The sequence below is a fragment of the Mixophyes fleayi genome, chromosome 1, assembly GCF_038048845.1.
Source record: "Mixophyes fleayi isolate aMixFle1 chromosome 1, aMixFle1.hap1, whole genome shotgun sequence".
Classification (NCBI taxonomy): Eukaryota; Metazoa; Chordata; class Amphibia; order Anura; family Limnodynastidae; genus Mixophyes; species Mixophyes fleayi.
The window spans coordinates 203,026,596-203,170,774 of record NC_134402.1 but is presented as its reverse complement, the minus strand read 5'-3'; the positions used below and the strand labels follow the sequence as shown (position 1 = coordinate 203,170,774).

Sequence of the window (144,179 nt, the reverse complement as noted above, 5' to 3'; positions counted from 1 at the left end):
TGAATGGGGAATGCACTGAGGCAACCATTCCGGCAGCCAGAATGAATGGGGAATGCACTGAGGCAACCATTCCGGCAGCCGGAATGAATAGGGAATTCACTGAGGCAACCATTCCGGCAGTGAAATGAATGGGGAATGCACTGAGGCAACCATTCCGGCAGTGGAATGAATGGGGAATGCACTGAGGCAACCATTCCGGCAGTGGAATGAATGGGGAATGCACTGAGGCAACCATTCCGGCAGCCGGAATGAATGGGGAATGCACTGAGGCAACCATTCCGGCAGCCGGAATGAATGGGGAATGCACTGAGGCAACCACTCCGGCAGCCTGAATGAATGGGGAATGCACTGAGGCAACCATTCCGGCAGCCTGAATGAATGGGGAATGCACTGAGGCAACCATTCCGGCAGCCGGAATGAATGGGGAATGCACTGAGGCAACCATTCCGGCAGTGGAATGAATGGGGAATGCACTGAGGCAACCATTCCGGCAGTGGAATGAATGGGGAATGCACTAAGGCAACCATTCCGGCAGCCGGAATGAATGGGGAATGCACTGAGGCAACCATTCCAGCAGTGGAATGAATGGGGAATGCACTGAGGCAACCATTCCGGCAGCCGGAATGAATGGGGAATGCACTGAGGCAACCATTCCGGCAGTGGAATGAATGGGGAATGCACTGAGGCAACCATTCCGGCAGTGGAATGAATGGGAAATGCACTGAGGCAACCATTTCGGCAGCCGGAATGAATGGGGAATGCACTGAGGCAACCATTCCGGCAGCCGGAATGAATGGGGAATGCACTGAGGCAACAATTCCGGCAGCAGGAATGAATGGGGAATGCACTGAGGCAACCATTCCGGCAGTGGAATGAATGGGGAATGCACTGAGGCAACCATTCCGGCAGTGGAATGAATGGGGAATGCACTGAGGCAACCATTCCGGCAGTGGAATGAATGGGGAATGCACTGAGGCAACCATTCCGGCAGCCGGAATGAATGGGGAATGCACTGAGGCAACCATTCCGGCAGCCGGAATGAATGGGGAATGCACTAAGGCAACCATTCCGGCAGTGGAATGAATGGGGTATGCACTGAGGCAACCATTTCCGGCAGTGGAATGAATGGGGAATGCACTGAGGCAACCATTCCGGCAGCCGGAATGAATGGGGAATGCACTGAGGCAAACATTCCGGCAGTGGAATGAATGGGGAATGCACTGAGGAAACCATCCCAGCAGTGGAATAAATAGGGAATGCACTGAGGCAACCAGTCCGGCAGTGGAATGAATGGGGAATGCACTGAGGCAACCATTCCGGCAGCCGGAATGAATGGGGAATGCACTGAGGCAACCATTCCGGCAGCCGGAATGAATGGGGAATTCACTGAGGCAACCATTCCGGCAGTGAAATGAATGGGGAATGCACTGAGGCAACCATTCCGGCAGTGGAATGAATGGGGAATGCACTGAGGCAACCATTCCGGCAGTGGAATGAATGGGGAATGCACTGAGGCAACCATTCCGGCAGCCGGAATGAATGGGGAATGCACTGAGGAAACCATTCTGGCAGCCGGAATGAATGGGGAATGCACTGAGGCAACCATTCCGGCAGCCGGAATGAATGGGGAATGCACTGAGGCAACCATTCCGGCAGCCGGAATGAATGGGGAATGCACTGAGGCAACCATTCCGGCAGCCGGAATGAATGGGGAATGCACTGAGGCAACCATTCCGGCAGTGAAATGAATGGGGAATGCACTGAGGCAACTATTCCGGCAGTGGAATGAATGGGGAATGACCTGAGGCAACCATTCCGGCAGCCGGAATGAATGGGGAATGCACTGAGGCAACCATTCCGGCAGCCGGAATGAATGGGGAATTCACTGAGGCAACCATTCCGGCAGCCGGAATGAATGGGTAATGCACTGAGGCAACCATTCCGGCAGTGAAATGAATGGGGTATGCACTGAGGCAACCATTCCGGCAGTGGAATGAATGGGGAATGCACTGAGGCAACCATTCCGGCAGCCGGAATGAATGGGGAATGCACTGAGGCAACCATTCCGGCAACCGGAATGAATGGGGAATGCACTGTGGCAACCATTCCGGCAGCCGGAATGAATGGGTAATGCACTGAGGCAACCATTCCGGCAGCCGGAATGAATGGGGAATGCACTGAGGCAACCATTCCGGCAGCCGGAATGAATGGGGAATGCACTGAGGCAACCATTCCGGCAGCCGGAATGAATGGGAATGCACTGAGGCAACCATTCCGGCAGCCGGAATGAATGGAGAATGCACTGAGGCAACCATTCCGGCAGTGGAATGAATGGGGAATGCACTGAGGCAACCATTCCGGCAGCCAGAATGAATGGGGAATGCACTGAGGCAACCATTCCGGCAGTGGAATGAATGGGGAATGACTGAGGCAACCATTCCGGCAGCCGGAATGAATGGGGAATGCAATGAGGCAACCATTCCGGAAGTGGAATGAATGGGGAATGCACTGAGGCAACCATTCCGGCAGTGGAATGAATGGGAAATGCACTGAGGCAACCATTCCGGCAGCCGGAATGAATGGGGAATGCACTGAGGCAACTATTCCGGCAGCCGGAATGTATGGGGAATGCACTGAGGCAACCATTCCGGCAGCCGGAATGAATGGGGAATGCACTGAGGCAACCATTCCAGCAGTGAAATGAATGGGGAATTGCACTAAGGCAACCATTCCGGCAGTGGAATGAATGGGGAATGCACTGAGGCAACCATTCCGGCAGTGAAATGAATGGGGAATGCACTGAGGCAACCATTCCGGCAGTGGAATGAATGGGGAATGCACTGAGGCAACCATTCCGGCAGCCGGAATGAATGGGGAATGCACTGAGGCAACCATTCCGGCAGCCGGAATGAATGGAGAATGCACTGAGGCAACCATTCCGGCAGTGGAATGAATGGGGAATGCACTGAGGCAACCATTCCGGCAGCCAGAATGAATGGGGAATGCACTGAGGCAACCATTCCGGCAGTGGAATGAATGGGGAATGCACTGAGGCAACCATTCCGGCAGCCGGAATGAATGGGGAATGCAATGAGGCAACCATTCCGGAAGTGGAATGAATGGGGAATGCACTGAGGCAACCATTCCGGCAGTGGAATGAATGGGAAATGCACTGAGGCAACCATTCCGGCAGCCGGAATGAATGGGGAATGCACTGAGGCAACTATTCCGGCAGCCGGAATGAATGGGGAATGCACTGAAGCAACCATTCCGGCAGCCGGAATGAATGGGGAATGCACTGAGGCAACCATTCCAGCAGTGAAATGAATGGGGAATTGCACTAAGGCAACCATTCCGGCAGTGGAATGAATGGGGAATGCACTGAGGCAACCATTCCGGCAGTGAAATGAATGGGGAATGCACTGAGGCAACCATTCCGGCAGTGGAATGAATGGGGAATGCACTGAGGCAACCATTCCAGCAGCCGGAATGAATGGGGAATGCACTGAGGCAACCATTCCGGCAGCCGGAATGAATGGGGAATGCACTGAGGCAACCATTCCGGCAGCCGGAATGAATGGGGAATGCACTGAGGCAACCATTCCGGCAGCCGGAATGAATGGGGAATGCACTGAGGCAACCATTCCGGCAGTGAAATGAATGGGGAATGCACTGAGGCAACCATTCTGGCAGCCGGAATGAATGGGGAATGCACTGAGGCAACCATTCTGGCAGCCGGAATGAATGGGGAATGCACTGAGGCAACCATTCCGGCAGCCGGAATGAATGGGGAATTCACTGAGGCAACCATTCCGGCAGCCGGAATGAATGGGTAATGCACTGAGGCAACCATTCCGGCAGTGAAATGAATGGGGTATGCACTGAGGCAACCATTCCGGCAGTGGAATGAATGGGGAATGCACTGAGGCAACCATTCCGGCAGCCGGAATGAATGGGGAATGCACTGAGGCAACCATTCCGGCAGCCGGAATGAATGGGGAATGCACTGAGGCAACCATTCCGGCAGCCGGAATGAATGGGGAATGCACTGAGGCAACCATTCCGGCAGCCGGAATGAATGGGGAATGCACTGAGGCAACCATTCCGGCAGCCGGAATGAATGGGGAATGCACTGAGGCAACCATTCCGGCAGCCGGAATGAATGGGGAATGCACTGAGGCAACCATTCCGGCAGCCGGAATGAATGGGGAATGCACTGAGGCAACCATTCCGGCAGCCGGAATGAATGGGGAATGCACTGAGGCAACCATTCCGGCAGCCGGAATGAATGGAGAATGCACTGAGGCAACCATTCCGGCAGTGGAATGAATGGGGAATGCACTGAGGCAACCATTCCGGCAGTGGAATGAATGGGGAATGCACTGAGGCAACCATTCCGGCAGCCAGAATGAATGGGGAATGCACTGAGGCAACCATTCCGGCAGTGGAATGAATGGGGAATGCACTGAGGCAACCATTCCGGCAGCCGGAATGAATGGGGAATGCAATGAGGCAACCATTCCGGAAGTGGAATGAATGGGGAATGCACTGAGGCAACCATTCCGGCAGTGGAATGAATGGGAAATGCACTGAGGCAACCATTCCGGCAGCCGGAATGAATGGGGAATGCACTGAGGCAACTATTCCGGCAGCCGGAATGAATGGGGAATGCACTGAGGCAACCATTCCGGCAGCCGGAATGAATGGGGAATGCACTGAGGCAACCATTCCGGCAGTGGAATGAATGGGGAATGCACTGAGGCAACCATTTCCGGCAGTGGAATGAATGAGGAATGCACTGAGGCAACCATTCCGGCAGCCGGAATGAATAGGGAATGCACTGAGGTAAACATTCCGGCAGTGGAATGAATGAGGAATGCACTGAGGCAACCATCCCAGCAGTGGAATGAATGGGGAATGCACTGAGGCAACCATTCCGGCAGTGGAATGAATGGGGAATGCACTGAGGCAACCATTCCGGCAGCCGGAATGAATGGGGAATGCACTGAGGCAACCATTTCGGCAGTGGAATGAATGGGGAATGCACTGAGGCAACCATTCCGGCAGTGGAATGAATGGGGAATGCACTGAGGCAACCATTCCGGCAGCCGGAATGAATGGGGAATGCACTGAGGCAACCATTCCGGCAGCCGGAATGAATGGGGAATGCACTGAGACAACCATTTTGGCAGCCGGAATGAATGGGGAATGCACTGAGGCAACCAATCCGGCAGTTGAATGCGCTGTGAACTGGATTCTCCCCATAATGCTGAGAAGATATGTGGCTAGCATACCAAAGTGCAGTGTACAGGCCTATAAAAGCCAGTCCTCTTTACTGAAGAGGCAGTAAGCCACAGAGGGCGCTCTTTTCAGCTAACTAATTCCGGCATTCCGGCAGTTCCGGATTGAGGCCAAAGGGCCAAAATAACATTAAACATGTTGCGCTTGCGAATTGCATTGATTAGAAAGGTGTATGTAAAGAAAAAAGGCTTAACTTACACAAACATACTAATGGAACATTTGTAAGATATCTAAAATCCCAATAAATATTTTTTTATTATAAAAAAAAAAAAATGGCAAAAGCAGTCTGTATTGATATGTATGCATGTTGTGCATATTTCGTTTTGGTTTTTAAACACAAAAGATGCTCCTAAAGGCGTTTAATAGTTGTTTTAGCTACCTGTATTGGAGTTAAACATGACCCTGGCCTTCCTTAACTTTTGTGAAAGATTTGAGACAGGAGTGACGTCAGTTTCACTCATCTGCCCAGAGGGAACGCCTACTGTTCTCAAGTTCAAAAGCATAACGCCTACCTTACTCAAATACTATCTTATCTCCGCCCAGTCCGCGCCTACTCTCCGCCCATTCCCACCCCTTTGTTCTCAATCGGTCAGCCGCCATCTCAAATCTATTTGCGTTGGAGTTTGAGATTGAGTTGACGTTTGAGAGCTGTATCTGCCGTGATTGAGTAGCGTATGTGGCGTTTTGCGCAGCTTAAGTGGTGTTTCGCGCATACGCAGAGCCATTTAGCAGATGCGTATGCGTTTGCGAACTTTGATGAATCGGGCCCAATGTGAATATTTTATGTAACCTTGTAATGTAATCTCCCTGCCAGTTATAGCGTTTCCAGTTCTATGCTGTTGCTAATCTGTTGTTGGATTCCTGTCTGCCTGATTTTCTGTTGTGACCTTTGCCTGTATTTTGGACCTTGCCTGTTTGCCTGTGATCCTGACCTTTTGGCTTGTATTGTGGACTTCGCTGTTTCACCTGTGACTCTGACCCCTGCATGGATATCAATTTGCCTGTCCACTACAGACCTCTGACCTCGGCCTGCCACTGACCACCCGCTCCAGTTTGGGCTAGCGACTCCAGTTCCATCTGCACTACGGCCATCATTGATGAGCTTTTACTACTCTGAGCTTAAGACATTGGGGCATCTGAGTACCTGTGAGCATATAAAGCTGTACGGGAAAGGCGGCTGCTAAAGTGGTAGACGTGAGCCCTAACAACACTATAAAAAAAATCCTTTGTGTTGGCAGAAAAGGTGTATTCATTGCTAAGTGACTAAGGTGACGCCAGTCACGGCCAGCTGTTTAGATTGCTGTATCTGGGACAAACTGAGCGTTCGTGACAAACTGGTTGACAGCTTGGTGGGATTGATAATATTTGTCTTTGTATCATAAGAACTTAAGTGAATTAGTGGTGTGTAATTCTAGAGAGAGTCAGCATCCTAATTGACCGGAGATTACGCTCAAGGCTTACTGTCACGAGCTTCGTTCACGGGTCTGCAGCAGGAATGGTAAATGAACGGGAACCAGCCGGAGACTAAATACAACTCCCAGTAAGGCGTGGAGTCTAACAAGGAGGTGGTCAAAGCTGAAAAAGAGGAGTGACCAACGAGCTTGCCTGGGATTCAGACACTGTGCAGTCTGAAGGTATAATAAATTCTTATGGTCGGTAAAAATGGTAACAGGATGAAGTGCTCCCTCCAAAAGGTAGCGCCATTTGGTGAAAGATTCCTTGATTGCCAGCAATTCCTTATCCCCGATAGTATAGTTCACCTCTGCATGGTGGAACTTCCTGGAGTAGAATGCACAGGGGTGAAACTGACCCATAGGTGATTTCTGAGCGAGAACGGCTCCTATGCCAATGTTGGAGGCATGGATCTCCAGAAAGAATGGGGAAGAGGTGTCGTGTTGTCTGAGGATAGGTGCCGTGGAGAAGGAGTTCTTGAGGAATTCAAAAGCCTCTAAGGCGGCTGGAGGCCAAGATTTAGGGTTAAAGCCTTTTCGCGTTAAAGCCACAATAGGAGCGACTATGGTAGAATACCCTTGGATGAACCATCTGTAGTAATTGGCGAACCCTATGAATCGCTGAATGAGGCCAATCAGGAGGGGCCAGTCCAAGATGGCTTTGACTTTATCGGGGTCCATTTGCAGTCCAGATCCAGATACGATATACCTGAGGAAGGGTATTTGGTGGAGCTCAAAGGAGCACTTCTTCAGCTTACAAAATAACTGGATGAGACGTATTCTTGAGAAAACCTCAGCCATGTGGAGACGGTGAGAGGAGGTGTCTTGAGAGAAGATTAAAATTTTATCTAGGTACACGACCACACAGATATAGAGTAGGTCTATCAATTTTTCATTGACAAAACTTTGGAATACTGCGGGTATATTGCACAAACCAAACGGCATTACAAGGTATTCATAATGACATCACGGGTGTTAAAAGCAGTCTTCCACTCGTCCCGATTTTATTGTGGTGAGGTTGTAGGCTCCTCGTAAGTCCAATTTAGTAAAGATTTGGGCCCCTTTAATGCAGTCAAAAAGCTCCGTGATGAGCGGAATAGGGTAGTGGTAGTCAATGCGGGGCCTCAAAGACCCATATTTTTTCTTTACAAAGAAGAAGCCTGCACCGGCCGGGGAGGAGGAAGGTCTGATGAACCACGTTGCAGATTTTACTTGACGTACTCGGATATGGACTTGGTCTTGGGCAAAGACAAGGGGTATACGCGGCCTCTGGGAGGAATCTTTCCTGGCAGGAGTACAATAGGGCAATCCCAGGGACGGTGAGGGGGCAACATCTCCGAACGAGCCTTATCAAACACATTCAGAAAGCAGTGGTACTGCTTTGGTAATATCACAGAGTTGGATTCAGAACTGGTAGAGGTGGCTCTGAGAGGTCGGACTCAGGTTAGGCACTTTTGGAAACAAACTGATCCCCAAGAAAGGATTTGAGATGAAGACCAATCCATCGAAGGGGAATGCTGTTAGAGAGAAAGGTAATCCCAGGACGATGGAAGAGGTGGTCGAAGGAAGTACATGGAAAGTGATTTGTTCGTGATGTAAAGCCCCGACCTGAAGAGTGATAGGTTTGGTACAAAACTTTACAGTTCAAGACCCAGCAATAGCCGAAATGGAAACAGTAGCCTTCAGAGGGTCGATAGGTATGGAGCCCTGTAAAATCAAAGAAAGAGCAATAAAATTCCCGGAGCAGAAGTGTGGAGGGAACCAAGAGGGTAACGGGAAAGTAGCAGACTTTGGGAGTTTCAAGAGGATGAGAGGCTTTGGAGAGCCCTAATCTGACCTCTCCGGTGCAGATTAGGGCCTGGCATTTCCCAACCTCTTGGGACAGACATTCAGGAGATGGTTAGAGTCGGCACAGTATAGACATAGTTTGTTCTTAATTCTCATGTCGCATTCCTCAGGGGTTAGACGTGAATGTCCGATTTGCAGAGGCCCATCCTCCAAAATAGGATGAGAGAAGCGAGGAGCTATTATGTAAGATGAGCGCCGAGAAGTGTCTCTTTCGGCTGTTCTTTCCTGGAAGTGGAGGTCTACCTGGTTACATAGGGAAATGATAGGGAAATGATAGCATCCAGGGTGGGTGGAAGTTCCTGTGAAGCAAGGGCATCCTTGATCTTCTCTGACAGGCTACCAAGGCATCGTTGTTCTACGTAAGTTCTGAGTATAGAGTTTGGAAAAGAACAGCATATTGGGCAACCGAGCGGGAGCCTTGGCAGAGGCGCAGAATGCTGGAGGCCTCCGAGGTGACTCTCCCGTGTTTATCGAAGATTTTGCGAAAAGCTGAGATGAAGGCCGCACTGTCTGTCAGGAGTGGATCGTTGCTCTCCCAAAGAGGAGAAGCCCAGGCTAGGGCTTGGCTGGATAACAGAGAAATTAAAAAGGCCACCTTAGATTTCTGGGTTGGAAAATTCTGTGACTGAAGCTCAAAGTGTATAGAACACTGGTTTAGGAACCCGCGACACAATTTGGGGTCCCCATCGAATTTAGACGAAACTGGGATGTGAAGTGTAAAGGTATGAGCAGGAGCAGCAACAGGTGCTGGGAAACAGCAGGAAACAGATTTAGGGTCTAAACTGCAAGTCACAGAAATACAGCAATATTGAAGATGTTTCCAAGCAGGTCTTTGAAGGTCTATGTTTATTTGCTCTTACACTGGTTGGAGGTACCAGTGATCAGGTAAGATGCAACAAGAAGAACAACTTTTCAATACAAGCCAATGCTTTTTATACAGTTTGGACACAGGCTATTTTTAGAATCAGGAAGCAATGTGTTTACACAAACATGGATTACCATGCATTGCAAAGCCAACAATATTTACACTTATCTATGAAATTCTAGAGACGCTGTGATGTCCTGCATCACATGCTGTTTACAATGTTCAGAAAGGTTTAAACACTCTGACAAAAGGCCACACATTAACAACCCCTTGCTGGGCCTTTGGCCAGAGCAGGCATTTGACACTTCATCACAAAACTTAGTTAGCAATTCCTGCTATTAGACTCCTTCCCCATATGCCTAATTGGAGGTTTCCACTAGCAACCTTACAAATCCCAAACAATGACACTTCCATCCAAACACATCCCAATACACAAAAGACCTCTATCCACAAAGGCTCATTGTATCAGATATATGCATCAGAAATAAGGCATTTCCATTAGAAAGGTTAAAACAGAAAAACAAATTTTCTACCCTGGTCTCAGAAATAACCATTTCCTATCTCAAAATATACACAATATAAAAAATAAGTGCATGTGCAATTATATAAATAAGCGCCCTGCGCTACTTACTTAAATAAATTTATATCAGAAGTTATTTACCAGTGATCCAGTCACACTCCTCCCAACTTGTCCATGTGGCAACCAGCGTGCCATGTCTGACGATTTGGCTCCTGGTCCGCAGTCTCCTAGGGTTCCTGGAGTTGATCCAGAGGATCCGGCTCTTCCTGCCGAGACAGTCCATCCGCATTGCTGTGAGCCTTTCCTTGTGAATTTTGTCAAAGTCATAACTTTGAAGTGCAAAGCTCCAGCACAACAAACGCCCATTTTCCTGAGGTGTGTTGTAGCCACTTTAAAAGGATTATGATCAGTCACCACAGTAAGATGTTGTCCATACAAATAAGGTTGAAATGTTTTCACTGCCTACACAATGGGCAAACATTCCTTCTCAATTGTGGCGTACTGCACCTCCAGATTTAGCAGTTTTCTGCTCAAGTAGGCCACAGGGTGCTCCTGCCCATCAGGACCCACCTGGCTAAGTACTGCTCCCAGTCCATACTGTGATGCATCAGTTTGCACAATAAAGTCCTTGTCATTCTTGGCTGTCAACAGTACTGGAGCATGAACCAGGGCTTCCTTTAACGACTGAAATACCAACTCACAAGCGGGTGTCCAGTCAACTACTTTGGGGAGTTTATTCTTAGCAAGAACTGTCAGGGGCTTCGCTACAGTACTATAGTCTGGGATAGAACGTTTGTAGTCACCTGTAGTCGTTAAGAATGCTAGTACATGTAATTGGGTCGTGGCCTGGGGCCAGTCTCGGATTGACTTTACCTTAGCTGGCTCTGATCTAACCCTTCCTCCCCCCACACGATCACCCAGGTACTGTACCTCTGACATCCCCATCTGGCACTTCTCTGCCCTAAGTTAAACATGCCCACCCAATCTTCCCTAACACCAGCCCTATTTGATCCAGATTATCTTCCCAAATCTTACTTAAATTGGAAATGTCCTCTAGGTAACCCTGAACTCTGTCCAACTCATCTAAAAAAGCATTAATACAGGGCAAGGGTAGGTGTCAGACATGGACACAGGCAGAGGACCTACTATGTCCACAGACACTTGTTGAAAAGGTTCCACAATTATTGGTAAGGACCTGAGGGGAACACGAACAGTGGGGCGCTCGAGATGCTGACACACATCACATGACTTACAGTAGGCCAGGACGTCATCAGACATTCCAGGCCAGAAAAAGTTCTGTGTCAGGCGCTTCAGTGTTCGGTCTCTGCCCTGGTCTCCCACCATAGAGATTTCATGGGCAACTGACATTAGTTGCGCACGAAAGCCCCATGGTACCACCAGCTGAACTTGTTCCCAGACTGGTCTGTCCCCATCTATCTTCTTAGCTACACGGTACAACAACCCTTTACGCCAGGTCACACTTCCTACTTCCATCGCTGGAAGGCTGCCGCCAGCTTGGCGCCTCATGCCTTCCAGTGAGGGATCAGAGAGCTGTTCTGCCGTGAACTCTTCCCTACGTCCATCACTATTGTCTAACTGCCCGATTCACCAGGGTACACAAACGCATACGCATCGGCTAGTCGGCTCCGCGCATGCGCGAAAACGGGACATGAGCTGCGTAAAACACCACATACGCTGCGCAAACAGAGGAGATACGGCACTCAAAAGGCAATTAAATTGCAAACTCCAGCGCAAATATATTTGAGATGGCGGCTGACCACTTGAGAAGAAAGGGGTGGGAATGGGAGGAGGGTAGGCGTGGACTGGGCGGAGATGAGAGATCACTTGAGTAAAGTAGGCATTATGCTTTTAAATTTGAGAACAGTAGGTGTTCCCTCTATGCAGTTAAGGGAAACTGATGTCACTCATGCCTCAATTCCTTGACAAAAAACTATTAAACGCCTTTAGAAGCATACTTTGCGTAGAAAAACCACAACCAAGTATGCAAAACAAACATGCATATCAATACAGACATTTTTTAGAATTATTTTTTTTTAAAAAATATACATTATTTGTATACATACATATATTATATGTATTGAATGTTCCATTACTGTGTTTGTGTAAAAGAAGCCTCTTTTCCTTACAGACACCTTTCGAATAAATGCTACTGCCAAGTGTAAGATGTTTAATGATATTTTGGCCCTTGGGGTTAAAATCGTAACTGCCGGAATGCCGGAATGGTGGCATTTGTTAGCTTCATATAGCGCCCTCTGCTGCTTACTGGGACTTCAGTAAAGAGGCCTGGCTTTTATAGGACTCGGCACTACAGTCCGGTATGCTAGGCAGATATCTTCTCTACTATCACTCCCTATCCATGCCGGGTGCCGGAATGGAGTGCTGAGTGCACTTCAGTCCCGGAATGGAGCGCACACTACATTCATTCTACCCATTCATACTACCCATTCATTCCGGCAGCCGGAATGGAGTGCACACTACAATTCCCCATTCATTCCGGCAGCCGGAATGGAGTGCTGAGTGCACTTCAGTCCCAGAATGGAGCGTACACTACATTCATTCTACCCATTCATACTACCCATTCATTCCGGCAGCCGGAATGGAGTGCACACTACAATTCCCCATTCATTCCGGCAGCTGGAATGGAGTGCTGAGTGCACTTCAGTCCCGGAATGGAGCACACACTACATTCATTCTACCCATTCATACTACCCATTAATTCCGGCAGCCGGAATGGAGTGCACACTACAATTCCCCATTGTTTCCGGCAGCCGGAATGGAGTGCACACTCATTCCCCATTCATTACGGCAGCCAGAATGGAGTGCACACTCATTCCGCATTCATTACGGCAGCCGGAATGGAGTGCACACTCATTCCCCATTCATTACGGCAGCCGGAATGGAGTGCTGAGTGAATTTCAGTCCCGGAATGGAGTGCACACTCATTCCCCATTCATTACGGCAGCCGGAATAGAGTGCACACTCATTCCCCATTCATTCCGGCAGCCGGAATGGAGTGCAACGTGCATGGGTAAAAATCTTTTAGTTTTTATTCTAGCATTAACAATCAACATTGACATATAAATTGTTTGGAAATATATTTAGAATTACAACAACCACCAACAACAACAATATAATTATTGACAATGTCAAATGGCAAATGTGACAGTTGTTGATGGTGCTTTGGCATTAAAAACCACTCTGAATCGAAATAATAAATGACATTTTTGCAAATTGCACGCATGCTTTATGCAACTTTAAACAGAGGAACACTTTTAATATCAACACAAAGATGGCAACAATATTAAGGATCCCTCAGAGACTTGAACTCAGGCTTGCAGCCTTTGAAGGGAGAATAGCTAACTGCTACGCCAATGTACAAGTGATAAAAACAACATGTCAAGGAAATGTAATAGAACGAAAAGCTGACAACCTAAGTAGTTTTCCTTTCTACTTTGTTAAAAATGACAAATAGTAGAAATATGAAACACAGACAAACCACATTACAAACCACTAGAAAATACATCCTCAGGCAGACTTTGGAAGTTGAATACATTGCTAAAGTTTCGGTCTGTTGCTGATGATGATTTCATTAGTTGCCTTTTATTTTGAGGGAGTTAGAGGTCCAGTAAATGTGTTCGAAAGAATTGTTGGCCGTTTAAAAAGCCAAACTAAATATGCAAAACATACATATATATAAATACTAGAGATGGGTGGGTCCGGTTCCCCGAGAACTAAACCCACCCGAACTTTGGGTTATCCGAGTACCGAGCTGAGTAGCTTGGTACTCTCCCGCCCGCTCCGAATCCAAATCGAGCCCGAATGTAATCGTGACGTCGTCGGATCTCGGGGCTCAGTTCTCGCAATACTTCAAGATTATAAATACACGCCTCCACAGCAATCCATCGCCATTTGACAGAGGGAGAGAGCAGGGTGTAGTCACAGGCTGATTAGAGCAGGGACAGAGAATCCAATATTCTTATCCCAATTGTTGTAACAAAAATCGCTAGAGGATAGAGGTTCTTTTTCTTTTCAATATTTGGCACTCCCCATTGCTTTTGGGGTGTCCCCCCTAATTGTGCATAAATATTTCTGACTGTCAAAATTACTATCTGTCAGCAGTATCTACAAACTAATTTTTAGCACTCCCCAGTGCTTTTGGGGTGTCCCCCCTAATTGTGCATAAATATTTCTGGCTGTCAAAATTACTATCTGTCAGCAGTATCTACCAACTAATTTTTAGCACTCCCCAGTGCTTTTGGGGTGTCCCCCCTAATTGTGAATAGATATTTCTGGCTGTCAAAATTACTATCTCTCAGCAGTATCTCCCAACTAATTTTTAGCACTCCCCAGTGCTTTTGGGGTGTCCCCCCTAATTGTGAATAAATATTTCTGGCTGTCAAAATTACTATCTGTCAGCAGTATCTACCAACTAATTTTTACCACTCCCCAGTGCTTTTGGGGTGTCCCCCATAATTGTGCATAAATATTTCTGGCTGTCAAAAGTCATATATGTCAGCAGTATCAACCAACTAATTTTTAGCACTCCCCAGTGCTTTTGGGGTGTCCCCCCTAATTGTGAATAAATATTTCTGGCTGTCAAAATTACTATCTGTCAGCAGTATCTACCAACTAATTTTTAGCACTCCCCAGTGCTTTTGGGGTGTCCCTCTTAATTGTAAATAAATATTTCTGGCTGTCAAAATTACTATCTGTCAGCAGTATCTACCAACTAATTTTTAGCACTCCCCAGTGCTTTTAGGGTGTCCCCCCTAATTGTGAATAAATATTTCTGGCTGTCAAAATTACTATCTGTCAGCAGTATCTACCAACTAATTTTTAGCACTCCCCAGTGCTTTTGGGGTGTCCCCCATAATTGTGCATAAATATTTCTGGCTGTCAAAATTACTATCTGTCAGCAGTATCTACCAAATAATTTTTAGCACTCCCTAGTTCTTTTGGGGTGTCCCCCCTAATTGTGCATAAATATTTCTGGCTGTCAAAATTACTATCTGTCAGCAGTATCTACCAACTAATTTTTAGCACTACAAGTGCTTTGGGCTCAGAATGGATTCAAAGCAGTCCACATATGAGCAAAATGAGCAACCAGGTTCTGTCACCAGTCCTGATGGTAGTGTTCCCAGTACGTCATCTGGGAGAGGCGATGTCAAACTATACCGTTTTTTGAAATCATCCAAAAAAACACACACCGAAAATTTTTTACAGTGTTGAAGCGGAAAAAAAAGTCTAACTGAGGAAAAGTTAAGTGCCGAAAAAAAAAAAAATTGCCAACATGCCATTCTACACACACAGTGGCAAAGAGAGAATGAGGCCTTCGCCTTTCTCCATTAGTGGCAGATCCAAAAATGTTACCGAGCCTACAAGTAGTGCACAACTACTGTTACGCGTCAAAGCCGAGCTGCAAGATAACAGTAAGGCATTCGAGGATAATGTTTGCTCTGAATCAGAAATTATACCAATCCCTGTGGAGAGTCCATCCAACAGTGGTATGTCAAATTGTGAGCATTCTGTTAGTGTACCCATAAAGAAGGGCCCTTTCAGCAGATCTGCTGATGTGTACCTGAACAGCCCGAGTGTAGCCGGTGATACACAAATTGAGAATGCCACTTTGGAAATAGAGGAGGATGAGGGGGAGATTTGTGTAGGCGACGAGGGCGCTAATGATGATGTTGATGATTATGATGCAGACAGATACCAAATTGCCTTTCTCAATTTCTATTTATATTCTAGATTATATAACGGCTGAATAGTTTTCTATTTTACCCCTAGTGGAGAGGGGATCTGATGCAGACAGATACCAAACTGCCTTTGTCCATTTCTTTGCATATTTGAATTTCTAGTTCTACAGTCTATGCAGGCTGCTTTTTATATATTCAACTACAAGTGGAGGGCGGGGGGGGGGGCATAGATAGCCCCCAAACTACCGTGGTCCATTTAATTTTACTTTCTAGCTCCACAGTCTGTGCAGGCTGCTTTTTTTATATTCAACTACAAGTGGAGGGCGGGGGGGGGGGGGGGGGGGGCATAGATAGCCACCAAACTACCGTGGTCCATTTAATTTTACTTTCTAGTTCCACAGTCTGTGCAGGCTGCTTTTTTTATATTCAACTACAAGTGGAGGGTGTAATATACACCCAAAGACGATGGCTACATTGCCAATAATAAAAAGATGGAGGAGGTAGACAACCAGGTTTGACTGTATAATTTGCAGACAAGTGTTCAAATTAAGGATGGCCTACCAGGAATTAAACTGTTTTTTTTCATAATTTATTAGCTTTAGAATTACCTCACTTATCTAAGAAACTGGTGATGCACTAAATTAGGTTATTTTAGACAAAAAAAAATGAATTTTTTTCAAAAATAGTAATCCAGATCCAAAACCAAAACCAGAACCAAAACATGGGGGTCAGTGACCATTTCTAATCAATACAGACATTTGTGACTAGCTTTTTAGTGTTGACCACAAAAAACATTTATTACTATTTCTATATCTTACAAACGTTCCATTAGTATTTGTAATTAAAAAAAAACTTTTTTCTTTACATACACCGTTCTAATAAATGCCAATGGAAACTGCAAGATGTTGCCTGTTATTTTGGCCCATTGCCCTCAATCATGAATTGCTGTAATGGTGGAAGGGTGGAATTAGTTCGCTCAATATAGCGCACTCTGCTGCTGAGTAGGTCTTCAGTAAAGAGATTATACTGCTACATTGTCACTTTGAGCACCAGGAAGTGGCAGAAAATAGAGCTATCCTTGAGGAAGCCATACCGGCGAAATGCGTTGGGTAATCACGCTTCAATCATCCTTTACCACCTATCCTATCCCCGTGGTTCCTGTATACTGCACCACGGTCCTAGATACTTTCCCTTTACGCATGCGCATTTGGAGGAAGTCGCGGCCGCGACACCACCGCTTCATCGTCATCTCAAGGCACCCATACTACACCACCCGGGAATTACTGGACATTTTCAGATCAGACGGGATACGATTTCTACTCCCTAAAGGGTAAGTCCCGCTGCATCACCCACGCATCTGTCGTATTCCCATTGTTACACTGGAACATAGGAGGACGTTGTTCCTGTTATTCATTCAGGGGACGCACCCAAGTTTTTCGTTTGGCCTCTGGAACTCCTAGGACTATCATTTGCAAGGAGTTTCCACGCCTATTGACTGTATCACCATTCTTTTTAGGTGTATGAAGTCCATACACCTTATTGATTACATCCTTCATTTTGTGTATATGGCGGACCCATGCTCTTGGCAGTTAGGCAACTGCTTTACTGATTGACTATTATACTTGTGTATATATTATATCATTTTTTCATTTTAATTTTTGCCTTTAATTCTGCATTTACTGCATATCCTTTGTTGTTTAGATGCACAAGCTGATTACCTGTATCCACTGCTGCAGTAAACACAAGCAATAAATATTGCTGTCTCCATTTGTATCTATACATTTATTTATCTCTAGACCATTAACTGTACACCATTCTCTCTGCGCCTAGGGGGACTTATCTATATCTAGAAAATAGAGCTAGCTGACTTTCACTATATAGACACTTTGGTACATCTTAATTCATAGAAACTAAGTTCAAAAGTACTGATTACACGTACACAAGTGGGTTGGGGAGGACTTGAACTCACGTGTACAGTGTGCAAAGGTACATTCTCTAACTGCTACAACAACTAGCAAGTGAATCTACAAATGTTGACACTTGCAAAAAAATTGATTACACACTAGCAACTTTATCTACTTTACCTATGTTTTGTGTTTATACAGATAATGCCAATTAATTCACTCCAAAGTATTACAGATGGCACTCAGTGGAATATGCACTGTGTAACGTAATAAACAATAATTTTAAATTGCCATTTGACATGTGGTTCAAACTTTTCTCTATCCATTGTGGGCACTTTTGAGACAAAGGGGTTTGCGCCTCCTGTTAGACAATACACCACACTCATTAGTGGTTGATTCATAAAAGTGTTTGCACTCCACTTGTTTTGGTCAGCTGAATTGCTGTCTTATTCCTGACAACTCTGTCATGTTGCATTTATTATTAACAGCATGACTAATAACATGCTATTAAATTGATAACCCTAGACACACACACACACACATAAATATAAATAATTTTTTTACTAAAGCATCAGGAGCTGCAAAGACTTCACAAAAAAAACAAGGTATGATCGCGAATTTTACGCCGAGTTATGAGCAATTGCGTATTTCATTTTATACTTTATTCTTTAGTGTGTACGCTTAATGTAAGCTCTTAAACCACTTTGTACTTAGGGTTCACGTGTGGCCTCGAAATTTGGACCTTAGTATTAGTGGGTGGAATACCTAACCACTACACTATTATCTACCACACATAGTAAATATTTTCTAAGGCATATCCTTCTAATGTACACTAATTAAACCATAATATTGCAACAACACAAACACCTACGCTCATTAATTACATAATAATCGTTTTAAAATAGACTTACCGTACATTGAGCCCACTTTGCTAACATGGCAGCTCACTTTTAGACATAAACACACTCAGTTAATTAAAACGCACCTGTGTGCTCGTCATGACGTCTGTCCGGCATACTCTCCGGCGTGCTCACCGGCAGTTAATTCAATAATTACAGTGGTAGTTAAAAATTCCTTGCTTACACTTCTGTGTTGTTGGGAGTTTCAAAGTTCTGGGTAAGTAGGCCGTAGATGGTCAAATGTTTCTTAATCTGCTGTTTACTGCTGTACCTTGCTCAGCACTCAGTATGTTTAATATTTAGCGAGGTGTTGGTGAGCTAGAAATAGAAATTGATGCTAAAAGGTCTTAATGCTAGTGGTTTTTATGTTGAAGGTTAGTGGAAAAGTCTTTGATTAGCTGCAGAGTTTGAATATTGAGGCAACTGTGTATACTTAGGATGCGGCCCTGCATAGAGACCTTTAGAATGTAGTGAAATGAATAAATAATATCCATTTATATTTCTTTATTTGTTACCTGTTTACCCTCCCCCACAGAATCTGGATCTGTATTTTCACATTTTTGTCTGGTGACATTTGAATTAGAGAATCCATTTAGAGACAATATTGTCTGTGTGTGTGGTAAGTAGAAACCAGATATTGTTTATTACATACCCCTTTTAAAATCACTTTGCAGTAAGAATGGCCATGCTGTGCTATAGGTTGAGTTGTGTTATTTGTCTAATCACTTCGTTTTAAGTGTTGTTTTTTTGGGCTAGCTTAAAGACACAATAACACTCTGTATTTTGGGTTGCACTACCTTCAAATTCTTACACCACATCAATTGTAATGTAAGTAATGTTATTTGTGAAAGGATATATGGCGACGGTAAGTATCACGTTTGCAAGCACTTTGGTGGTGGTTCTATATGAATAAATGCTGTTTGGACAATCAATAGGTTTTGTTTTACTAATTTTTATTTATTTTTTTATCCCACCTTCCAAATTTTTGAGAAACATCTACTTATGGACTATCCTTTTCCACAAAAAAGCTAAAGAATGAATAATGACTACATTGTAAGTATTGGTTGTCTCATTTGTGGCAAAGTAAGAAAAAGCAAAGTGTAAACGTTTCACCTAAGTGTTGGTTTGTAAACTCTGGCTTTTGAACCACATACAGACACTCCTGGGGGTAAATGTATCAAAGTGCGAGTTTGCCAGCGTGTTTAAATCGCGGAAAATCGCGGGTATTTATGCAAGAGTTTTAAAAAAAAACCCTGGAAATGTATCAAGCTGCGATTTTGACACTCATGTTCAAAATCGCTGGTCATCTCTGGCGATTTTGAGAGATGTAAACACTCACGAGTTTAGCTAACTCTCCTGTGTTTGGCAAACTCTCCTGTGTTGTAACAGTGAGTTGTCAACACATCACTGTTACACTGGCCCTGTCATACAGCTGCCGGAGCTCCGGCAGCTGTTAAAATGTTAAAGAACAGATAAAAGTTGGAAAAAAAAAAAGCGTGAGGTCCCCGCACTATTCATGCTTAACCTTAGTGCTGCCTGACTAGTGCTGGTCCCGTGAAAATCGGGGAAAAATTTTGTACTAGGCAAACCAGCCAGGGTTGGCGGCACTATAGCAGGGGGACGCGCGGCAGGGGTCCCCCTGCCATAATAACTAACCAACCCTAGACTGTTCAGCGCTGGGCTGGATTCCCTAGGGAGTTGGGTCCGCCGAAAAAAACGAGTGGCCCCCCCCCCCTAGAAAGAACCAGCCCAGTGCTGATAGCACTAGGGCTCTTCCTACTACCCCTGGACTGTGTGTAGTAGGGTAATACGGCGGTAAATAGTGAAAAAAACAAACTGACACCAATTTTTTTTGTGGAACTACAAGTCCCAGTCAGCCAGGTTGCCCTAAAAACTGTGGCCATGCTGTTGCTTGTATAACTACAAGCACCAGCATACCCACGGCAGCCAGGGCATGTTGGCACTTGGAGAACCACAAGTGCCAACATGCCCTGACATCCCTGGCTTGCTGGGCCCTGTAGTTCCACAAAGAAAAATTTTTACAAAACAACAAGTCCTTCATAAACACCACATATATTTATTAAAAATAAAAACCCCACAATAAAGACACTAACCACCCTCTTTTTAAAAACATCTATTTAATAAAAATAAAAAAACCGAAATACTTACCAATGCTGTCTTCTTTCTTCTTACCAAGGTCCTGGCTTGCCCCAGTGCCTTAATATTTATACTTCCATCTTGACGGCTTGCCCCAGTCCCATCCATTTTATACTTCCATAAACAACTCTTGAGAAAATAGAACACTTCGCCCAGAAGGGGCCCATATTTGTAATATCCCGAATATCTTGAAGTCTTACTCCCAGTGAACTTCTATAGGTGTGTGCAGTTTCCAAACTGCTTCTAGCTCTACTCCTGTGTGCAGTTTCCAAACTGCTTCCAGCTCTACTCCTGTGTGCAGTTTCCAAACTGCTTCCGGCTCTACTCCTGTGTGCAGTTTCCAAACTGCTTCCGGCTCTACTCCTGTGTGCAGTTTCCAAACTGCTTCCGGCTCTACTCCTGTGTGCAGTTTCCAAACTGCTTCCGGCTCTACTCCTGTGTGCAGTTTCCAAACTGCTTCCGGCTCTACTCCTGTGTGCAGTTTCCAAACTGCTTCCGGCTCTACTCCTGTGTGCAGTTTCCAAACTGCTTCCGGCTCTACTCCTGTGTGCAGTTTCCAAACTGCTTCCGGCTCTACTCCTGTGTGCAGTTTCCAAACTGCTTCCGGCTCTACTCGTGTGTGCAGTTTCCAAACTGCTTGCAGCTCTACTCGTGTGTGCAGTTTCCAAACTGTTTCCAGCTCTACTCGTGCTTCAGCTTCCACGCTGCTCCCTGCTCAACTCAGCGGCAGTTCCCATACCGCTACAACGCTTCACTGCTCAGCTGATTCCGGATCTACACAACTGGGTATGCTCTACTGACTATTGACTATTGCCTATTGCTCGCATACCAGTTGTATCCATTGTTGTTTGCTGCACAGGGTACAAGTACCCATATAGACTGTGTTACTGCATTGCTTCATTTAGGACAAGCTTTCACTCAAGCTACGATATCTCCTCACACTACTACTTAGCATTATTGTGCATATCTGCTGTGACCAGCTTCTCCTCCCTGCAAGGCATCTACTCCATACAGACTATTCATTGTGCCTTCCATCTCTGCCTCACAAGACATTGCTCTACTCGCGCTGTTTCCATACAGCCACAGTTTGCCTTTCAACTTCACTCTCCTGCACCTGGACAAGTCCTCATTCCTTCTCACAGCAGTGGTACAACTTGCTGCACGCAGACCACTGACTTCACTGCTACCTACCCGCACCTGGACAAGTCCTCCTATCACAGCGGTGGTACAACTTGCTATACGCAGACCATTGACTCTCCTATTACCTACCTACACCTGGACCAGACTCCTCACCATAGCGGTGGTACAACTTGCTGAACGCAGACCACCGACTACCCTGCTTCCTACCTGCACCAGTACTATTCTTCTCATCACTGCAGTGGTACAACTTGCTGTACGCAGACCACTGACTCCTCCTCTACCTACCATCACCTATCCACGTCCACTCCTCGTGTCTACATTATCTTCAGCCTCCAGTTTACTGCTCCAAGTCACTGACTTTCCTCTAACCATAGCTGCAAGTCGCCAACTTCCTCAGACTATCTCTACTCTCCTGCTGTTGTGTCGCTCCAATCATTCACCTGCCTGCTTTGAGGTGCATGCCATAACCCCGCCTCTCTAGCAGAGTTCCATCTGGTGAAACTCGGGTAAGCAACTCCTAGTGCCCGTGACAGTAAGATCAGGCCATGACAGACCCAGGATTGGAACCAACAGCTAAGGAGATGCTGCAGCATCTGATCACTCGGGTAGAACAACAGGATGTTCGGCAGCAACATCTGTTCCAGTGTTTCCAGACTCTGGCCACCCGAGGAGTTCCTCTACAAACTGTTTCAGCGACTGTTGAACCTCAAGCGCCTTCTCCTTCCCCAGTGCCATCCCAGGTGTCTACTGCTTCCACGCTACACCTGCCTACTCCCTCAAAATATGATGGAGATCCCAAGACGTGTAGAGGTTTTTTGAATCAGTGCTCCATTTTGAGCTTCAACCTTACCATTTTGCCACTCACCGTGCCAAGATTGCCTACCTCATTTCTCTGTTTTCCGGACAGGCTCTTGCGTGGGCCTCCCCTCTGTGGGAGAGAAATGACCCCCTATTGGAGGATAGTGCACTCTTCATTTCCACGTTCCGCAAAATTTTCGATGAACCTGGCCGCGTTGTCTCTGCGGCTTCCAGCATTCTCCGACTACGCCAAGGATCACACTCTGTGGCCCAGTACGTCATTCAGTTTCGGATACTCGCCTCTGAACTACAGTGGAACACCGAGGCCCTGATAGCTGCCTTCTGGCAGGGTCTGACGGATAAGATCAAAGACGCACTGACCACACAAGAGTTACCCTCCTCCTTGGACGATCTAATTTCCCTATGTCATAGGGTAGACATGAGATTCCGAGAGAGGAAGTCTGAAAGAACAAGCACCTCTAAGGGGTTCACTCGCCCATCACCTCAAGTTCGTCATCTTCCCCCTCCAGTGGAACCCATGGAGGTAGGACGTTCTAAGTTAACATCTAGAGAGAGGGATCGACGAATACAAAATAGACTCTGCATCTATTGTGCTGACCCTACTCACAGCCTGAACTCATGTCCTAAGAAGTCGGGAAATGCCAGGCCCTAACCAGTTCTGGAGAGGTAAGGTTAGGGTCCCTGGACTCCTTTCCATCTTCTATGGATTCCAAAGTGTGTGCATTTGATGTTACCATCTTCTCAGCCACCAAATCTTTTATCTCTCAAGCACTTCTGGATTCCGGCGCTGCCGGCAACTTTATCTCCAGTGCTCTTGTTAACCAGTGGTCCCTACCAGTGGCCCCAGTAAAAATCGCCAAAGTGGTCACCGCTATAGACAGCTCTCGCATCATTAATGGACTTATCACCCACTGTACGACTCCTTTGACCTTTCAAATTGGAGCTTTACACCGAGAGAAAATCTCTTTGCTGGTCCTTCCTGCTACTACTATTCCCATCGTTCTTGGCCTTCCATGGCTTCAGCTTCATTCACCACAAGTTGATTGGAGTACTCCCCAAGTCACATCCTGGGGCCCGGATTGTCATCATAGATGCCTAACCCGAGTAGTACCAATCAAAATCAACAGATCATCTATAACACCTGGTCCTCCGGGCCTTCCTCCACAGTATGCCCCGTTCGCTGACGTGTTCGATAAGGCGCAATCTGAACGCCTGCCACCTCATCGGGCATGGGATTATCCCATAGATTTACTACCTGGCAAAAACCCTCCTAGGGGCCGTGTATACCCTCTCTCGCTACCAGAGACACAGGCTATGTCAGAGTATATCAAGGACAACCTTCATCGCGGATTCATTCGACCTTCCAGCTCTCCCGCTGGAGCGGGCTTCTTTTTCGTGAAAAAGAAAGATGGGACCTTAAGACCCTGCATTGATTATCGGGGGCTCAATGCCATAACCGTAAAAAATCGGTACCTGATTCCTCTTATCACCGAACTCTTTGATCGTATAAAAGGTGCTCAGATTTTTACCAAACCTGATCTCCGTGGCGCTTACAACCTAATTCGGATCAAGTCAGGCGACGAATGGAAGACAGCATTCAACACCAGGGATGGGCATTACGAATACCTAGTTATGCTCTTTGGACTGTGTAATGCCCCAGCTGTCTTCCAAGGATTCGTGAACGAGATCTTCCGGGACCTATTATACGTGTGCATTGTAGTCTATCTGGACGACATTTTAATCTTCTCTCAAGATCTTGTCTCCCACCATCAACATGTGGCAGAAGTTCTCTCCAGACTGCGGAAGAACCTCCTATTCTGCAAATTAGAAAAATGCTCCTTCGAATTATCCCAAATTCCATTCTTGGGATACATCGTGTCCGGAGTAGGTCTGGAGATGGGCCCAGACAAAGTTAATGCCGTTCTACTTTGGCCCCAGCCAACTACCCTCAGGGCTATACAACGCTTCCTGGGGTTTGCGAATTATTACAGACGTTTTATCCTGAACTTCTCATCTATTGCTTCTCCTATTGTGGCCCTGACCAAGAAGGGCGCCAATACTAAACACTGGTCCTCCGAGGCCCTTCACGCTTTCCAAAGCCTTAAAGAAGCATTTTCTACCGCCTCTGTTCTTCGGCAGCCTGACGTAAACCTTCCCTTCTTTCTCGAGGTGGACGCCTCCAATGTCGGACTAGGAGCTATTCTCTCCCAAGGATCTGAGCAACAGAAATTTCATCCTTGTGCCTTCTACTCCCGGGGTCTTCTACCCGCGGAAAAGAACTACACCATCGGTGACAAAGAACTGTTGGCAATAAAAGTCGCATTGGAGGAGTGGAGATATCTACTGGAGGGGGCTCATTATCCGGTAACCATCTTCACCGACCACAAAAATCTCCTCCATTTACAAACAGCCCAATGTCTAAACCCTCGACAGGCGAGGTGGTCACTTTTCTTTTCTCGCTTCGAACTCATTATAACGTTCAAACCTGCTGCAAAGAACAGGAAAGCAGATGCTTTATCCCGGGCATTTGCTCCTCCTTCTGACATCTTGGATTCTTCCGATCATCCTATACTGGATCCCAAATGTGTGACTTTGGCCACTTCGTCCACCAATGTGCTACCGTTTGGAAGAACTCTTGTTCCGCCATCTCTACGCAAGATAATATTGTCATGGTACCATTCTTCACGCTTCTCTGGACATTCTTGTGAACGAAAGACTTTTGAGATCCTTTCCCGGAGTTATTGGTGGCCTTCTATCAGAAAGGATGTCAGAGAATTTGTGGCCGCTTGTGAGATCTGCTCTCAATTTAAGTCTTCCCGCAGAACACCAGCGGGATTGCTCCAACCACTACCTATTCCTACCAAACCTTGGACCCACATAAGTATGGACTTTGTCACCGAACTTCCTCTTAGCAAGAGATGTAATACCATCTGGGTAGTGGTGGATAGATTCTCCAAGATGGTTCACTTCGTCCCTCTCACCGGATTACCATCTTCTTCTACCATGGCTGACCATTTTATTAAAGAGATTTTTCGAATTCACGGCTGTCCGTCCGAGATTGTGTCCGATAGAGGAGTGCAGTTCGTCTCCAGATTCTGGCGAGCCCTTTGTAAGAACTTGGGTATCCGACTGTCTCTATCATCGTCTTACCATCCCCAATCAAACGGCCAGACCGAAAGGGTCAATCAAGATCTCGAGACCTTCATAAGAATCTTTTCCTCAGCCAATCAAGATAATTGGGTAGATTTACTCCCGTGTGCTGAGTTTGCCCACAATAACATGTACCATGAGTCTTCAACAAAAACTCCTTTTTTCGTGGTTTACGGTCACCATTCGTCTCTCCCAGAGTTTCCTGCCCTCCCTCCCACCCAAGTCCCTGCGGTGGAGAGACTTTGTCAAAACTTTAAAACCATCTGGACTCAGGTGTGATCATCCCTGAGGAAAGCATCAGCCAGATACAAATTCTTTGCAGATAAAAAGAGGCGAGCCATTCCACCACTCAAGCTTGGAGACCGTGTATGGCTTTCTACAAAAAACATCCGCTTGAAGGTTCCGTCCATGAAGTTTGTGCCATGCTTCATCGGACCATACAAGATCACTCAAGTCATAAATCCAGTATCCTTCAAGCTACTATTATCAAAGAACCTCCGGATCTCCAATGCCTTCCATGTCTCTCTGCTCAAACCTCTTGTTATCAATCGTTTTTCTGCTCCTCCTTCTGTACCAAAACCAGTACAGATTCATCAAGAAGAGGTGTTCGAGATCTCTCAGATCCTGGATGATAAAATTTCGCGAGGAACTCTCCGTTTCCTCGTTCATTGGAAAGGCTTCGGTCCAGAAGAACGCTCCTGGATTCGCGCTAAGGACCTGCTTAAAAAATTCTACCAAAAATTTCCAGGCAAACCTGGTTCCAAGTGTTCTGTGCCCACCTTTAAAAGGGGGGGTACTGTCACTCACCGGAGTGTGAGTGCCTCCACTCTGGTACGTGGTTCTCCATCTTTCCTGCTCACACATGTGTGGAACCGCGGCCGTCCGCCATCCTGTCGCACTGGGCATGCGCAGGTCCCTTTAACAACTACACCTGACCACTAATGTGATTGATGGATCAATCACCCCTCCCTACTTAAGGCACCTGCAGCCTTAGGTAGTTGCGTGATCTTGAAGTCTCACTCCCAGTGAACTTCTATAGGTGTGTGCAGTTTCCAAACTGCTTCCAGCTCTACTCCTGTGTGCAGTTTCCAAACTGCTTCCGGCTCTACTCCTGTGTGCAGTTTCCAAACTGCTTCCAGCTCTACTCCTGTGTGCAGTTTCCAAACTGCTTCCGGCTCTACTCCTGTGTGCAGTTTCCAAACTGCTTCAAGCTCTACTCCTGTGTGCAGTTTCCAAACTGCTTCCAGCTCTACTCCTGTGTGCAGTTTCCAAACTGCTTCCAGCTCTACTCGTGTGTGCAGTTTCCAAACTGTTTGCAGTTCTACTCGTGTGTGCAGTTTCCAAACTGTTTCCAGCTCTACTCGTGCTTCAGCTTCCACGCTGCTCCCTGCTCAACTCAGCGGCAGTTCCCATACCGCTACAACACTTCACTTCTCAGCTGATTCCGGATCTACACAACTGGGTATGCTCTACTGACTATTGACTATTGCCTATTGCTCGCATACCAGTTGTATCCATTGTTGTTTGCTGCACAGGGTACAAGTACCCATATAGACTGTGTCACTTCATTTAGGACAAGATTTCACTCAAGCTACGATATCTCTCACGCTACTACTTAGCGTTATTGTGCATATCTGCTGTGACCAGCTTCTCCTCCCTGCAAGGCATCTACTCCATACAGACTATTCATTGTGCCTTCCATCTCTGTCTCACAAGACATTGCTCTACTCGCGCTGTTTCCATACAGCCACAGTTTGCCTTTCAACTTCACTCTCATGCACCTGGACAAGTCCTCATTCCTTCTCACAGCAGTGGTACAACTTGCTGCACGCAGACCACTGACTTCCCTGCTACCTACCCGCACCTGGACAAGTCCTCCTATCACAGCGGTGGTACAACTTGCTGAATGCAGACCACCGACTACCCTGCTTCCTACCTGCACCAGTACTATTCTTCCCATCACTGCAGTGGTACAACTTGCTGTACGCAGACCACTGACTCCTCCTCTACCTACCATCACTTATCCACGTCCACTCCTCGTGTCTACATTATCTTCAGCCTCCAGTTTACTGCTCCAAGTCGCTGACTTTCCTCTAACCATAGCTGCAAGTCGCTGACTTCCTCAGACTATCTCTACTCTCCTGCTGTTGTGTCGCTCCAATCATTCACCTGCCTGCTTTGAGGTGCGTGCCATATCCCCGCCTCTCTAGCAGAGTTCCATCTGGTGAAACTCGGGTAAGCAACTCCTAGTGCCCGTGACAAGATGTTACTGTTACACAATGTGTTATATAGTGCATGTGCCTTGTATTTATAGTTGCCGCTACTATAGAGTCATTGAATCAATGTTTAGAATAGTTAGATATATAATGGTAATGTAGGCCTTGTCACGGTTACAAACAGAAGTACAGCTAGGAGCCACGAATATGGTGAAAACACTCTGTTTATTGCAGAAAAGTATAAATAACAGGTAATCAAGAGTGGTAGTAAATACCAGGTGCAAGCTGATGCAGGAAGCAAAATGAATGTTCAGAAACCAGCAGGTACACAGCTAATGCAGGGAAGCAGGAGGTATGAACAGTTTCCAAGCAGCATGTAACCAGAGGAGCAAGGCAGGAGGAAGAATCCACAGGGTGCAACAACAGGATATGACATCAATAACCAGCAATGTGTGCTGGGAGTGATAGGTATATATAAGGGGAATGAGACACACCCAGGTGCATGGAATAATTAGTGAACAGTGTTAACTCCTAAGGTACTAGGAGCACAACAGGCACAATAGCAGCACCTCTGGTGAGCAGAGGTACTGCTGCTAAGACACAAAATAGTAAAGTCTGATAGTCCAGGTTAGGAGCTGCCATGCAAAGCAGTATGCTGCAGGGAGATTGTGACAGTACCCCCTCCCTTAAGGGCGGATTCCAGACGCCCATTTACCAGAAATGTCTGAGTTCATCGGAATCATAGTCCAGAATTGGGGGCCCGGCAGAAAAGTCCTCGTCCATGGGTGGAGAGGCAAAGTAGACCATGCCAGATGGAAGTTGAAGCACTGTAGAACCTCCTTTCTTTTTACGTCCTCCCCTTTTACGGGACTTCCTTGTAGTTGGGACCTGAACCAAGTGGGTGGAACACAAAGGTAGTTCTCAGACTGTTGTGCTGGGTAGTGTTGACAAAAGCACAGGTGACCCACAAGATGGCACTGCAGCGGTTGGAGAAAACTTTTCGATTACTGCCTCAACAAACAGTTGTCCCATAGTATGGAATGATCCGTTTCAATAAATGGATTTGCCCATTCCAAAGCTTCTCCTTTAAAATACGAAATAAGGAACAGTACCTGTCCCTTAGGGTTGTTAACAAGCTTTGGTATGGAGGGAATATAGGAGGCAGCAAATTTCAGAAGGGCACAAAGTTGGGAAATGTGCCCCTCAAAGAAAGGTAACGGCTCAGACTTGGCACCCTCAGCACAAGATGACTCGGACTTGGCAACAGACTTGACAGAGGACCCGGACTGGGCAGCAGGCTTGGCAGCAGGCCCGGACTGGGCGGCAGACTTGGCAGCAGGCCCGGACTGGGCGGCAGACTTGGCAGCAGGCCCGGACTGGGCGGCAGACTTGGCAGCAGGCCCGGACTGGGCGGCAGACTTGACAGCAGGCCCGGACTGGGCGGCAGACTTGGCAGCAGGCCCGGACTGGGCGGCAGACTTGGAGGGGACAATGCTTTGAGTAGCTTCGGAAGGGACAGTGCTGTGAGAAGCCTCGGAGGTGACAACGCTGTGATAAGCCTCAGGGTAGACAGCACTGTGAGAAGCCTCAGAGCAGACAGCACTGTGAGAAGCCTCAGAGCAGACAGCACTGTGAGAAGCCTCAGAGCAGACAGTGCTGTGAGAAGCCTCAGAGCAGACAGCGCTGTGAGAAGCCTCAGAGCAGACAGCGCTGTGAGAAGCCTCAGAGCAGACATCGCTGTGAGAAGCCTCAGAGCAGACAGCGCTGTGAGAAGCCTCAGAGCAGACAGCGCTGTGAGAAGCCTCAGAGCAGACAGCGCTGTAAGAAGCCTCAGAACAGACAGCGCTGTGAGAAGCTTCCGAGCAGACAGCGCTGTGAGAAGCCTCAGAGCAGACAGCACCAAGTGGTAAATCGGGCTGAACCGCATAGAGTAGCAACTCAGGCTAAACCGCATAGAGTAGCAACTCGGGCTGAACCGCATAGAGTAGCAACTCGGGCTGAACCGCATAGAGTAGCAACTCGGGCTGAACCGCATAGAGTAGCAACTCGGGCTGAACCGCATAGAGTAGCAACTCGGGCTGAACCGCATAGAGTAGCAACTCGGGCTGAACCGCATAGAGTAGCAACTCGGGCTGAACCGCATAGAGTAGCAACTCGGGCTGAACCGCATGGACAGGCAACTCGGGCTGAACCGCATGGACAGGCAACACTGGAGTGGACTGTAAGGGCAGTGCCCCCTCTGGAGAAGGCTGTAAGGGCAGCGCCCCGTCTGGAGGAGTATATAAGGGCAGCGCCCCCTCTGGAGCAGACTGTAAGGGCAGCGCCCCCTCTGGAGAAGACTGTAAGGGCAGCGCCCCCTCTGGAGAAGACTGTAAGGGCAGCGCCCCCTCTGGAGAAGACTGTAAGGGCAGCGCCCTCTCTGGAGAAGACTGTAAGGGCAGTGCCACCTCTGGAGAAGACTGTAAGGGCAGCGCCCCCTCTGGAGAAGACTGTAAGGGCAGCGCCCCCTCTGGAGAAGTCTTTAAGGGCAACGCCCCCTCTGGACGAGTCTTTAAGGGCAGCGCCCCCTCTGGAGGAGTCTTTAAGGGCAGCGCCCCCTCTGGAGGAGTCTTTAATAGCAGTGCCCCCTCTGGAGTAGGCTGTAGCTCATGAACAGAGACAGCGGCTAAAGATTTGGAACTGGAGGCAGCGGCTGAAGACTCGGAACTGGAGGCAGCGGCTGAAGACTCGGAACTGGAGGCAGCGGCTGAAGACTCGGAACTGGAGGCAGCGGCTGAAGACTCGGAACTGGAGGCAGCGGCTGAAGACTCGGAACTGGAGGCAGGAGACTCAGAATCGGACACAGTGGCAGGAGACGCAGGACCGGACACAGTGGCAGGAGACGCAGGACCGGACACAGTGGCAGGAGACGCATGACCGGACACAGTGGCAGGAGACGCAGGACCGGACACAGTGGCAGGAAACTCTGAGCAAGAGGCAGATGATGGCACCTCAGCACAGAAGACAGAGGCTGGCACCTCGCACCAGGAGACAGAGGCTGGCACCTCGCAACAGGAGACAGAGGCTGGCACCTCGCAACAGGAGACAGAGGCTGGCACCTCGCAACAGGAGACAGAGGCTGGCACCTCGCAAGAGGAGACAGAGGCTGGCACCTCGCAACAGGAGACAGAGGCTGGCACCTCGCAACAGGAGACAGAGGCTGGCACCTCGCAACAGGAGACAGAGGCTGGCACCTCGCAACAGGAGACAGAGGCTGGCACCTCGCAACAGGAGACAGAGGCTGGCACCTCGCAACAGGAGACAGAGGGAGTTGGCGCATCAGGACAGGCGGGTGGGGCTGGCGCCTCAGGACAGGCGGGTGGAGCTGGCAGATTGGGTCTCTTCCCAGAGAACAGGAATGGTGGAGCACAAACAGATTTGGAATGCAGAGAGGAAACAACAGGAGATGGTTCCGTAAGCTGATGTGGTCTACGGATAGGACAGTCCAGCAAGAAATGTGCATTGCTGGCACAGTAGAGACACAACTTGTTTGTTATTCTGCGTTGTCGCTCCTCTTCGGTCAAATGGGGGCGTGGACCACCTGTGAACTGGGAATTGGTTACCCCATAGTTCTTAGAAAACAGCAAATGTGTAGAAGCACTTTTAAGAGGTGCTATTTGCACAGGTTCATCAGCAGAGAAGGTGGATTGAGACAGATCAGCAGCTTCTGAATTAGGAGAGACAGAATCTGACAGTCTCCTGAGTGGGTCCATAAGCAAAGTGGAAAATTTAGCCAGCTGGGAGCGTAAACGGATTATGTCCATTTGTAAAGCCTGTAGCTGTGGCAATTCAAAAGCTGGTAAAGCAGACATGTTCCAAAAGTAAACGAAAAATGAATTGCAGAACAAAAAGATCCCAGAATAAAAAACTTTCACCTGACTCCTAAGCTGTTTTTTGGGCTGGTTAAATTGTCACGGTTACAAACAGGAGTACAGCTAGGAGCCACGAATATGGTGAAAACACTCTGTTTATTGCAGAAAAGTATAAATAACAGGTAATCAAGAGTAGTAGTAAATACCAGGTGCAAGCTGAAGCAGGAAGCAAAATGAATGTTCAGAAACCAGCAGGTACACAGCTAATGCAGGGAAGCAAGAGGTATGAACAGTTTCCAAGCAGCATGTAACCAGAGGAGCAAGGCAGGAGGAAGAATCCACAGGGTGCAACAACAGGATATGACATCAATAACCAGCAATGTGTGCTGGGAGTGACAGGTATATATAAGGGAAATGAGACACACCCAGGTGCATGGAATAATTAGTGAACAGTGTTAACTCCTATGGTACTAGGAGCACAACAGGCACAATAGCAGCACCTCTGGTGAGCAGAGGTACTGCTGCTAAGACACAAAATGAACACAAAATAGTAAAGTCTGATAGTCCAGGTTAGGAGCTGCCATGCAAAGCAGTATGCTGCAGGCAGATCGTTACAGACAGACCTATTATTGAAACACACCTAGTAGTAAAGGGTATGTGTCCTGTGAATAGTGGACGCCGCCAGGTGTGTAATTATTAGTTCGGTGTACATTGTAAATCTCCAATGTGTGAATGAGCTTTGTTTTGCAACCATTAATAGACATGGATAGTTTTCATAGGATGCTAATTATACAGTAATATGACTTTGTAACCTTACTATTTAGCATAGAATGTAGTTTGGACTCATATTGTAGAATGTTAACATTATATTTATTGCAGGTATAGTTGTACTCTTAAATGGTATTAATCTGGGTTTATTTTGTCTTTCCTCTCTTCCTACATAGGAGACAATGTGTATCCCTCCTGCCCTTGGCTCCTCACTCCTATATTGAACCCACACACAGAGCGGGAGGAGGCCTATAACTCGGCTCATAGGGCCACCAGATCGGTCATAGAAAGAGCCTTTGGCATTTTGAAGGCTCGCTTTAGATGCCTTGACCGGTCTGGTGGCGCCCTCATGTATGTTCCATAATATTGCCATCAGGAGTGAGGCGCCAGGGGTCATGGACGAGGTTGCTGGGATGGACAAGGTGGAGGCGGAGGAGGAGGAGGCGGAGGGAGGAGGAGGAAGATCTTGTAGACCCCCTCGTGAAGCAGTGCGTGGCTCCAACTTCAGGAGCTATGTTGTTCAGACATATTTTTAGGGTAATGTATTTTTTACCAATTTCTCTAACTTCACATTTCAAAGCTCTGTGGTCAAATCATGTGCAAGCTTAGTAAAAGTTTGATTATATAAGGTATGGTAAGTCCAAATGTGAATATGAATAGACATTGCCTGGTGTGATAGTGAAATGTTTTACATGTGTAATAATAGGAAAAAAGCAATGTCAACCTGTATTTTACCTTTACCATGTGTGTAGAAAGTATAGTTTAATGCCTCTAAGTTTAGCCTCAATGTCTTTTGCTAAATGCACCTTAATGTGTTAGATTTCATCTACAGGCTAATGTGGCTACATAATTGACGTTTGGTTTAAATGTTTGGTACAGTTTGCACAGTCCAGACTTTGCACACTTGCTGCTTCTATTAGCTAAGTCACCAAAGGGCCTAATGGTCTAGTATGTCTATGTCCCCTAGTGTCAAAATGCCCCCGCAAAATATTTTGATAGAAAATGTACCCTAACTCTGCTCATTTAGCCATGTGAGGTTTATAGGTTATTGATCAGCATATATAGCTCATTTCTCACACTTTGTTTGTGTTTCTTATATCTACAGGCTGTTTATTACACTTGGCCTGGAGTGCTGGCCTTTGGCCCATTGCACTTTCCTTTGGAGTTGGTGGATGTTGCCATGGTGAAGGGTGTTGACAAATGTAAGTCCTATAGTGTTATCAGCAATAAAATGTGACTGTCAAGTGAGTGTGCTCCATACAATAATGACGTTACTAAGCCTGGAATGTGTGGGTGTGCAAACAAATCATATGGCCATATGCTAGCTATGTTACCTATGGTTTTGGGGTTTCGAATCATGTCAAATAGTATAATCTGAATCCAAGATATAGCTCAAACACAAAAGCCATTATTAGACACTTTTGTGTAGATTATTACCTGCTTTTTTACACATTTCAATACAGTGGTCAACTTCTTGATAAACAAGTCATCACCTAGATACCTAAATGCAAGTTAGTTGTGAGCTAATATTGCCATATTAAATGCTTGAATCACATTCAACAGGGCGTGTTGGCGTGGATTTTGGAGTTGTGCAATCCGTGTCTCACTACATGTTGAAGTATTTCTCCAGAGCTCCAAGCCTGCTTATGTCTCTCTTCAGTCTGGCCAGATTGTCATCTCTTCATCCAAGGAACTTTTCCACACACACTCCAGTGACTTCTTTGCTATGTTTTTGGTAGCACGTTTGGATTCATATATGTAATAAATATATCCTATGCTGCAAATGTCTCAGCAATCTGTTGTCATGCCATTTTGCACGATTACTATAGTGCATTGATTCCTCTTTGAATACACATAAATCAATGTGTATGTCACGAGCACTAGGAGTTTTACCCAGAATTCACCAGGTGGAAATTCACTTTACCAGTGGCGCGGAGTCTAACACAGTGGCTGGTCTTCTCCAGGAACTCCCACAAGGGAGTATGGTTTTAGCGGCTGCCACTGTGCAGGTCGCGGCCCTCTGGGAAGTGTGGTGAATTTACGGAACTGTACAACTGAATAGGAAAGGGAATGTCAATGATATAAATGCAGAGTCTCTGAACAATGGAAACAATGGTAACACGGTAGACTGATGAGCAGTAATAAAAGGAGGAGAAAGTTCCAAATTGCATTAGCACACAGGTAGCATACAGCAGACCAGTATATGACAACTGGATAAAGTCTATGAAAGGACCAATCAATAATGCAGCAGTAGAGTCAGCGACTTGCAGCTATACTTCAGAGGCACTATAGGCTTTAGTCCTAATAACAGGTACCATGCAAAATAGTAGGGTAAGCTGCTCCTGACATATGTTCCCGCTGGTGACTGTAAAGACTTGTGCAGATGCTGGTATAATACTAGATAGCGTGGAGCGGTCTGCGGCTAGCAAGTTGTACCACTAATATGAAGAGAAGACTTGTTCGGGTGCAGGTATGTTACAAGGTAGCGTGAAGTGGTCTGCGGCTAGCAAGTTGTACCACTGATATGGAGATACGACTTGTCCAGGTGCAGGTATGTTATCAGGTAGCGTAGAGTGGTCTGCGACTAGCAAGTTGTACCACTGATATGGAGAGACAACTTGTCCAGTTGCAGGTATGTTATCAGGTAGCGTAGAGTGGTCTGCGACTAGCAAGTTGTACCACTGATATGGAGAGACAACTTGTCCAGTTGCAGGTATGTTATCAGGTAGCGTAGAGTGGTCTGCGACTAGCAAGTTGTACCACTGATATGGAGAGACGACTTGTCCAGGTGCAGGTATGTAACAAGGTAGCGTGAAGTGGACTGCGACTAGAGAGTTGTGCCACTGATATGGAGAGATGACTTGTCCAGGTGCAGGTATGTAATCAGGTAGCATAGAGTGGTCTGCGACTAGCAAGTTGTACCACGATATGGAGAGAAGGCTTGTCCAGGTGCAGGTATGTTATCAGGTAGCGTAGAGTGGTCTGCGACTAGCAAGTTGTCCCACTGATATGGAGAGACAACTTGTCCAGTTGCAGGTATGTTATCAGGTAGCGTAGAGTGGTCTGCGACTAGCAAGTTGTACCACTGATATGGAGAGACGACTTGTCCAGGTGCAGGTATGTAACAAGGTAGCGTGGAGTGGACTGCGACTAGCAAGTTGTGCCACTGATATGGAGAGACGACTTGTCCAGGTGCAGGTATGTAATCAGGTAGCATAGAGTGGTCTGCGACTAGCAAGTTGTACCACGATATGGAGAGAAGGCTTGTCCAGGTGCAGGAATGTTATCAGGTAGCGTAGAGTGGTCTGCGACTAGCAAGTTGTACCAGGATATGGAGAGAAGGCTTGTCCAGGTGCAGGTATGTAACAAGGTAGCGTGGAGTGGTCTGCGGCTGGCAAGTTGTACCACGATATGGAGAGAAGGCTTGTCTAGGCGCAGGTATGTTCCACAGCAAACAGAGAGCACGAGTAGAAACCGGAAACACCTCGGAGTCACAAGGGAATAAGAACCAAAGAACAGGCAACGGTAATAGAGTAACAGGTGTCTTAAGTAGTGAGAGGTGATTGATTGACCAATGAGACTATGAGCAAGGTTTTAACAGTTTGTGGTTTCTGCACATGCGCAATCCTTGGTCAAGATGGCGGATGGCCGCAGCGCCAAACAGGCCCCGGCAAGAGAGAGACTCATGTCCCAAACCAGAGGCACTAACCATCCGGTGAGTGACAGTACCCCCCCTTTTAAAGGTGGGCACAGAGCACTTGGAACCGGGTTTGCCCGGATATTTGGTATAAAACTTTTTTAGAAGTGCTGGAGCATTAAGGTCATCCGCACGGATCCAAGAGCGCTCCTCCGGATCAAAGCCTTTTCAATGCACCAAAAAACGAAGAACTCCTCTAGAAATTTTATAATCAAGTATATGAGTAATCTCAAACTCCTCCTCTTGTTGAACTTGAACTGGGCGAGGTGCTGAAGAAGGAACAGAGAATCGGTTGATGATAAGAGGCTTGAGTAATGAAACGTGGAAAGAGTTGGAGATACAAAGGTTCTTAGGCAATAACAGCTTAAAACAAACAGGATTTATCACCTGAATGATTTTATATGAACCAATAAAACGTGGAGCAAACTTCATAGAAGGAACCTTCAGGCGAATAGAGAGCCATACACGATCTCCAATTTTGAGTGCTGGATTTGCTCGCCTCTTTTTATCGGCAAAGAATTTATATCTCGAAGATGCCTTCTTCAGAGAGGATTTAACCTGAGCCCAAATGGATTTAAACTTTTGACATAATACATTAACAGCAGGAACTTGGGTAGGAGGGAGGGAAGGAAATTCAGGGAGAAACGGATGGTGACCATATACCACAAAGAATGGTGTTTTAGAAGATGATTCATGATACATGTTATTATGGGCAAATTCAGCCCATGGAAGCAAGTCTACCCAATTGTCCTGATTGGCTGAAGAAAAAATTCTAATGAAAGTCTCTAGGTCTTAGTTGACTCTCTAGGTCTATCCATTCGATTGAGGATGGTATGAGAATGATAATGACAATCGAATACCTAAGGTCTTGCAAAGGGCTCGCCAAAATCTGGAGACAAACTGTACTCCTCTATCCGAAACAATTTCAGAGGGACTTCCATTAAGTCGAAATATTTCTTTGATAAAATGATCAGCCAATGTAGAGGAAGAAGGTAACCCTATCAAAGGGACGAAATGAGCCATCTTAGAGAATCTATCGACTACCACCCAAATGGTATTACATTTTTTGCTGAGAGGAAGATCAGTAACAAAATCCATACTTATATGGGTCCATGGTTTGGAAGGAATAGGTAGTGGTTGAAGTAATCCTGCCGGTGTTCTACGGGAAGACTTAAATTGGGAACAAACATCACAAACGGTCACAAACTCCTTGACATCTTTCCTAATAGATGGCCGCCAGTAACTCCGAGAGAGAATCTCTAATGTTTTTCGTACTCCAGAATGCCCAGCAAAACGAGGAATGATACCATGACAGTATCTTCTTTCGAAGAAGTGGTGGCACAAAGGTTTTTCCAAACGGTAGAACATTGGTGGAAGAAGCAGCTAAACTCACACATTTAGGATCGAGTATAGGACGATCAAAACAATCTTCAATATCGGAGGAAGAAGCAACCGCCCGAGACAATGCATCCGCTTTTTTATTCTTGGAAGCAGGTTTGAAGGTTATATTTAAATCAAAACGAGAGAAAAAAAGTAACCATCTTGCTTGTCGGGGGTTTATACATTGAGCTGACTGCAGATAGAGAAGATTTTTGTGGTCAGTAAATATAGTCACGGGGTGACGAGCACCCTCCAGCAGGTATCTCCATTCCTCCAAAGCCACTTTAATGGCCAATAGCTCCTTATCCCCGATAGTATAATTCTTCTCAGCAGGTAATAGACTTTGAGAATAAAAAGCACAAGCATGGAATTTCTTTTGTACCGATCTCTGACATAGAATGGCCCCTAGTCCAATATTAGAGGCATCCACCTCCAGGAAAAATGGAAGAGTCACATCAGGTTGTCGAAGAATAGGAGCAGTCGAGAACGCCTTCTTGAGGAACTGAAATGCTTGAAGAGCCTCAGGAGGCCATTGCTTGGTATTAGCACCCTTATGGGTAAGAGCCACTATAGAAGAGACAATGGAAGAAAATCCTTGAATGAAACGTCGATAATAGTTAGCAAATCCTAAAAAGCGTTGAATAGCTCTGAGTGTAGTTGGCTGGGGCCAATGTAAAACTGCATTCACTTTCTCTGGATCCATTTCTAGGCCTACTCCAGACACAATATATCCTAAGAAAGGAATCTGGGATAATTCAAAGGAACATTTCTCCAACTTACAAAATAGTAAATTTCTCCGAAGTCTAGAAAGAACCTCTGCCACGTGCTGTCGATGAGATGAAATATCTTGAGAAAATATCAATATGTCGTCTAGGTAGACAACTACACAAACATAATAAGTCCCGGAAAATCTCATTCACAAATGCCTGGAAGACAGCTGGGGCATTACATAACCCAAATGGCATGACAAGATATTTATAGTGTCCATCCCTGGTGTTAAAAGCTGTCTTCCATTCATCTCCGGCCTTAACCCGAATTATGTTGTAAGCACCACGAATATCCAGCTTGGTGAATATCCAGGCTCCCTTGATGCGGTCAAAAAGTTCAGTAATTAACGGAATAGGGTAACGATTTTTGATGGGTATGGCATTGAGACCTCGATAATCTATACAAGGCCTTAATGACCCATCCTTCTTCTTAACAAAAAAGAAACCCGCTCCAGTGGGGGAAATGGACGGCTGACTAAACCCACGATGGAGATTTTCTTTGACATAGTCGGACATCGCTTGAGTCTCTGGTAACGAGAGAGGGTAAACACGACCCCTTGGAGGATTCTTACCAGGTTGTAAGTCTATTGGACAATCCCAAGCCCGATGAGGCGGAAGACGTTCTGACTGGGCTTTATCAAATACATCAGCAAATGAAGCATACTGTGGAGGAAGACCAGGCAAACAAGGTGCTATAGAGGATTTATTTATTTTCACGAGAACAACTTGAGTCAGACATCTATGATGACAAGCTGGACCCCAGAAAATAACTTGCGGAATGTTCCAATCAATTTGTGTAGAATGGAGTTGAAGCCACGGAAGGCCAAGTACAATAGGACTAGTGGTAACAGGGAGAAACAAGAAAGAAATTTGCTCTTGGTGTAAGACCCCGATTTGAAGTGTTAAAGGAATAGTACGTTGAGTAATAATTCCATTGATAATTCGTGAACCATCTATGGTCGTGATGGCAATAGCTGTTTTTAAAGGAGTCACTGGTAAGGACCACTGACACACTAGGGAACTTGAAATAAAACTTCCAGCGGCTCCAGAGTCCAGAAGTGCTTGAGTTGTAAAAGACCTAGTGGAAGTAGAAATAGTAACAGCAAACAAACAAGTTTTAGAATCCATATGACATGGAGAGGATTCCAGGGACCCCAACCTTACCTCTCCAGAACAGGTTAGGGCCTCACGTTTCCTGACTTTTTAGGACAAAAGTTCAGCATATGATTAGGATCAGCACAATAGATACAGAGTTTATTCTTTAATCATCATTCCCTCTCCTCTGGAGTCAATCTAGAACGTCCCACCTCCATGGGTTCTATTTGTGGTGAGGAATGACGAAATCGGGATGCCAAGCAGACAGGTATTTTAGATTCAGAATTTCTTTCTCAGAATCTCATGTCCACTCGGTTACACACAGATATCAAAGCATCCAAAGAAGAAGGTAACTCTTGTGAGGCCAGTACATCTTTAATTTTATCAGCAAGGCCCTACCAGAAGGCAGCTATCAATGCCTCATTGTTCCATTGGAGTTCAGAGTCAAGTGTGCGGAATTGGATTACATACTGTGCTACTGAACGAGATCCTTGGCGTAATCGAAGAATGCTAGAGGCAGCAGATATAACACGACCAGGTTCATCAAAAATTCTTCGGAAAGTAGAAATAAACATGGCACTATCCTCCAATAGAGGGTCATCTCTTTCCCACAGAGGGGAGGCCCATGCCAGAGCCTGTCCAGAAAACAAAGAAATTAGATAAGCCACTTTAGAACAATGAGTAGGGAAATTCTGAGGTTGGAGCTCAAAATGAATGGAGCATTGATTGAGAAAGCCCCTACAAGCTTTCGGGTCTCCATCAAATTTTGAAGGAGTAGGCAGGTGTAGAGCAGAAGCAGTTGACGCCTGGGATGGCACTGGGAGCAAAGAAGACACTGGAGGATTAACAGTAGAGGATACATTTTGCACAGGGTCTCCCCGAGAAACTAGAGACTGGAAACATTGAAGTAATTGTTGCTGACGAACATCTTGTTGTTCAATCCGAGTAACCAGGTGCTGCAACATGTCCTTAGCTGTTGGTTCCGATCCTGGGTCTGTCATGGCCTGTTCTTACTGTCACGGGCACTAGGAATTTTACCCAAAATTCACCAGGTGGAATTTCACTTTACCAGAGGCGCGGAGTCTTACACAGTGGCTGGTCTTCTCCAGGAACTCCTGCAAGGGAGTATGGTTTTAGCGGCTGCCACTGTGCAGGTCGCGGCCCTCTGGGAAGTGTGGTGAATATACGGAACTGTTACAACTGAATAGGAAAGGGAATGTCAATGATATAAATGCAGAGTCTCTGAACAATGGAAACAATGGTAACACGGTAGACTGATGAGCAGTAATAAAAGGAGGAGAAAGTTCCAAATTGCATTAGCACACAGGTAGCATACAGCAGACCAATATATGACAACTGGATAAAGTCTATGAAAGGACCAATCAATAATGCAGCAGGAGAATCAGCGACTCGCAGCTATACTTCAGAGGCACTATAGGCTTTAGTCCTAATAACAGGTACCATGCAAAATAGGAGGGTAAGCTGCTCCTGACATATGTTCCCGCTGGTGACTGTAAAGACTTGTGCAGATGCTGGTATAACACTAGATAGCGTGGAGCGGTCTTCGGCTAGCAAGTTGTACCACTAATATGAAGAGAAGACTTGTTCGGGTGCAGGTATGTTACAAGGTAGCGTGAAGTGGTCTGCGACTAGCAAGTTGTACCACGATATGGAGAGAAGGCTTGTCCAGGTGCAGGTATGTAACAAGGTAGCGTGAAGTGGTCTGTGGCTAGCAAGTTGTACCACTGATATGGAGAGAAGACTTGTCCGGGTGCAGGTATGTTATCAGGTAGCGTAGAGTGGTCTGCGACTAGCAAGTTGTACCACGATATGAAGAGAAGGCTTGTCCAGGTGCAGGTATGTAACAAGGTAGCGTGGAGTGGTCTGCGACTAGCAAGTTGTCTCACTGATATGGAGAGACGACTTGTCCAGTTGCAGGTATGTTATCAGGTAGCGTAGAGTGGTCTGCGACCAGCAAGTTGTACCACGATATGGAGAGAAGGCTTGTCCAGGTGCAGGTATGTAACAAGGTAGCGTGGAGTGGTCTGCGGCTGGCAAGTTGTACCACGATATGGAGAGAAGGCTTGTCCAGGCGCAGGTATGTAACAAGGTAACGTGGAGTGGTCTGCGGCTGGCAAGTTGTACCACGCTATGGAGAGAAGGCTTGTCCAGGCGCAGGTATGTTCCACAGCAAACAGAGAGCACGAGTAGAAACCGGAAACACCTCGGAGTCACAAGGGAATGAGAACCAAAGAACAGGCAATGGTAATAGAGTAACAGGTGCCTTAAGTTGTGAGAGGTGATTGATTGACCTATGAGACTATGAGCAAGGTTTTAACAGTTCGTGGTCTCTGCATATGCGCAATCCTTGGTCAAGATGGGGGATGGCCGCGGTGCCGAACAGGCGCCGGCAAGAGAGAGAGAGACCCATGTCCCAAACTAGAGGCACTAACCGTCCGGTGAGTGACAGTGTAGTGCTTTGGTAACTATTGTGGAACAGGTGTACTTGGACAATATATTGATTCAATGTGTGGTTCTTTTGTCCTTTGCCACAGACACACCCTAGTCTACAAACACACTCTCTGGTGTTAATGTGCAGTTTTTGAAAAGGAGGTTAGTTGGGAGGTTTGTACGTGTGTTTGGTTGCTTAGTAGTAAATTTCTAGTACACTTTCAGCTTTTAGAGGCAACATGGTATGTGCCTAGCAATATAAGCATTTCAAAATTTGTTACGTATACAAATAATACTAAAATGTTAGCAGCGTTACCTCAAACACTACCAAGTTTTTGGCCTTGCCCAAACAGGAAAACAATCTTTCTCTTGTGCTAGTGGCACTTTGTTTCCAAGTGGTCCAACACCCACATGGCAGACACAAAACCCACACTAACAATCATGGAAAATGCGATAGTGACAGAAGCTAGTGGAGTCTTGCTACAAGGCCATATTAAAATTATGTGTAGCCCACCTTTGGGACAGCAAATAAACCAGTCTCCACCCTTTTCGCGGTGTATTTACAATGTAAAATATTTGTGATATTTAATACTTCCCCTAGTTTGATAATTGGTCCAGGCAGCCAAATTAGAGTTTACGGCCAACACAGATACTCCAAATTATCACTAGTTAAATTAGTCTGATTACACACATTGTTAGCCAGCAGTCGCTTGACATGTTTGGTGCCCCTGACAATGTATGCTACAAATATTTTCGTACAACCGTAGAGATTTGATTGTGGTGTATAAATGTGTAATTGTTTGTCAATACAATTTACAGTTGGATTGCCCTCTGAAAGTGGAAAGTATCGACAAAAGGCACATTCCAGCTGGGTTTGGCTTCAAATCATATGTCAGTGTGTGTGTCAATAGTCATTCGTGATACTTTGTGGCATAATAGCAGCTATGTCTGTTTAAACATGCTAGCAAATGTAAACACTCATTTGCCCCTCTTGCATTTGGACATGGCTTGGGCAAGGGAACTACAAAACCAAAAAGTAAAATGTACTTGCCTTTAAGATGATGGGTCCATGTTCAAATTCTTTTAAGAACACCATCTAATTCAAGAGTGTCTGCCCGAGCACACATTAGTCCTTTGACTGTTTAATGTCTGGTTGATATTGTTGATGTTTAAATTTGTTATGTGAGGCATCCTATTTTTTTGGTTTATAGATGGTGATCGTGTGCAATGGGTACCTGTGTCTGTATTTAAAATAAATCTCAACATACCAAACTACCAATTAAAATATGTTGCCCATTATGTGAATTAGCTTGCCCTTGCTTAAATGAAAACAACTACTGTAAGGGAGCTAAAACATAGTGACGTGGCCAGTATAACAATGAATGAATCCCAGTGTTCAGAAGTAAACAAACTCTAAGGTCAATTTGGAAAATTAAGGTATTCAGGCTTCCATATTGTATAAAATTGACATGGATTGGTGGAATCAGACCATAGAGTTTAGAAAAATCCCTCACTAGGTGATGTAGATAATGTGAAGTAACATTTAACCAAGTGTTATGCTAAAGGGCGACCGGTGAACCACACACTGTGCATTAGCACTATTCTTAAGGGCAAATGGCTTATTAGATATATTTAAATTGGGCAGAATCATAACGGTACAGAATAGTAGGTAACATTAATTGCCCTGTGGCATCATGTCAAAAATTGTCAAAAGGAGTCATTTGGTGCCATTAGCACCTGTGGTTTGTGTCTCCTTTGTGTCAGGTTACAGTTTTCAAATGCAATACTTCCTTTACTGGATGAATTTGGCGACCTAGAAAGGGACACTGTAGTAGTTGCACGCTTGGTTTGCAACCATTTACTCACACAAAGAAAAAAACACTGAGCCGAATTCATTAAGAAGCTTAACTTGAGAAACTTCTTGTTTCAGTCTCCTTGACCAAACCATGGGCCTGATTCATTCAGGAAAGTTCAGGAAAGTTAAGCCAAAGTAAGTAAGTAAGGCAAAACCATGTTGCATTGGAGGGGGAGGTAAATTTAAAATGTGATGGCAGATTTATATTTGGAGTAAAACATGTCCTAGATCAACTTTACATTTCAGTGTACAAATAAGCTATCAAGTATTTGTGCGCTACATCAAAAAACAGACAGTATTTTACTTTTGAGCAAAACAGATTGCTAATTTGCACCCCTTGCATTGTATCAAAGTTTGGCCCAGGAAACTGTAAAAAGAAGTTTTTCAAGTTAAAATCCGTAATGATTCTGGACCACTGCTACTGTGGTCAAATATGTCAGTTTTTGGCAGACATTACCCAGTATTAGTTTCGTGTTAACTACATCCACATGACGTTAGTTTAAATGTTATTTAGTTAACATCTGGATGTGAGATGTACGTGTGTGGTCAAAATTTAAACTTTACTCTGCAAATCCAAGCCAGAGTTAAATTAAATCTTAATCGTTGTGTGGACTATAGAGACATTTAGTTCTGGCATGGATGCTTGGTCAGCTACGACACGACTAAATAGTTATTTGGTGCCCCGGGATTATTCCACATAGACATAAGGGACCCAGAGACATTGTTGAACTTAACTTGAGACACTTCTTTTAGTGTCCTGTCCAAACCCTTGTTCCTATGCAAGGCCTTAAAATTTGTGGTGAAATTGCTACCTATTTTAACATTTGACTGATAGGTAATGTTGCACGCAAAAAATATATTGCTTATTTTTACACAAAAGATTTACGTGGAAATTGGTCTGCTGCATGCCAAAACAGTCAGTATTTAAAAAGGGAGCGTCAGCAAACACTCTTGTTGCCCTTGCATTGTAACATGGGGCCTGATTCATTAAGGATCTACAATGTGTAACTAACTACATTGAAGTGGTATCAAATTAAAAAAAAACTTTTTAAAACAAAACCATGTTACAATGCAAGGGGTGCAAATTAGTTTTCTGTTTTGCACATAAGTTAAATACTGCCTGTTTTTTCATGTAGCACACAAATATCAACTGTAAATTGCAGTGTACAAATAAACTAACAAGTATTTGTGTTTTACATGAAAAAACAGTCAGTATTTAACTTATGTGCAAAACAGAACACTCATTTGCATCCCTTGCATTTTAACTTGGTTTTGTCCAGGAGATTGAAATAAGGATCCTCTTCATTTATGATCCTTAATGATTCAGGCCCTGTGTTCTGAGATAATACTTTGCTTATACTTGATAACAAGTATTGCTTTAAAACAACCATAATAGAATATGCAATAGCAAAAAAATAAACACATACTTTTATTAGTATAAGCATTTTTAATCACAACATGAAACACATATTTTGTACCATATATGAAATCATATTGTTTATCAAAAAAAACAAAACCTAGGTCATTTTTTTTTTGGCTTCTTGTATGGGATGGAACTTGACTGGGTCCGACTCTGACTTCTGGTGACCTGTGATATAGAGGAGTCAGAGGAACCAGCCAAACGTGCAACGGAAACGGATTGTGTCCGACGATGTGAAGGTGCAGGGTCATGGGCAGGGGGTTGGGTAGGGGGCACGACAGGGCATTGGGAAGGGGGCACGACAGGGAATTGGAAAGGGGGCACGACAGGGTATTGGAAAGGGGGCACAACAGGGGGGGCAAAGCCACGGGCAAATGCAAAACAATAAAGACGGCATAGGTTTGGGTCAAGGAGGGAGGAGTCAGACACAACAGGGAGGGAGGACGCAACAGACACAACAGGGAGGGAGGAGACAGACACAACAGGGAGGGAGGAGTCAGACACAACAGGGAGGGAGGAGTCAGACACAACAGGGAGGGAGGAGTCAGACACAACAGGGAGGAAGGAGCAAACAGACAAATGGGTATGGGGACTGTTGTAAAAATATTCAGAACTGGGTGAAGGGAATGACCCCCACCAGTCCCTTGTGCATGTCTGTGTAGTCAAACTAGCTTCGATTTCAGTCGTCCTTTATAGCCTGCCCATCTGTGGAATAGACAAACATTATGGGTTCAAATAGCAGGTTGCAATTATAATTTTAATTTAAAAAAAAATGTACGCTTTAAATACACAGCAAATCTAACAAATCAAAAATTAAAGCGTGGATAATGTTGTAAACTGCTTATGTCAATGTGACCAAGGGCCGTGCTGCTTTATTATTTCAACTAAGGCCCTGAAAGAGAAATGCTTTATACACACAAGGTGGTTTAAGCACACAGTTGCCTAACTACTACTCTATCACAATCTACATACATATCTATATCTCTATATATTAATAAACTACTATACACAGTCATCAAACTTATCTAGGGCTTCTTGAAAAACATTTGCTTAGTACCGTTTCTGAACCTCATGCAATCGTCGCACATATGGCGATATAGTATTGATAGCAGCTGTTATTTCCTGCCAGTGTCTGTGTCTTTCATGTCCAGTTATCTGGTGGTCCTCTGCATGGAAACGAGCTAATACTTGTTCCACCAACACCTCAAGCTCATCGTTGTTAAAGTTTGGCCTACGCTTGGTTGGCATACCTGGTGCCTGTTCGCCACTGGGGCCTGGCTCAGACATATTTGTATTTGAAAGATAAGGAGTGTATTTATTGGCAATGCAAACAGTCAGGTGCTAATACAGATTGTAAGGCCATCCGCCCCCTTAAAAGGTAGCATTTAGGAAACTTCAACCTATGTATAAAACACATGGCCCTTATTATAATAAACATTGTTGCTTCTATATTTAACCAACATTGACTTTGTCCACTGCATTTTTACATGAATGGTCGACAAATACCACTTCAACATTCTGCTACTACTACCACTCGTCACTTTTAAAAGCATAACATTGGTTAACAGGTTATCCACACACCAAAATTAATGATATCACAATCAGATTTTCTGAGTGGCAAACCCTATATAGTGCTTTCAATATTAAGCTTTTTGTACAAATCAGCCACCAACACACTTAACTGTGTACTACAAATGCAAATTGTTATGTAAGCTTCTAAATAAGTTTATACATTTGGAGCCATGTGTCCATCAATGCAATAAGCTATTTATTAGTGTGTTGTATATGGATAAGCTAAAAGTACTTAGCATAGTGTAGCCTACTATTGTATTCTTTCCCAGTAAAATGTGAGGGCAAGGCCACTTTTTATAGCAGTTTAATTACAGCTAGGACACACATATTTGTGCATATACACATGCCTACATTAGGAGATACAAACAATTGGTATATACTACAAGATATGTAAATTATTTATACTTACTTTTTTTTTTTTTCTCTAAAAGCACCAAAAAGGCAATTTTAAAGTGGGTAATGCTTGGTGTGGCCTGCAAAAAAAACCAAAAACAGTATTGTAATCCAAGGTCTGGTAATGTGATCAACAATGCTAACATCCAAATATTAGTGAGTTGGATATGGATAAAGTACAAGTACTTAGCATAGTGAGGCCTACTATTGTATTAATTCACAGTAAAATGTGATGCCAAGGCCACTTTTTAAAACAGTTTCATTACAGCAATGACACACATATTTCTGGATAAACACATGCCTACATTATTAGTCAAACATTTGGTATATATTACAATATGTCTGATCAATTTGAACTTACTGTTTGTTTGTGTTGTAAGAAGCAAATCAAAGGATAAATCTTCAGCTTGGCGTGCCCTGCAAAATAGCAAATTAACAGGAAGGAAAGCAAAGTCCAGGTGGATTTAAAAGCAGGATTGTATTAATAAACCAGGTGTACACTCTCTTCTTAATTGCAGAGCACAGAGTACTCGTCTTATCCGCGATGGGCGCCATGTTTTTGGTGGGAGAGGCAACCATTACACACACAGGTGTCTGATAGATCCGCGTGTGACGTTAGCGCGGCCATACAGGCTGAGAGAACCAATCACAGAGCAGAGTCCTCCATTTTGTAAAAATCTGGAGATAGCATTTGTAGTTTTTCAAAAATGAGGGCTGCTATCTTCAGTCGTAGGGAGCTGAGAGTGTTGACAGAAGCTATGGATAATATGCCCTCTGGCCGCTATGTCAGTAATGAAGTGAAGTTGCGGGCCTACCAAAGGGTCCGCAGATACCTGCGCCGGCGCTTCCACAAGCACCGCACGACTGTCCAACTCCAGCGGCGCTGGAGCGATCTCCGCCGGCGTCAGCCCCAGCTGCTCCAGGAGCTACGGCAGGAGATAGTAAGAAGTGAGTTCTCTATTAATCGCCGAAATCGTGTCTACAGATATTTTGTTGGGTATATGTATCCAACTATGTTTACCCAAATCACCTGACATGGCCTTCCACTACACTACATTACATATCAATCTTTCTCCACACTGGACAAGTAATTCCCCTTCTAATGCATCCAACCTGCTTTGGGTCCTGTCTTCTATATTTGCCTACTGAACATTTACTTTTACACATGATTTATTTAGAAACTTAAGGACATTAATGCAGGATTTTGAATAAAGCTCTTCAACTCTTGACCCCAGTGCTGTAACTTGCTGACCTAAGCTTCAAAACTATTTGCATAATTGAGTACCAGAAGTGTTTTTATTATTGGCAACACGTTTGAAAGGCAGCTTGGAAAACCCAAACACCTTAGCTCATTTTCAAAGATGTGGAAGGTCCAACTGGCTATTTGCACTTTGAGGGTGTCCTAAGAAAGGACTATTTATATATTATTGCCATCATCCACAGTATTTAATATCCCACAACTAATTAACTGGCGCTGTACAGAGATAACACATTCACATCTATACATGCCCCATAGTAGCTTGCAGACTTTAAATACCCAAACATTTCCACACAGACTACTGGCAATTTCAAAAATATCCAAATTACCAGGCCAGTAGTATGTTTTGGGAGTGTGGTAGACAACACATGCAAGTATTGTACAAACCGGAAAACTCCACACAGATGAAAAAATAATCAGGGACTTGAACTCCTGTCCCTAGTGCTGGGAGAGCAAAGTGGTGACCACTAGGTCACTGAGAATTTCCACATCTCTATGCAAAAGACAAACATTTGTGACAGGTCATCTGAAATGCTTTGTGTTCATCATGTTTAGCTCCTTGCTTTGGTAGTAGCTAATATTTCTGTCTGCTGCCAATGCAAAGTTTAATAAACATGTATGATCACCTGATTGTCATAATACTATCGGTTTATAAAGCTGGTGAATGTGTTAACATTACCATGTTTTAAAATATCGTTTTTTACAACAGACCAGGCACGCTGGGAACGCCAGCAACGCCGCTGGCCGGTGGTGGAGCCAGAGGAGGAGGAGGTGGAGGAGGAGGCGGCAGCTGTGGTGGAGGCAGAGGAGGAGGCGGCGGCAGCTGTGGTGGAGGCGGTGGAGGCAGAGAAGGAGGAGGAGGCGCCAGCTGTGGTGGAGGCGGCAGAGGCAGAGGTGGAGGCGGAGACTGAGGCAGAGAAGGAGGCCGAGGATGTTCAGCGTCAGCGGGTGTCAGGCCAGGCAGAGGCCTACGCTGAAGCCTCACCAGAGGCGGAGGAGCAGGGCAAGGGCCAGGAGGAAGTTGAGGAGGACTCCCAGCCCGAGGAACTATTCTCCCCCTGCACCTCTGGGGCTGGTGACTGGTCGGTGGAGGAGCCAGAGCCACACCAAAACTTTGAGGAGGCCGACAGCCAGCTGGTGTTGGCTCAAGCTGCTAAGGCCATAGTAGATAGTAAGTGTTTACAATAAAGTTTTTTTTAAATTTGATACCACTTCAATGTAGTTAGTTACACATTGTAACTAATCACTGCTTGAACACATGTTGAATAAAAGATGACATTTATGACACAGGTTGCAATGATAATGGACATCCAAATGTGAGCTTGCATAAACCAAAAAAGAACAGCCAGAGCCATCTTAACACATAGGCACACAGGCTAGGGACAACACAAATGAGCCCGAGAGCCTAGTTCAACTTGTCAGTATTTTTATCTTTTTTTTGGAAAATCAAATTGAAACCAAAATATTGTTAGTTCCTGTGAGTGGTTTTGTAGTTACTGGCCTACTGTAGTGCTTTGCCCTGGGGCCTATAATGCTGGTAAGACAACCCTGTCCACGCCCCTCTCCCCGGGAATCACCAGAATGTAGTACATCTATCAAAATGCTACTCCAAAGCCTTATCAACGTCTAATGTGCGCCCAAATGGTTTTGTAGCTAGAGGCCTTACATTTGAAAGTAATGTAACAGTACACATCTCTAGTAAGTCCAGTCTGTTTGCCAAATTAGGTTGGGATGTATAGTTATTGTATTATTTTGGTTTCTTTCAGCACCCGAGGAGGAAGTTCGGGATTGCCAACCCCCAACACCCACTGCGGACCAATTGTTGGCCCAAATGGGCCACTTCATCGGCAACCTAGAAGCCGTCATCAACCAACTGGCCCAATTGGTTGCAGATTCGAAGACCTCATTGGCCTACTGGGCTTCTTTGCCCAAATAATTGTCCAAATATATATTTTTTTTTAATTTATTTATTGTAAATACGTTTTTTAATATGTAAATAGTTTTGGCAAGTTTAAGCCTTTCAAAATGATATGTTGATTTAAAAAAAACCATGGTGTGTGTGTGTCTTTATTCATCTCATTACACAACATGTGGGTGTAAGGATAAAAGAGAATATATATAATAAACTGAAAAGAGTAACATTTCAGCAAGATGGTTTGTTTCTAACATCATTTCTCTAGCAGAAAAGGTTTTGATTTGCTGTATGCATTTTTATCCAAAAGGAACATGTGCCCTCCACCAACAAGCCACCACTGTAAGAGGTATGGCATCTGTAGGCCCTGTGTGCAAGATAAATTTCCAAAGGTCAAATGCCCTAGCTAGTTTACAATTTCCCCAAATCATGTGTCATTGTAGTGATAGTCCAAAGTTACGTCCAAGTGTCAGAGCAAAGCCAGTCACACATTGAAGAGAACATGGAAACCTTACCCAGAAGTGGCGTCAGTGGTGTAAGGCAGAAGTGCAAGCGTTGCAAAGCTCCATGGTACTGGAGTGTGGTGAGCGTTCTGTTTGGATAAAGCTAAGTACATGACCTAACCTATATGCCGTGGATCCAGATGAAAATCTGTTTGCAGGCAATGTTGCATGTAACTCCAAGGAGGCTGACCCCTACAAACCCCCCCCCCCCCAATCTTAGTCCATTTGTAGTAATAAATGTCAGCATGGACATAATAATGTGCATGTGAAGTGTGGGCCCCGAGGCTTTTCTAAAGTACCCCCCCCCCCCCCAAAAAAAAACCCAAAACGAATTCCTTACAATACAGGATAAATATGAGGGCATATTTTACAATGTGGTTGAGCGTGTATAATAAAACCAAAATAAAAAATGACACCATTGTGTGAAGTTCCTGTGTTTCTTGTTAGCATAATGAATCCAGCCCACACAATACTTGTGGGTATGCTTGGTATTTGAACTCATGGCTGCTGTGTTGTGAGTCCAAAGTCACAACCAGTGAGCTACCTGTGAGATTGGTATTTCATGAGTAATTTGTGTGAATAATGAAGAGTGTGAGTTACCTGTGTATGCTGTATGCTGTGTTCTCTGTGTTTTACCACATCTCAGATTGGCCTAGTGGGTAGCTCTCCCACTTTCCATAAAGACAGTCATGAGTTCTAATCCAGACAGAAATCCTTTATCTTTATGAAGTTTGTAAACTTCCTTTATGGAAGAGTATGCTAAGCATTTTACTGAAAAGACAAATATGGGTTTACACAACATATAAACATATACATTTTGATATATTCATGATGTATGTGCTTTTAATGTAGCCATGTCCATGCATTTGGCGTACTATACGGCGACTTAAAATCATAAACACAGACAGATCTTCAGCAATGTGTTTGTTTAAACTGTGTAGTCAGAAAAATATTAGCAAACCAGAAACATCTTTCAGAGTGTACCACATCATTGTTAGTTGCCACTGATTAATGAATACAGGGTTATCCCGTGAAAATAAGCCACTGGCAATTGTGTTTTGTTACGTATGTAAACAAGCTATTCTATTCGTCCCTCCCACATTGGGCGTGACGTATGCATTGCTAAGCTTCGCGTCAATCACTTGTGATCCGTCGCTTGTGCTTGTGCCTTGTTTAAAGATCCGCAGGTGGGTGTTTTATTGCGTTTTCACTGCTTAATTCCGTGCCTTAAGTGTAGAGGACCACAGGAGGGTGTGTTTTTGCTGTTTGAGTTGCCTATTTCACTCGCGTAAGTGTTTGCGTTACTCAAAGTATGCAACGCAGATGCGTATGCGTTTGAATACCTTGATGAATCGGGCCCTAAGTCAGGATACGCTGCAGGGGGATCTATGTTGGGATGACTAGGGTCAGCCAAAGTGGGGTCAGTCAAAGGGAGGTCACTGTGGTCAGCAATACTCACCGCTGGAGCTGGTATACTGCTAGTGACAGGACCATCATCGGGCACCCCCACAAGATCAGGTTGGCAAGAGACAACATCCTCTGCATTGCTAGGAGACGTAGTCTTTCCAGAGGCAAAGGGCTGGCTGTTTCCTGTTGAAATAGCAGATGTGGTCTTTTCCTCTGGGCTGGCTGAAGCTGTGGTTGCTGGTGATGGCTGCTTTGCCAGATCATCTGTTGCAATTACTTGTGTTGCTGTGTCTGTTCCCTGGCTCCTGTTTGCTACATGTTCTATGAGTTTCCAGCACATCTATCTGCAGATCATCTCAGCCACTGTGTCTACTCCAGTATCCTGTGGTAACGCTCTGCAGATGATTGCTACCTGTTCACTGAGCTTCCAGCACATTTATCCGCAGATTATCTTAGCCACTGTGTCTACTCCAGTATCCCGTGGTAACGCTCTGCAGATTATTGCTACCTGTTCACTGAATTTCCAGCAGATCTATCCACAGATCATCACAGCCTTTGTGTCTACTCCAGTATCCTGTGGTAACGTTCTGCATATTATTACCTGTTCTCTATATCTTCAGTGCCTTGCTCCGCAGACCATCGCACCTTGTGTGTCATCGCCACTACATTGTGGTAAAGTCCTGCGGACCACTGCATTCTGCATCTGTTATAAACTGTGTTCTTTAGCTAATTCTTCCATACCCTACCGTAGTGCAACCTGAAACCTGTGTAACCGGTGTTAATAAAAACCACTTAATTTCACTAGGCTCTCATTGTGGTTTTTACTGAGAATCCTGACAGTATGATATGGCCCTAAATTGAGCCTGCTGTTGCATGATTTCCACACTTGTTTTTAAGAATTCCAATATATTGGCTTTACTCGGAATTCAACGTCCTGAGACCATGGCTACCATTTCTTCTGAAATTCCCTTGCTCCAAATGCTCCAAGTAGACATTCTCCACCTACGCTCTCAAATTTCTCAAGTGTCCTCTTTGCTAATTAAGGTGCTTAAACAACTTCTAGTTTTCATTCCAAGTACTTCTTGCTTCGATAACAACTCTGGAGTGACAAAAAATTTTCCAGGGAGAAAGTTACCACTGCAGTACACCCTCTAGAGACTGTATCTTGCAATAACGTGGAGTCAAGAGTTCTTTGCCCGATACTGAATCCACCTAGGGAAGAACTAAATTTATCTGTGCAAGCGGCACCTCTCAATGCCTCTACAAGTTTGCGATCAACTAAAAAGCACTGTGTAGAAACTCCAGGTTCTCAGGTGCTCCATGCCCGCACCTGACCGAGGAGGAGCGATGGCGCAGAAGGACCAATAACTATGTCTTTACTGTGCCAATAATGTACATTTTCTACAAGACTGTCCACTCTGTAGACCACAACCTTCTTCAGCCTGTCTCCAGCTCTGAATCGCAAGCTTCTATCTCCATGAGGGGCCTGTCCCTTCAGCTTGCTCCACAGGGGGCACTGCCCTTGCAGTCCGTTCCAGAGGGGGCGCTGCCCTTGCAGTCCGTTTCAGAGGGGGCGCTGCCCTTACAGCCTGCTCCAGAGAGGGTCCTGTCCCTCCAGTCGTCTCCAAAGAGGGTCCTGTCCCTCTAGTCGTCTCCAGAGAGGGTCTTGTCCCTCCAGTCGTCTCCAGAGAGGGTCTTGCCTCTTCAGTTCGCTCCAGAGAGGGTTCTGTCCCTCCAGTCTGTTCCTGAAACTTTCCATGCGGTTCAGCCCGAGTTTCCACTTGGTGCTGTCTGCTCTGAGGCTTCTCACAGTGCTGTCTGCTCTGAGGCTTCTCACAGTGCTGTCTGCTCGAGGCTTCTCACAGTGCTGTCTGCTCTGAAGCTTCTCACAGTGCTGTCTGCTCTGAGGCTTCTCACAGTGCTGTCTGCTCTGAGGCTTCTCACAGTGCTGTCTGCTCTGAGGCTTCTCACAGTGCTGTCTGCTCTGAAGCTTCTCACAGTGCTGTCTGCTCTGAGGCTTCTCACAGTGCTGTCTGCTCTGAGGCTTCTCACAGTGCTGTCTGCTCTGAGGCTTCGCACAGTGCTGTTCCTAACAAGCCTGGTGCCCAGTCTGGGGCTCCTTCCAAGCATGGTTCTCAGTCCGGGCCTCCTTCCAAGTCTGGTGCCCAGTCCAGGCCTCCTTCCAAGCCTGGGGCCCAGTCTGGGCCTCCTTCCAAGCCTGGTGCCCAGTCCAGGCATCCTGCCAAGCCTTCTGCCCCATCCGGGTCTCCTGCCCAATCCGGGCCTTCTGCCAAGTCATTCGTCCAGTCCAGGCAGTCTTCTGCCAAGGGTGTCCCGCCCGAGTACCCAGGGACGTATGTTCAACCCGAGCTGACCAAGTCTCGTGCTAAACTGAATTCATCCTCTGTTCCAGACTTTCGACCACCTACCTTCAATGGGGATATTCAGCTATTTAATGCTTTTATTAAATTTTGTATATCTTATTTTTCATCAGTACCTGACCTCCTAAATACCCAACGAAAGCAAGTGTTTTACCTGTTATCCAACTTTACAGGAAAAGCTCTGGAATGGGCAAGCCCCTTTATTGAGACCAGAGATCCCATTCTTTCTTATTTGACGCTTTTTTTTGATGCAGTGATCAAGGAATTTGCCCTGGCACTTGTCGGTCGTACTCCCTGCATGTCTTCTGTGTCATCTTCTTTGTCTCCAGTTGCCCAAGCCTTGGAGTTACCTTTGCCATAGTCGTATAATTGGATGAAAAATAGTATATTGATTAATATTGTTTTACCGTGCGATTGCGATCAGTACGCCATGTGTTACGTGTCACGGCACAATCGCACGATAAAGCACGCACGCATACACTCGCACTTTCACATTCATTTATATATATATTTCATATCATTTCTGAGCAGAAGTTATTTGGTTTATATTTATATATTATAAGGTTATATGTACATTTTAGTGTTATTTTAAGTTCAGGTCATGGGAAGCATGTCATGTTTGGTATTATTCTAATCCCCTATTTTTCCGCAGTTGTCCAGTTCATTCGTCAAAAGGATCGCACATTGCGTGCGCTAGTTATCGATGATAGGGAGAAATGATTGGAATGATATTGTCTGTGTAATGCTAATAGACCAGTTTGAACCAGCTCTTGGCGGGAAAACTAAGTATGTATTATTTGGAGAGCAGACCTCCACCCTTGGAATGTTGATACCCACCCTTGGAAGGGGTTGTTTGAACTGACCTATGGACTGCTTTACACTGGACCTTCCTGGAGCCTGAACCTATGGAAACTTGCCAAGTCACCTTTATTGTCTTCACTGTATCACAAAATGTATATATACAGCTCCCTGGAACCAGCTAACCAGTCACACTGACCACAGTCTTCTGGACTGCAGGTCTGTTTAGCTGGATCCAGCAGAGAGCGCAGCGCATATCAGGTATTGGCTGTACTGTACTTATTTATTGAACTGCTAAACATTTGCTTTTGCTAAATAAATTACTTGTGCTTTGGAACCACACAAATCGCTTAGACAATGCTTATTGGAAAACAATGAAATTACTTTAATACCTTCATGTTCCATTCAATTTGAACAACCCTGTGTCCCTAAAAAGACTCATAAAAAGAAAGCAAAGAAGAACAAAGGGTCTTCTGGATCTCAACTCTCTTGTGGCGTGGTTTCTATAAACTTTCCGTCCTTGCACGAAGACTTCTCTACTACATGCAAAATTCTGGACTATGACTCTGACTTTTTTGAACATTCCTGGTAAATTGGGCGTCTGGAATCTGCCCTGAAAGGAGGGGGTACTGTCACGATCTGCATCCTGCAGCTCCTGTTTGCAGGTACTTTGTTGGACCTTTTGTATATATAAGCCTACCTGTCCCAATCAATCTTTGCCAGATCATCTGTTGCAACTACTTGTGTTACTGTGCTTGGTCCCTGGCTCCTGTTTGCTACCTGTTCTTCATCATCATCATCATCATTTATTTATATAGCGCCAGCATATTCCGTAGCCTTTTACAATTGGGGACAAACACAGTAAACAAACTGGGTAAAACAGACAAAAAGGTGAGAAGGCCCTGCTCACAAGCTTATAATCTATGGGACAATGGGAGTTTGATACATGAGGTTAAGTCTACATTTTGTATTTCGGCCCAGCCAGACTGTAAAGGTAAAAGTGACTCATAAACTAAATGATCCTGTCACACAACAATGTTGGTCAGGGGGTAGTTGTCTTGTGTGAAATTGTGTAACGGGTGGTAATAGGATAATGTAGTGAGTTTAAGAGGGTGATTGAGGAATATTATAAGCTTGTTTGAAGAGGTGGGTTTTCAGAGAACGTTTGAAAGTTTGTAGACCAGAGGAGAGTCTTATTGTGTGAGGGAGAGAATTCCATAGAGTGGGTGCAACCCCAAAAAAGTCCTGTAACTGGGAATGGGAGGATGTATTAAGGGTGGATGAGAGACGCAGATCTTGTGCAGAACGGAGTTGCCGAGTTGGGAGATATTTTGAGACGGGAGGAGACGTATGTTGGTGCAGCTTTGTTGATGGCCTTGTACGTTAGTAACAGTATTTTATATTGGAATCGGTAGAAAAGAGGCAACCAGTGTAGAGACATACAGAGTGATTCAGCAGAGGAATAACGATTTGCAAGGAAAATCAATCTTGCCGCTGCATGCAAAATAGATTGTAGGAATTTGAGTCTGTTTTGGGGAAGACCTCTAAGGAGGAAATTGCAATAGTCAATGCGGGAGATGATAAGTGCATGAATTATGGTTTTTGCCGTGTCTTGTGTGCGATATGTGCGAAATCTGGAAATGCTTTTTAAATGTATGTAACATGATTTAGATATACAGTCAATGTAGGAAACAAAGGATAGGTGTGAGTCAAGGATTACACCTAGGAAGCAAGCTTGTGGGGTGGGATGTATGGTCATGTTATCAACAGAGATAGAAATTTCAGGTATGCTCTTGTTGATGGTTTGGAATATTATTAACTCTGTTTTAGAAAGATTAAGTTAAAGTTGGCGAGATGGCATCCAAGATGAAATGGCAAAAAGACAGTCAGTTACACGGGACAACACAGATGTCGAGAGATCAGGAGAGGATAGATAAATTTGGGTATCATCCGCATAGAGATGAAACTGCAATCCAATGGAACTTATTAGATTTCCAAGAGAAGTGGTACAGATAGAGAATAGCAGAGGACCTAGCACAGAGCCTTGCGGTACTCCAACTGATAAAGGAAACGGAGCAGAGGTGGCCCCAGAGAAATTAACACTGAAAGAGCGATTAGAGAGGTAGGATGAGAACCAGGATAGAACAGTGTCTTGAAGACCTAGGGATTGCAGCGTTTGTTTGTGAAGAGAGTGGTCAACGGTGTCAAATGCAGCTGAGAGATCCAGGAGAATTAGGAGAGAGTAATGGCGTTTAGTTTTAGCAGTGATCAGATCATTGACAACCTTAGTCAACACAGTCTCTGTGGAGTGTTGAGAATGAAAGCCAGACTGAAAGGATCCAACATGTTGTTTGCGGAAAGGAAGCGTGTGAGGCGAGTGTAGGCAAGTCTCTCTAGAAACATGGAGGGGGACGGGAGCTGAGAAATGGGACGGTAATTTGAGAGTTTGGGTCGGAATCTTGCTTTTTTAGAATAGGAGTAATCACTGCATGCTTGTATAGTGATGGAAAGATGCAAGAGGTGAAATTAGTACAGGAGACAGGGATCTACCAATTTGCGAGGGAATAGGGTCAAGAGGATAGGAGGTAGAATAGGAAGATATGAATAGAGTAGAAATTTCCTCTTCATTTGTGGGGTTAAATGACTTGAGGGTGTCAGAGGGTAGTGGGAAGGAATTGAGCTGATTGCTAGTCGAGGAAGAGGGTACCATTTCTAGTCTGATCTTATCAATCTTGTTCTTGAAGTAGGAAGCAAGATTCTGGGCACTGATAGTAGACGGAAAGTTCGGGGTGGGAGGATTGAGAAGAGATTTAAATGTGTTAAAAAGGCATTTGGAGTTAGAAGTCTGAGCACAGATAAGAGATTGGAAGTATGTTTGTTTTGCAGTGTCCAGAGCATTTCGATAGAAGTATATGTGAAGAAGTCATTAGGGTGCAATATTTACGCCAGTGACATTTGGCTTTGCGGGAAAGGTTTTGAAGATTTTGGTGTTGCTGTAGTGTGCCACGGCTGACATCGAAGTCGACGTGTAGTATGTAGTGCCACTAGAGCCACTTTATCAAGGGCTGTTGCTAAGGTTTGGTGAAAATAAGGTACTGCCATCTCAGGGGAGGAGAATGTAGAGATAGGGGAGAGAAGGTGTTGGAGAAAGGGTGGAAAATTATTGAAGATAAATAGAATTAAGATTTCTGTGGGTATGAGGAGGCTTGGTAGAGTTAGACAGTAGACAGTAGAGAGGTTAGAGCAGTGGGGGTGAGCGTGTAGCTAATAAGGTGATGATCTGAGAGGGGAAAGGGTGTGTTAAGGAAATTAGAAACTGAGCATAGTCTAGAGAAAACAAGATCAAGGCAATGGCCATCCTGATGAGCAGATGATTCAATCCACTGGGAGAGGTCATGTGAGGAGGTTAGAGAGAGTAGATTGGAAGCAGCTTTGGAAGGAGGGTTATCAATGGGGATGTTGAAATCACTCAGGATAAGGGTGGGGATGTCTGAAGATAAGAAGTGAGGGAGCCATTCAGAGAAATCCTCAATAAATTGTTGGTGTGCTCCAGGAGAACGATAGATCACCGCAGAGAGAATGGATTAAAAATGCGAATAGTATGTACTTCAAAAGATGGGACATTTGGTAGGACTGTGAACGTGCACTGTGGGGAGAGAAGTAGTTCAACCCCACCTACTTGTCTGCCTTCAGGTCTGGAGGTGTGGGTGAGATGTAGGCCATCATGTGAAAAGGCTGCAGGTGAGGCAGTGTCTGATTGCATGAGCCATGTTTCTGTTATTGCCAGAAGGTTGAGGTTTTTTGAGAGGAAAAGATCATGTATGGAGGTAAGTTTGTTACAAACAGACTGTGTATTCCAAAGGACGCATTTAAAGGACTTTGGTAGAGAGGGGAAACAGGTGATGTGCTTGAGGTTTGCTATAGAGCGGTAGTGCTCTGATGTATGTGTGTGTGTGAGGAGTGTGGGGGACCCGGATTAGGTGATATATCACCGGCTAATACAAGTAGAGAAAGATAGGTAAGGGGATTGCAAGATGTGTGACCTTTAATTTTCTGGCGACAGGTGGAGGCTGTACTTGTTAGAAATAATAAATAGGACAACAGTTCATGGGTGTTAACTAGAGGTGAGTGGAGTAATGAAGGTGCAATGTGGACAAATGTTTGTGATGGTGGAGGGGTGAAAGATACACTCCTAAATATATTGCCATGAAAAGAGTGTTTTTTACTAGAAATCCTGACACACCCCCAACATCGTTGCCCAAAATCACATCAGTTGGTAGGCCATTCATAACGGCAACATCTCGCAACTCCTGGCTATCTTCCCAGTCCAGATACACCCTTGCGAAAGGCACTTCCTTCTCCAGTCCATTTTCCACAGTAACTTTGGCAGTGCGATCCTGCAATAGTGCAGCAGGATCAATAAGATGGGGACTGACAACAGTAATTGAGCTCCCCGAGTCTCTCAGTCCTTCACCCTGCAGGGGTCCCACTTGGTCCGGCTGCAGGTTTCTCCACATGTTTTTCGGGGGTCTTTTGGAAACACAGGTGACTCTCTCCACTGAGTCACCTTCAGACACGCCACACTCCATTGGGCTGGCAGGGATGGAAGCAGTCTCTAATGGCTCGCCTTCGCCAGTTAATCAAGTCAGACGGGCCCCAGGACTCTGATTAGGGGCACAAGTCTGGGGTGCTGGGGCTGTGGGACAGTCCATCCTTAAATGACCTGTTTTCCCACAGTTGTAGCACTTCTTCTCCAGCCTGGGCTCTGGTGGTCTGTGAAATTTCCCACAGACAGGGCGGGGCGGTGGCTGGCGAATGGTACCCGAAAGGTTAGGTACTTGCTTTTGGGGGTGAGTAGAAGAGGGGTGTCCCCGTTTGTACAGTTCTATGGGATTGAATGTTAACCTGGCGCTTCTGCCAGTGTGGCCTCACTGACACATACTGATCCGCCAACTGGGCCGCTGTTTTCAGGATTGCTGGGGTACGGTCCAATACCCACTCCTTCACCTCCGCTGCATAGCGGTGGTGAAACTGCTGTCTGCAAATTAAGTCCACTAATTCTTCCCAGGACTTGGTGTCAGATCCATTAATCCATCTTATTGCCAACTGCCGCAACTGATTGGCAAATTCCTCATGGCTGATATGGGTGCTGTTAGCCAAGTCCCGAAACTTCTGCTGGTAGGTCTCTGGGGTAATAACATAGTGCTTAAGGAGGGCCCATTTCCACGTCGTAGTCCGCACAGTCCTCGGGATTACAAATGCTGCCACCACTGAATTCCTTACCGGCATCCAGAACCGGGTTTCTTCTGGGTAACTGACGCTGCGAGTGTACCCCGTTACTGGTGTACCTGGGCTGGTACTCCTGACCTCTTCCTATAGATCAGGGTTGCTGTGGATGGATCCCCCCTGGCCTATCACACTGACCAGGGTTGTAGGGTAGCAGGCAGAGCGGTGGTACCGGAAAAGCTGGGTCCAACCTCAGAAACAGTCGGAGAACGGATTAGATTTATAGTCTAATCTGCAGGTCACAGGAATACAGCAATATTGAAGATGTTTCCAAGCATGTCTTTGAAGCAAGATGTTTATTAGCTCTCACACTGGTTGGAGGTACCAATGATCAGGTCAGATGAAACAAGAAGAACAACTTTTCAATACAAGCCAGTGCCTTTTATACAGTTTGGACACAGGCAATTTTTAGAATCAGGAAGCAGTGTTTTTACACAAACATGGATTACCATGCATTGCAAAGCCAACAATATTTACACTTATCTATGAAATTCTAGAGACGCTATGATGTCCTGCATCAAATGCTGTTTACAATGTTCAGAAAGGTTTGAAAACTCTGACAAAAGGCCACACTGTAACGACCCCCTGCTGGGCCTTTGGCCAGAGCAGGCATTTGACACTTCATCACAAAACTTAGTTAGCAATTCCTGCTATCAGACTCCCTCCCCATATGCCTAATTGGAGGTTTCCACTAGCAACCTTACAAACCCCAAACAATGAACTTCCATACAAAACACATCCCAATACACAAAAGACCTCCATCCAAAAAGACTCATTTTATCAGACATAAACATCAGAAATAAGGCATTTCCTTGAGAAAGGTTAAAACAGAAAAACCAATTTTCTACCCTGGTCTCAGAAATAACCATTTCATATCTCAAAATATACACAATATCTAAAATAAGTGCATGTGCAATTATATATATAAGCACCCTGAGCTATTTCCTTTATATAAATTTATACCACAAGTTATTGATCAGTGATCCAGTCACAACGAGAGGGAAAGCTTTGGAAGCGTTTGCAGACCTTCCCCAGAAACTGGACGGTGATTATATCACAATTAAAGAAACCTTGTTACTTCATTTCAACATAACTCCTGACGCTTAAAGGCGGAAGTTTTGTGGCACACCTATGTCGGACTGTCAGCACAATTATCATCCATGATGCATCAATGGATTGAGGCATTGCAGGTACTGGACTATGATAAGCTAAAGGATCTTATTTTCCAGGAGCAGTTCCTCACACTGTGCCCAGCTGAGGTGAGGGAATGGGTTGTGGATCGTGACCTAAGACAGCGCAAGCGGCTGCTAGCCTGGCCGACAAGTACACAGTTACCAGGACGCCTGTAACAAAGAAGAGTTGGGGAGCACCAGGGCAAACTACATGGAAAGAGAGGCAACCTGGAGGATCACCCCTGATTTCCCTGTCAACGAAACCAGCTGTTGCTGCAAACTTTGGTCGGGCGGGGGGAAAACCTGTTTTGGCAACTGTCCGCAGGTGTTTTACATATTATGATGAAGTGGGGCACATCAGCATGCGCAGCAGCTCCGTTTCGGCAGCACTGTACTATACAGCAGCCGCGAACGCTTCTTTGTCAGCGCCGCGGCTGCTGTATAGTACAGTGCCGTATGTAGGAGCACTTTGTTAGCGGAGGGGAGGGGTTTCTGGAGACCCAGAAACCCCCTCTGCATGCGCCACTGTGGGGGGCCGGGCAGGAAACCCAGTGCCGGCCGTCCTGTGTGCAGGAGGGCCCCAAGAACTCCCCAGAGACAATATGCAAGCGGTTAAGGTAGAACACCAAGTCGCACTTAGGTTGTTAGACTCTGGCGCAGACCTGACCCGTATATCCAGCTCTACTGAGCCCAGAGAACATTATTCCCGGGAAGACTATTGCTGTGCGAGGAGTGGGGGGGAGGGGGGCTACATTCTGCAGTACTCCTAAGTATGTAGATTTTTGATCTGGAACACGAGAAGTTGGGGTACTAAATAATGTTCCTGCCACGGTACTGTTGGGGACTGATTTAGGAAGGATTCATGTTGCTTATATAAATGAAAGTGATATAATTTCTGATGCACTGGTGCAAACTAACCATATTATTCCTCAGGTGGATTCTGTTGAACAGCATAAAATAAGTGCAAAAATATGTAATGAAATTTCATGTGCTGCTGAGAATACTCATGTAGGTTTGCAGGTATCTGTGATGCAGAGAGAGGGCTTATGTGTCAATGTGTTTGATGATAATGCTCTTGTTGGAGAGACAAACACTGTAAATCCCCTGGGTTGTGAATTTGATCAGGGAAAAATGTGTGAAATTGTGCCTAAATGTGATACAATGGGCTAGATTTACTAAGCTGCGGGTTTTAAAAAGTGGGAATGTTGCCTATAGCAACCAATCAGATTCTACCTTTCATTTATTTAGTACCTTCTACAAAATGATAGCTAGAATCTGATTGGCTGCTATAGGCAACATCCCCACTTTTTCAAACCCGCAGCTTAGTAAATCTAGCCCAATGTCTGCTAATATTTTAGGTAGTCAGATCGATTTACATGTGCCCAGTTCTGAAGGTGTAAAAATGTATCTAATGTCTTAACAGTAGTGATCTGGAGAGCAGCACAAAGGAACTGTTCATTAACCCCTCAAAGTGTGGAGGGAAGTTCGCTAGAAGCTAATCCTCCTCCACCCCCCTCCACTGTAGAAGCTGCAGATTCAGGCAGTGATTTCAATGAGTGACCTCATGCAATGTGCCACACTAACAAGCTCAGAGGTGAAGAAAATAGAATTTGTTGGGAAAATGGCCTTTTGTACCGAGAGAAAAATGTCGCTCTATGTGAAGAACCTGAACAACTCTGTGATCATTTTGCATCCTGCAATGTGATAGAGATATGTGTGCGTGAGAAGCAGATAAGTGCCAGTGTTAACTCTTGCAATTAGGTGGATTTATGCAAAGATTCAGATGTAATTAGGGATAATTGAAAACCACTAATAAGTGAGATGTGTAATGGTGAAAATGTCACACATGCTACTGAGGTAGAATCTAAAATTGCTTTTCCACTGACCTCTTCTCATGAGTTAGGGACAGGTGACAATGTTTCTGCTACTGTGTTAAAATCTGCTGAGAGTACCCCTGTTTGTACCCAGGTACCAGGATATGACAGGGAAAATGCAGGTTCCATTATACATAAAATGTGTAAGCGAGGATGTGACAGGAAAAATGTAGGTCTTAATATTGTCAGGAGCCGCGGTGGCCGCGGGCACCGTCGCAACTCGCGTCCTTCCAGCCCTGGCATCCTGGCCGTTTCCATGATGACCAGAACATCACATCCTGTCTCTCAGACCCAACCGTTGCGAGGGCAACGGCCAGATGCCGAAGTTGCTAATATCGCGCCCCGGGCACTCAGTGGTACCGGGTGAGTGTGCTACAGCCTGCAGGCTAATTAGACTCCTCATTATTAATTAACCTTGGCCTCCCTGCCAAGCGATTACTTACCAAGTTTGCTGACCTACTCCTATGTCTGTTGGACCCAGTTCCTGTGGATACTGTTTTTGGATTTACTGTTGTGACCTTCTGCCTGTATTTTGGACCTTGCCTGTTTGCTCCTCACCCTTTGGTCTGTACCTCAGACTCCGCTTCTCTGCCTGTGACCCTGACCCTTGGCGTGTTTACTGACCACTCTGCTTGCTTGTGACCCTTGACCTCAGCTACCGTCTGACTATCCGCTGCCTTTTATTCAACCTCCTGGCCTGCCACTACGGGCCTGTATTACCAACTCACACTACTCATTAAGTTAAGTCCAGGGGCATCTGAGTACCGGTGAGCATATAAAGTTCTAAGGGAAAGGCGGCTTTGTGCCATTGTGTTGTTTTGCAATCTAACCCTGTCCCTTTATAGACCCCCTGTCCTGAGATAAGGGAAGCTTGTGTAGCCTGCATGAGAGCGATCAGGAATCTGCCTCCTTGGTGGATTTAGCAGCTGTTGCTAAAGAGGAAGGGTCTTTATAAGACGCCGACTGGCCCAATCAGTCTCATTTTACAGGGAAACCTGGAAAAACACACTTGGTCACACATCATGCAAACACAGGCAACCAGACACCCCTCAGACAGCATAACGTACTTCCCTAGAAGTGCTAAAAGCAATGAAAGTGAAAATAGACGAGATCTTGCAGCTAGGGGTAATTCAAAAGTCTCACAGTTCTTGGGCTGCCCCAGTGGTACTGGTCCCAAAGAAATGTGGGGGCACCCGGTTCTGTTTAGACTATAGAAGGTTTGATGACGCCACAGTGTTTGATGCTAATCCTATGCCTAGGATAGATGAACTACTAGATCAGCTTGGCCTGGCACGCTACATCACTATCACGATGAACAAGCTGTGGAATGGTTAACTGGTATCTGCACTGCTGAGCAAGGAGGCAGGGAGTCTAACGCAACACCAGGGACCCCCTTCAAGGGAGTTTGGACTTCGCTGCAGGAGGGTGTGCAGGTAACGATTCACCGAGTCAGCCACCAGCATAGTAACAGAGTGGATGGAGCATAGTAAATCAAACCAGCTCGGAACCAAACGGACAGCAAACGCAGAACAAGGAAACGCAGATGGCGTCTCATGCCAAGTGGTGAATGGGCAGGAGAGGCAGTGACAGGTCACAGTTCTCCGTGCCCTTTAGGGAGAGGTGTGACGATTATGTAGTATATCTAATGACTGATTGTCATACATGAATTCAACAGAAAATAACAATGTGAACATTTTATGTAACCTTGTAATGTAGTAATGTAATCTCAACGTGTGCTTTGCTAAATCACAAGTTTGAACCTATGCAAGAGTCAATAATCTTTTGACATTATCCAGAGATAGATAAGCATCTCTGAGGAGGCTTTTTGGTATGGAGAGAATATGGACCTGACCAGCCAAGCCGAATGAGCAGAGTTGAGAAATCAGGTCCTATAAACATTCCAGAGCTCAGGACACCCCTAGCTTACTTCAAAAGCCTTGTCATATTTGAGAGATCAATCTGTCCTTATTGACAGCTAAACTCCAAAGGTGGGGGGTGAGAGCTATGTGGAGAAAGGTTTAAAATCTTGTTTCAGACATTACAGTGTGCATTTTCATGAGGGGGTCTACCAAGACTGAAATGTCTCAACTTTCTCAATTGTGTTCCCTCACACACACCAAGTCTTAGCTAAGTAAGTAGTTTTATTTCCTATTTTATTTTCTGAAAACTTATTTGTGCAATTTATTGTATGTTTTGTCATTAACATTTTAACATTTTTGTAACTAAGCCTTGGAAACATTTTTCAGATTAAATAAATTTAATATAGCGTGTGCTCCGTGATTCTTTGTGAACTTATCAAGCCCAGGGAGGCTCATGCTACATGTGTATGTGATTCAAGTGTGAAAACATTAACAAGTGGTTTCGGTAAACATAAGGATACCATAATAAATCCTTTGTGGTGGCGGAAAAAAGTGTTTTCATTGCTAAGTGTCTAAGGTGACGCCAGTCACGGGCAGCTGTTCAGATTGCTGTATCTGGCACAGACCCTCCTTCAGTATTGGGTTTTCCTGCTTTAGTCTGTATCAAAATGTTTTAAAAGGTACACTAAAACTAAAATACAAGTAGATGCATTAATGAAAAGGCATTTTAGAAAAAAAAATAAAACTCTATAAAGTAAACGAGAACATAAGGGGTTATAATTCTCAAAAATGGTGCACAGGTGACTGCAAAAAGACACTGTAACCAATAGACACCAACAAGATTGTAAGTTTCATATTTCAAATAGCCTGATTGGTTGCCATGGGTTACAACACCTTTTTGCAGTTGACTGTGCACCAGTGTCCGCTAAGATGCCAGGCATAGAAAGTATCCTTGTTATGTAGTTACATGCAAACTATTTTTCTCAATTATAAGCCATTTTATTCTCCAAAACACTTTCTGTATGGTATTTCTATATAGCTGAAAACAGTTAGTATGGTTAAATATATTTTTTCCTGAAATGTTCACGTGTTATTAAAAGGGTGCACATTGTTTAATAAACTGAAAATCTATAGACTAAAATGGAACAATGACAGAAAGTGGTAATAAAGTGACATATAAAAAATATATAATTCCTTCTAGAAGGTATCAAGGTGAAATAATTTAGTTGTCAGATTCCAACGATCAATCAACTTAAAAAGCAGTAACATGTTTAAAGGTTCAGTCTCTCCTTGGACCGATTTATCCAACTTGTGTACTTTTGTAATCCACATAATGTTTTCTTTCTTACATACCAGTTATAGAAACTGAACTTTAAGTATTATCTACAGTTGGGTTAAAGATTACACATTTTTCCACATAAAGCTACAACGATGGCTTTAAAACATTAAGGGCAATTTAATTTATTAACTTTAAAGTGCAAACATGCAGCACTAATATGTCACATTCCATTATAGCTTCTGGTGTTCCATGGAAGTACGATGATTTGCAGTGTGAAAGTCTGCAAGAGTGCACAACTTTGAACTGCGATATGCACGTACCAGATAAATTCTTGTAAAACAGCAGTTGATATATTTTTGTTAGAATCGAAAATACATTTCATATCAGATTTCACCTTTAATTGGTCTCTTTCTGATAACCCGATACTGAGTTACAGCAATCGTATAAATATTCCATTTTGTGAGGATATCTCTTCCTCATTTGGACTAATATTTTCAAATCATTCCTATTGAATTTTATATACATATCTACATTTTAACAATAGTAACAACTTAAATGTGGAATCATAGGGACATTATGTTCTTAGCCGATATCCGCAGCCATCATTGGGCTTCCGCCTCCAATTGAATTCCGATCATAGTTTCCACAAAGCATCATTATTCTTTCAAAGATAACATAACATAAAACACATATTATAATATTCAATTAAAAAACATTCACCTATTTATTCAATTTCTTTCTAATAGTTTCATCGCCAACTCACAAATCAGCGGCACAGACTTTCTGTCCGCAAAGCAGCTGTTCTCAGAGTCTCGGATTAATTACAAACAAATTGAATCCTTCCACAAATTCATCACATTTATAACAGGGATTTCTTTAATTTATTATAGGTTATGTATTTTTGTTAGAATCGAAAATACATTTCATATCAGATTCCACCTTTAATTAATCTCTTTTGGATAACCCGATACTAAGTTAAAGCAATGGTATAAATATTTCATTTGTGAGGATATCTCTTCCTCGTTTGGACTAATATATTAAAATCATTCCCATTGAATTTTATATATATATATATATATATATATATATATATATATATATATATATATATATTTTAACAATAGTGACCACTTAAATACAGAATCCTAGGGACATTATGTTCTTAGCCGATATCCGCAGCTCTCACAGGTTAAAGTTAACCCTCAATGACATAAGTATACTCCCACCTATCACATCCTAACTCAGTATGTTCTCTCCTAATAGTCCCTAACGACCGCAGAATAAAGAGAATAAGCCATTAATATCATTTAAATGATACATCAAGGCTATATTGGTATATAGATCTTATTTCTACTAGAATCAATTATTTATTTATCATCAATTTCCAGAGATTCTCTCAAACTTTATATCCCTAATGTATCTTAAACCATTTGAAAGGTTAAATCTTTCCACTCCCGATAATTAATTCTTTTTATTTGCACATCAATCAGTCATTTCTATAACATAGTACATTAAAGAGAAAATACTCTAGTCAATCCCAGACATTATAATTTAATTTAATTGAATATTATAATATGTGTTTTATGTTATATTATCTTTGAAAGAATAATGATGCTTTGTGAAAACTATGATTTGAATTCAATCGGAGGCGGAAGCCTAATTAAATAAACCTGATACAAACTACCCTTTAAAAGACAAGGGAATTTAGATGTTATCACTTCCTCCTGACGAAGTTGGCTTACAACAAAACGCGTAGAGGACTGGAGTATCACATAAGCTGTACGTTTGCTGACTACGGACTACCTACCGTGTTCGTGTGATTTTATGTGCTGTTTTACAAGAATTTATCTGGTACGTACATATCACAGTTGTCTTTTACCAATAAAGTATGATAATGCACTATGGAAGCGCCCCTTCCTGTTTGATTTTATATATATATTTATATATATATTGTAACAAAAGGAGGCATTTAGCTGGCAATATGCAGAGAAAGCAGTGAAGTAGAGTAAAACATTGGCACAGTTATGTACCTAGGTGGAGATTAAACCAGGTAAAAACATATGTGTAGTTTAAAATTGGTTTACTTACATGATTTAAAAGCTGCTTCCTCTCAGCAAACAGACAGGGTGGGTCTGATAGTCTAAACAGAGCCAGGGATGGGCGTTTCCTTTTAAAGAAAAGGTGGGTGTGTCACCTGTCCATCAAGCTAGGCCTGTGGGAGGAGTGTCAGGTATAAAACCCTGCTTGTTTCATTGTTCAGGGAGATCAACGCTGGGCTAGCTGGCTGATCTGGACAGAGAGCTGGACTATGTATAGTAAGCGTTGAGAGTCTCCATAATTGCTGTGCAAGTATACGGTGTCAAAACATTATTACCATCCTGACAATAAAGAACCATAAAAAGGAAGAAGTTGTACGCGTGTGCTTCTGCAGTAGCGGGCTCTTGCCACAATATATATATATATATATATATATATATATATATATATATATATATATATACATATATATATATATATATATATATATAAATGATGAAGGGGTGGAGAGAGCACTTTTGTAGGATTGTGGGAAGGGTTTGTTGAAGGGCGCACATTCCTTTTCTCCTCACAAAACTTGTTCAGGTCTCGTCCCAATAATTATGTTACACATTTTGCACCTTCATGAAAAGACATTCTCTAGGCGCATTTTGACAAACGTAATGAAAAACTTCAAACACACCAAAATGACATAAGACCATAATGATGTCCCCTCTCTCGATAAGTTAAAACATAAATGTGTCTAACTTAGCAGTATTTTAGGAGATTGTTACAAATGAAAGCAGAGGGTGATCCTAAAGTGGAAGTAGTTTGGACATTGATGTGACATAATTACTGCTTTCACCATACTCTTTTAACGGAGTATCCGTCATTCCACAACGCTAGGTGTAAGTTTTACAAGGGCATTTGAACTACTGAGTGAATGACAAACACCCTGTACCATGTTAATTTGTGTGACTAGTTAAACTTTATGTGTTTATTATATACCATCTTACTTATGTGGATGTCATTCTTCATTAATCATGTTATATGTGATTTAATATTCCAGTAATTACTTTATTTGTAGTGATTATCACATACTTATTTAGACAGCTGGATATTTCAGGTGTATTGACTATATAGTGTTATTGTTTTCTTAATTTCACACTAGCTGTGGGTGCATGCCAGTTTTCAGTGTGATGTTTTAAATGTTTTTAACCGTGTTATATTATTGGGTGTTTTTCTGTACGAAATACACTATATAGAATTGAGGTGTTTCAATCAGGCCCCTTGCCAGAGGTGTATAAAATCAAGCACCTAGCCATGCAGTCTCCATTTGCAAGCATTTGTGATACAAAATAGGTCTTTCTCAAGAGCTCAGTAACTTCAAGTGCGGTACTGTGAAAGGATGCCACCTTTGCAGTAAGACGGTTCATGAACTTTCATCCCTGCTGGAAATGCCACGGTCAACTGTAAGTGACATTATTAGAAAGTGGAAGCGTTTAGGAACAGCAACTCAGCCACGAAGTGAAAAACCACCTAAAATCACAGAGCGGGTCAACTACTGCTAAGGTGCATGGTGTAAAAGTCGCCAATGCTCTGCTGATTCCATAGCTGAAGGGTTTCCGAACTTCCACTGGCATTAATGTAAGCACAAAACTCTGTGGCGGGATCTTAATGGAATGGGTTTCCATGGCCGAGAAGCTGCATGGAAGCCTCACATTACCAAGACCAATGCCAAGCATCGGATGGAGTGGGGTAAAGCACACCGACACTGGACTGTGGAGCAGTGAAAATGTGTTCTGTGGAGTGAAGAATCACGTTTCTCTGTTTGGTAGTCAGATGAGTGAGTCTGGGTTTGGCGGATGTTGGGAGAATGTAACCTGCCTGACTGCATTATGCCAACTATGAAGTTTGGTGGAGGAGGGTTAATGGTATGGGGCTGTTTTTCAGGGTTTGTGCTAGGCCCTTTACGTCCAGTGAAGTGCAATCTTAATTCTTAAGCATACCAAGTCATTTTGGACAATGCTATGCTTCCAACTTTGTGGCAAAGGTTTGGGGAAGGCCCTTTTGTATTCCAACATGACTTTACCCCAGTGCAGAAGCAAGGACTACAAAGACATGGTTTGATGAATTCGGTGAGGAAGAACTTGACTGGCCCGCACAGAGCCCTGACCTCAATCCCACCGATTACCTTTGGGATGAACTGGAATGGAGATTGCGAGCCAGGCCTTCTTGTCCAACATCACTGTCTGACCTCATAAATGCCCTACAGAATGAATGGGCACAAAATCTCACAGAAACACTCCAACATCTTGTGGAAAACCTTCCAAGAAAATTGGAAGCTGTTATTGTTGTAAAAGGGGACCAACTCCATATTAAAGTGTATGAATTTGAATCCAATGTCATTACAGTCCCTGTTGGTGCAATGGTCAAGCGTCCAAACACTTTTGTCCATATAGTGTATGTGAATGAAATAAGATTTATATTTACGCATTTCACAGGTGTGCCTTTTACTCTTCATGTCTTGCACTGTGTTTTAGTTTCATAATAAATGCATTCTCATGTTTACATACATTCTAAAAATAACAGGCATGATTTGTAGCTAGCTTTTCATACACTATTAAATAAGAAAATGTTAATTCATGGTAACATGCACTTTAATAGATAATAATGGACACATTGAGTTGAATTGTCTTGTAAAATTCATCTGATTAGAGTTAAGTTTCTGATTCCTATTAAATGGATGCAGCTACTTACTGAATATTTTATATTTTTGTGGCATTTACACTTTTTACAATATCTTGCATTTAAAAAGGTAGTGTCCTGCTTATGCACCCTGCATGTTATTGCCCCAGGAACCCTGAGTATATCTTCTTCTAATGCCTGCACACAGCAAGGTCACAATGTGGAAATACCCTATGACCACTGTCTGCAGGGGTCAGGGTGACACTACCCTTAGAAAAAAAGAGGAAGTGATTGGAAATCTAAAAATAAATTATTAATTTGTTTAGCTACTAAATTGTTTTATGTTACGAGGGACTGAACCTTTAAATAGCACACAGCAAGATAGATTATTTGGGAGATAATTTTTTTCCAAGTAGAGCAGATTTCCCTACCTTATGGCTTAGCATAGCCTGATATAAGAGTAGAATGCAAATGTTAATTAGGACCTTTACATCAATGTATAATATACTGTCACGCGCAATCTGAGTCCCAGTTGAAAGAAGAAATAGGGGATTTAATGCACTGTTTTTCATTGCCTCCATATACAGAACTCCACTTGGTTTTGGTTAGCATGCCAGTTGTTCACTTATACTTTTTAAGCCTACTTCCAGTATTAGCATAAATCTCTTCTCTGGAGCAACAACTACCACTTTTCCACTTGTTAGCTTCGGTCTGCAGAGTAGATCTTTCTTTTAATTTTCTGTCAAGTCCAAAAAGAAGCTGATAATGTGGGAAGAATCCACTCACTGCTCCACGTGACTTTTGCTGTTGCTTTAATAGTATATCCCTGGAGAACGTTCTTTTTTGTCTTGAAAGACAGTACATCTGTTTTATAATAAACATTTCAAGGTTCAGAAAAGTTGAGGTCATTTTTGCTGGATATTTTTTCTCTTCCTTCTTTTGAAGAAACAGCAGCATCTGCAGAAAGGAGGAGGGAGAAAAAAATTATAAGCATAGAACACAATGCATATATACCCTAGTTGTGGAGATTAACAACTAGCATTTTTTTGTTATTTTATGTACTTTATTAAAAAAATGGAAATAATACACTTTATATGATTCAGTAACTTATTTGTGATTGTTATCTTGGTGCCACCCCAAACTAATTTTCCTGAGCATAGGGATACTAAGTATGTTCTTTGTCTGATACAGTTATAAGGCCCAAGAAAAAGTAATGCCACCACTGGGCACAAGTGTCTAAATTGACAGTAAAGTGGAATAAGGACAGGCGCAGTAGATAAATGTTAGAGGATTTGAGGCCATTTTCATTTTGTATCAGAGTCATACAGCAGACAAGTGATTTTTTTGTAACCATATAAAACTCCTTGCTAGCTGATAGCAGTTCTAGCTTTATCATATCTTGCAGAGCTTTGTGCATTGTAAATATATAACATGTTTAGAAGGACATTGAATTTTTAAATGTAAAGTTCATTGTCAAAATTGTAAAGTTAGTTTACACAGTTAACCTACCTTTTTCTGTAGGTTTGCATTTTGATTTCATTTACTACTGGGAAGCTTACTGGACATCACTATTAAAGATAATATTGCCTGCCATTACCATTTCTCAGCACATTATTGTTAATGAACACCTTTTCAGTATTACTATTACTGAGCATCATACTGCTATTGCTTGACATCTTACTATGTGTTAGTACTAATGACCTTTTACTGTGCATTACCACAGCAAATAAAGTCTTGCTGCGCTTTATTACCAGCATATTTCTTATTGCTGGCATTAATCGCTGCTATTTTACAACTTACTGGCCATTCAAATGTGCATATTAGATCATGTTGAGTGGGGAAGTAGCATTATCATATTACATTTCCATGGTGTTATACATAGATTTTGTTGGACGTTATCATTGCCATTTTACAGTGCACTGGACATCGTCACTGGCATAATCATTAGCATATGAACTCTTGCTAGATATTAGCAATGGCAAATTATCAGTGGTATATGGCCCTACTGGTACATTATATTTTAAGGTACATTACAACTTGCTGGACAGCGAGGGCAAGATAGCACAAAATGGCCATTAACAGTGGCATTAGATCCTGATAGACATTATAACTGACACAAACAAGATTTTGTAGGCTGGGCATTAACACTGGTATTTTAGAGTATTCTGAGTATCCATTCAAGACTAAAGGTGGTTTAAATATTTTATGACCAGGCCTACTTTTATGGTTTTGCAGCTCACTGGTTTAATCTGAAAATACTTTTTTGTTTTTCATTCTACCCAAGCAAATTTTATATTGACACACACGGTTCCTAACAGTTTTTAATAAAGAAATGATACTTGAAAACATTATGCAGTTTATTACTTTTCTTTATTTTTCTTGTAAAAGTTAACCAAATTTTGTAAACAAACTACTGTGTTCAAAATATTGTTATGCAAATGTTAACAAAAATTAATACTTTTAATACCATTTAGAAAATATGAATTTCAAAAATTATGCTAGTATGGGATAGTATGAGGTAGATGTGTAATTAGGTGGGCCCATATCCCCAGACATTTGAGCATTAAGTGGAAGTAGTGGGAAATGTTGTCTGTTAATCATTTATATGTCTGTGGAAAGTGATATTGGGCTGTGGAGTGTATATATTTATGTGGTGCGACTTTTGGTAAATTTATCAGATATGAAAGTGAGTATAGTGCAGGTTTGGAAATAAGTACTGCAGTTGTGTTGCATATGAAAGTGTTGGTTAATAGTGTAAGATCAACCCTGGATTATTGCCATGTTTAACTTCACACAAAATAGTCATACAGATGAAAGTTTTTAGAAGTCATGATGATGCTCTTGCAGAAATGGACACGTTCATCATCAAGTTCAGCTGAAGGTGTTTTCTGCTGGTGCTTTCAGTTGGTGTTGCATGTCAGGCAAAATCATCATTATTTCTTAAGAGCAGGGATCAGGATCTAGTTTTTCTTTTCTGAGTACATTTATGTGTTTCCTTCCTCTGAACTTCTGGTTCCTGGAATGTGGCAGGTGAAGCAACAGACAATCCAGGACCTTATACTTCCTCTTGCTGCAGTTCTGTTTCCTAGTTGAGAATGAAACTATGGACTCTGAGACAATCTCCATATTTCTCTACGGTCTTGAAGGAAAAACAATCATTAGCAATTGAACAACAACAAATCTTGCAAAACATACATTTAAATGCTATATTATAGTACAATAGAAAAAAAAAATCCATACTTATTGCGTCATTCCCATAGTAGTTTAACAGACAACACGTAGCTGACACAGATGCATCCTTATCTTTTTTGCAGAGGAGTCACTTCTTTGTGATTTTATTGCTGTAACATCCAGTTTAAATGTATTTCAAGCCAGTCTTCACAATGTACGCTATAAAATAATGAATACAAAATACTATGTAAAATTGTAAAGCAAAAATTAACACTGTGTCTTTAGGATATTTTATTAGTGGGCATGTTAGTAGCTGAACATTATAAGTGGTTTAAATTCTATCATTCTATCCAAGCAATATTCTTATGAAATATAGTGGTTTACCAATAGTAGTACTTTGGTGGGGGGCCCTTCCTTGATGCCTCCGCCAATCAACGTATTCATCAGGAAGGACCTCAGCACTGACATAAAGCCGATCCCTCTACCGATCACCGCCGGAGCTGCTGGTCTCTCAACCCATTAAGAGGGATCTGATAAAGATGCTCTAATTAAAAGCTTTAGAGCTGTGACGGATCTGTGCTGTGCCAAGACCAAGGGAGCTGGAGGTGATCGGTAGAGGTTCTGGCTATATGTCAGTGCTGATCCCTTCCTGCTAAATACAGTGAATGGTGGGGGCACCAAGCAAAGTATATTTTCCTAATGTGCCACATGCAGCCTTTTGTGTGTGTGTGTGTGTGTGTGTGTGTGTGAGCAGAAGGACCAATCACAAGCCTCAGTCTTTTGATTTTGTATTGTTTGGCCAGGGGTGTGAGGGGAATAGAGGAGCCCTAGGAAAAATGGCTACATGTAACAACCATCTGGACTCTGGCTAAGAGAAGGAGCATGTTAAGAAATAAATTCCTAATTGGTTTATATTATAAAGTACAACAAAAAAAAAATAACAAAATAATATACTCCATAATTACTTCTATGGTTACTTTTATATAATCACAATAATCCCAGAAAATGACACATAAATGCATCTGTGTATATCTCCAGAGTACCTAGATACCGAGTAGTTTTAACCAAGGTTTTAAGGACATGTTTTATCTTGTTTTACTTTCACTTTTTCCACTTTTTCACCCACACCAATTATTGTATTTTAATTGGAGAGACCTTTCGGAGTCATCAGTCACTCCTATAGCTCTCCATAATTTTATTACTAATAGACCCAATATGTCGGCCCAGGTCTGGGATTTTCTATGACAATACAATAGTACTCTTGAGTAATCAAACTGCACAAATATTCTGATTCTGTAATGAGATTTAATCATGGAAACATTCAAATTGCTTGTAGTATCTTCCTATCCAGTCCCCTTAAGTGTCTGCAAGTGTGTATTTGTGTAATGATATTGAATATAAATATGTAAATAAACAAATGTATTATTACCTTGCTGTTCCTTCTCCTTTTTTGGACATATCATCCAAGTCTGTGCCAAAGTTTTGTAGCAGTCACTATAGGCAGGAGAGGATGAGTCATATAATTCTGTATTCTCCTTCACCGCAAAGCCATGGTATACTTTTCTCACAGCTCCTCAATCTACACTTGATGGCAGTGACACAGGAAGCTATTTTGTTAACAGGTCAAGCATGTCCTGGCAGGCACTAAATTGGTGTTACCATAGAAACATTCAACAGACATTTGAGGATGAAATGAACACTTGTCAGAAAGTATGTGAGATCCATTCACTTGCATTGTTTTTTGGACTATCAAAGCGTGTTTAATAGGTTTTGAGAATGAGAACTTAATAATTTTAAATTAACGTCCGTGTATACAAGGCCAAATAAATACATATGTATAACAACAGTCTAACCAGTATTGTCATGTTACATACATGAGGACACTATCAATTTATCACATCACACGAATGAAAGTGTATAGGAAGAGAATGTGGAATTCCTATAATTTAATCCTTAAAGGGAGCTTTAAATGATAAATAACAATCTGTTAGTAACCATAATTATAACATGAAATCTAAGTTAAAACACTATCATTTATTTTTAGAAAGTTATTGTCCAGAGCTCACAAACAAACAATTTATCACTATGTGCCAACATAAACATAAAGGAGAATTTTGTGCACAATATAGCTATATTGGGATTAAGCTCACCTGCCACATCAAGAAATCTCCTTTAGGTGATTCCCTACCCAGTGATACAAACAGGGCCGGACTGGGACTAAAAATCAGCCCTGGCATTTAAAGCACACAGGTCCACCTCTGTTCCAGATAATAATATAACAGTACTTTTTGCAAAGATCATTGTTATACTGTTTTCCATGAGATACAAATGTATTACGAGCAGCTCGAGTCTCTATTTGCATCATAGGGCTTACCAGCATCAGATAATGGTATGTACAGGACTGGCAAGAGAAATTTGGGGCCCAGGTACAGTGAACTTCTGGGGGCCCCCTCCATAGAAGAGTAGCAAATAAACTGTGTGTTGCCGAAAAGGGCGTGACCACATTGTGCTGAGGTGTGGCCAACATGGGGCATTGATACATATATTGTAATAAAACATTACATTTATCACGCCCTTCCACACACATTATGACACCCCCAGCCCACTGTACATATCTATGCTTCTCATAGTGCTGACATCCATTAGGGTGGGAACTTTGTGTAGAGTGAGCAGGGAAGCTCTTTGTCTCACGAGATTACCAAATCATGTGCTACTTAGAGCTCCTCAATTTGCACTGCAGGCTGTGTCATGTCCAAGGACCAGGAGCAGCTATCAGCTCCCTTCCCCTAACCAGAGCTGGATTAAGGCTCGGCCCAGGGTTTTTAAGACAGCAGGACCCCTATTATGTAACATGGTTATAATTTTAGACAAATACACAGGCAATACTGTGTGCACTACTGTTAGAAGCACACAGCTTTGCCTTCACAAGCGGTGCGTTGTGAAGCGGGACATACCTCCCAACTGTCCTTGTAATCGGACTAAATCCTGACTAAGTGAGACAGTCACCCAAATTCAGGACTGCCCCACCAGATTAAGAACGTTGGCAGACTGTCCTGCTCTCTCCTACCTGTTTTGCCACTTTCACTACTTGTGGCAGCTGTTTTTTTTAGCTCAGTTCCTGCTCGTCTTGATCCTGGGATGTTGGATGTCCTATTTTTAAAAAAAAATAGGTACATGAGATTTAGAAAAACTCCAACCAGCCCCGGTGTTAAATCAATAGAACTCACTTTTTATAATTAGGCCTCCCTCCTTTCCCAACAATAATAATATTCACATTTAATAAGTAGACCTATTTCCCTCCAACCAGACCCAACATTAAATTAATAGTATACCCATTTACTCAAAACCTATTTCCCTCCCTCCAAACAGTTCCAGCAATAAATTAAATATCTTTAATGTTTAATAAATATAGCTATTTTCCACAAGCATCCCCAGTATTAAATAATTCATATTCACATTTAATAAATAGCCCTCCTCCCTAAAATCATCCCCATGTTAAATTAATAGCAACAAACCACCACAGCATTAAATTAAAGGTTCTTTCGCCTCACCTGAAATAATTAGCCTCCACCTACACTTCACCATTAAATAGCCTATCCAACACTATATGAAGATCCTTCCTTCCCTCACATATATTAAAATACTGCGCTAACACCACACACACACACACACACACACACACACACTATATTAACATACTGCACCCACACCCACTATATTAAAATACTTCGCCCACACACACACAATTATTAAAATACTGCGCCCACAAACACTATATTAAAATACTGCGCCCACATACACGCTATATTAACATGGCCGCACACACCCGCTATATTAACATGGCCGCACACACACGCTATAATAACATGGCAGCGCGCAAACACGCTATAACTTCGCCGCGCGTGTACACGCTATAATAACATGGCCACGCACACACGCTATAATAAAATTGCCGAGCGCACACACACTATATTAACATGGCCACACACACACTATATTAACATGGCCACACACACACTATATTAACATGGCCAAACACACAATTTGTTACATCCGCACGCGCACAGTCTGCTTCACTTCATGATCCAGCCATCCGCATGCCATGCGCGCTGCTCGGCGGATGGAGAGTCCGTGACGTGCAGCCTATGCAAGTAATCACATGGGATGTGCACCACGTAACAGGTGCCGTCCCATGTGATTACTTGCATCAGCTGCATGTCACTGATTCTCCGTCCGACAAGCAGCTTGCAGGGAGGTGCTGCTGCTCGGACGGGCATGCGGACCGACCCATCTAGCCATCAGCCCTTCTGGCATTTGCTAGAAGTACCCGATGGCCAGTTCGGCCCTGGATACAAATAATATTGAGGGTGTCACATTTAAAACCTTCCCTGAATCTCCATTTTGTAAAGCATGCAGCACCTGGAGGGAGTGGTTACCTCCCAAAAAAACAAACTTGAATATATTGAAAGAAAAAAGGTGCGCTTCTTTAAATGAATGAAATGTGTACAAGTGAATAAAATCATTTGAGGCGGCAGCCAATGACAACTGAGACCAATGTGTATGTGCAAACAAAAGAAAGTGGTTGTTCGGTGCTCACAAACAAACAATATAGAATGTATTTGCAGTCTCAAATTATTTTATTCACTTGTGCACATTTAATTAATTTAAAGAAACGCACCTTTTTTTCTGCCAGGATCTGCCTGCAGCTTTCTGCGCTACATGCTGCTTTGCATTGGCAGTTCCTGCCTCCAGGACCTTGAACTTGTTACATTTTGTTGATTTGGCAGTACCTCTATTCACCAGAAGTGCTGCTATTGTACCTTTTCTTCTTCTCATTACTAGAGGTTTACCTATTGCACTAATTATTGCCTGAACCTGGTGGTTCCCTATTTATACCTGCCCCTCTCTATTTCCTGTGCTGGTCATTGTTGTTTTGTTCTCCTGCTTCTCCTGTGCGCTCACACTTTTACTTACTGCTGCTCAAATCACTACTCCGGATTTCTCTCCACTTAACCATTCTATCTGCATCCACAGTATTCCTTGCTACCAGTATTCAGCCTTCTCAGAAATTCCTGTGCAGTATCAGCAATATTTGCATCGTACGTCTTTTCTGATCGATAAACATCTTTATGCTTTCATCACATCCAGGGCTAATTAGCTTTGATTTACTTGGAAGAGTGACATTTTCTTTCACATCATTTATTTTCAGCTTCATGACTACACTCTATATTATATCACGTAATTAAGTTTTAAACATTTTTATCAAGTCATACAATTTTTACTTTGTATGTTAAGCGCACGTGAATACTCTGAAATATCTTTCTTTTATTTTCTGCTTAGTAAAAGGTAGTTTATTCATTATATAAACAGCTATGTGTATCCAAGATCTGCAACATTTTTATAGCCCTACTCTTTTTTAATTTGCCTTAATACTAAAGAAAGGTCAATTTACTTAAATATTACAGAAACAGCACTTACAAACCCACCAATCATTAGTGAATTACTTACTTGGTGTCATCTGTCACATCCACTCCTGTTTGTGCAGTTATGGGAGCATTGGAATGACCAGCTGTTGGATCATCAATGTTCAGATCCCCATTGGTGGAATTTAATCCCTGTAAAGAGAATAGTTGAAGTTTTTTAAGGCATGTAAACATCACCCTATCACAATACCTTCAATCAATCTTACCTGGTGCTTTAAATGTGGTTGGTTCTTGTTCTGTGATGGTGTGGAAGAATCACCAGTGACAGAGCCTATAGGAGTGGGCTGAGAACAAAAAAATGAGAGAGCTGAAACAATATTAAACATTCAAACTGACATTTTGACATATATGTAAGTTTGTATAAAACACCATTTCTATTAAAACTCACCAATGTTTTTCCCACCCAGTCATACTCGTAATCAAAGATGAGGCCTCGCTGATCCAATAGGTCTGTAAAAAGTCGCCGAAGATAATCATAATCTGGCTTTTCAAAAAAGTCCAGACGGCGAACATAACTAAGATAAGTTGCCATCTCCTCTGCAAGGGAAGTGGAAAAGTGTTACTTGGATTACCACTTTGTTCAGTGTGTTGAGAGTTGCAAACATAGTTGGCCACATAAATAGAACAGGACAAAAACAGACAGAAAAAAAGAAGATTTTGATACTTAAATCTCTTTCTCTGCATCCATCTGCGGGACACTGCTACCATGGGGTTGTATGAGGGCGATCAGAGTTGGCACTTAAATAACTAAATGAACTGCTGCTAACTCCTCCCCCCTGCAACCCCTGCTAGCCTCAGCATAATACAAAAGCCCCAAGGAAAGGAGCAAACAAACAAACAACATCCAGCAGAAGAGCAAAAGTGAGAGAACGCAGTCCCTGATGGATCCAGAGAAAGAGATTTTACGTAAGTACCAAAATCTTCTTTTCTCAGTCATCCAATCTGGGAGACACTGCTACGACGGGGACTTTCTAAAGTAGCCTCTAAGCTCGGAAACCCTTGCGCTCAAAAAACATTGCAGCCGAAGGTAGTATCTGATGAAGCAAAAATATTGAAATGATAAAATCTGGTAAAGGTGTGAACTGAGGACCAGGTAGCAGCTCTGCACAGTTGATCGGCCGAAACACTGTGACGAGCAGCCCAAGAAGCGCCCACTAAACGTGTAGAGTGAGCAGTGATTTTCTCTGGGACTGGTTTACTAGAACTCACATAGGCTTGTCTAATCATAGATATAATCCAATGGGCAACAGTCCGTTTAGATACCGGTCAGCCCCTTTTATGAGAATCATATAGAACAAAAAGAGAGTCTGTTTTACGATAAGCTGAGGTCCTGTTAACGTAAATATGTAAGGCCCACACTACATCCAAGGATGATAAGGAAGCCCCTGAGGAACCATCACGAAATGCTGCAACAACAATTTATTGATTTATGTGAAAAGCTGATGTAACCTTTGGTAGGAAAGAAGGCACTGTTCTCAGGACCGCCCTATCATCATGGAAAATGAGGTAGGGGGCCCTACAAGACAATGCTCCAAGTTCTGACACTCTGCGAGCAGAGACTATTGCCAGCAAAAATATAACCTTCCAAGTCAAAAACCATAACTCCACCGAATCCAGTGGCTCAAATGGCTCAAATTTTGAAGAGCCCCTAGGACTAAATTGAGGTCCCAAGGGGCTAAAGGCGGGACATGAGGAGGCTGACCGTGCAACACTCCCTGAAGCAAAGTCTGAACTTCTGAAGAATGGCTAAATGACGTTGAAAAAACACTGATAACGCTGAGACCTGATCTTTTAGAGAACTGAGACGGAGTGCTTCCTCCAAACCATCCTGAAGAAACCCCAATAAACGGCACAGTCGACTGGCAAAAATGATGCTCACACTATTTTACATATGCCCGCCATATTCTGTGGTACATGCGTGCCGAGGTTGGTTTCCTGGCTTTCATCAAGGTTTGCACTAGCTTGGAGGAGAACCCCTTGGCTCGCCATATGCTGGCCTCAACAGCCATGCCATTAAAGCTAGATTAACTAAATCTGGATGATGAAACAAACCTTGACTCAGAAGGTCTGTTCTGAGGAATCAGCCAACCCGGTCCGACTGCAAGCAGACAAATTTTGGTGTACTAAACCCTCCTGGACCAAGTTGGTGCCGCCAGTATTACTAGCTGGCCTGCCAGTGAAACCCGCCGAAGTACACGCTGTATCATGGGAACGGGAGGAAACAGATATACCAGCCGAAACTGCCAATTCATGGTCATTACATCCACTGCTGTCGCCGAAGGATCCCTAGACCTTGTGCAGAACTTGGGTGCCCAGTGATTGTGACGGGAGGCCATCAGGTCTACGTCCAGAAGGTCCCACCTGTTGACTAGGTCCTGGAATACCTGGGGATGCAAGGACCATTCTCCTGGGAGGATCAGATGTCTGCTGAGATAATCCGCCTCTCAGTTTTCTACCCCTGGAATAAACACAGCTCATATTGTTGGAACACATGTTTCTGCCCAAGTGAAAATCTCGCTCGTCACTGCCATCGCACCCGCGCTTCTTGTACCGCCCTGGAGGTTTATATATGCTACTGCCGTGACATTGTCCGACTGAATGCGAGTCAGTTTTCCTTTGAGCAAGCTTTGCACCCCCTGAAGAGCCAGAAGGATCTCCTTTAGCTCTAGGATATTTATTGGAAGGGATGCTTGCCTGGGTGACCATAGGCCCTGGAGCCCCCACCCCTTAGGCTGGAGCAAATGATTTTCCCATCCCCAAATGCTCCGGTTTTGTCCACCACTGGAGGGAGAGACGGGCTACTCTGGATAGTCGAAGGCTCTGATATTCTAGATGGAGGGGAGACGCTGACCACTGGCTTAATAATAGGTCCCACTGGAAAACCCTTGAATGAAACTGACCGCAAGGAAGGGTCTCGAAGGAGGAAACCATCTAGCCAGGAGCTTCAAGCCCATAAAAATGGAAGGTCGAGGAGACCAGAGAAGCCTCCTCACTGAAGTCCTGATTGCACAAAGCTTGGTGTCTGGCAGAAAAATATTTTGCTGACTGGTGTCTATATATGTGATATTCTAGCTGTCACGGTTCCAACGAGGGACAACTGGATCCTGGTGGTTCACTGGAATTGACGTGACTTCAGCTAGGTGCGCGGAGTCTAACAAGTGAAATGGTATTCACCAGTGATTTCCGCAAGGGAATATGGACTTCGCGGCTGTATTCAGTACGGTTGTCAGAGACTGACTGAAAGAACCAGCACAGATTTCAGGTCAGGAAGGCATTAAATAGTGTAGTTCCAATTAGGCAGCCAATAGAGGGCAGTAAAAGCAGAGAAAAGGTTTAGGACGTTCTTGGTGTCTGGCAGAAAAATATTTTGCTGACTGGTGTCCATGTATGTGATATTCTAGCTGTCACGGTTCCAACGAGGGACAACTGGATCCTGGTGGTTCACTGGAATTGACGTGACCAGCTAGGGGCGCGGAGTCTAACAAGTGAAATGGTGTTCACCAGTGATTTCCGCAAGGGAATATGGACTTCGCGGCTGTATTCAGTACGGGTGTCAGAGACTGACTGAAAAAACCAGCACAGATTTCAGGTCAGGAAGGCATTAAATAGTGTAGTTCCAATTAGGCAGCCAATAGAGGGCAGTAGAAGCAGAGAAAAGGTTTAGGACGTTCTGCGCATGCGCAGAACAGTGAATGCCGATCCAGGAATCAGAGAGACAGCGCTGGAGGAGAGCTGCAGCGTGGAACTATGTAAATGAAGCTCTGGAGAGGAATCAGGCGGGGTGGGGACAGCGGAGACCCGGTTACACACGCCGGCTCCCGCGCTGGACAGCGGGAGTGCGGCGTGTGACAGTACCTCCCCCTTCAAAGGTGGACGCTAAACACATAGGACCTGGCTTCTTCGGAAATCTGGAGTGGAATTTTTTTAGCAGAAGAGGGGCGCAAATGTCAGCAGCCCGTACCCAGGAGCGCTCTTCGGGTCCATACCCCTTCCAGTCCACTAGATATTTGATTGTTCCTCTAGAAGTCTTGGATTCCAGGATATGGCTGATCTCAAATTCATCACTTTGTTGGAGAGAAGGAGGAATATTCAGTGTAGCCGGGCCCGTGAACCGATTAATGATGAGTGGTCTCAACCGAGAAATGTGAAAGGCGTTGGCGATGCGTAGAGTGGGTGGTAATCGTAATTTAAAGCAAACGGGACTGATTACTTGAATGATCTTATAGGGACCAATGTAGCGAAGAGCTAGTTTCATACAAGGCACCTTAAGACTAATGATTTTTGTAGACAACCAGACCTTGTCCCCCAATTTCAGAAGGGGAACAGCTCTGCGTTTCCTATCTGCTGCCAACTTATAGCGAGTAGAAGACTTCTTGAGTGACTTCCTGACTTGAGACCAAACGGATAAAAAAGTCTGTTGTAGGGCATTAACTGCAGGAACCTGGGTGGGAGGGCGGGCAGAAAACTCTGGAACACGAGGATGGCTGCTGAACACAATGGAAAAAGGAGTAGCTAGCGTGGATTCATGGAAGGACACAATGGAGAAAGGAGTAGCTAGCGTGGATTCGTGGAAGGAATTATTGTGGACAAACTTTGCCCAGGGTAAGAGATCCACCCAATTATCCTGATTGGCTGAGGAAAATATTCTGAGAAACGTTTCAAGATCTTGATTTACCCTCTCGGTCTGACTGTTCGACTGGGGATGATATGCGGAGGAGAAATTCAAACGAATACCCAGAAGATGACAGAGAGATCTCCAAAACTTTGAGACAAATTGGACACCTCGATCCGAAACAATTTCAACAGGACACCCATGTAGTCGGAATATTTCTTTCACGAATGTTGAGCTAAGCACATCGAAGATGGAAGGCCAATGAGTGGAACGAAGTGTGCCATTTTGGAAAAACGGTCTACTATGACCCAGATGGTATTAAATCTTTTGGCTATGGGTAAGTCGGTGATGAAATCCATGCTAATATGGGTCCAGGGTTTGGTAGGTAGTGGAAGCGGGTGCAGCAACCCTGATGGGGCTTGGCGGGGAGTCTTGTTCTGAGCACAAATAGAACAGGCGGCCACAAAATCTTTGACCTCGGAGTGAAATTTGGGCCACCAATACTGTTGAGAAATCAGTTCCGTGTTTTTACGGGAACCAAGATGTCCAGCAAATCGTGAAGCATGGAACCAACGTAGGAGACTATTCCGAAGACGAGGTGGGGAGGAGTAGGAGTGACTGAGAGCAAATTAAGGCACTAGGAATCCAAGATGGGACGGTCTGGGAGAGCATCGGAAGTTAAACTCCCGGGGAGCGCCCGTGATAGAGCATCTGCTTTCTTGTTTTTAAGACCAGGTTTGAAGGTAATACGAAGATCAAAACGAGTAAAAAAAAGAGACCGGGGGCTTGACGCGGATTCAGGCATTGGGCAGTCTGAAGGTAGAGTAAATTTTTGTGATCAGTGAAGATCGTAACTGGATGGCGAGCCCCCTCTAGGAGGTGACGCCACTCACTTAAGGCTAACTTCATGGTCAATAGTCCTTTGTCCCCGATGGCGTAGTTATTCTCTGCAGGCAGGAACTTACGAGAGAAGAACGCGCAAGAATGGAACTTCCCTTGGATGGTCCTTTGGGAAAGGACTGCCCCCACTCCAGTGGAGGAAGCATCTACCTCTAAGAAAAAAGGAAGGGAAACATCAGGTTGTTGGAGAATCGGAGCCGTGGAGAAGGCACCTTTTAGAAATTGTAAGGCCTCTACCGCTTCTGGGAGCCAATTCTGTGGGTTAGCGCCTTTCCGAGTAAGAGCCACCGGGGAGCCACAATAGAAGAGTAACCGGATATAAAAAACCCAGAAAAAGTTGAATAGATTTAAAAGTGGCCGGCTGGGGCCAGTCGATAATACAAAGAACCTTCCCAGGATCCATATGTAGGTTTGCTCCGGAAACTATGTAACCTAGGAAAGGTAACTTGGAAGCCTCGAAAACACACTTCTCCAATTTGCAAAACAGATGGTTGGAGCGTAGTCTAGAGAGAACCTCAGCCACATGCATACGGTGTGAAAGGAGATTCCTGGAGAAGATGAGAATGTCGTCCAGATATACTACTACATACGAATATAACAGATCGCGGAAGATTTCATTCACGAAGCTTTGAAAAACGGCAGGGGCGTTACAAAGGCCGAACGGCATCACTAGATATTCATAATGACCGTCCCGAGTATTGAAAGCCGTTTTCCACTCGTCGCCAGAACGGATCCTAATAAGGTTGTATGCTCCACGTAAGTCTAATTTCGTGAAAACCTTAGCACCCTTAATGCGATCGAACAGCTCTGTGATCAATGGGATAGGGTAACGGTTTTTGATAGTGATGGCATTCAACCCTCTGTAATCAATGCAGGGACGGAGGGCCCCATATTTCTTTTTTACGAAGAAAAATCCGGCCCCGGCAGGTGAAGATGAGGATCTAATAAATCCCTGTTGCAGATTTTCTTTAATATAGAGCGTAGTAGCCTCCGTTTCTGGTAGTGAAAGGGTGTAGACCCGTCCACGTGGAGGAATTTTCCCGGGAAGGAGATCGATGGGGCAATCCCAGGGTCGGTGGGGTGGTAGGCGCTCAGAGGAAGCTTTAGAGAACACGTCTGAAAATGAAGAATACTGGGGAGGTAAGTTAACTGAAACGGGTTCCAGAGGAATCTGAGTAGAGCAGATAGGTTTAACAGACGTCAAGCACTTGTGGGAGTATGCAGGATCCCATGCAATTATTTGTGAAGAAGGCCAATCCAGGTGGGGTGATTGAAGATGTAGCCAAGGTAGTCCGAGGATGATGGGGCTGATGGTCAGTGGCAGAACAAGGAAGGAAATTTTTTTCCCAGTGGAGTGCCCCAACTTGCATGGAGATGGGTCTGGTCCGTTTATAAATGCTGCCATTAGGGAGTCGAGAACCATCAATGCCGGTAGTAACCAAAGGCTTCTTCAGTGGAACAGTGGGAAAGGCGAGCTGGGTAACTAGAGCTTGTGAAATAAAATTCCCGGCTGCTCCCGAGTCCAAAAATGCCATGGATGGTGTGGATCCTAAAGGCAAACTTAAAGTGACAGGAAAGGAACATGTAGGGTCTGAGAAAGAAGTTGGAGAGGAAGAAAAAAACCCTAGCCTGACCTCTCCAGAGCAGGCTAAGGTCTGTCGTTTCCCGAACGCCGGGTACAGGAGGCTAGGAGATGGCTAGAATCTCCACAGTATAAACATAACTTCTGTCCCTTTTTTCAGGAGTTAGCCGGGAGCGTCCCAGCTGCATCGGCTCATCCGCAGGAGTGGGAGATGGAAATCGGGGACCTGGGCAAAAGATAGGGCGTTTAGGGAGATCCTTCTCGGAGGTCCTCTCCCGGAAGCGAAGATCCACCCGGTTACAGAGGGAAATTAAAGCGTCCAAGGTGGGTGGTAACTCTTAGGAGGAAAGGACGTCTTTGACTTTGTCTGATAGCCCTTGCCAAAAGGCCGCAATTAAAGCCTCCTCATTCCATTGGAGTTCGGAGGATAGGTTTCGGAACTCAATAACGTATTGCGCCACCGAGCGGGAACCCTGGCGTACTCTCAGGACACTAGAAGCCGCGGAGGTCACCCGTCCTGGTTCATCGGAAATCCTCCGGAATGCTGAGGTAAAGGCTGAAACATCATTGAGGAGGACGTCATTACGCTTCCAGAGAGGAGAGGCCCATGCCAGGGCTTGACCAGTTAGGAGGGAGACCATATAGGCCACTTTTGACCTGGAAGTAGGGAAGTTCTGAGGTAAGAGCTCAAACTGAATGGAGCACTGATTCAAGAATCCACGGCAAGATTTTGGGTCTCCATCGAATTTGGCAGGGGTAGGTAAACGCAAAGAAGAAGCAGCGGCTTGAGGAATCTCGGCGGCTAGTGGTTGAGGTTGAACAACCGGGGGAGGCGGAGCCACCTGTAGTGCATCCAGGTGAGTTGTCAGCGTTTGAATACACTGTAATAATTGCATCTGAATGGCATCTTGACGCTCTACCCTTCCAACCAAGTGTTGAAGCATGTCCTTGGAGGAAGGTTCTCTGTCAGGATCAGACATGGCTTGTTCTTAATGTCACGGTTCCAACGAGAGACGGGTGTCAGAGACTGACTGAAAGAACCAGCACAGATTTCAGGTCAGGAAGGCATTAAATAGTGTAGTAACAATTAGGCAGCCAATAGAGGGCAGTAGAAGCAGAGAAAAGGTTTAGGACGTTTTGCGCATGCGCAGAACAGTGAATGCCGATCCAGGAAGCAGAGAGACAGCGCTGGAGGAGAGCTGCAGCGTGGAACAAGGTAAGTGAAGCTCTGGAGAGGAATCAGGCGAGGGGGACGACAGAGGAGACCCGGTTACACACGCCGGCTCCCGCGCTGGACAGCGGGAGTGCGGCGTGTGACACTAGCACTTTTGGCTATAGGAGGTAGAAAATCAGGGGCATCAAGAAAGCAATGTAAACGGTCCAGCCTTCTTCCCAAAGAGGAAGAACAAGCTCTCTGTCACGGGCACTAGGAGTCTTGCCCAGGAATTCACCAGATGACTGGGCTTACCAGAGTAGTGAAGCTCACACAACGGTCCTCTGGTAGCGGGGTGACTAGCGGAACAAATATCACAGCAGATGGAGAGAGAATGACAATAAATAATAGGAAAGTCAGTGACTTGCAGCAATCTTTGGTCAGAGAATCAGCGACTAGCTGATATAATGGAAAGGCAGATTTGAACACAAAGATCAGAATGGACGTGAGTAGATGCAGGGAGTTAGCAAGGAAGTCAGTGTTCTGCGTACAGCAAGTTGTACCACTGCTTATGGTGAAGAGACTTGTCCAGGTGCAGGTAGGTAGCGGGGAAGTCAGTGGTCTGCGTATAGCAAGTTGTACCACTGCTTATGGTGAGAAGACTTGTCCAGGTGCAGGTAGGTAGGTAGCGGGGAAATCAGTGGTCTGCGTATAGCAAGTTGTACCACTGCTTATGGTGAGAAGACTTGTCCAGGTGCAGGTAGGTAGGTAGCGGGGAAGTCATTGGTCTGCGTATAGCAAGTTGTACCACTGCTTATGGTGAGACTTGTCCAGGTGCAGGTAGGTAGCGGGGAAGTCAGTGGTCTGCATATAGCAAGTTGTACCACTGCTTAATAGGTGAGGATGTGTACAAGTGTTGATGGGTGGAAGCATACAAAGATAATAGGATGCAGACACTGAGAGCACAGAGGAACTTGATCCCAATAGGTATGCAGCGTATCCAACAAAGTCTATATAACGGTATGTGTGGCGCTGCTTGGTAGAGACTTGCTCAGCACAGATATGCAGGCCAATAATGGATAGTCAATCACAGTTATGCATAGAACGACTGAGTAGTACGGTTAATTCCAAACAGGTATGCAGCGTAACAATAACAGTCTATAGCGGGTATGTATACCGCTGCTGAGCGTGGAAACTTGTCCTAGCGGATATGCAGAGTAAACGTAGAAAGTCAATAACAGATAAGCATACCGCTATTCAGTAGAACAGTCTGTCCACAGGGAGATGCAGGAACTGCAGAGACGCTGGACGGCAGAGACGAGTGTATGAACCACAGGTGAGTAGATCCGGTAATCAGAGTCCAGCTGAGGACACAGGCAGGAAACAGAAGACTGTAGCAGGTATGGAAACCAGCGATGAGTAGCACAGGGAATCCACAGGAACTGAAGACACTAGTAGTACACAGGAGATAGTAGCGGGTATGGAAACCAGCGATGAGTAGATCAGGAATCAGCAGGAAACTGAAGACACTAGTAGAACACAGGGAACACCTTCAGAGACTCACAGGGAATGAGACTCCAAGATCAGGCAATGAGGTAATGCACAGAGGTGCCTTAAATAGGGAGTTGCCTGATCAACCAATTTGGATGAAAAGCAACAGTCACAAGAGTTCTTAGGAGCTGCGCATGCGCAGACCATCAGGATGGCGGACGGCCGCGGTTCAGGATAGGTGCCGGCAGGAAGGCTAGGGAGCCACGCACCAGCGCAGAGGCACTCACGGTCCGGTGAGTGACACTCTCCTTGATTAGCATGAGGAGACGGAGTAACAGCCTGTGATGCTACCCCCCCAATAGGCCTCGGTAACAGGAGTATCTACCCCTTCAGCAGAGGTAGACAGAGTGGCACCTGTCGCGGAATGAACAGGGGTTGCCTGTGCTTCCGCTTGACATGTAATAAGTTGAGTGAGTAATGAAACAGATTGTGCCAGTGAAGACAACCACGCTGGCTCTTCTGCCAACATCGGTGATGGCCTCTGCACCTGCCCATCCCGGACCCCAGCCTCGCATTGTGCACAGAGAGCCTCCTGGTCTGTCTGTCCCACCTGGAGCTTAGCAGGGCATTAGGAACAGGTATAAAATTTGACGTTATCAGATTTTCCCTTTTCTGATATGTTAACAATAACAGACAAGGGCATAAACTAACTGCAACACTCACTTCATCCACACACAGGGTGGAAGGACAATAAATTAAAAGGAACAGGGTTTCTCTAAGGTAACAACCTAAAAACCTTAACCTAGTAGATAAATAAGTATATATATTATTTTTTTATTTTTTTTTACAATGTCAGCTGAGCAGACTAGTACCCTTATATATATATTAATTTATTCATATATTATATTTGTGTCCCCCTCACAGTACAACTAATAAGGAATGCCACTTAGCTGGTATGACAGGAAGAGCAAAAAGGAAAAGGAGTCAGCCTGTTCTTCATCCTCAGAGAGCCACTTGTAGTTCCGTTGATATGCGGGAATACTTCCCACCTTGGAGCATACCATATAGCAGGGGGAGGATTCCTCTTTCGTCGCCCATCTAACAAGGCTCACTGGGACACCAGTTGGTCGCCGTACGGTACACACTTTTCATGACATCTGTCTGCGGTTCAGCATATCAGAGCTCAGCTTAGCCGCAGTCTGACCTGGTCAAGCACTGCGATGGACCTGGTCATCCGACCAGAGATCCAAGTTCCCCCTCTGCCTATGTGGGGAACTTGGTATCTCCCAATATGTCCTCAAACTCTCTGGCTGTCGGCAACGCTGGTCTCGGAGAAATATATATATATAGTGATAGAGCTGCAGCTAGCAGCTCCTACCACTCTAACTGCAAGCCTGTCAGCTTTTCTATTGTGGATAGTAGAGATCTTTGCCCGTATTTCGACGGACCACTAACTAACAGATAATAATGCTGCCCGCAGCACCTATTATCCACACCTACACTCACTCTTGACAAAGAGAAACTGGAAATAAATAAACACTAATTAATGTGCTTAAGCACCGCAGCTCAATTAGAAAAACCCTAACTCCTTGGGCATTTAAATGAAACTGAGGCTAGTAGGGGTTGCAGAGGGAAGGAGTCAGCAGCAGTTCAGTTAGTTAACTATTCAAATGCTAACTCCGATCACCCACATACAACCCCATGGTAGCAGTGTCCCCCAGAATGGATGACGTAGAAAAATAAAGACACACACTGAGCGGTAGAGAGACATGGGCAGAAAAAAAGACACACATACACAAAAACATACACCTGTGGTTAAGCTATAAATTCCATCTTCCAGCTAATTATTCATGCCAAAGGTTACAAGTGCATGCTGCTGTTATTGCCCTAATACCAACCAATGCTTATGCATAAGTGAATATAAAACATATTGCTCATGCATACTGCTTAACTATGTACATGCCTTCTCACCTGGAAAATTATCACACAAGACCTCTACAGGAGTGGATCTTTTGGTGTCCCCAATCTTCTGATATCTTTCTTTTAATGTATCGGCCTAATTGGAAGAAGAAAACCTTAAATTATAGTTTCTACCCACCTGACCCCATAAACAGTCTGTATCTTCACTGAATACACTTTCTCAAAGTGACATACACTTATATTTTCCAATGCAAATTTTAAACAGTAGTGTACAAACAGTGGAATTATGTAGTCATATCCACTTTTACACAATTTCTAATTATATGAACTTCATGATGAATTTCATATGGGTGTTTAACTACAACTAAAAAAAAATATAATGGTTTAGATGTTTTCGTATTTTTATCCTTATTTCTTTACAACAATTGGAGAATAACTTTCAGACCTAATGAGATACACACTGGTGTTCCTCGTGTACCATATATAGGAAATATCACCTATAGAAACCTCAATACCCAAGGACAGCTTTGACCTCCAGTCATATTCGTACCTTGAGACCCTGCCAGGGCAGGCTCCCTCGAAGAAAATACATGAACATGTGACCCAGCGCTTCAAGGTCATCTCTTCGGCTCTGCTCTAAGTACACCAATGAAAAGAGAAGGTTATGGTTTTATATAGACAAACCCTGTCTCTTAACAGAGTCAGCTGTTTTAACACTGTCCAATATGATCCATTAGTAATTGAAGAAGTATGATAAAGGGATGTTATGGTTATCTCTTTTTTCTGTCTGAATACAACTCCCATGCAGCTCAGGCCCTTCTTACCCTTCCCCAAATGCGTGTTGATACTCATGTATCTCGCAGTTCCAGTCAAACTCTTGTGTTCTCGGTATGGAATATGTTTTTTGGTCTCTGGATCCCAGTATTCTTTGGCTAGGCCAAAATCGATTATGTGAATGATTTTCTGCCGCCTACTTCCAGGACGACCCAACAAAAAGTTCTCTGGCTTAACATCCCGGTATATAAGACTTTTTGTGTGCACATACTCAATACGGGAGATCTGAAATAGAACAAGATAATGTAATACTTACTCATAAGTGAAACTTTAATTACAAAATTTAAAAACTTGTAATTGAACAACTATCCAGGGCAAATGCGGCACCAAAAAGATATCTTTGCGGAGTTTGTATGTTCTCCTTGTGTTTGCATGGGTTTCCTCCGGGTGCTCCGGTTTCCTCCCACACTCCAAAAACATACTAATAGGTTAATTGGCTGCTATCAAATTGACCCTAATCTCTATGTCTGCCTGTCTGTGTGTGTATTAGGGAATTTAGACTGTGAGGCAGGGACTGATGTGAATGATTTCTCTGTATAGCACTGCGGAATTAGTGGCGCTATATAAATAAATGGTGATGATAAGTGAAGCTTAAATTACAAAATTTAAAAACTTGTAATTAGACAACTATCCAGAGCAAATGTGGCACCGAAAAGTAAACTTCAGTTATCCAAAACAACTCACTAGCTGGACTGCAATCATCAGTACTGTTTTGAGACTGAATGTTCTATCACAAAGGTCAAACAGATCTTCCAAACTGGGTCCAAGCAGCTCTAGAACCATAGCATTATATTTCCCGCACGGCCCAAAGTAATGCACCTGAGGAAGGCCCTCTAAAATAAAAAAACAGGTATTAGAATAACTTGAATAAGGAGAAAGAACAGTAAAAGTTTTAGGAAGGGGGTACATTATAATACATTAGGTAACAATTAAAACAGAAAAACGCAGTGAGTGGTACATTAATAACAGATTAGTGTAGAGGTTTTGGTAGCAAAAGAAATAAAGAAACAGTGAATTCGAAGGCAGAGAAGAACATATAGATGCATTTGTCTGACCATTGTGTGTGTTTTGTTAGGGGGCAATACGAGATTTTGTGGTTTGTTTTTTTTCTCAATATTTTCTATTTACGCTCTATATCAATATGTCCGTCCCATGCATTTTTTAATTATTTTACTATTTTAGTCCCAATCACAGCTAGTGGGAAACTTTTAAATAGATTTTATCACCTTTTCTATAAAAGAAAAAAAAAAAAAAAAGTATCCCTTATGTTACTTTTCAGACTTCCCTCCTCCAATTTTAAAGGGTGTCCCCTTGTTCTACAAATCATTCCATTAAAAGAGCACAAATATCAATTGAAAAAAATAGAAGATATGATCTAAGTGTTGTTAAGACTGTCAAAAACAGATAATTAGCAAGGACAAGAAAGTAAAATACAGGGAGAGGTCTAGGAACAGTGCCTTATGTAGTAATATATTGGGTCATTTTGCTCCATAAATTGGAATGATAGAAAAATGTCCAACTTTTCTTTTGGCACTATACCTGAATAAATATGTATTTTTCTTAACTTATGGACACTATACGGAGAAAAAAATATATATTTATTTACTTTTCAATAAATCTTACCTTGCTTGCTTTAACAAAATTAAGACAAAATGAACCCCTAATTTTATTCAGTTTGTATGTGATGTTATTAATTTTTTGGTATTTATTATTTTTTTATGTTTGATTGCTGATTGCTAAATTATGTATTAACAAGATATTCCAAAGCTATAGATGTTATTGACATCTAAGATACAATGGTCATATCAGTTTGGGGAAGAGACAGAGAAAAGAAGTTGGAGACTGAGGAAGGGGAGAAAAGCCTTGTTTGTTGAAAGATAGATCCAAGGCAAATTCAAAATTAATACAACTACTAGGCATTTTATGAAGATGTTCTGTTGCAGCCAAATGAGAAACATTATTTATTTTAATGTGCAGAACAGAGTTTTTTGCTTTTAAAGTATTTTTTTTTATCATTTACGCGAATTAAGTTCATGACTTGAGTTGATTCGAGGAAAAAACATTTGCAAAATGATTAGGTTTAAACTTGCATCTGTTATATCTTACACTCTTGGTTATCTAAAATTACTCTTAGTTAAGTACAAGACATATATAACTACAATGGATCTCACCTGAATTACCAAGCTGCTTGTAGAAGCGGTATTCTAAACGTAATTGTGGAGCTCTGGACTTGATAGGCTCCTGTGGGAAATTAACAAGGTGCGTAAGTGAAATAATTGGATGAAGTAGGGTAAATTGATTAATATTGTTGTATCGTGCGATTGCGATTAGTACGCCAGTGTAATGACGCAATCACACGGATTAATTACACACACTTCCATCCACACTTGCACTTGTAAATAGTACACATTTAGAAAGGTTCCAATCCACATTCATTTTTTAGTAAATGTAATAGAGATTATTTATACATAGATAATTCTGCAGTAAAGGAAAATTATGGTGCAGGTATACAGAAATGTGTGGAGTTTGGTCTCATATTAATCTATATTTCACTAGCTGAAATCCGTTGTAAAGAGGTAAGCAATCGTATATTGTGATGGCATGTTATGAATGGTATGAGATTAATACTCAAAAGTACTTTGTTAATGGGTCAGTTTAAACTGGTTATTTGGTGGGAAGACACATAGGCAACAGTTGGAGTAAGTTGCCCCATCCTTTGGGAAGAGATCAAATTAACTGACCTATGACCAGCAGTCTACTGTGGCATCGTTAACCCTGGACCAATAAAGACCTCTCTGAGTGTTATCTGTGTATATGAGTGACATCATCACTGTTTATATTAATTCAAACTGCATACAAGCAAGTTCCTGGGCCAGTGTAAATATCTCTCTTCCTGACTGCAGACTACAAGGCTGAATATGCAAATGGAACCAGAATGCGCTTGCGTAATGTAATGTATATAGTTTATACTTTCCTGTATTTTGCTATACCTTTTATGCATCATTGGTTTACTGTTATCCTGCTATTTTGTGCTATTAAATCTCTCTGTGCGTTGGAACCACAATAATCGCATTGCACAATGTTTATTAGTAGCGACAAAACGAACATTACAAAGTTTGTAATTGAAAATAAGGTACTACAAGTATATGTATATCAGAGAGCATGTCACACAACTCACCAGTTTAATAGCTACATATTCATTGGTGTACAAGTTCTTTCCTGGGAGAAAATATGAAATAGATTATTTAAAAAAAAAAAAAAAAAAATTACTAATATACACATATACTTTTTACAAGAGCCCGCTACTGCAGAAGCACACGCGTACAACTTCTTCCTTTTTATGGTTCTTTATTGTCAGGATGGTAATAGTGTTTTGACACCGTATACTTGCACAGCAATTATGGAGACCCTCAACCCTCACTATACATAGTCCAGCTCTCTGTCCAGATCAGCCAGCTAGCCCAGTGTTGATCTCACTGAACAATGAAACAAGCAGGGTTTTATACCTGACACTCCTCCCACAGGCCTAGCTTGATGGACAGGTGACACACCCACCATCTCTTTAAAAGGAAACGCCCATCCCTGGCTTTGTGTAGACTATCAGACCCACCCTGTCTGTTTGCTGAGAGGAAGCAGCTTTTAAATCATGTAAGTAAACCAATTTTAAACTACACATATGTTTTTACCTGGTTTAATCTCCACCTAGGTACATAACTGTGCCAATGTTTTACTCTACTTCCCTGCTTTCTCTGCATATTGCCAGCTAAATGCCTCCTTTTGTTACATATCCCTCCCCCTAGCGTCTCCAAGTAGGACGCGGACTTCGCGAGGAGCGCATATTTTCGTGACAATGCATCTGCATTTTTATGTAGAATCCCAGGCCTATGTTCTACTGAGAACTTGAAAGGTTGTAGTGCCAAGAACCAGCGGGTTACCTTGGCATTTACCTCCCGGTTGTTCTGCATCCATCCTAATGGTGCATGGTCTGTTATTAGGGTGAACTCTCTGCCTAGGAGATAATAGCGCAGAGCTTCTGTAGCCCATTTTATGGCGAGACATTCTTTCTCCACAGTGGCATATTTTTGTTCCCTTGGAAGCAACTTACGACTTAGGTACAGGACAGGATTTTCTACTCCATTCTTCTCCAGTGACAAGACTGCACCTAAGCCAACACCAGAAGCATTACTTTGGAGGAAAAACCTCCGGGTAAAATCTGGTGCTTGTAGAACTGGAGAGGAACAAAGAGCTAACCGAAGATCAGACCAGGCGGTTTCTGCAGTCAGACCAGGTTAATCTATCTGGACAACTTTTTTTTAACATGTCCGTAAGTGGAGCAGCTCTAGTGGCGAAGTGGCTTACAAACTGCCTGTAGTAACCTACTAAGCCTAAAAAGGTTCTCTGGTCTTGTCCAATTTTTGACTGCCTCCACTTTATCTAGCTGGGGTTTTACATGCCCTCGACCAACAATGTACCCCAAATATTTGGCTTCTCTCATGGCTATGTCACATTTCTCTGGGTTAGCTGTTAACCCTGCGGACCGTAATGAAGCTAAGACCGCCTCAACTTTGGCTAAATGTGATCCCCAGTCTGGGGTATAAATCACTATATCAACCAAGTAAGCAGCTGCATAAGCTGTGTGAGGTCGTAGCAATTTATATTGATAGAGACCATCAGGGGTGGAAAATGCAGTCTTTGGCTTGGCCGTGGAAGTCAGGGGAACTTGCCAATAACCCTTTGTTAGATCAAGGGTTGTTAAATAATTGCTACCAGCAAGATTTTCCACTAGTTCATCCACACGTGGCATCGGATAGGCATCAAACTGCGACATACTGTTTAGGCGCCTAAAGTCATTGCAGAATCTAATTGTCCCATTGGGTTTCGGGACAAGCACAATGGGACTATTCCATTCACTAGTGGACTCTTCAATTACATCTAACTGGAGCATCTTCTCGACCTCCTTTCTCACGTCCACCCGTCTGGCTTCTGGAATACGATATGGCTTCTGCTTGACAATGACTCCTGGTGCAGTGACAATGTCGTGTTCGATTAAGATAGTGCGCCCAGGAAAGGAACAGAAGACATCCCTGTTCCGGCGAATTATTTCTTCAGTCTGTTGTCTCTGCTGAATGGACAAGCCTGGCTCTATGGGCACTTCAGACTTTTCAATGGCAGTACTCACTACCTGAGGAGAGGTTACCTCATCATGCCAGGGTTTAAGGAGGTTCACATGATATATTTGCTCCTCCCTTCTCCTACCTAACTGGTGGACTCTGTAATTGACAGGACCGACAGCCTCTAGAACTTCATATGGACCATGCCAATGGGCGAAAAGTTTGCTTTCCTGGGTAGGAACCAGGACTAGGACCTTGTCCCCAGGCTTGAAAGATCGAACAACAGCACTTTTGTCATAGCTTTTCTTCTGTCGTTCCTCAAACATCAAATAGGGAATAAGAGTGTCCCAATCTTTTTTCACTTGAGCCACTGCTTTCCTGAGCATGTGCTTTAATGTGCGGTTAAAGCGTTCCACCAAGCCATCTGTTTGTGGATGGTATACAGAGGTGTGAAGCGCCGTAACCCCTAGCAACTGGCACATGTCCTTCATCAGTTTAGACATGAATGGAGTACCCTGGTCTGTGAGAATTTCTTTGGGTATTCCCAAGCGTGTAAACATCAATACAAGTTCTTTAGCTATGGTGCTGGACTTTATGTTTCGTAGGGGAATTGCCTCTGGATACCTGGTTGCATAGTCAAGCACCACTAGTATATATTGGTGCCCACGTGCAGATTTTTCCAGGGGCCCTACAAGGTCCATAGCTATCCGTTCAAAGGGAACTTGTACTATTGGTATTGGAATGAGAGGTACCCTGTACATGGGTTTGGGACAGGTTCTCTGACAAATGGGACAGGACCGGCAATACTTTTTCACTGCCATGTGTACACCGGGCCAGTAAAACCTAAGCAGAACTTGTTGCCGTGTTTTATCCTCCCCTAGGTGTCCCCCACAAACATGTGTATGTGCTGCTTTTAACACTAAGGTTACATGGACCTGAGGAACCATTAATTGTTCTACTTTTTCCCCCTGTACATTAGCAACTCTATACAGGAAATTATTTTTAACAATAAAATTTGGTATACCTTCTGCAGGCTGGGCGGTTTTCGCTACCCCATTTACCTCAGTCACACTTTTAAAGGCATGTTCCAAAGTGGCATCATTAAGTTGGTCTCGAGCAAAGTCCTGCAAAGGAAACAAAATTGGGATTGCAGACCAGTCCGTATCCTCACTGACAGGCGGGGTGGGCTCATCTGCGACATCACCGACCAATGCTAGTTTGGACTGTCCATGTTTCCCCACAGTTGGATGCTTTTGTGGAACTCCTGCTGTGACTCCCAGGATGGCATTCCGGTTTGGCGGTTCCCAAAGATCGATGTCCAGATGTTGTGGATTCTTAGGCGGTTCCTTTAAGACCGGGCTTCCGACCGCTGCATCATCAGTTGCCATCATGTCCGGCCGGATCCGCTCACCGAGGACATCATTAAACAGTGGGAAGTCTCGCCCCAAAATGAGTGGATATGGGAGTTTAGGTGCTATGGCAGCTACCACCATAACAGTTTTGTCTTTGAGTGTGACTGGTAGCATTGTTCTTTCATACTCCTCTGTTGTGCCATGTACGCAAAGAACTTTCACTTTGGGCAACCGAGAAGTTATGGTTTCGGGTAAAGCAGAGCTGAAAACCAATGAGAGTTCACTCCCCGAGTCAGCCAAGGCCAGAACAAGGTTTTGGTTGATTAGCACAGTCACCCGGAACAAATAAGGACTTCCTGATGTGGGACTCATGGTAAAACAGCTTGGAAATGCAGGTCCAATATGTGCTACAGAACAGTCCATGGGTTCCTGTAGTTTAGGACACTCTGCCTTAAAGTGGCCTGGCACACCACATTCAAAACACTTCAGATTAGACAGCTTTGCACCTGGCCCTCTGTCCGTAGCAGTTTTGCCATTGGGCCCTGTGGCAAGGATTGTCAAATCTGGCTTTTGGCGTGGCAGCGGCTTTGGCACAAATGCAGGTTCTTTAGTCATTTGCACAAAACCTTTCTACCACGGTGGCAAGCTCTTCATAAGTTTGTGGGTCTGATTGCAGAACCCACCTTTGCAAATCGCGATTCATCCCCCGGATGCAGTGATCTATCGCCAGAACTTCAATAATCCGAGAAGGCGAATTCTCCTCAGGCTGCAGCCATTTCTTTAAAATTTTAGAAAGCTCAGCCACTTGCGCTCTGACCGGTTTTTCTTTATCATAGCGCCATTGGTGATAGCGCTGGGCTCCAATGCGAGCCAATATCTCAGACTTTAGACACAGATAATCAGAGGCCCGTTCCTCATCTAGATCCATATAAGCTCGCTGAGCTTCACCAGTCAGATATGGCGCCAGTCTCTCCGCCCAATCTTTAGGAGGCCATTTTGCCCTTTTTGCAAGTCTCTCGAAAGACACCAGATATGCTTCTACGTCATCAGCTGGTGACATTTTCTGGAGAACAGGACCAGGTGGTTAATTTCTGTCATGCCTCATCTGGCTTAACTCTTCTCTTAAGAGCCTTGTGTTTTCCACCTGTGCCTCGGCGACTTGTAGCATCTGAGCTTGCTGCTGTTGCTGCGCAGCGGCCACATTCACGAGGGTTCTCAGTACTTCCTCCATGTTGACGTCTGCGCGGGTTGGGTAGCGGAAACTTGCTTCCCGGAGCATCCCACTCCTGACACCACTTGTGGCAAGAGCCCGCTACTGCAGAAGCACACGCGTACAACTTCTTCCTTTTTATGGTTCTCTATTGTCAGGATGGTAATAATGTTTTGACACCGTATACTTGCACAGCAATTATGGAGACCCTCAACGCTCACTATACATAGTCCAGCTCTCTGTCCAGATCAGCCAGCTAGCCCAGAGTTGATCTCCCTGAACAATGAAACAAGCAGGGTTTTATACCTGACACTCCTCCCACAGGCCTAGCTTGATGGACAGGTGACACACCCACCTTCTCTTTAAAAGGAAACGCCCATCCCTGGCTCTGTTTAGACTATCAGACCCACCCTGTCTGTTTGCTGAGAGGAAGCAGCTTTTAAATCATGTAAGTAAACCAATTTTAAACTACACATATGTTTTTACCTGGTTTAATCTCAACCTAGGTACATAACTGTGCCAATGTTTTACTCTACTCCCCTGCTTTCTCTGCATATTGCCAGCTAAATGCCTCCTTTTGTTACAATATATATATATGTATATCTATATATATATATATATATATATATATATATATATATATATATATATATAAATATATATATACAAACACACACACATATATATTCCATAGACAAAAAACATTATGATTTAACATGTCCGATTAAGGTTCCTTACACACCATCTAAACTGTAAGAAAACTATTGAAACTCTTCCACTCAAACTCCAAAAAGCAATGAAATTACCACAATTAAAGCAGAAGCCTTAATGGACGTGTTCCTTGAGAAATACAGACATGGTATGCCATCACATCCTGCGGTAAGCTGCAGATTCAGCACTATCATGTAGTGAGATTGCTGTCACTCACAAAATGGTGGATTTGCTAATTCACAGATTTGTGTGTTCACTGGAATACACACATACAGTACTATTACATTTTCTTAGTTTAGCTTTATCGTAGTTTAGGGCCTGGGTGTCTTAGAAAGACACAGTAAAGCAACTTCATAAAAAATTAGAACTACAAAATCCCTACAGAGCATTTCTCCCTCCAAGACTGTGCCTGCTTATTAAAGATATCTGCAGAACATAACATATCACCAAACAGTATCTGCTCCCGAAAGAATCCTGCAGAGCATTCCTCCACCCAAAACACTTTCTGCAGAACATCCTTACACTCAATATACTATGGTCCCTGCACAACACAGAGAGCCATCCTCTGGTCCCTGCACAACACAGAGAGTCATCCTCTGGTCCCTACACAACACAGAGAGCCATCCTCTGGTCCCTGCACAACACAGAGAGCATCCTCTGGTCCCTACACAACACAGAGAGCCATCCTCTGGTCCCTGCACAACACAGAGAGCCATCCTCTGACCCCTGCACAACACAGAGAGCCATCCTCTGACCCCTGCACAATACATAGAGCCATCCTTTGACCCTGTACAGAGGAAAACTTCATTGGGCAGCACGGTGGCTAAGGTGTTAGCACTTCTGCCTTACAGCACTGGGGTCATGAGTTCAATTCCCGACCATGGCCTTATCTGTGAGGAGTTTGTAGGTTCTCCCAGTGTTTGCGTGGGTTTCCTCCGGGTGCTCCGGTTTCCTCCCACACTCCAAAAACATACAGGTAGGTTAATTGGCTGCTAACAAATTGACCCTAGTCTGTGTCTGTGTGTGTGTGTGTTAGGGAATTTAGACTGTAAGCCCCAATGGGGCAGGGACTGATGTGAGTGAGTTGTCTGTACAGCGCTCCGGAATCAGTGGCGCTATATAAATAAATGATGATGATGATTGGTGAGTATTAGGGAATATTATTGACAGACAGGTACCAAGTGTTGTCGACCAGCATCACGTCCTTAGTGGTAGCAGAGAGACACCGGTACCCATTCCATCCACTGCAGAGGAGTCAACACCCAGAGAAGATTCCAATTACCCTCAGCCAAGGACTTTGCAAAGACAGTTGTCCAGCATGAAGTGGTAGATTTTCCTATTCTGTGTTTCTCTCATCACATTCTCTTTTCAGGACAGTTCTTTCAATTGTGAACAGGGGACCGAGGCTCGTTCAGGTAGTGATATTGAGGAGTTTTGGATGAAGGAGAAGGTGTTAACACAATCGGGTCCAGCCAATTAATCGATTTATTTCAGGGGTAAAGGAAAATTTGGAAATCTTGAAGCCTGGAGAAAGTGCGAGGGGCTATTGTCTGAGGAGTATTACGTCCATAAGTACGTTATGGAGTCCCAATTAAAGAGAGGTGCATCCAGCGATGCCAGTCCAGTAATATTCGGACTTGAGCAGGCATCCTTGAGAATGATTATCATTCTTGGGTGGGTAAGGTTTTAGACCAAACTAAGTGCTGGGTGTGCTCTCACGTGCCTCAGAGATTATATCGAGTAGGACTAGTTATCTTTCCACTAAATATTCCTGAGGTACCCAAATTATGGGGTGGGAGGCCACTAGGGGGAAGGTAAGACAGTCCCTTAGTTTGGAGTCTCCCAATATTTGGCAGGCCGATCACTGTTTCACATACAAAGAAACTTGAGTATTGGGAGACTGGGAAGAACGAACAGACAATAGCCCGCCCCACAAGTGTTGATGACAAGAAATGTCGATATTATTAGAGTGTATATACTAACTCAGGTTGAAGGAGACCGTAAATTACATTGTTGATAGACATAGGATGGTGTTATTGGTGAACATGCATTGTTTAAATATTGTCTAAGCTAAAAGACATGCTTCGGACAGATGAACATGTTAGGCATGAAGAACTGTTGTAGGATATTCTATATTGTTGATACATGTTCTGTCGCACCCTTGAAGGGCATATAAAAGGTTATCTCCATGCTCCAGAGGTATATGTTCCATTCTAAAAGAAAATTGTTTCTAGGATTATAACTCTCTTTTATGGTAACCTGTCTGAGATCTACAGACAGTGTAGTCATACACAAAGAGGGACTTACATTACTGAACAATGAAACGTACTACTGAGATCCTGCAATAAAATCTTTAAGGTGATAGTTTTGTGTACTATCAAAGGGTGGAGCTGTCAAAGTCGAATAATTGAATGAAAGTATATCAATTAATATTGTTTTACCGTGCGATTGCAATCAGTACTCCACGTGTCATGGCGCAATTGCACGATAAATAACGCACGCATACACTCGCACTTACACATTCACATATATATATAGTTCATATTTATTAAGGTTCCAATCCACATTCATTTATTAGTAAAATGTATTAGATTGTTTATTTATGCATATTTAATACTGTAGTAAAGGTACTAACATGTCTACTTTTCTAGTGGAGGTAGCTGTTGGTATCGACCGATTTGATAAAATTCTTGGTTATAACCTTATCATCTATTCCAGACAAAACCAAGTCCAGGTATTCTATGTTATCGGGACTGAAGTAAGCTGTGAACTTTAGATTGTATTCATTGTTACCAATATATGACATGAATTTTTTTATGGAATCTGTGTCTCCATCCCATATAATCAGAATGTCATCTATGTAACTTTGTATATTTTAATGTGCTTAGAAAACGTATTTGGTTTAAGGACATATTCCTGTTCCCAGCTCCCCTTAACTAAATTTGCATAGCTTGGCGCAAAAATCGTCCCCATAGCTGTACCACAGCACTGGAGCTAGAAGGTGTTTAGGAATTTAAAGCAGTTATGGGTCAAAATAAATAGAATGAGGTCACATATGAAGTTTTTATGTGTGGATTAAATATGAGGGTCTGGATCTAAGAATTGTTTGCAAGATGCGTCCCTTTCTTATGTTCTATCGCAGTGTACAATGATTGTACATCTATGGTTAGCCAAATATAATTGGAATTCCATTCAAAACCTTGTAGTAAATTAAGTACACTTGTTGTGTCTTTGAGATAAGAATCTAGGTTAATCACATATTTTGTTAAGAAAATATCTACATATTCCGAGGCATGAGATGTTAGGGAATCTATGCCTGCTATGATAGGCCTACCCGGTGGCTTACATAGATTTTTGTGACTCTTGGGTAGATAATAGAAGATCGGGATAACTGGGTTAGATACTAATAGGTATTGATATTCCTCTTTTGTAATAACCTGTTCATGTAGGCCTTGGACCAAAATTTCCCTGAGTGAGTTGACAAATTCATGAGTGGGGTCTTTCTGAAGTACCTTATATGAAACTGTATCCTGTAGTAATCTGTGTGCCTCTTCTATGTAGTCTATTCTGTCTAGCAGGACCACATCGCCTCCCTTATCTGCTTGTTTAATAATCAGGTCTTTATTTTTCTGTAGTTTTTTCAAGGCAATATTTTCTTGTTTAGAGAGGTTAGTATCACGAGGATGTTTATAATCAGATTGGCAGAGGTTACTAGTTTATGAAACAGGTCAATATGGCTACTCCTTGATTCTAATGGGTAAAATTTAGATTTAGGTTTCAGACCTGATTTGGATGTACTGTCAAAGTTAAAAGTGATGGCTGCATCTTTCCTAATAAAATGTCTCTTTAAGGTAAGTTTGCTAGTGTATTTATTGATGTCTATGAACATCTGAAATTTATTAGGTTTTTGTGTAGGGACAAAAGTTAATCCTTTACTGAGTACAGAGAATTTATTTTCACTGACCTGGTGTTTGGATAAATTAAAAATACCATTATTTTTAAGAGCTTCAATAGTAGTAATATGTATTTTCTCCTTGACCTTTTTGATTCCACCTTGTTTTCCCCTTCTCCTACCAGTCTGCATTTCATGGGTGAGGCTAGTAGAATACTTTCTTTGATCTGTTTTCTGTGACCCCCCCTTTCGTGGGTGGTGGTAACGGGGGATAAAAAATCCTATCACTAGTGTCTATGCTGTCCAATACTCTAAATCTATTTTTAAGGGGGAATGGTTCTCTAGTGGTAGGTTTCTTGATAGTGGGACTGTGCTGTGGTCTTCTATTATATTCCTTTGGTTCTACATATTTCCATTGGTGAATGTGAAGATACCAGGTTTATCTGGCCCAATGCTACCCACTTCACGCTGGATGGCCACCCACGGGTGCCTTCCTATGCCAGGGAAGTCTACCCAGTACCTTCTAGGATTCGTATGGTCACTCAGGCAAATGTAGTTATGAAAATACAACGGTATATTTATTGTCATACAAACAACACTACAATATTATGTACACACAGTAAATAAATGCCAGGCAGGTTTAACACATTATCTGTCCCTTACCCCAATAGCTTAAGGAGATATAGTCACCTAGCTGTCCAGACTTCACGACCCATGGATCTCTCTCAGCTACATATATAGACTCTAGTTAGTGAACGACAACTCAAAACTAGATCTTGCACCTTCATGAATGAAATCCCAGAATGAACACCCTTCCCCCCCTGGAGTCGTTCCTTATATCTCAGGTCTAATTTCCACAGTCTTTCCCCTTCCTGGGCAAACCCCTGGGTCTATTCTTCTTAACCATTGGCGAGTGCAGGACTAGGGGGTTTAGACAGGGCAGTGAAGATGAGCTGTCCTTTCACAGAAGCCCCCTGCTGGGATGCAGACAGATCGTCTGGACTAATCCTAAGGAGAACAAATTATGCTAATTGGCTTCCCCTACTTCCAAGGATAAGGTAGCAGTGAGCCCCACCTAAAATTAACTCCATACACTACTTTGTGATGTCACAGGGTCCCCAGCTGTTCCATGCTTCCTGTAGAGGAAGGAGGGGGGAGAATGAATGTATTGTGGACACCACCTGATCTTTACCCATAACCCTCCTGGCTTCAGTTTAAGAACAATGAATAACACTACTGCAAATCATCAATATATAATACACAATATACATATTTACATTGGACTACAATGTCCCCTTAACCACATGTAATTCGACAATGCAGTTGTAGTCTGGTGAGCTGGGGAACAAAAGCAAGGGCTATAAAAAGTACTATAATCCACATTATGTGAGAAACGAGACACAGAATGGTTAGCGTATCACTCCTTTCATCACAGTGAACATCCATATTAGTAGGATATTGGTAGTGCCTGTAAGTCTGGTTAGAGGTAGGTTTTTTCCATTGTTTGATGTTATTGTGATCATAGTCATATTTATCCCTCAGAAATTTTTTCTCTTTGGTTTCCTCTGTTTCTACTTTTTCTAAATTCTTATTAAGAACTTTTTCATTAATGAGGTAATCAGCCTTCCCTTTATAGGGTTCTAGTAATTTGTCTTTAATGGATATCTCTTCTTCCAAATTTTGAAAAGATTTCTTTTTCTCGTGAATAATAAGTTTCATAAATTTAATTGAGCAGTCATGAAGGATATGATCCCATTCCTTCATGAATTCAGAATTAGTATTACCAAAAGTGGGGGTCTTATTAATGCGGAGTCCTCTTGGTATTCTATTTACTGCAATGTATTGCTCTAGTCCCTTAATGTCCCACCACATCCTGGTTTCTTTACCAAGTCATTTTTCAATATCCCAAAAGAGATTATCTAATTCTGATGTAGGGTCTATGTTGTTGGTATCATTAAAGATTTTGTGACGGTCAGATCTTGTGTTAATTCTCTCACTGTTTCTCCACATTGTAGTAAGATGTGGGGTGTTTATATATCAATCTGAAAATGCTGCCTATTAGTGTCAATACCAGGTTAGAATAGAAAAGAATGATGACAATAACAGTGGCGCTTATTCCAGAGTTGAGAATGAATGTGAATATAAATATAATAGTCCAATACAGATTCACACCCAGACACCTCCTTAATATCAAAGTGGCTGCCTCCCTTCAGGAATGGATGGTATGCCAAGTAAGGTTCAAAATGTCAGGTAAGAAGGGGTATGGCGCCTTAGGTTTATTATTATGGGTAAGATGACCCACAAAACCAAGGTATATACACAAGCACATATATATATTTATATATATATATATATATATATATATATATATATATATATATATATATATTTATTCCATAGACAAAAAACCTTATGGTTTAACATGTCCAATTAAGGTTCTGTCACTCACAAAATGGTGGAGCTGCTAATTCACAGATATTATAATATAATATATGCCCTTACAATACACACATATATATATATATATATATATATATATATATATACATACATACACACACACAGAACACATAAACATATACACAAGTGCAGTTTTAAACTACAGAATCCAAGAGTCTTGTCAGACTTCCAAGCCACTTGTCGATTGGCTGAATTAACTGAATTACAGAAATAGAAACAGTAAAGTATGCACTCCAACTCAAACCAGCAGGGCACTATATGTAACTATAGATCATATATCGTGTGATCCCTCATGTCACAGTTGGAGTAGTTGGACATATAGAAGATGACAAAGATGAATCATAGTTTGGGTCTGTAACTAATGGGGAAAACTCTTCAATCACTTCAGTCAGCTAACACTAAAAGATCTGAAAGAATAAGGTTTCTGATCTCAATAAAGGGTTTTGAAATCTACTTGATTTTGTTGGTTATAACAAAAAAAAAAAAAAGTTGGAAAATAGAATACAAAAAACTTTAAGGGGATAGAACTGTACCAAGTCCCCATCAAAAGTAGGTGGTTGGAGTTCCAGATCAGAGAGCAAATCAGCAGTCTTAGAAAGTTTCTATGATGGGATCTCAAATACAGAGTCCATATTCCAACACACTAGGAATGCTTGTTCAAGAGCCGGGAACGTGCAACTTGCAGGCTCTAATATTTTAGCCAGTGCAAATGTTAGGGGTCCCAATATGAATACCACGGAGAGTAGTTGAGATGATAACAGTGTCTTTATTTTAAAAACAGATCACACAGATATAAACTAAATACAGACAATGGTAAAGCAGTTAGCACAACAAGTACATAGGAACAGCAGGAGTTATTGGATACCAGGCACAAAAAGATAAATGCAGGTACAGAATACCAGGATAACTAGGTGTTAGGATCCCCTCCAGCCAGTACAGAAATACCCGGAGTCTGCTCCAAAAGCCTGGTGTTCACTGTTGCCCCTAGTGATGGGGACAGGCTTGGCTGCAGACAAACAGAGGGCCGTGAGATGTGCACTGGCTGGGGAGAACCTAGGAATAGAGCTACCAAGGCCGTAGAGTAGGAAGTGCAGGAGGGAGTCAGGTGAGACACCGAGTGGATATATCACTCCTGGCCACTGGAATAAAAGAACAGCTGATAGAGAAGTCCCCTGATACACAGTAACTTCTGTACCGGTGCTTGTCCGCAAAGGAACGAAACTTGCAGTGATAGGTAAAGATGATGAAACTGAACGTAGGCAGTTGCCAGGGGTAACTACAACCCACAGTACTAGTGATAGTCCGGAGATTTTAGGGAAACAGTTCTCAGGCGGTTGCCAGGGGTAACTGCAACCCACAGTACTGGTAAGAGTCCGGAGATTGTTGAAATCTGAGTGCAGGGATGCTGCAGGGGCTGTGTCTACGTATAAGGTTAGGATGAGCAGAGGAGCTGCAGATCACACCGGAGCCATGCCTGGGAGCACAACTTTACCGGGGTCCTGGAGTTAGCTGACTGGAACTGGTGAATAGATAGTAGAATAGTCAGGAACCGAATCAGATCTGGCATACGGGATATCAACACAGGAGAAGAGTCAAGCAGAACCGAGTCGGTACACAGGGAAATCCAATGAAGCGTAAACAGGAACGGAAACGGTCTGGTACACAGGGATACCACTATCCGACAGGAAACAACAGGAACAGTTGACAGGGAGAACACAAGGGAGCAGGACACTATGGTAAATGTATTACCGGCAATTCCGCAGAGGATTAGCCAGCTATTTAAGGAGATCAGAACCAATGGTGTGATTTCTGCTCCTCAGTATGAAGTACCTCCCAGATTTCCCAAAATATGAACTGTGACAACATTTTACTTTGAAGGTCATATTTATATATATATAAATATATAAATATATTTATATATAGGCTTTCACATGCTGCCTACCAGGATCTCCAGCTGTGATCGGCCCCACACAGTCTACTCAAGTGTCCCAAAACTCTTTGTAACCAAGGCAAGTGACATGGTTATTGTCAGACGCCGTCCCCGCTGATCCTGTCAGACAGGGAACGGACGTCTGACTTCCCTGTCGGCTGCCGCGGGACTCCGCTTCCGGGTACTCGGGCGCATGCGCCCTGTTCTCAGTCCCATTGCTAGGCAACGGGACGCCGCTTCTCCTACCAGTTCCGCCTCCTCCTCTCCGCCAATCACTGCAGTCAGCCCTCTATTTAAACCTGTCTCTGGCGCCATTAGGGTGCCAGAGTAACAGGTTCACCACCAGTGTTCCTGGCTTCCTTATTACCCATACTCCTGAGTATTCTGCTTCCTGATTACCTGTTGTGACCCCGGCTTGGCGACCATTCTACTCTTCTGTGTGACCCATTCTGTACTGTGACTTCGGCTTAGTGACTATTCCTTTGGATTACCCTTTGTACCTGATATTCCTGATTGCTGTGACCCGGAACCGTCTGACCTTTCTACACTACACTGGTGACTGGGTAATAGGACCGCGACCTGCGTGCCCTGTGCAGCAAAGTCCAAACCTCCTTGCGGGGGTCCCTGGTGAACACCAGGGGCACGTTAGACTCCGCGCTTGTTAGACCAGTTGCGCTAATACCGGTTAGTGTTTACTCCTCTCCAGTATCCCTAGGTCTACGGCCTGACAGTTTACTCTGGCCATGACTGACGGTATCGGAGAACCCTCAGCCCGAGATCTCCTCATCCATTTAGGAGTACGGGTAGAACAGCAAGAGGCCAACCAAGTGCAACTCTTACAGTGTATACAAGGGGTGATTTCTCGCCTGGATTCCCTGAGCATCCCTCAGGCAGCTGCTCCAGCCTCAGCCCTTGTTCCTTGTCCAGCCTCTGTGCCTCCTACCGGAGCTGTTGCCGTCTCTAGAACTCTATGGATTCCTACCCCGGAGAAGTATGACGGTAATCCCAAAGGATGCAGTGGATTTTTGAATCAGTGTTCCATCCAATTCGAATTGACACCGGAGAATTTCTCATCCGAGAGAGCTAAGGTGGCCTATATTATTTCTCTTCTGACGGGACAAGCCCTAGCCTGGGCCTCCCCACTTTGGGAGCGGAGAGATGGATCTCTCATCCATTCTGACACCTTTATTGAGAACTTTCGAAAGGTATTTGATGAGCCCGGACGAGTGTCTTCGGCTGCATCTAGTCTGCTAGCTCTTCGTCAAGGCTCCCTTACAGCAGGTCAATACGCTGTTCAGTTCCATACCTTAGCCTCAGAATTAGGATGGAATGATGAGGCTCTAATGGCTACCTATTGGCAAGGTCTGTCTGATCCTATCAAGGACGCTCTGGCTTCCCAAGATCTTCCGTCCAAGCTTGCCGATCTGGTCTCTCTGTCTATCAAGGTAGACATTCGCCATCAAGAGCGTTCTACGGAGAAGATCCAGGGTCGTCGTACTGTTCGCCTGGCTCCCCGTTTCCAATCTCCAGTTCTTCCAGCCAAAGAGCCGATGCAAATTGGACGCTCTCGTTTGTCTCGGGATGAAAGGGAACGTAGGATTAAGAACCGTTTGTGTCTATACTGTGGACAATCCGGCCATCTGTTGTTTTCTTGTCCAAAGAAGCCGGAAAACTTCACCGCCTAGGCAACACCAGGGAGGTTGTTCTAGGTTCCTGTCTCCATTCTCCCTCTCCTTCAAAAGATAACAGTTTTCTGATGCCTGTCACCCTCAAGTTTTCGGATACTTCGCTAAACTGTTCTGCATTTGTGGATTCTGGATCTGCAGGGAACTTCATCTCCGCCACTCTGGTGTCCAAGCTTCACATACCCTGCTCTCCGTTGCCGCAACCATTGGTTCTTACTGCAGTTGACGGTAACCGTGTCAGCAACGGTTCCATCACTTACACCACCGCACCAGTCCAATTGCAGGTAGGGGTTCTTCACCAGGAGTGGATTCAGTTCCTTGTCATTCCGCAGTCCGTTAACTCCATCATCTTAGGGCTACCATGGCTCAGAAAACATTCACCACAATTCGATTGGGTTCACGCTCAAGTAACCTCCTGAGGTTCTTCATGTTTCGACCAATGTCTCTCTCGAGTACTTCCTCCTAACCACCTTCCTTGTCTCTCTCTGGACTCCCAGGTCAAACTACCAGAGCGGTACTTAGACTTCATTGATGTTTTCAGCAAGACTGCTGCAGAAAGTCTTCCGCCACATCGGGCATGGGATTTTCCCATCGAACTAATTCCCGGCAAAACCATTCCCAAGGGTATAGTCTATCCACTGGCTCTTCCCAAAACGAAGGCGATGTCTTTATATATCTCAGACAACCTTCAAAGAGACTTTATCAGAAAATCCACCTCGCCCGCAGGAACTGGATTCTTTTTCGTAAAGAAGACGGTTCATTAAGACCTTGCATCGACTACCGCCGTCTTAATGCCATCACCATCAAGAATCGTTATCCTCTCCCCTTAATTACAGAACTGTTCGATCGAATCAGAGGAGCCAAGATCTTCTCTAAATTAGATCTGAGGGGCCTACAACCTGATCCGCATTCGGAAAGGCAACCAGTGGAAAATGGCATTTAACACCCGTGACGGGCACTATGAGTACTTAGTGATGCCTTTTGGACTTTGCAATGCCTCAGCAGTTTTTCAAGATTTTGTCAACGAGATCTTCAGGGATCTCCTGTATCAGTTTGTGATTGTCTACCTGGGCGATATTTTAATATTTTCATCTGATATATATTCTCATCGCCTTCATGTCAAGACTGTTCTTTCTCGTCTCAGAAAATATTCCTTATATTGTAAACTGGAGAAATGCCTTTTCGAATGTTCACAAGTTCCGTTTCTGGGGTACATAGTTTCCGGCACCGGTCTGCTGATGGATCCAAAAAAAGTAGAGGCCATTATCAGCTGGCCATTACCAACTGGCCTCAAGGCTACTCAACGCTTCATCGAGTTTGCCAACTATTACCGTCAGTTTATTAAAGGTTTTTCGTCCATCATCTGTCCCATCACAGCTTTAACCCGCAAAGGTGCCTGCAGCAAACCGTAGCCTGTCGAAGCTATACAGGCTTTTAAAACTCTTAAAGAAGCATTCCTTTTGGCCCCTATACTCAAACAGCCTGACCAGGGGAGACCGTTTTTTCTTGAGGTAGACGCTTCTTCGGTAGGAATTGGAGCAGTACTGTCCCAGAGATCTTCTTCGGGTACACTGGAGACTTGTGGATTCCTGTCTAAGAAATTTTCCGGGGGTGAACTAAATTATGGAATCGGCGACAAGGAATTGCTGGCCATCAAGATTGCTTTTGAGGAGTGGCGCCACTTGCTGGAGGGTGCCTTACATCCCGTCACGGTAATGACAGACCACAAGAATCTTACTTACCTCCAGGAGGCACAATGTCTTAACCCCCGTCAAGCTCGCTGGTCTCTCTTCTTTCCAGATTTCAACTTATCCTTACTTTCCGTCCCGGTTCCAAGAACTCTAGGGCCGATGCACTTTCCAGGTCCTTTGATAATACGGATGCTCTCCCCTATCCAGACAACAAGATGATTCTAAATCCGATACAAGTAGTGGCCATTACCAATTCCTCAGCAACCTCTCCCCCTCCGGGGTGTTTGTTTGTGGAACCACATCTCCGCTCTAAATTACTATGTTGGGCACACGAGTCCAAATTTGCTGGTCATGCCGGTTACAAAAGAACGAAGGAATTCCTTTCCAGATACTACTGGTGGCCTAAACTTGCTTCGGATGTTCAGAGATTCGTATCTGCATGTTCGGTTTGTGCCCGCCATAAAGTGCCAAGACAAAGTCCTCATGAGGGTAAATGTATCAAAATTTGCCAGCGTGTTGAAATCGCAGCAAATCGTGGAAATGTATCAAGCTCCGATTTTGACACTCATGTTCAAAATCGCTGGTCATCTCTGGCGATTTTGAGCGATGTAAACACTCACGAGTTTAGCAAACTCTTCTGTGTTTGGCAAACACATCACTGTTACACTGCCCTGGTAAAAAGTTAAAGAACAGATAAAAGTTTTTTAAAAAAAAAAGCGTGGGGTCCCCCTGCTATTTATGCTTAACCCTAGTGCTGCCTGACTAGTGCTGGTCCCATGAAAATCGGGGAAAAATTTTGCGTGGGGTCCCCCCGATTTTCACTTTACCAGCACTAGGCAAGCCAGCCAGGGTTGGCGGCACTATAGCAGGGGGACGCGCGGCAGGGCTCCCCCTACCATAATGACTAACCAACCCGACTGTTCAGCGCTGGGCTGGATTCCCTAGGGAGTGGGGTCCGCTGAAAAAAACGAGCGGGCCCCCCCCCTAGAAAGAACCAGCCCAGTGCTGATAGCACTAGGGCTCTTCCTACTACCCCTGGGCTGTGGCTAGTAGGGTAATACGGCGCTAAATGGTTAAAAAAAACAAACTGACACCAATTTTGTTTGTGGAACTACAAGTCCCAGCCAGCCAGGTTGCCAAAAACAGTGTGGCCATGCTGGTGCTTGTATAACTACAAGCACCAGCATACCCACGGCAGCCAGGGCATGTTGGCACTCAAAATCCATAACACATTTCATATTTCATTGCTGAAACCTCTAATTCTCAACAAATTTTTCAAAGAACCTGTTCCTCCTCCACCTGTCAAGACATCTGTAGGTGATGAATTCGAGATCGAGAGGATTCTGAAGAGACGTTTCTTCCAGCGCAAACCTCAGTATCTGGAAGGGCTTCGGTCCTGAGGAGAGATCTTGGGTCTCGGAGGCCGATCTCCATGCTCCTCGCCTTCTTGCTAAATTTCTGAAGAAAGTTAATCCTTCTCCGAGAGGGAGGAGGGGAGGGGGTACTGTCAAACGCCGTCCCCGCTGATCCCGTCAGACGGGGAACGGACGTCTGACTTCCCTGTCGGCTGCCGGGTACTCGGGCGCATGCGCCCTGCTCTCAGTCCCGTTGCTAGGCAACAGGACGCCGCTTCTCCTACCAGTTCCGCCTCCTCCTCTCCGCCAATCACTGCACAGTCAGCCCTATATTTAAACCTGTCTCTGGCGCCATTAGGGTGCCAGAGTAACTGGTTCACCACCAGTGTTCCTGGCTTCCTTATTCTCCATACTCCTGAGTATTCGGCTTCCTGATTACCTGTTGTGACCCTGGCTTGGCGACCATTCTACTCTTCTGTGTGACCCATTCTGTACTGTGACTTCGGCTTGGCGACTATTCCTTTGGATTACCCTTTGTACCTGATATTCCCGATTGCTGTGACCCGGAACCGTCTGACCTTTCTACACTACACTGGTGACTGGGTAATAGGACTGCGACCTGCGTGCCCTGTGCAGCAAAGTCCAAACCTCCTTGCGGGGGTCCCTGTGAACACCAGGGGCACGTTAGACTCCGCGCCTGTTAGACCAGTTGCGCTAATACCGGTTAGTGTTTACTCCTCTCCAGTATCCCTAGGCCTACGGCCTGACAGTTATCTCCTCACACTGAGATGTGCAAAGCCATTAAGTATATTTGCATCAGACTCAATGGGCCTGAGTCATTAAGGGACGCAAAATGAGCGCAGCGTACGTACGTGCACTAATGCACGTACTTTGTGGCTGCGAACGGCCGAAGTCATTAAGATGCGTACTCACATACGCAGCTTCATGACTTGCGGCGCAAGTGTTCCTATTCTACCCGTTCACGTCCGTACACGCTGGCACATACTTGCATAACGTGCAGAAGCGAACGCTACGCTGTTTAGTGCATAGTAACATCATTGGTGTATCTCTCAATTGTTGAATCATGGTGCTGGTTGCAAATAACCGTAAAAATATATATTCTCCTTGTTATGCTACTTTGTTTACCCTGTCAAGATGTTTTAGTTTTGATGATTAAAATTTCGTAATATTGAAATATTTTCAGTGTTTTATCGTATATCATATATCAGTATATCATGTATATTTGATGTGTTTTTATAATGTCATATGTATTATATTATATATATATTATATTATATAAGCCTTTGGTGTCAGCTGGAAGGAAAAGAATATGAACAGAAATGAAGTAGTTATTCAAAGAACCTATGTTTTCAATCCAGTGATTTTCAACAAAGACTTGCACAGACTTCTTCGACTTGTCCATTGCATCCAGGAGACTCAAAAGGATCAGGATACGCCTAAATACTTTCTCAGCCAATTGTTATATGATAGGTGTAAATTACAGTACAACCTTCTTTTGTTGAAACACAAAGTACATCTCTGGTCTGTTTAAGATCAGAGTTTTCAGCATAGAAAAAGAGTGGAAGCTTATTATTTTGTAAAGAAACAATGATCCAATTTTATTCGTTAAGTGTCTTTTGCTGAAGGAATTTTTGTATGACTTTATTAACCTATATAACACCAATGAGTTTATGCCCTGTTTTCCCTGTGTATCAGGTTGTGTCTTGGTTCTGTTTTCAGTATATGTTTTAGAAAGAGGTTATGTCGTACATAACTGTTATTTCTTTGGGCCTTATCACATTATATCCCGGATGTGAGGTGTGACCCTATTGGTTGGCCTCTTCTCCATTGGCTTTTAAACAACAGCTTTACTTAAGTGTATAATGCTAATACGTAAATTTGTTCAATGAAATCACACATATACCAGTTTTTCTTGTAACAAAAATATTTTAATTTATAAACTAAAACTATTAACAAATGTTAAGAAACACAAAAAAAATAATCAATAAAAGGTATTTAACATTTTTTTTAGATATTTTTTTTTTTTGTTTTGTTTTTTCTTTATGCTTTTTATATTTTTTTTCTTGTTTTTTTAATTCACCCAGAAGTCTCTGGCTGTGCCTTGGAGGACCCATCGACTCCTCATCAGCTACAAAAAATGAAAGACAACAAATTTAGTAAATGCACTCTTAATACATTTCAATGTGGTGAAATGCTAGCTGTCAGTTCTTGTACCTTTGCATTTTGTAAGCTCGGTACAGTGCATATATGAATGTTACCCAAACACTGGCCCCATTCATTAAATTTTGATAAATGTAGGAGTACATAACATATACTGAAAACAGAACCAAGACACAACATGATACAAAGACAGGTGACAGGGTAAAGCAAATCAGATTATCTCTGACAGATAGTGAAAGGGATGGTAGAAATCAGCAAGAAGAAGGCCTAAGCTTAAGAAAACAGGGAAAACAGGCCTATCGAACAAGGCCAAGAGGGTGAAGGTACTGTAGAAGGAGCACACAACAAAAGAGGGCCATGCGCATGAGAGCTTACAACCTAAAGGGAAGGGGGAGACACAAGTAATACGAAGTATATAGTATTATATTGTTTTGGTGTATACATTAACTTTCTGCAAAATTTTGCCAAGGAGAATCTCACCCTCTAGGGTGCATTTTTAAAGCCTGCCAGCTGAGTTGGCCTGCGCACAAGACAAGAATTGGTGGGAGGACATTTTTCCCATTGTGGGAACTTAGGATGCCTTGTACTGTGAATGGGCAGTGAAAACTGTTTGTCATGTTCTACCCAAAAAAGCCAAAAATCATATCTTGACAAAAAAAACCACAACTAAAGTTTACGAAAATTACCATGTAATGTTCTTACTTTCCTCAACCAGCACTTGTGGTTGCTGAGAGGTGGATTCTGGTTGGCTCTGGAATAGCAGAGGTGATGCTGCCAGGTCAGCGGACTGCGGCGAATCCTCCACCACCGCTGACTCCACCTGTGGCTGTTGGCTACCACCTGGCGCCTCCGGTGTGACCACCTGTTGATGTTGGCGGTGGTGTTCGGAGCTGCATTGGCGTCCTGTTGGAGACCATGATGTGTTATCTTATGTGTATTTTTGTAATGTATTCACCATACACAGCGAATACATACATACATGCAGCGAATGGTAGCTTTGAATGCTAAAATGGTACTCATGTCAATAACATTAAATTTGTCAAAAAATGTACACTAAAATTTTTAACATATATATAATAGGAAATAATCAGAATAATCGCAAATAAGACTAACATTATTCATACGTTTAGTATGAGAATGGTCAGAAAATAGGCCTTTTCTGTCCATATTTCCTGTGAGAAGAAAAAATTACATTGCCATATTATCTAGTGTTTGAGCACAACTTACTAGCAAGAATTTCAGCCCTCAAATCTGCAAGAAGGTCGGGCTGCCGTCTCCGCAGATCACTCCATCGGCGTTGCAACTGCACGATGGATCGGCGGGTACCAACCTGCATACGCAGACGCCTGCGCACGGCTCTGTATGCCTGCAGTTTCTCATCATTTCCCACGTACCTCCCTGCGGGCTCAAAACAACAGTCCATCGTTGCTGTCAGCACCCGCAGTTCGGTACGTGAGAATACTGCAGACCTCATTTTCTCTCAGAAATGACAGTTTAATATCCTGCTTACCGATTGGTTCTCAGTGAACGTCGGTGCGTCTGCACGTCCATCGCGGAACCTGTACTAAGAGAGCTGACTGACCTGTCAATCACTGCTCAAGCGCGCCTAGCGTTCTGGCACGTACGCAACTGAACGCACCACTATAAAATCGCATACAGCATGCGATAGTTCGACCTGACAATTTCTGCATGGCTTTTCAAAGTTGTTGCTGTCAGGAAACGGTTGATATTGGTGGATACTGAGGTAAGTAACATGGGCCTAGGTCTGCTACCTGACATAGATAGCATCGTAGGAAATGGAATAATTGCACTTTCTTTTTTCCTTTTTTAGATTGCGATCACTTAAAAAAACAAGCCTAAAAAACAGGAGAACCTTGCTCCATTTTGGGGTAAGTAACATGGGCCTAGGTCTGCTACCTGACATAGATAGCGTCGTAGGAAATGGAATAATTGCACTTTCTTTTTTCCTTTTTTAGATTGCGATCACTTAAAAAAACAAGCCTAAAAAACAGGAGAACCTTGCTCCATTTTGGGGTAAGTAACATGGGCCTAGGTCTGCTACCTGACATAGATAGCGTCGTAGGAAATGGAATAATTGCACTTTCTTTTTTTCCTTTTTTAGATTACAATACAATACAATACAGGAGATACAGGATATACAGGAGAACCTGAACATGTCTGAACAAGACTCCAATGAGTGAGGAGCCAGAAGTCAGTGAACGGGAATCACTGCACGCCTGCTATCACAGTATTAGAGACACAAATGCCACTATTCAGTCCAATACCACAGATATTGCCACAACCCTCACCCGTATGGAGCACACTTTACACAGTAGCCTCACCCGTATAGAGAACACTATGGACTTAAACCTTTCATCTATCAACACTACCCTTACCCGTCTCACTGACCTTATTGCAGTGTATATCACCAATCCCCAATCACGCATATCACAGGAATCTTCTCCTACTTCTTTCTCTCCATCTCTTAGTCCCATGTATCAATCATACTACACTTCACCCGATTATCGTTCCACAAGTAGGCCTAATCGCGCGCACCCGTCTTCACATATTGAACAACTCCACTCTCAAGGTTCTATTGGTTCTAGTCTAAGACCCCAAATGCATCGCCATCATTTTCAAACCAACCCATATGTTGACATTGAACCATATTCACATTCTAATCAGCAATACAACTATTATTTACCACCATCTGCCCCTTCTGCCATCTCTGCCCCATCTGCCATCTGCCCCCTCTGCCCCATCTGCCATCTCTGCCCCATCCACCATCTCTGCCCCATCTGCCATATCTGCCCCATCTGCCATCGCTGCCCCTTCTGCCCCATCTGCCATCTCTGCCCCATCTACCATCTCTGCCCCATCTGCCATCTCTGCCCCATCTGTCACCCGTACACCCCGTGCCCCCCGTGCACCCCGTGCCACACAATCGTTGGCTGCTGCACAGTCACTCACTGCTGCTCCACTGGCCTCTGCTTCCTCCCCACTGTTGCCTTCTATATCACGGGTTACCAGAAGCCAGACTCATCCTCGATGCGATGCAACCATTATACCAGCAAAGAGGCCCCGTAAAAAATTAATTGTATAATTATAAACTTATTAGCTATGTATGTTGTATTTTTTAAAAACATTACAAAAACACTTACAAGAGAAGTAGGTGTCCAGGACATATTGCTTGAAAGACACAGCATCAACTGATTCTGTAGGGCTGGGGTCAGCATCTAACACCTCCTGGACAGCAACCTCGGCCTCCTCCACCCAAGGAACCCCACTCCTAATGGCGATGTTATGGAACACCACACACAGAGCTATGATATCACACACAGTGGATGGAGCATACATTAGAGCACCACCAGACCGATCTAGGCACCGGAAACTGGCCTTTAAAAGACCAAATGCCCGCTCCACAACCGATCTAGTGGCTGTATGTGCGGAGTTGTATGCCATCTCCTGCTCCGTACGTGGGTTTAATAGAGGAGTGAGGAGCCAAGGGCGAAAAGGGTATGCGTTATCTCCTACAAGGGGTGACAAGAATGAAAAAGTTTAAAAATATGAGCGAGTGTCATAATTGTAGACACAAATAACTATATCTATGGCAACAAGACAGGCAACATGGATGACAAATAATGGCAAAAGAAGCAATCAGACACATAACATATTCAATGTATTTGTAACCAAGGTTTAAGTTTTTGAACAACTTTTCATATGGGCAGCTATCCAGGTAGGATTTTAAGGTAAACATCACAATTAAATGTACTTTTGAATGATATTGCAATGTGCCTTTGTAATATATCTACTTAGCTACCAAACTTAAGACATTACTATTTCCACTTTAAACTACTACATACATGACATGTTTGTTAAATAATAAAAATATCTAATAGCCACGCATCACCATTCGGCCTTGCACCACCTTGCCTCAGTTGCAATCTTTCCCACATCCCTGATTGCTGGAAGGCAAAGGAGTCATGTGTACTCCCTGGCCACATAGCTACCAGGTTACGAATCTGGAGAGAGGCGTCACATATAGCTTGGACATTTATAGAATGGAAATGCTTGCGATTTAAAAAATTAGCAGCATTCCCACCGGAGGGGACCAAGGCTACATGAGTCCCATCGACTGCCCCTATGACATGCGGGAAACCGGCTATGTGGGAAAACTGCCGTTTTATCGGCACCAGGGACTCCTCACCGAGTGGCAGATGTATGAATTGCCTTAGACGCAACACAAACGCCCCCAGAACAACCTTTAGCACACGACTGAAGGACTTCTGGGACATCCCTGAAGCGACTCCCACAGTGGTCTGAAATGACCCTGTCGCGCAAAAGTGCAATACCGCCAACAGTTTAGTCAATGGCGGTATTGCTGTTGGGCTGTTGCGCTTGGGCTCCAGGTCAATCTGCACTATGCGCAGGGTGTCCAGGATGACACGAGGCGGGAGCCGATAACGCCGCACCACCTCAGCATCAGACATGCCAAAGAGGCTGACACGTGGCCTGAACACACGCTCCCTTGGTCGGCGACGATGGGTTACTTGCTGATTTTGGGGGCGGCGATGCTGGTTGCCCTCCTGTGCTGACACATGTGCCTCGGCCATTTCTAAGAAACGCTATATTTGAAAAGAGAAGGATGTGAAAAAAATACAATTAACTCATAGTTTGGAAAATGTCACTCCTATTTGCACAGGAAACATTGACAATATACTTACACCAACAAGTGGGTTGGCCAAACTCATAATGTGGCTAAAAAAACAAAACAAAAATTGTCAGAGGGTGAATAAGAAGTTATGGCATCTGCTTCTATGCTATGTCAGGTTGCAGACCTAGACCCATGTTACTTACCTCAAAATGGAGCAGGATTATCCTGTTCACTTGCAAACAATTGTCAATGGGAAACTAAAAAAGATAGAAAAAAGTAAACAAAAGATAAAAATAATCTACAAAGTACTACACAGCCCAATACAAGCAAACTATTATCTGTAACTATTATCTGAAACAAAGTATAACACCCAAAATAACAAAAAAGTCCAAGACAATTCAAACAATAAAATGTTAAAACAAATCAACCAAAGAAACCATAGTAATATCTTAAAATATATCATGCAAACATACCAATAAATGAATCAGCAGTGAACAGGGCACATCATCTACGCCGAGCTTTATAGCAGTGGTTAATTAGCACAGAGTATGCAGGTGAGGGTCTGCATGCGTCCTGATCACATGGGCGTTCCTTCGGATAAGTTGTGTGTGCTCGTGGTTTAGATCTGAGAGATAAACTAGACCCTTGGCAGGCGCACTGCGTACGCCACCACACACGCGATCACCTGCGTTCGCACCAGTATGACTTGGACGTAGTTAGACGGGAACGCCCCTATGAGAAATTGACTACGTCACCACGCCCCTGAACCTCCCTGTTCCCGCCCAGAACTCGTAGCTCGTCGCAAATGGGTTTTGCGATCGCGGCCGTACAGTTTTTGCGTTCGCGAAAGTAAACAGACCCGGCAACCGAGCATGTGCACTAAACTTTGGCGTTCGCTACGCGCTGAAAAGGGACATACGTCCCTTGATGACTCAGGCCCAATGTCTCCAAACTTTACACTTTAACAGCTCAATTTATCCATGGATTCATTTGAGATAACCTATTTACACTGTAGTTATGATTTATCCCTTATAAATAACTGCAAGCTCTCTATGTTCACGACAATGATGGAGAAAAAACAGGAGTCAGATACCAGAGGACAATGAATCAGATCACAGGATTCCAGCAGAAATCAATTTAACTGACACCAGTCTGTTAGAAAAGGCAGTCTTAAAAAAGGTCAGACACAGGTGATCAGGAACCAGATCAAATGAGGAACCCCTTGCAGGCAGGATCTGGTATAAATAAAGCAGCCTCCACAGGAGAGATGAAGTACTGCAGGCAGAGACAGAACGTAACACACACCTTCCTCCAGCTGGTCTTCTTCCCATAGTGCATTCTGGTGCCATCTATTCCCCAGGTAAATGACAAAAACGCACCCGGAAATATGCATGATGCAAAAGAAAATGTAATTAATTGGACCAGGCCACCTTTTTTCATTGCTCCATGGTCCAGTTCTGGCACTCACATGCCCAATGTAGGCACTTTCAGCTGTAAACAGGGGTCAGCATGGGCACTCTGACTGACATTCGGAAATGGAGCAAGCTGCAATGCACTGTTTGTTCTGATGCCTATCACAGCCAACATTAACTTTTTCAGCAATCTGTGCTACAGTAGCTCTCCTTGATTGGAACAGACAAGCTAGCCTTAGCTGCCCGCACGCATCAATGAGACTTGGGGCCTATGAACCTATAGCTGGTTCACCAGTTGTCCTTCCTTGGACCACTGCATTCCAGGAACACCCCAAAAGACCTGGGGGTAAATGTATCAAGCTGAGAGTTTTTTTCGGCGGGTTTCAAAAACCAATCAGATTCTAGCTATCATTTATTTAGTACATTCTACAAAATGACAGCTAGAATCTGATTGGTTGCTATAGGCAACACCTCCACTTTTCAAACCCGCTGGAAAACTCTCAGCTTGATACATTTACCCCCTGTTGTTTTAGAGATGCTCTGACACAGTGGTCTAGCCATCACAATTTGGCCCTTGTCAAAGTCACTCAGATCCTCATGCCTGACCATTTTTCCTGCTTCCAAAACATCAAATTTAAGAACTGACTGTTCACTTGCTGCCTTAAATATCCAGCCCCTTTGCCACTGCAACAAGATAATCAATGTTATTCACTTCACTAGTCAGTGGTTTTAATGTTGAGAGAGAGGCACACACAGTGGGGGTTTATACAGTGGTATGTCATACCACAAATTCTCCCACTGCCTTCATTGCAAAACTATTAAATTCCAATCGCTTACATTCCCATTACATTTTTCAGATTGCCACGTCTAGATTTCCACTTCAACCACAGCACTTCTGCTGTTGTGATCCTGTGGAGGGTGTCTATGATTGGTGGAGCAGAGTACAGACTGTTTCCCGGAGTCTTGGGACAGAGAATGGTAGGCAGCCGTGGAGTTGAGCCCAACACCATTCTGCATTTGAATGTCTCACTCATTAGCCTGATCAGTGCCAAAAGGTTCTGAGCAATGATAAACAATGAGCGGGCAGAGTAGGGCATGCTTAGCCTTGTACCTGAAAAGCATATGAAAAGACACAAGATGCCTACATCTGTGCTAGAGGAGCCTATACTTTAGATCTGGAAATAACCTAGGAGGCAAACTGTCAAATGACTGCTGACGCCAAACTTATTAGTGTAATTTCTTTTGGATTATCCAATAGATGCACATCTTCCCAGGCTTTCTAACAAAAAAATATTACGATTAACATGAATTTCAAATTATCAAATTCCATTCACTGCATGGGTGGATAGATAGCCAACAATCCATATATTAATCACTGCCTCAATATATAGCTATCAATCTCTGTTCTAGTGCAAACACCACTGCTCCAGTCATTCCTGGTCATATTTTCCTATAAATGTACATCCATATTCCCATATGCTCCTATTATGCCTGGGTCAGTGCTCCCATCATCCACTGTATCCGTGTGTGCATGATGACATCACAACACATGTGGATGCATATAGCATTTGCATACTGTGACAGGATGGACCGCCTATGCCACCCTGTCTGTTGTTGCTGGGAACTGGCTAGGTATAATTTGCCACCGTCCCCTTTCGTTATTCCGAATATGCCCTTCCTGCTGCAGTGGGAGGGGCCTGCTGCCACCACTGAGTTCCTTCTATGGCACTCACAACCACGTTCCTGCTGGGTAATTGACTCTGCTAATGTACCTTGTTGCTGGTGTACCTGGGCTGGTAACTCCGGATCTCTTACTATGGATCCGGGTTGCTGTGAATGGATTCCCCCCTGGCCTATCACATTGACCAGGGTTGCTGGGTAGCAGGCAGAACGGTAATACTGGAAACGCTTAGGTCCAAACCTCAGACAGCCAGGGAACGGATTAGATTTTAGGTCTAATCTGTAGATCACAGGAATACAGCAATATTGAAGATGTTTTCAAGCGCGTCTTGAATCAAGATGTTTATTTGCTCTCACCCTAGTTGAAGGTACCAGGGTGATCAGGTCAAATGAAGTCAGAAGAATGATACATTACATGCTCACACAGCTCATCTTTTATACAGTTTCGAAATAGTCTATTTTTAGAATCAGGATGTACTCTACACAAACATGGATTTACATGCATTGTAAAGCCACTAATATTTATACTTAGCTATGGAATTCTTAAAAACCTTGTTGTGATTTCCTGGATCTTATTTCAGAGGCAGGAGACTCACTAGCAAGTCAAAAGGTCTGACTGGCATGAATACTTCGAACAGTCGCTGAATACACATTTCCACAGAACAACAAAAAAAACATAAAAACAAGCCACTTCCCACATCACAATACACCAGAGGCTTGGTAAACACAGGCTCATTGTATCAGATATATACATCAGAAATAGGCATATCCTATAGCAAGGTTAAACAGAAAAAAACAACGTTTCTACCCTGGTCTCAGAGATAATGTTTTCCTATCTCACAATATACACAATATCAAAAATAAGTGCACGTGCAATTACATAAATAAGTGCCTTGCGCTATTTGCTTGCAATAAATTTTTACCAAAAGTTATTTAATAGTGATCCAGTCACACATACCCTGTACAGACACCAGTCTGCGCTGATCAGGCACCTGTAACTTACAGCACAGGCGCTGGGCAGCTGTGTTTGCACCAACGCCACTGTATAAAACACAGCCCCCTATGCCATTGTATAAAACACAAACCATCTCATAGGGCAAGATGGGTCTTTAGTGGAGGGAGAATGTGGAAGGCCAAGGAGCCATCTGCTCATTCACAAATATTAATGGTATTAAGGGAAAGGAAGTATCTACAAGGATCACTCCGTGTGGGCATTAAGGGAAAGGAAGTATCTACCACAAGGATCACTCGGTGTGGGCATTAAGGGAAAGGAAGTATCTACCACAAGGATCACTCCGTGTGGGCTGAGCTTTTGACAGGTCGAAGGATGTTATTTTCCCTCCCTAATGAGCCTCAAGTATGCATACACATTAAGGGGCACATTCATTTATACAGTCAAAAAATATTGGTTTTCACAAAGTTTGCAGCTTCAGTGTTTTTAGACCTTTTTGTCAGATGTTGCTATGGTAAACTGAAGTAAAATTACAAGCATTTAATAAGTGCCAAAGGCTTTTATTGACAATTACATTAAGTTTATGCAGAGAGTCAATATTTGCAGTGTTGACCCTTTTTGAAGACCTCTGCAATTCACCCTGGCATGCTGCCAATCAACTTCTGGGTCACATACTGACTGATAGCCGCCCATTCTTGCCTAATCAATGTTTGGAGTTTATCAGAATTTGTGAATTTTTGTTTGTCCACCCGCCTCTTGCGGATTGACCACAAGTTCTCAATGGGATTAAGGTCTGGGGAATTTCCTTGCCATGGACCCAAAATTTTGATGTTTTGATCCCCAAGCCACTTAGTAATCACTTTTGCCTTATGGCAAGGTGTTCCATCATGCTGGAAAAAGCACTGTTCATCACCAAACTGTTCTTGGATGGTTGGGAGAAGTTGCTCTTGAAGTATGTTTGGTACCATTCTTTATTAATGGCTGTGTTCTTAGGCACAATTGTGAATGAGCCCACTCCCTTGGCAGGGAAGCAACCCCACACTTGAATGTTCTCAGGATGCTTTACTGACATGCATGACACAGGAGTGATGGAAGCTCTCACCTTTCCTTCAACAGACAAGCGCTTTTCCCGATGCCCCAAACAATCTGAAAGGGGATTCAGCAGAGAAAATGACATTACCCCCACAAGCCCTTTCTGTGCAAAGCAATGATGACTGCATGTGTTTCTTTGCAGATAACCATGGTTAACAGAGGAAGAACAATTATTTCAAGCACCACCCTTCTTTTAAAGCTTACAGTCTATTATTCAAACTCAATCAGCATGACAAAGCCATCTCCAGCCTTGTCCTCGTTAACACTCTCACCTGTGTTATTGAGAGAATCACTGACCTGTTGTCAGCTGGTCCTTTTGTGGTAGGGCTGAAATGCAGTGGAAATTTTGTTTTTGGGATAAAGTTCATTATCATGGCAAAGAGGGACTTTGAAATAAATAGCAATTCATCTGATCACTCTTCATAAGATTCTGGAGTATATGCAAATTGCCATCATAAAAACTGAGGTAACAGACTTTGTGAAAAATAATATTTGTGTCATTCACAAAACTTTTGACCATGACTGTACGGTAAAAAGTAACACTCCCTTTTGCTCGCATCTCTATGGGGTGCGAGCAAAAATAAGCGGACATTGCAATAAAAAAAAAAACGCTGCAGTGTCTCGCGGCCTTCACAGGACACTGCACACATTTTTTTTTTACAATTGAATCTGCCCCCAAGTATGCAATAGCAAAAAATATGTTTCTTCAACAGGTTCAGGATAACCTGATCGCACTATTTTTTTATGCAGCGATATGGTTACCTGGACCTTATCTGCAGTGGTAGATTCTCTTGCCCTCTCTAGGTGACCTCTTAATGTTAAAGATTTTTCTTGATATCAGACTGATGCAAATTGGGAGAAACCTTACGAGATTCAATAAATTTTGGGCTTCATGTTGGAGGTATACAGCCCGGAGAGTAAATGTATCAAGTGAAGTGGAGATGTTGCCTATAGCAACCAATCAGATTCTAGTTATTTTGTAGAATGTACTAAATAAACAACTAGAATCTTATTGTTTGCTATGGGCAACATCTCCACTTTTTCAAACCCACCAGAAACTCACAGCTTGATACATTTAGCCCAGGAATGCAGAAAAACAGAGCAGGATAATTTAGGTCCATATTGACCAAGCAAAAACCAAATAGACTTCCCAGTCACAATATTACAAACATACTATTCCCCAATCTTGCCCAAATGTCATACAGACCCAGGGGTTAAGTAGGATCGTTTCCAAGGGAAGAGTGTTTTGTAGGTATGGATAAATGCAGAACAGGAAAAAAGAAGAGAAAACTGTGGACTTGTAAGGTCTAGAGGGTATATTTAGTAAACTGCAACCAATCAGATTCTAGTTATCATTTATTTTGCACATTCTACAAAATCAGAGCTAGAATCTGACTGATTGCTATAGGCAACATCTCCACTTTTTCAAACCCGCAGTTTATACCCATAGGAGTAAGAGAAATCTCATAACCTCCGTATTAGCACTCAATACTATGGATTTTGAAATTTCGAGCAATAAACTTGGGAAGCTAGCAGACACACAGGAGAAGTTGTGAAAACTAAACTGTGTCAATTACATACCATTAAGTTAACAAACTGCCAACACAGATACTACATACTCCCTTTTTTAAGCCTTTCGGGATAAGTTTAGGAGGATAGTAGAGGGTTTGATAATAGAAAAGGATAAAGCCCAGGTGGATCTAGCATGTACCCAGATTCAGAAGGAACTCAGAGGAAAACTATAATAAATACACATTTCCACACTGCGGCTTTACACAAAAAAAATGTGTATTTATATATCCATTTACAGATTTGGACGCATTTTACACTAACTTGGTCTCCCACACAACAGATGCAACCAGCACTAAGCTATGACACGCCGGACTGCTCACACTATACAAGGGAAACCCACAGCATGGGGTTCCCCTTTCATAATGTGACAGTTCCAGCCTGTTGAGTATGGGGCTGAATTTCTTAGGGGAACTGGACTTGTAAAAAATATGCAGGTCCCCCACCCCTAGAAAAAACAACCCTGAGCTGAAAAGCACTATGGCTCTTCCCAACTCCCATGCCTTGTGGCTGTTGGGGTAATAAATATTTAAATGTTAGCAGTCAGAATTTTTTTAATGTGGCATTATTGTTTCAAGCAAGTCCTGGCAACCGTAAACTGCTTGAGAATGCTGGTACTAGGACTACAAGTGCCAGCATACCCAAGCCTGTTACAGCATGCTGAAACTTGTAGAACTACAAGTGCCAGAATACCCTGGCATTCAGGGATTGCTGGGACCTGTAGTACAGCATAAAAAAACTGCTAAAAAACGGACACCATGAAAAAATGTTTTATTAAACTAAAGACTCTTCAAAGCAGGGGCTGGCTGGGCTGGGGGGCAGGACCACCTGCATTTTTTTCCTTTAAAATGTTCCTAATAGGCTGCTGAGTCGAGTCTTGCCCCCCGGTTAAAACTTCCCATCCCTCCCCTGCCTCAAAGCCCTTTTAAAGTTGGGAGTGGAAGACCCCACCAAGTGCAGTTCATTAGGGTTAGATCCCATGTGGGGTCTAACCACTACTAACCAATCACATCAGCTTTCTCGTGTTCTGACTGAAGCCCAAGGATGTAGGTTAATAATAGATTATTAAAAGTGTAGGAGTGCTTATTTTAATGAAATATTTTTTCCTAACACTGGGTGTTAGGAAAAGCCCTAGTGCTTCAGCACAGGGCTGTTTTGTTGCGGGCCCAAATCCCCTGGAAAATTCCGCCACTTACTGAACAAGCTAGGGCTGTATAACATAACAAGGTGATGCCCTGCTGCAGGTTTCCATTTTATAGTGTGACCAACCAATTGCATTTTTTTAAAAATTCTAAATGAAAACGCCACATATTACGTATTTTCTTTCAATGTATTTTACGTAAACATTTTGGATACAAATGCACTTAGCATCAGGCCCATAGAGTTGTCTCTCTAAGATGGATACTACCGATTAAACTTTTAGAAGCGAATAAGCAAGAACATCCTTCCCTTGAATCAGATCAAGTGGTTGCACGGTTGCCAAAATCTTACATGTACTGTTTCTTTTTTAGCATCAGATTATTGTAGCAAAAGTACACTGGAGTCACCTTGGGTATGCTCATAACTAGGCAATACTCTATCAATGCCCAGTTCCCACATTTATATATTGGATACGGATTGGTGTTTGCAGTTCGGAGTATTATGTGAAAGGGATCACAATGGGGTTTTAAAGCATCAGCGCTGGAGCACCAATGAATCCTGCTTTATGGATGCTAATCCAAAACCGACCTCCCTGAGACAAGAATAATGATGTTAGTAGCAAACAAATCAGGCCTCATATACTGTGGACACAAGTAACTGCACAAAGAGAGGCCCAATTTTCAGAAGAGCACTTTGTTTCCTTACTCCCATTTTAGGTATCAACATTGGAGAGAAAAGGGAGGAACTTCAATCACCCCAGAGAAAATACTAGACATTCGCGTTGGCACTCTTATGAGGATTCTGAAGGTGCTCTTGCATCGGCACAGAGCTCAAGAATTAACTATTCACCTTTGGGGAAGAAGTGAACATCTGGAAGAAACCATCAACTTTGAACATAAACATTAAAAAAAATATATGAAAATAGCAAGAGTTATGTGCTCTCTAGACGACTACTCCAAATAACTTGGAGGGAAAAGCTATTTGTTCCATTAAAAAATCTTTATTCAACCTTCTCATCAATCCCGTAATATTTCTCATGTTCATGGTAATAGTCCTGAAGCTCAGTCTACTGATTACTTACTGACAGACAAAGAGATTTTTGAGGTGTTTAGCCAATCTATCACATGAGAGAGTATTAAGAAATTGGGGTTATTGAACAACCTGAGCTCAACATCCAGGACTTTGTTTACAAACTCTTTTGGATTTTTGTTTTCACTGTTTTTTTAAAGGACAATTTTATTTGTATTCATCTGTCATTACTCATGTACTTAGATCTAAAGTGCCCTTGTAGAAAAGGAGGTTCTTTCGTTATATTGTTTTTCACATATGTGTGTTGTTTTTTTCAAAGTGAGGTTTTTCATCTTCAAAGTTGCTGAAGGAATATTTCAATATGGGTCTAAAGTAAAAGCTGTATTATTTTCATTCACCGACATTCTTGCAGCAAAGGACCCTCACAGTAGATGCCAAAAATCTTAGATATTTAACCAGAAAATAATGTGACACAAATGTGAAAGATTGAAAATAACTGGTATCAAATTCAACAGGAGTTAAAATTAGTCTCATTTTCCTGCTAACAGGGAAATTGTAAACGATCATATGCAACAGTGTTTCCTAAACCCAGTCCTCAGGGACCCCTAACAGAGCATGTTTTCTATATCCCTTTGCTGAAGCACAGGTGTATTCATTACTGACTGACACATTTTGAAAGATCCACAGGTGGTACTAATTATTTCACTTGTGACCTGGAAAACCTGCACTGATAGAGGTACCTGAGGACTGGGTTTGGGAAACACTGATATACAATATCCACATATTCGGCCCCAATATGGACATATGAAAATATTGCCATATTGGAAATAGGATAGGTAAAATAGTCAGAGATTTTTAAAGAAGTTTCATTTGACTAGCAGTTGGCTGATATCACTTATAATGCAGAAATTCAGGCACCAGATTCTCCATAGAATATATGGAGACCATATATTCATGCTACTGATGCATAAAAGGCATAGAATGTGAATAAGTGGATGTATCCATACAGGTAAGCTAAGATTTTTAATCTTGTGAGCTGTGTGCCAGCATACAGCCTTTGTCAAAAATGTCCTTGAGTAAGACTGCATTTGGTAATTGTAGCACCAGGACTCTCACCACTGATTCTCATTTATATTGTTTGTATAGTTGTTGATCCTATGTCTTGAAGTATCTACAAATAACCTCAATGTGAGAGTGCTTGCAAACGTGTAAGGCATGACATATTGTGTGATGCTGTATATATACATAAGTATTGCAATGTTTCAGCAAAAGTAAAAATACATCTCATACATTGAGAACATAAAACAAGCTACCCGTTGTGCCCCACACTTACCAAGTCGCAGCTCCCCAAAATTGCCACAGCCAATCTTCTTTCCTACTCGAAAGTTGGGTCCCACCATTGACACCCCAGCATTGGCTCCGATGCTGCGATTGCCCCTTGCAACTCCAGTTTTAGACATTCTTCTTCCTGCTTCTTCAGACTCCCCCTTTCCCTCCATATGGTCAAAATCCATAAGTTTGTGGTAGCCAGGCCTCTCCACGGCTACGGAGACTTCCAGGGGTTAGGAACTAACATGGAAGGACACTAGCCTCCTACCCACTCCCACCCCCCACAAATCAGCAACAGAATAGCATATTGACCCAGAAGAAGGGGAAACAGGCTCCCCTCCCGTACTTTCAGTTGACTTGGTCAGAGGCAGTTGCAGAAATGATGCCTTGCGAGAAGTCTTCTTTAACTGTTCCAGTCTTGATAAGAGAACTCATTGCGATTTGATGTCCTGTTCAAGTCTTGGGTCACCAGCACCTGATAAACATACCAATATTAGTATAACATGAATATAAAATGTACTCTTAAATTGTGCAAACATACTGGTAGATTAATTGGCTGCTATCTAAAATTGACCCTAGTCTCTCCCTGTGTGTGTGTGTGTGTGTGTGTGTGTGTGTATGTGTGTGTGTGTGTGTGAGTGAGTGTCTATATTAGGAAATTTAGACTGTAAGCTCCAATGGGGCAGGGACTGATGTGAGTGAGTTCTCTGTACAGCGCTGCGGAATTAGTGGTGCTATATAAATAAATGATGATGATGATATCACTGAAAAAAACTAATAATTTGCCAACATAGTGCATTAGTTGATATGTGCAGCAAGCCATCATGAAGCTATGATCAATTCAGTAATATGTAGACTAATGACGGCAAAAAATTTATATGTTACAATGGATTATTGCACATTTACAGCATTAAGGTAAATTACTCCAAAATTCTTCTCAACCAACCGATAAAATATTATGTAATTCTTTGACGGAAAACAATCATGACTTTTACATCCAGGAGGGTAAATAAAGTGTCACCCTCTGAGATATGGCCACTAAATATATAGAATTGTGGCACAATTATTTTGTAAATATGATTTTTTGTTAACGCCTCATGAAACTTTTGTTCAGCCATTCTTGTAACTCGCATAGATATTTTAGTTGCTTAACAGAGGTTATTCATTTTCTGCTGAAAAGCAGTTTTGCAAGATGTGAGCCCACGGCCTTGAGGTGTAGCTAACAAGACACAGCTAAGAATAATTGGCACATCTGGCCTGAGAAGGGGAAGAAAGCTAAACACCACAAGAATACGTGAGAAAGCCAACCCACAGCATATTCCGTGCACTGCTATAAGCTTATGACATATAAATCACATATATTCAGAGTGCTATAAAAACTTGAAACTGAGATAATAAACAGAGAATATTTGTTGCATACAGAGCTTTGCTGTGTTTATTCTCTCCAGCTGATTGAAGCGCTTCCAGATATACTTGACACCACTAGGCAAACTCTGCACAGATTTTAGATCTGACAGCTGTCATAATACACGCATTATAATAAATATACATCATAATAAATACATACATATTTTTTCAGAGGACTACCGTCTCCAAAGGAGTAGACGAGTGCTAAGTGACTAGTTTAACCAGTATTGTACCTTCATAAAAGCTTCAAAGGAAGCGGGAGAGCCAACATTCTTTAAAAAAAACTACTTTCAAATATATATATATATATATATATACACACACACACACACACACACACACACACATAGGGGCATATTCATTTGTCAGCAAGATTGTTTTGTCCCCGCAGTGTTAAAAAAAAAAAAAAAGTCCTGCGCGGATTTTTGCCGGCAATAGCGACCATTTGGAGTTAGATCAGCGGGAAAACTCGTGCAATTTAATTGCAAAAGAGGTAATGCTGCCCCCGCATGTTAAAAATTGTGTTTGCGATACTTTAGGGTAAAGAGAGCGCGCTCGAAAATTATGAAAAAAAGCCAGAAAATAACTTAACACTCTCTAAAAAAAATACTCACTGACAAATGAATATGCCCCAAACTGTAGAAAAGCAGACCACTAACAGAAAAAAAGCTGGTGTTAAAGCTATGAGTCACAGATAGTCAGGTGGCACTTAACTTGTCATTTTTAAAGCAAACAGTACAAAACCAGAATGGGACAGTTCCCAATTTCAAACAAAATATGTGCATTATGTACTACTTCCAGGTTATAGGTGACTAGGCCTTTAACCAGGGTCTAAAGTCTATGGCATATACCAAATAGGAAAATCAAATGTGTGGCACAGCCCTAGAAGGGCAGAAAATAGCAGAAGGGCTGCATCCAATGTATCACTGACCTTACATGACCATCAATTTAGAGTTGTGGCTGACTTTAATAACATTGCTGCACCTATATATTCCCAACTCCTTTGGTTTCTATTGTCCTATTACCCAATTTAATCTCCTACAAAGGTTGCCAATGGTATCTATGTGAATTTTACAAACAAATACCAATGACATATTGAATGAGCAGATTTGCCTGCTTACATTGCAGTTATATATAATATAACTGGTGCTCCAATCTCCAAAAGATTGGCATCAGCATGTCATGAAATAAAGTTACCTGTACCAGGAAAAAATTCTCCAATGACCTAAACAATGACATAGCAGAATTGTGGCTCAACAAGAACACATTTAGGGGCGGATTATCATTGATGGGTAGTACTACTTATGCAGAAAGATGTACCTCTGCTTTTCAAGAATACTTACCTGCAGTGCGTTCCTCTGTGAACAACTCTCTCTGCAACAAAACACTTCACTTACTACGCATGCACCGATGTTTTACCACACATGCATACTAAAGTCAACTCTGGCCTAAGAGGGGGTGGAACATGCAGCCTGTGAAAAGGATGCTCTCTAGCTTGACTGCACGCCATTGGAAAAGATAAGTAGCGTTTTAAGTGCTAGCAGTGAAAATCTTTTCACCACTTGATGAATTTATTCTGACCTCTATTGGGACAGTGCTAAAAGAGCTTTAATGCTCGTATAAGCATTTAAACCAGCATGGTTCTAATGACTCCATATCTCACTTGCACTAGGAAGCAGCTATGTTTTTTGGAAGCCAGATTTACTTTAGCTCACTAAAAATGAATGCATTGGATTTAATGGAGTGTTCTCGATTAGCCATCACTCCCTACAACGATTTGTGATGAAGGACCTGGTGTTAAAAGCTGTTTTGCTACATGCATGTGCAAGATCAAGCCATACATTTTAAGATACAGAACTTTATTATTTTTTCAAATCATGACATACCATTTTTATATTTAATATAACATAAATCATATTATACGTGACTTGTATCCATTTAATATTGCTATGAAGTATTATCTTCATTTTCGCTATAGTGTGTCTAGCTCCCTTTACAATGCAGTCAATTAAATCTTAACCCATAATAAATACATATGACGTGTTGCATTGCACTTTAGAAGTTATCAACTAAAGACATACTGTGATGATACCGGGTTTAATGTAATCCTTTGCGCCACACAGCTGACCTATGCGGTACCTATCCAAGGTTCAAAATCACCCAGTCAAATATTCGAAATAAAATAAGTACATTTATTTTTAAAAAAAATAGCACCAAACAGCAATAAACATTTTTAAATAACAACCTGCAACAAATACAGTCTGGCACAGACAACATACAGGGTATCATGAAAACACCTCACCAGTATCCTAGCTACTCTCAAGTACAGCTATCTATCCATCTATCCAAGCTTCTCCCCCTATCTCCTGTGAGGCTACCAGTAAGGTAGCCTCAAAGGAGAGAGTCGTCCTGAGTCACTGTCACTTCCCTTTTGGCGGACCCACAGCCCCCAGAGACCTGGAGAGGTAGATCAGGGAAAAGGAAGTACTCCAGGGACCAATTGCCTCAACGCCAGCTGTCACTGGGTAGTGAATGTCCCTGTTTCTGAAGCTGGTTTTTAAAGGCAAATATTACCTCCTAGAGAGTTTCAGGACCTGTCTGATTGGTCCTTTTCTGTTTTTACCTTTTCACAGGTAAACATACAGACAAAGGGATAGCAGATGAGCCACTATTGATATAATTAAGGATAGGTATTGTTCTATGGCTATACAGCTTGTTTAAACAAGTGAGGTCACAATCCAGACACATTACATGTAAATACACAATACAGTCCTCTGTAATTAAACATTGAGCTCTATCTGTGGACCTTTACCCTATCTTAATACATGAGACATCCTGGTGTGATGTACATCATACTTGCCAACATTGGCAAGTGTTCTCCCGGGTGGTCTGGGGTCAGATGGGTGTGTGGCAGCAGGGTTCGAAGAATTGTGTCATTAGCCCCGCCCCCAAAATGAGCATCACTATTTTGGGCCAATAAGATTAGGGGTGGGGCCACGATGACACACGCATGACATCACTAAGCCCCATCTCCTCCATTTAATTGACAGGACTGCCCAGGATCCAGGAGAATTGCCTGCTCTCCAGACTCCCAGAAATTCGGGATTCTCCTGGTCATTCCGGGAGAGTAGGCAACTATGATGTACATTCATACAGGACTGGTGGACATTAATCCTTTTGCCTAGGCTGAAAAATGAAAAATGGACTAGTCTGCAAGATAAGAAAACCATGCTGGCAGACATTTTAACTACTTACAGATTGAATATATATACAAGTTTAAATAAGATTGGGGAACCAGATAGCTCGAAAAAGTATGTTTTTATAGTCCAGTATTTAAAAAATGAGGTGCAGACTGGTTGAGGTGATATTAATACCTCGTTTCACCACACATACTGTTAAAGCAGCCAGTCAAGTTGTCTATGTGTTAATGGGGCATATTTAATAAAGCACGATAGTGCTTTTAACGGGTCATTAAGGTCCCACAGTGTCCTCCGCAAATTTATTAAGGGGGCATCGCAGCAGATATCATGGATATCTGCTGCTTTGCATTCCTCTTCGTTTTTGGGAGCAGTCACCATTCAACAGAATGGTGACTGCTCCTGGCCGCAATCTAACAAGTCCCGAAAAAAATGTTTTTTCGGGAACTTGTCATGTTAATGTACGCCAGCTGAGGCTGGCGTACATAATCCGAATTGAGGAAATCTAATGCTGTCAGCTCTGCACCGGAGAGCAGAGCTGTACAGCGCATGTGTGGAGGGATCACATGATCCCTCCCTGTCACTCAGCGCGCTCTCTCTGCAACTATCGTTGCAGAGACAGAGAGGGGATCTGTGTGCGCATGTCCAGTTCTTGGAACTGGACATGCGCAATTGAAGAGTGAAGAGAAGACCCGAAGACAGTGCTTCCGAAGAGGGGGGTAAGTATGATTTTTTTTATCACTGAAACAGCAGTTTTTCAGAACTGCTGTTTCTGTGCAGGGCTGTACATAAATGTGAGAAGTAGTTCAATCCTTATCATTGCGATAAGGATTGAAAACTACTTTTCACTTTATGTGAATATTGATAAATGTGCCCCCATGCAGGGCCGGATTAAGGGGGGGGCACAGGGGGCACGTGCCCCGGGCCCCCCTCTCTAAGAGGGCCCCCCGCCGCCTGCTGTCCGCTGATCGGATCACCTTGATCCGAATCTTCTCCTGCTGGTGCAGCTGTGGGAGCCCCGCTGACGCATGCGCACACAGATAAAATCCTTGTCAGCGGGGGCAGATGTACAGCAGCACCGTGGCTGCTGTACATTCTAAGGTGCCCGAAATGGAGCTAATGCTGCGCATGTGCAGCTGCAGCAGCTCCTTACAGACAAGGACCACTGGGAAGACGTGAAGAGTGGGCTGATCATGGCTTCCTAGGTGAGTCACACCTTCCCTGGCCAATCTTAGTTTCTAATAATAATTCATTTAAATATATCATATACAGTTTATATTCATTTATAGAGGTAATGAAGAGAATAGGAATAGGTATGTTATAGAAGAATCCCCTACTTTATTAATCATTATTAAAGTAATACTGAAGCCAGCCACTTGATTTAAAGCTTAGATTTCAGTCATTTTTATGTGTATGTGTATCTGTGTGTGTGTGTATATATATATATATATATATATATATATATATATATAAAATGTATTTTATATGCAGTATCGTTGCTAGTTTTCACGTGCGGCATCAATGGTATTTTTCATGTGCGGTATTAATGGTAGTTTTCATGTGCGGTATTAATGGTAATTTTCATGTGTGGTATTGATGGTAGTTTTCATGTGCGGTATTGATGGTAGTTTTCATGTGCGGTATTAATGGTAGTTTTCATGTGCGGTATTAATGGTAGTTTTCATGTGCGGTATTAATGGTAGTGTTCATGTGCGGTATCAATGGTAGCTTTAATGTGTGGTATTAATGGTAGTTTTCATGTGCGGTATAAATGGTAATTTTCATGTGCGGTATTAATGGTAGTTTTCATGTGCTGTATTAATGGTAGTGTTCATGTGCGGTATCATTGCTAGTTTTAATGTGCGGTATTAATGGTATTTTTCAATTTTTCATAGGCGGTATCAATGGTAGTTTTAATTTGCAGCATTTTAGTATGAGGAAGCATTGATTTTTCTTTTGTAGACAACCTAGGCGAGTCCCCTGGGAGCGCTGTAAGTGTCATTCTGTGGGCTTTATGCGTCATAATGCAGGATGTGCATAAAGCAGGATGTGTCAATGCTTACAGTCTTATACAGCCTTATACCTGATGGCGTTATATTACATGCATTTTATACAGTGGTGTTACAAGTACCTGTTGTAATATTCATATCTATTACATCCAGCGATCTTATCTATGTATTTATATATTACCTTATCACCTAGTTTTGCATAGACTTGGTTGTGATGAGTTGTGTCTGCTTCCCATGATGGATTAGCTGATGTGACTGCAGTTTAACAGTTAAATCATAATAACTTTCAAGTAGTACTTATTTTCATAATTTGGGTGATAAATATAATGTTGGCAGATATTTCAGGAATATTAAAATAATAGCATTGTATTGCAAAAAGTGTCTTGCGGAAGCTGTACATTTTTCTCTTACCATATCAATAAGGTGTGTAGTCCCCAACCAGTCTGGGATCCTTATGTCAGTGCCCTGAGAGGTGCCTATGTGTTTTGCAGAGTCCCTAGCACCAGAGCTGGATTAAGGGAGGGCCCCGGGATGCCCCCTGCACAAGGTTCTGCATGGTTCTTGGTGTTACCCCCAAATGCCGGTATACAGGGGACAGCACAGGGTCCTCCATTTAAGTGCTTAGTCAGCACTATTCGCCTAAGGTGCCATCGCGCTGGTATTATAGTGATACCATGCATGTATGCAGTTAATTTTTTTTAAGCCTTCTGGGAATAATGATGACACAGCTGCTGCCACAAAGCTGTGACTGTGATGAGGAGCAGAGAGGAGCCGCTTTGCCTCCCGGGCTTAAGGTATGTGAAGGTCTGCAGCTGAGGAGGTAAATGAGAATTGGGGGTGTGGTAGCTGAGAACCACGTTGATGAGGAGGGAAATGAGGTGAAGGTGGAGACAGAGAAGAGGATTGAGGAGGCAATGTGGATGCTAAGTAGGTGGAGAATGAGGAGTGAGAGGGAAGATAGAAAATGTGTTTGAGGGGGATAGAGGTGCAAGATGAAGAAGGGGATTCAGGAGGGGGACATGGTGATACAAATGTAGAACAGAGAGTTAGGATGTGGTGCTAAGACCTCGATTTTCTATTTTCCCTATAGCAGCTTTCATTGTGGACCCTCTCTCCCTGCCCCTGAAAAGTCGCATTTAAAAAAGTTGGCATCTTAAGAGACTGAAGAAAATGACAAAGTAAAATTGTAAAGTTACAACTGTGCCATGGATGTTATCTAATGTCTCACTTTCTGTAACCACATGGACATTTGCACTGCCTATCAGGACACTGCCAACCACAATTTACCACCTGTTTTTACCGCCACTCATTCCATTAGCTCCCCTCCTCTGGACATACACTAACTTTATATGCAAATGCATGACGAGGCCATGTAAAAATGTTAATATTAAGAAAACAAAATGAAAATGACATAAAACACCTTCAAGCTAACTACTGCCACAGACATTAGCATCTGTTGCCTTGCCACACTCCAGACCTGCTAATGCTTAGTTGGACTAGGATGGAAGGGATGACCGATATATACATACACATGCAAAGATAGTTTTATAATTATATGGGTCAATTGACATGATGGAGGACGAGCTGTCTGGGTGCAGGCTGCAAAAACAGAAAGTGGAAATAACATGTAGGAGAAAGCAGGATAGTCTGTCATCTGTCCTGAATATGGTGAGGCAGTCCCGAATTTGGGTGACTGTGCCACTTAGTCAGAATGGACAGTTGGGATGTATGTCCCTCTTTATACTTCTCTGTTCGTGAAGGGGGAGCTGTGTGCACTTAATACTAGTGAACATAATATTGCCTGCGTATTTGGCCATATTACACCATAGGGCCCCCTCTGTCTTAAGTGCCCCGGGCCCCCCAGAGCCTTAATCCAGCTCTGCCCCCATGTCTGATCTGATAACCCTGTCTAACCCTTGCCTATCACAGAGACACAGTTTAACGTAATGTTGAGAGTAGAGTTTATCTTTCTTTTATTTTGCTCCATTAATATACTGTGACAGTCCACACCAATGTGTGAACCTCCGAGTTTTGCGTTAAGATGTCTGCCAATCCCTTTGAGTGTTATGTCATATACAATTTCGAAATGCAATAATTTGTAGTGACATATTGATTACGTTGTAAACTCCTTTACTACCACACGCATTACAGATAGACGTTGAAGTATATCTAATAATAAACGTTATGTTGTATAATCCATGTATTGTAAGAAGTCCTCTATTTTGCTCTTACAGTATCTATCAAGATACAGTACTGCCCCTTCTCACCTAAACAAGTACCAGGCCTGTAACTCTGAGAATACCCGGACTCTCCCGCAATCTCATGCCGCTTCCCGTCTCTCTATATCCAGTTGCTCAACCTCCTTAGTACTCATTACGTATTTTACGTACCCTCCCTATATCCGACGTCCGGGAGCCATGTGTTATACGTAAACTCACTCCGTGAATTATTTCTGAGAAGAAACCCCCTTCAGCTACGCCGTTGCGCTGGTGCACATGCGCTGTACTCCTCCAGTCTGGGCAGAGTGAATCGGACGGGAACAAATTTACGCAATTAGCGTAATTGAGATAGAGAATAGCTACTCGCGATTAGAGCTGCGAATCGATACAGTCCCTGCTATTGACTAGTTGCTTGCCGAACGAACACATACATGACTGTTAAATCTAGGATGTAGACGAGAAGTAGTTTAGTGATTTAGGCTATGGTTGTATTATGTGTTATTTTGTTCCCTAAATTTCATATATTGGGACCTATTTAGATCCTCTGACTGTGTGACTGGATCATATAGTATACAAATCACTTTTACTTTTGTATTTGGGCTGGACCGAAATGCAGTATTTAGACTTATGTATTCAACTCACATTGTCCCATAGCGTCTTACCTCTTTGTCTGTGTTACCAAGTAGTGTATATTACTGTGTTTGTTCCAGGGCCGTCTCTTCCATTGGGCACAATGGCAGTGGCGGATCGAGGGGGGGGGGGGGGGGGGGGCGATCGCCCCCCCTAGCAGGGGCTTGCTGCCGACAGCTGCACACTGCAGGTCCGTTCAGCAGTGACAGTGTGTTGCCTGGCTGCTCTGATTGTGTTTTAAACACAATCAGAGCAGCGGGGCAGCACACTGTCACTGCCAAGCGGACCTGCACATACTGTGCAGCCGCCGGCAGCCTTAGAAGTCGGAAAGGGGGCGGGGCCTAAATCCCCCCCCCCCTACATCGCCCCGGGTATAGCAGTTTCCTAGATCCGCCCCTGCACAATGGGCAGGTACCCGTCCGAGACTGACTTCGCTGACTTCATAGGTTGGACATGCTATAAACTTTGTTCCTTCTTATTGCCCTGCAACAAATTAAAATACACACATTATCCCTGATCAGAGACTATCATATTTCAGACATGGTTTCCCAAGGACCACCAAAAACTAAGAGCTGTAAAAGAGCACAATGGCTTCTGTTGTGCAAATTGCTTTATCAGGTACCAGGTGACATTTTGTACTGCAACTTTTTTCCCAAATGAAAGCCTATCATTGGTCTTCACTGTTTAATATCATATTAAAGAAGAATCACAGATACTTTCAATCATGAGTATATTGTGCAGTACCTTCATCTAGCCAGCAAGTGTACTGTTTCTCACGGAATAAGTTTATTCTGTGACTAAAACCCACCACAGACATATTACAGAGGAGGTACATCATAATAAATCAGTAAATGCATTCAAAACCACAAGCAAAAAAAAATAATATATATATATATATATATATATATATATATATATATATATATATTTATATATATATATATATATATATATATATATATATATATATATATACTGCTTTGATCGGGGGCCCATAATGTTGTTAAGATGGCCCTGATTTGTCCCTAATTGTAAAGAGCTGTGGAATTTGCTGACGCCATATAAATGTTAATGATGATGGCCGTGTTTCCCACGTTAAGTATCATCCCTTATTGCAATGATAAGGGATGATACAACGCATGGGATGGGATGATACTTGCGATGCTCTCAACATAGGTAAAATGGCTACTGAATGGCGTTTGCCATCAGGGTAAAGGTTTGAAAAGGTAGGCTTTTTGGAGCTTGTTAAATTGGTCCAGACTGTAATCCCTATTAAAAATTATAGGGACTACGGTTTAATGCGATACTTAGCCTAATGCCGATTATATCTCCTGTGTTAGGCTTTTGTTATATAGGTGTGCTACTTTAAAATGCCAAACCCATATGAAAAAAAGCCATTTCTCATTCATCCTATCTGGGGGACACTGCTACCATGGGGTTGTATATGGGGAACCTGGGAGTTGGCATTTAACAAGTTATACATTTGTTTCTACTTGCTGACTGAACTTCTCCCATCTGCACCCCTCCTAGCCTCAGTGTTTTTTTTGTTTTTTTTGTATAATCTCTTTTTATTGAAATGAACAGCGTATACAAATGTATGCAACAACATTAGCTCAAAAATATAGCACTTTAGACTTTCCATTGCACTACAACAATTGCAGGTTCACCCACGGTGATGTGAGTCTGCTTAACCCTTCTCAAAGCCTCATTGTATTTTAAGTGCCCAAGGAGTTGGGCTTACTGTGGCTGCTCTGCAGCTATCTTTTGCTGATATTAGATATTTTTTTATTTTACTATCTCTTTTCTTAAACTTAGAACTAAGGGTGTATATGCAGCACATGCACTTACTGGGTCAGTAGTAGTAAGAATTCAATTACCAGGTCCCAGCTTCCACAGCAGGTGGAAGCTGGTGGAAGGTTCAGGTTACTGGAAACATGTCATGTTTAGTATCATTTTAATCCCCTATTTATCCGCAGTTGTCCGGTTCATTCGCCAAAGGGATCGCACATTGCATACTCTAGTTAGCGATGATAGGGAATAAATATTTAAAATTATATTGTCTGTGTAATGTAAATAGACTAGTTTAAACTGGTTTCTTGGTGGGAAAATTGGAGTGCATCCTCTGGAGAGCTGACCCCCACCTTTGGATATTTTCGTTCGAACTGGCCTAGGAGTTGCATTACACTAGACCCACCTGAAGCCCGGACCTATAGAAGCAAGCCACATCATCTGCATCGTTTTACTGTATTCACTGACTGTATATAAGCAGGGGCTCTGGACCTAGTGGACAGTCTACTTGACCACAGCCTTCAGACCTGAATGACTGTACACTGGATCCAGGGTGCCTGCGATAAGTAACGGCTGTACTTATTTTATTCTAATTGTTATTCTGCTACTTTTGGCTATTAAATCACATTGTGCTTTGAAAACACATTTCGGCAATCGACAATCGTTATTGGATAACAACTAGACGTGCATAACAATTTATGGGATCGCGGCGGAGGTTACGCTACCGGACGATATGCAAGGCCTACAGATGTTGGTTCCTCAACAAAGGGTGGAGACACGTCATATAGGGGTAAAAAAGCAATGTGTTCAAAACCTGTTTATCATCCTGTGTTGTGAAACCGAATGTCCGTTTTTGTATTCTCTAAGGAGTGCTAACTTGAATCTAGGGACAAGAAAGAAAACTGTTTCTTTTTTATTGTCCTTTTGCGTTTTGAATGTATTGCATTGCATAGCGTATGTGTACTTTCGGTATTGGTGTCACGTGTTTAAACAGCCGTGTTCATAGTCTGTTATATATGCATAGTATAATCACTTGGTGAAGCCTCTGAAAAGATATTACTATTGTTTGGGAAATGTATTTTCTGCGCAGAAAACTAAGGTGCATGTGTTTGTGAATTGTATGATTTTGAAGTGAAAGTTGATTTACTGTTGAAAAAGACAGGGATATCGGTTGCTGCCTGATGAGGCGGGCTGGACGGCCGAGGATAGGTATACACGGCAGGTATACTGGCAGCAAAAGCTCTGTTTGAAAGGAGAACAGCTAAAGAGGCCTTTGAGACGCACTCCCCAATAGTAATCGCAAAGTTTAGTGCTAGGGCTATTATCGCTAAACGTTGCGATCGGACCGCATGGTTTATTGTGTAACCATGATTGTGACTTGGGTAGAGCTGCGGGAGGAATTACGTTGGCAAGGTGAGTAACTCTGATGCTACCAGTTCAGTAATATACTCAGCAGATTTTGTTGAAGAGGCAGGGTATCGAGGAGCTGATATTACTGTGGTTCACGATGATATTTCTGTGTTAGGAGGTGAGTGGATGTAGCCTGTGAAATCGTCCACGGGTAAAGTCTCTAGCGGTAGGCTCTGTTTGAAAGGAGAACAGTTAAAGAGGCCTGTGTTTTGTAGCGTTGAGAAATAGTCTGTTTTTACAATGGGTGCTAAGCAAACGCTAGAGATGGT

General features: G+C 43.4%; 1 protein-coding gene and 1 long non-coding RNA gene across 10 annotated transcripts; both read right to left on the bottom strand.

Annotated features, from left to right (window-relative positions):
* Positions 1-71,623: 71,623 nt before the first annotated feature.
* On the bottom strand, positions 71,624-140,806 carry LOC142148381 (casein kinase I-like). Of its 9 annotated transcripts, XR_012690846.1 has the most exons (14): positions 140,131-140,243; positions 131,255-131,725; positions 95,994-96,034; positions 94,987-95,056; positions 93,500-93,648; positions 92,806-93,040; positions 92,532-92,617; positions 92,033-92,117; positions 80,712-80,860; positions 80,530-80,607; positions 80,349-80,455; positions 76,270-77,990; positions 74,910-75,059; positions 74,018-74,808 (listed from the first exon to the last, which is right to left on the bottom strand). XR_012690846.1 is itself a non-coding variant. In XM_075204782.1 (12 exons), the coding sequence occupies exons 2-12, from the start codon at positions 131,433-131,435 to the stop codon at positions 72,575-72,577; spliced, it is 1,233 nt and encodes a 410-aa protein (XP_075060883.1). In that variant the 5' UTR covers positions 131,436-131,725; positions 140,131-140,243; the 3' UTR covers positions 71,624-72,574. The 9 variants fall into 9 exon arrangements, 2 of the variants coding, with proteins under 2 accessions (XP_075060883.1, XP_075060882.1); XR_012690848.1 differs by lacking the exon at positions 140,131-140,243 and adding an exon at positions 140,745-140,806 and having other exon boundaries at positions 74,018-75,059; XR_012690847.1 differs by lacking the exon at positions 140,131-140,243 and adding an exon at positions 140,254-140,345 and having other exon boundaries at positions 74,018-75,059.
* LOC142148442 (uncharacterized) lies at positions 119,839-121,344 on the bottom strand. Its single transcript, XR_012690852.1, has 3 exons — positions 121,251-121,344; positions 121,118-121,151; positions 119,839-119,923 (listed from the first exon to the last, which is right to left on the bottom strand). It is a non-coding gene; the product is annotated as an uncharacterized LOC142148442 (long non-coding RNA).
* Positions 140,807-144,179: the final 3,373 nt, after the last annotated feature.

Coding starts and splice junctions, on each gene's coding strand:
- LOC142148381 (XM_075204781.1), bottom strand. CDS start 131,435: ATGGATTTTGACCATATGGAGGGAAAGGGGGAGTCTGAAGAAGCAGGA. Junction 95,057..95,993: donor AATATGTAGCTATTAAACTG/GTGAGTTGTGTG, acceptor AATTTCCCACAG/GAGCCTATCAAGTCCAGAGC. Junction 80,861..92,032: donor CTTGTGTGATAATTTTCCAG/GTGAGAAGGCAT, acceptor CTTCCCTTGCAG/AGGAGATGGCAACTTATCTT.